The 144,179-nt window shown below is 38.2% G+C and overlaps 1 protein-coding gene across 1 annotated transcript; it reads left to right on the top strand.

The window, feature by feature from the left end:
- The first annotated feature begins 71,256 nt into the window (after nt 1-71,256).
- On the top strand, nt 71,257-140,698 carry HAPLN1 (hyaluronan and proteoglycan link protein 1). The gene is made up of 5 exons (XM_065874132.1): nt 71,257-71,338; nt 109,851-109,976; nt 129,984-130,355; nt 137,969-138,271; nt 140,259-140,698. The coding sequence occupies exons 2-5, from the start codon at nt 109,877-109,879 to the stop codon at nt 140,546-140,548; spliced, it is 1,065 nt and encodes a 354-aa protein (XP_065730204.1). The 5' UTR covers nt 71,257-71,338; nt 109,851-109,876; the 3' UTR covers nt 140,549-140,698.
- Nucleotides 140,699-144,179: the final 3,481 nt, after the last annotated feature.

Below are 144,179 nucleotides of genomic sequence, written 5' to 3'. Positions count from 1 at the left end.
AAAATCTTACAATGAACTCTAGCCAGTTCACTGACATGATTAACCTCATATCCTCCAATAATATAATAAACCTCATATAAAGACTAAGGCAGGGGGCTGGTGGTGCAGTGGTTGAGAGCCCGCCTGCCGATGCAGGGAACACGGGTTCATGCCCCGGTCCGGGAAGATCCCACATGCCGCGGAGCGGCTGGGCCCGTGAGCCATGGCCGCTGAGCCTGCGCATCCAGAGCCTGTGCTCCGCAACAGGAGAAGCCACAACAGTGAGAGGTCCGCGTACCGGAAAAAAAAAAAAAAAGACTAAGGCAGGAAGGAAGGAGAATTGTCACGGCAAGGAAGCAATGTAAACCCTCGGTAAAAATCAGGAGAAAAGAGAAATTTATTTTTATAGAATTCATCATCATCCATATCTTTTTAGTGCCCTAGGGAGGTATATTTCCTGACGAGGTGGCATCATTCTGGCCCACACATCCAGAGAGCATTTGTGGTTGAAATTCCCCCAATGAAGACATTCTTTTCCCCCAAACTCGACAATGTCCTGAATTCTTGATAAACTACTCTTTGAAAAAGCCCCAGATAACACATGAATGTTTTAACTATTCATCTGTCATCCATCTATCCATTTATCATTGCAACAAATATTTATTTAGCACTCTGTGCTGGAGGATACAGTGATTTACATGGAAAGTACAGAGATGTCTAAGATATGATTTCTGAAGAGAAAATCTACATGCCAAGAAAGAGCACATTATGTGGTAAATTCACTGTTTATACGTGCTTTGATAAAGGTTCTTACAAAGAACCATGGGAAATGGAAGAAACAATAAACCCTGCTTTGATGGTGACAAAGGGCTATTGAATTGTGCATTTAAGGGTGAGTGGGATTTATTCAGGAAAACAGGCAAAGCCAGGGGCAAGGTCATCACAATTTCCTCTATCAATATCCCAAGTATGTAATAGAGGTGTGAAAACTTTAATACACTCCTCAAGAGAGCTGATTCATGTATTATTGAAATCTATGCCAGTGGATTGGTTAAATAGTATAATGAGTATAAGAAATAGTTCTTCATTTGTGAAATGAGTGATATTTAAGATATAGTTGGTTAGAAAGACTTGGCAGACCATGAGGGATTCTGTCCCGAATTAACTACAAACTTATTTAGAATACAATTCCTTATATGAAATGTAAATGCACACAGACCAATTTACAGGGACGGAAACCAGTTGTTGGGGGAGGGGATTAATTGGAAAGGAGCATCGGATTGTTTTCTGGGGAGGGAGGAACGAAAACATATCGAACTGTATCTTATTTGTAACAGTGGTTACATGGGTATATAAAATTATCAAAATGCTACAAACTAACATTTATGATTGTATTTTAATTATATCTTAATAGTAATAAAAAATAAGAAAAAAATACCATTGCACCCTCCTCAAAGTAAACTTTTCATGCATGGTACTAGTCAGAAGGTTTAAGGATAGATGTTTCCCCATGCTTTGAGAACAGTCTCTGATAGTTTTTGTGACAGCTCACTAATAAATGCAGGGACCTTTGGCAGACTTTGGTCTCAGATTTGCTTTCATTGTAACTAACCATCTGGCCATTAGTTCACAGAGAGGCTGGCAGAAAATCAGTAACTACCCCTACCTCTCTGACATTTACCAAAAAAAACCTGACATTTGCTAAACAGCTAAATTGGCTTAGGTAAATTTGCAGCCATGAACAACAGTGATTCTCTAGGTGGAAATTTGAAATCAAGTTAAAAAGGGAGGGCAGCGCATAAGCGAAAGGAGGATTTTAAGGGAATCTATCTTTCCGCACCTCTCTAAGAGCTAGTCAGCCAATTTTGCAGATGTGCGGAGCTCTCTTTGGAACAAGTACCACAGGCCCCATATCTTCTATCCCCACAAGGCCATATACTGTCTTACACTGAATATTTCAATACTTGCAATGAAGTAAGGGAGAAATAAACACAGAAAAGTTTATTTCAGTTATGTGTTTGTTAATTTGTCAAACCAGAAAGTTGTAAACCCAAAAGAAGACAAAAGAAAAAGGAAGAGAATCCATGAAAAATATTGACGATAAGAAATGGACAGGGCTTCCCTGGTGGCGCAGTGGTTGAGAGTCCGCCTGCCGATGCAGGGGACACGGGTTTGTGCCCCGGTCCGGGAAGATCCCACATGCCGCGGAGCGGCTGGGCCCGTGAGCCATGGCCGCTGAGCCTGCGCATCTGGAGCCTGTGCTCCACAATGGGAGAGGCCACAACGGTGAGAGGCCCGCTTACCACCCAAAAAAAAAAAAAAAAAGAAATGGACAAATATTGGGCCCCAAGAACCTTGAAAATTCTGTTCCTGTCATACTCCCTTATATCCTCCGTATCTTCCTCTCTCCTCGCAATTCTTTCTCTTACCCCATAGAAACAATGAACTTGATTTTAAAACTACTGTTCTTAAGGAGGCCAATAAGAAAACTCATCATAAATAAGACTTAATCTGTGCTTGTCCTGGCGAATAAGTCAGGCTTAGTTTTGTTAAAACTCTTAAAATACCTTAAATGGTTTCCAAAGATAATGTGATCTAGAACTGAAAAGCAATACCTGTATTATATTTTCAATTTTATATGTATACTTTGAAATTTGGTACTATGCACCTTATTTCTCCACAAATAACAATAAAATAGTTTAGACTTGATTGAGGGCATTTTGTAGTGACTCTGATATTTCTAAGGTTATATATTTCCATCTTCTTTTTTTGACTGAATAAATAGAAAAAAATGAACATACGGTTGAAACCTGAATGCTTTATCATGAATCAAAAGATGGCAACCCTAAACAACTAGTTTTCCCTAAAGAATAGGAACTTGGGAGGATAGTAACAAAATACATTTTTGTCACATTCATTTTTTTTTTTTTTTTTTTTGCGGTACGCGGGCCTCTCACTGCTGTGACCTCTCCCGTTGCGGAGCACAGGCTCCAGACGCGCAGGCTCAGCAGCCATGGCTCACGGGCCCAGCCGCTCCGCAGCATGTGGGATCCTCCTGGACCGGGGCACGAACCCGTGTCCCCTGCATCGGCAGGTGGACTCTCAACCACTGCGCCACCAGGGAAGCCCCGTCACATTCATTTTTAAAATGTCAATACACAGTGAGCTTTGATCATAAGGCCAAGGAGGTGACAAGGGTGGGAGGATGGGTAATAATTCTGTTGACCTTTAACAGACCAGTTACGTTTGATGTGAATTTACATTTATATTTCCAGATGCATAACACTTGTGGCCCCTCAAAATTTAGCTTACTGCCAGAACATCTATGTTTTTTTGAAAATGCATATGATACTGGAATGTCCATTGAGCACCAGTCACACAGCTTGCCTAATAAAAGCTTCAGTTTTGTGCAATCTGTTCTACTACACCGTGTGCTTCAGGGACTTTGCTTACATATTCTAGAATGTTATTTAACCTAAAGATAAACAAAACTCTTCAAAAGAGAGTACAGAGGCTGCATTCTGAGGCTCAGGTCTTACTTTGTTCTTGGGTACAACTCAACCCACAGAAAGATTATTCACACCCACTCAAAGCTCCCAGCTGCACACCCACTATCAGGTACGTGTTGCTCAAAATGGCCTCTTTGTAAAACAGCAGGGCCTGGAAAGGAGGAACAGTACGTTCAGTCATTCTGCAACCACTGGGTAAAATGTTGATCTTTAGTCCATGCTGAAGAATGTCAGTACCTGTTCTATACAGTTGTGAAAGCCAGAGCAAATGAAATGCTATTGAGACAAAGTCATGGTTTAGAGCTTGGAATTCTTGATTTAAATTTTTGAGATTTTCTTGTAATAAAAATTATTAACTTGGTATTCCAACCTACGTTTGCATAAACATTCTGTTGTCAGTTTATAATGTGTTTTCCATGGCTAACTGGCTTAATAAGCCTGCACAAACTGTATCAAAATGTTAACACAGAGTTGAACTAAAACAAAAAAATAAATTTATGTGTTATATTAGGCAACAATTTTACATGTAAAATTGTACTTTTTAAGTATTTTTGCTGTAAACCTGATCTAAGTGGAGCCCACTGTAGAATAAAATGACTGGATCACACTTATTGAACTCCAGATTAGGAATGCCAGACTACATGAGCTGATGAGCATGCAGAAAGACGATGGGATAGAATATTTTAAATCAAGGTTTCTCAGCCAGAGTATTACCACTGAATATTACTATTACAATAACGTTTGTGCCTGGGTAATTCTTGGTTGTAGGGGACTGTCCTGTGCATTGCAGTACATTCACCAGCATCTCTTGCCTCTACCCACAAGATGCCATTAGCCCCAACCCTTCGTAACAATCAAAATGCTTCTAGATATTGTCCCCTGCAGGGGGCAGGGGAGAGAGGTCAAAATCACCCTGTTGAGAGTGCTGTTTTAAATCAAGACAGTTCTACAATATCCTGAACATGTGGTTACTAGTTATTTAAAACTAAAAAACAAACAGACAAAAAAGCTCAGTATTAACACAAAACAATGCCACAACCATACACAAATCTTTGGCTTGAAGATACTAGCCACTGTCAATAGGCAATCTATTGCCTAAATTTTCTCCAGTATATTGATATATGATTTTTTAAAATGGAGTCATATTTATCTAGATGGATTTTTATTTTTACATAGGTTTTCCTATTGCTCTTTATTCTCTGTATTAATAAGTCTGAGTGTTTAGAAAAGAGACATTTTTCTCAAATTTCCACTTAACCTTACAGGGAAAGTGAAATCTGATTAAATATTGAGTCTCACTCAATTCTCTGAAACCATCCATAATACTGGACTTGGAACATGCAACTTACATTGTTCTAGATACAAAACTTTCTAAAATTTTGCTTTCTAGAACAAAAGACAATTAATCAATACTATATTGCATGCAAACTATTCTCCTGTATATTTTAGTTCAATTTCCAGCCTCACAATTTGCTTTGTTGTTGTTGTCATTTAATTTCTAGGTTTCTAACTGATGCCTTTTAAGACCCTGAAGTTCCCTCTAAACCCTCCCTTCCTTTGCACATCCAGAACCAGTGCAATTTAAAGAAAAGTAACACTTAAGTAGTGGAGGGAAAGAATAAAAGAAATTTACGAAGAGGAATATAAATCAAGGAGAATATTACAATACTTGCTTCTTTCCCTGGATGGGAAAAGTGTTGTGGACAGCTGGGCTTTGTCCCAGCACAGACTTTGTGAGATGAGAAGAAAGTTCCCACCCCACCCTCACGTGGCACCCACCTGAGCCTGGAAAAAGTCCCAAGTCCTGAGAGAGAGGCAGGTGAGCTGTGGGATGGATGCATTTTCTCAGTGAGAAGTTCCCTCATAAGAATGCTTTCATAGATCTTTCTTGTGATTTTCTCATATGGGGGAATTCAGATGCTGTCCAAACATTAATGAAATATTTATCATACTGAGCCTGTCTCTTCGCTTCACAGAGAGAGAAAAGGCTTGAACTGCTTAGTTTACACTGTCATGGTTGACCTGCAGGAAAAGACTGACTCACTTCCTGTATGCTCTCAGGAGATGGAAGGCCTGAGGCCACAGAGAACACACATGTCACCTGTACTCATGAACTTCTCAACCTACTGACTTTCATAGCCAAATCAAAAGTTGTTTCATTTCTGCACCCAAACAAGAGAGGACTTCGGCAGTTGTATACATTCATTTAGTGTTGTCTGTCACAGTACTTGCTAGTAGAAGGTGTCGTCATGCTTCATGAACATAAGTCCTATCATGTGTGATATACGAAAATTCAGTGGAAATACTAAAAGTGCTGGTAAGAAGAGAGAGATTTTTTATTAAAAATAAAAGATCATAAAATAATTGAGAGTTATGAAAAATGGTGATGGTTGGGTAGGGGATGAAATCTTTGAATTCAGGAATAATTCTGAAAGCCAAAGAGGTTTCCCGTGCAGAATGAGAAAAGTATGGTGTCCACACAATCTTCAAAAAGTAAGAGAGAAAAGTGATTATTGGAATTTAAAAATGTTTGAGCCTCAGTATCAGGTGTCTGTGAGCTCAGTGTTAACTCAGGAAAGGTCCATGTGTTTGCATAGTTTTATATGGACCTTGCAATGAATAGACTTAAACGTGGCCTTTTGAAACATAATCTGTTCTTCGAACTCTTTTATATTCGATTTGCTATAAACATCTGCAACTCCTTCTCGTGTCTTTGACCTGGTAGTTTGAGTACAATTTTATGCTTGGAGAAGAAAAAGAAGAAAGATATTGTTTCTTGTTCATTTTGCTTTGGTGGTCCAAGTGCATTTAAAGTCAAAGAACATATGACTAGTAGTAATCAGTTTATTAGCCTACTCACTGGATTTCCAGATTCTGTTAATAGTATGACTACTTTACTAGCCAAATAAGCTCAGAACTGCCAAGTCATTCGTGTCTTTAAAAAAAAAAAAAACTAATAATGTGAGTACTTTTCAAAACTATTTACCTTGTTGTGTGGGCTTAACTGGTCTGGCCTCGATTTCTGTGTACAGATATTAAGGACAAAGTTTACATTCAGATTAGCGTGTTCTCACACATACTTCATCTCTGGGTTCAGTATTCTGTGGTTTCTAATTGGGAAACTTTAGCTACAAACAAATTGAATACGTAAATTCAAATTGAATTGAATTTTTAAAATTCTTTCTTTGCAGCTAAATAAATCTCTTCCTTCCCTTTCACTTTAATAACTGTACTTAATCACTTGCCAAATTACGTAGATTTTTACCTCTGAAACATCTTTACAATCTTCCCCAACTTATACTTCAACTATTTCTTCCGAGATTTATTTTGCTTGTGCCGTAACTGGCATCACTGCCCAATTCTTTCCTAAATTCAAGTGTCAGTTTATATTCACACACACAGCTCTGATCACACACTAAATCCCTACTAAAATATGTGAAGGCTTCCAATTGTCTAATGACGTTAAATATAAACTCTCCTGCTCATTTCATGGCTACTAGCAATATAACTGTCACTTCATCCTTCCTATCACTCCAGCTTCATCCCTCAGCTCTTTCTGCAGTTTTTCTGTTCATTAGATAAATGGAATATCTCAGTACATGTTATTCTCCTGCTTGGAATTTCCTGGATGCCTATTTCCACCTGTCAAAACATTACCCATATTTACAAATCCATCACAAATGCCTTGTCTACTTTCCCAATTTCTCCCAAGTGGAGGTGACTGCTCCCTGATTTTGAGATGAGCAGTCCCTATAGAACTTTCTTTGTACTCTTTTATGGCATTAACCTAATGCATACCAGCTTGTACTCTATAGTGTGTGCCTCCTGACTAATGCCATCTACTAGACGATCAGCTCCTGAAGTGCAGCAATTAAAATGTATTCATGTTTATGTCTTCTACAGTGCCTGGTACTTAAGCACTTAGTGAATATCTGTACAATTTAAAAAAAAAAGAATGAAAAGTAGGGTCAGCCCTCTTGCGAGAACACCAAAATCACAACTAGCTGCTGGACAATCATCGACAGGAAGACACTAGAACTCACCAAAAAAGATGCCCCACATCCAAAGACAAAGGAGAAGCCACAATGAGATGGTAGGAGGGGCGCAATCACAATAAAATCAAATCACATAACAGCTGTGTGGATGACTCACAAACTGGAGAACACTTATACCACAGAAGTCCACCCACTGGAGTGAAGGTTCTGAGCTCCACATCAGGCTTCCCAACCTGGGGGTCCGGCAACAGGAGGAGGAATTCCTAGAGAATCAGACTTTGAAGGCTAGTGGGCATTGATTGCAGGACTTTGACAGGACTGGGGGAAACAGAGACTCCACTCTTGGAGGACACACAAAAAATAGTGTGAGCATCAGGACCCAAGGGAAGGAGCAGTGACCCCGGGGGAGACTGAACCAGACGTACCTGGTAGTGTTGGAGGGTCTCCTGCAGAGGCAGGGGGTGGCTCTGTTTCACCATGGGGACAAGGACACTGGCAGCAGAAGTCCTGGGAAGTACACCTTGGTGTAAGCCCTCCCAGAGTCTGCCATTAGCCCCATCAAACAGCCCAGGTAGGCTCCAGTGTTGGGTTGCCTCAGGTGAAACAACCAACAGGGAGGGAACCCAGCCCCACCCATCAACAGTCAAGTGGATTAAAGTTTTACTGGGCTCTGCCCACCAGAGCAAAAGTCAGCTCTACCCACCACCAGTCTCTCCCATCCAGCCCCTTAGATAGCCTCATCCACCAGAAGGCAGACAGCAGAAGCAAGAAGAACTACAATCCTGCAGCCTGTGGAACAAAAACCACATTCACAGAAAGATAGACAAGATGAAGAGGCAGAGGGCTATATACCAGATGAAGGAACAAGATAAAACCCCAGAAAAACAACTAAATGAAGTGGAGATAGGCAACCTTCCAGAAAAAGAATTCAGAATAATGAAAATGAAGATGATCCAGGACCTCAGAAAAAGAATGGAGGCAAAGATCGAGAAGATGCAAGAAATGTTTAACAAAGACCTAGAAGAATTACAGAACAAACAAACAGAGAGAAACAATACAATAACTGAAGTGAAAACTACACTGGAAGGAATCAATAGCAGAATAACTGAGGCAGAAGAATGGATAAGTGACCTGAAAGACAGAATGGTGGAATTCACTGCTGCAGAACAGACTAAAGAAAAAAGAATGAAAAGAAATGAAGACAGCCTAGGAGACCTCTAGGACAACACTAAACGCAACAACATTCACATTATAGGGGTCCCAGAGGGAGAAGAGAGAGAGAAAGGACCCAAGAAAATATCTGAAGAGTTTATAGTCGAAAACTTCCCTAACATGGGAAAGGAAATAGCCACCCAAGTTCAGGAAGTGCAGCGAGTCCCATACAGGATAAACCCAAAGAGAAACACACTGAGACACATAGTAATCAAATTGGCAAAAATTAAAGACAAAGAAAAATTATTGAAAGCAGCAAGGGAAAAATGACAAATAACATACAAGGGAACTCCCATAAGGTTAACAGCTGATTTCTCAGCAGAAATTCTACAAGCCAGAAGGGAGTGGCATGATATACTTGAAGTGATGAAAGGGAAAATCCTACAACCAAGATTACTCTATCCGGCAAGGATCTCATTCAGATTCCATTGAGAAATCAAAAGCTTTACAGACGAGCAAAAGCTAAGAGAATTCAGCACCACCAAACCAGCTCTACAACAAATGCTAAAGGATCTTTTCTAGGCAAGAAACACAAGAGAAGGAAAAGACCGACAAAAACAAACCCAAAACAATTAAGAAAATGGTCATAGGAACATACATATCGATAATAACCTTAAACATGAATGGATTAAATGCTCAAACCAAAAGACACAGGCTTGCTGAATGGATACAAAAACAAGACCCATATATATGCTGTCTAGAAGAGACCCACTTCAGACCTAGGGAAACATTCAGACTGAAAGTGAGGGCATGGAAAAAGATATTCCATGCAAATGGAAATCAAAAGAAAGCAGGAGTAGCAGTACTCATATCAGATAAAATAGACTTTAAAATAAAGAATGTTACAAGAGACAAGGAAGGACATTACATAATAATCAAAGGATGAATCCAAGAAGAAGATATAACAATTATAAATATATATGCACCCAACATAGGAGCACCTCAATACATAAGGCAACTGCTAACAGCTATAAAATAGGAAATCGACAGTAACACAATAATAGTCGGGGACTTTAACAACTCACTTACACGAATGGACAGATGATCCAAAATGAAAATAAATAAGGAAACAGAAGCTTTAAATGACACAATAGACCAGATAGTTTTAACTGTGATTTATAGGACATTCCATCCAAAAACAGCAGATTACACTTGCTTCTCAAGTGCACACGGAACATTCTCCAGGATAGATCACATCCTGGGTCACAAATCAAGCCTCAGTAAATTTAAGAAAATAGAAATTGTATCAAGCATCTTTTCTGACCACAACGCTATGAGATTAGAAATGAATTACAGGGAAAAGAACGTGAAAAACACAAACACATGGAGGCTAAACAATACGTTACTAAATAACCAAGACAACACTGAAGAAATCAAACAGGAAATCAAAAAATACCTAGAGACAAATGACAATGAAAACACGATGATCCAAAACCTATGGGATGCAGCAAAAGCAGTTCTAAGAGGGAAGTTTATAGCTATACAAGCCTACCTCAAGAAACAAGAAATTTTTAAATAAATGATCTAACTTTACACCTAAAGGAATTAGAGAAAGAAAAACAAATGAAACCCAAAGTTAGCAGAAAGAAAGAAATCATAAAGATCAGAGCAGAAATAAATGAAACAGAAACAAAGAAAACAACAGCAAAGATCAATAAAACTAAAAGCTGCTTCTTTGAGAAGATAAACAAAATTGATAAACCTTTACCCAGACTCATCAAGAAAAAGAGGGAGAGGACTCAAGTCAATAAAATTAGAAATGAAAAAGGAGAAGTTACAACAGACACTGCAGAAATACAAAGCATCCTAAGAGACTACTACAATCAACTCTATGCCAATAAGATGGACAACCTGGAAGAAATGGACACATTCTTAGAAAGATATGACCTTCCAAGACTGAACCAGGAAGAAACAGAAAATATGAACAGACTAATCAGAAGTAATGAAATTGAAACTCTGGTTAAAAATCTTCCAACAAACAAAAGTCCAGGACCAGATGGCTTCACAGGCGAATTCTATCAGACATTTAGAGAAGAGCTAACACCCATCCTTCTCAAACTCTTCTCAAAAAACTGCAGAGGAAGGAACACTCCCAAACTCATTCTATGAGGCCACCATCATCCTGATACCAAAATCAGACAAAGATACTACAAAAAAAGAAAATTACAGACCAATACCACTGATGAATATAGATGCAATAATCCTCAACAAAATACTAGCAAACAGAATTCAACAACACATTAAAAGGATCATCCACCACGATCAAGTGGGATTTATCCCAGGGATGCAAGGATTCTTCAATATATGCATATCAATCAATGTGATACACCATATTAACAAATTGAAGAATAAAAACCATATGATCATCTCAATAGATGCAGAAAAAGCTTTTGACAAAATTCAACACCCATTTATGATAAAAACTTCCCAGAAAGTAGGCATAGAGGGAACCTACCTCAACATAATAAAGGCCATATACAACAAACCCACAGCAAACATCATTCTCAATGGTGAAAAACTGAAAGCATTTCCTCTAAGATCAGGAACGAGACAAGGATGTCCACTCTCACCACTATCATTCAACACAGTTTTGAAAGTCCTAGCCATGGCAATCAGAGAAGAAAAAGAAACAAAAGGAATACAAATTGGAAAAGAAGAAGTAAAACTGTCACTGTTTTCAGATGACATGATACTATATATAGAGAATCCTAAAAATGCCAACAGAAAACTACTAGAGCTAATCAATAAATTTGGTAAAGTTGCAGGATACAAAATTAATGCACAGAAATCTCTTGCATTCCTATACGCTAATGATGAAAAATCTGAAAGAGAAATTAAGGAAACACTCCCACTTACCATTTCAACAAAAAGAATAAAATACCTAGGAATAAACCTACTTAGGGAGACAAAAGACCTGTATGTAGAAAACTATAAGACACTGATGAAAGAAGTTAAAGATGATACCAACAGATAAAGAGATATACCATATTCTTGGATTGGAAGAATCAATATTGTGAAAATGACTATACTACCCAAAGCAATCTACAGATTCAATGCAATCCTTATCAAATTACCAATGGCATTTTTTACGGAACTAGAACAAATCATCGTAAAATTTGTATGGAGACACAAAAGGCCCCGAATAGCCAAAGCAGTCTTGAGGGAAAAAACGGAGCTGGAGGAATCAGACTCCCTGACTTCAGACTATACTACAAAGCTACAGTAATCAAGACAATACGGTACTGGCACAAAAACAGAAATAGAGATCAATGGAACAGGATAGAAAGCCCAGAGATAAGCCCACGCACCTACGGTCAACTAATCTATGACAAAGGAGGCAAGGATACACAATGGAGAAAAGACAGTCTCTTCAGTAAGCGTGCTGGGAAAACTGGAAAGCTACATGTAAAAGAATGAAATTTGAACACTCCCTAACACCATACACAAAAATAAACTCAAAATGGATTCGAGACCTAAATGTAAGACCGGACACTATACAACTCTTAGAGGAAAACATAGGAGGAACACTCTTTGACATAAATCACAGCAAGATCTTTGTTGATCCACCTCCTAGAGTAATGGAAATAAAAACAAAAATAAACAAATGGGGCCTAATGAAACTTAAAAGCTTTTGCACAGCAAAGGAAATCATAAACAAGATGAAAAGACAACCCTCAGAATGGGAGAAAATATTTGCTAACGAATCAATGGACAAAGGATTCATCTCTAAAATATATAAACAGCTCATGCAGCTCAATATTAAAGAAACAAACAACCCAATCCAAAAATGTGCAGAAGACCTAAATAGATATTTCTCCAAAGAAGACATACAGATGACCAAGGGGCACATGAAAAGCTGCTCAACATCACTAATTATTAGAGAAATGCAAATCAAAACTACAATGAGGTATCACCTCACACCAGTTAGAATGGGCATCATGAGAAAATCTACAAGCAACAAATGCTGAAGAGGGTGTGGAGAAAAGGGAACCCTCTTGCACTGTTGGTGGGAATGTAAATTGATACAGCCACTATGGAGAACAGTATGGAGGTTCCTTAAAAAACTAAAAATAGAATCACCATATGATCCAGCAATTCCACTACTGGGCATATACCCAGAGAAAACCATAATTCAAAAAGACACATGCACCCCAATGTTCATTGCAGCACTATTTACAACAGCCAGGTCATGGAAGCAACCTAAATGCCCATCGACAGACGAATGGATAAAGAAGGTGTGGTACATATATACAATGGAATATTACTCAGCCATAAACAGGAATGAAATTGAGTCATTTGTTGAGACATGGATGGATCTAGAGACTGTCATACAGAGTGAAGTAAGTCAGAAAGAGAAAAACAAATATCGTATGTTAACGCATGTATGTGGAAACTAGAAAAATGGTACAGATGAACTGCTTTGCAGGGCAGAAGTTGAGACACAGATGTAGAGAACAAACATATGGACACCAAGGGGGGAACACTGTGGTGGGGTGGGTATGGTGGTGTGCTGAATTGGGAGATTGGGATTGACATGTATACACTGATGTGTATAAAACTGATGACTAATAAGAACCTGCAGTATAAAAAAACAAAGAAACAAAAAAAACAACTAATACTAAACTTTCTTTGGGTTATTTGTATGGAAATATGTTAATATAAATGTTTCAGACATTACATGAAATTTCTAAAAATCTTGGATGTTCTGGTATAATGTTATAAGTCATAATTCTAGTTTTTACTTTAAAATGTATATCTCGGAAATAACTAAATTTCCTTGTCAACTGCATTATTATGAACTTTCATCAAATCTTTAACCATGGTCATTTTTAAGTCTTTTGTCATTTACAGACAGTTCTGGGTATACCCTGATGCTTTTGCAAATATGTTCCTATAAAAGGGTTTCATCTTCAAGGAATTCACAGAAAAGACTCTGACAAGTACAGGTTTCTGGTAACTGACTATACTGCTGAACTGAATGAATAAGCATTTTCAGAACTCTAATGGAAAACTGATGATTTCATAAAAGTGCTAACAAAGGATCAAGATGAAAAAGAAATTAATTACATGGGACTGAGTGAACTGATGAGGATGATTATAATTTTTGTGACTTTCTGTTTGAATAAAAAAAAAAATCCCACAAGGACTCAGAGGCAAAAAATATACAAATCAATTTTCACTGCAAAGTAAAGGAGCTGTTACAGTGGAGGATTACTGGAAGGAATGTCAATATTATGACATAGTATGAGTGTGTTTCATGTGTGGTAATTGCAATCATTGTTGCTTTTGTTGTGTTTATCCATTTACAATGCTTGGTGTCAGTTTATTTATCTCTTGTAAAAATAAAATACAGTGTGTGTGTGTGTGTGTGTGTGTGAAAAAGAAAAGTAGGGTCAGGAACTTGAAGAAACATGCAAGTATTCTTTCATTCACTCAATAAATATATTTTGAGTATATATATCACTTGCCAGAAACTCTCCTATGATACATTTCATTCAGCACTAGGGCTTTTCCCAGATGGAAGAAATTAATATTACGTGTTTGCCAATAACAGACAAAAATAAGCCAACTTTACTTTTAGAATAATCTACAACATCGTTTTCACCAACAAATCTGGCAGATATAATGTCTCATAATGTTAAAATACGCAAATGAAATTAAATCTCCCTATGTGTCAATTTATTATTTCTGTATAAAAACCATGGTATGTGGATGCAAGTTTTCACCTTCTAGGATATACTTAATGCAAAACAAACATATAGCTCACAGCTGACAGCTGACAGCTTTGTATGATTAGTGTTGGAAAAACTCCGTAAAATTAGATTTGTTAGCTCCGTAACTCTAGGTTATGGTAACTTTACACCAAAGTAACTGTAGGCATACAGGCAGGAATAGATCTTCTTTGCAAAAATCATTTTACTGCACCCACTACTTTTTACTGGCATATGTGTAAATTACTTGAAATTAAGTTATCAAGCACCAAAAATTGGTATAGTTGTGCATATGTGCCCAAACATACATCTGACTACATGCAAATGTTTTCAACCAAAGTTTGTTGAGGATTGACTGCTGCGTGAAATACAGACTGGTTGTGAGTTCTAGGCCTCACTGTTCCTAGCTAGGCTTTATTTACTAGAGGTAAAACCTTAGTCAAATCAATTAACTTTCACAGATTTAATTTAATGAGGTGAAAAATCACAAAATCAAAATTAGTTTTGAGGGGCTTCTGCCGTCTGGGAAGAGAGACTTTCAGAAGAGGGATTAGATTTACTCTCCTGACTAAAACAATCCCCAAAATCAGACAATGTATTTGAAACAATGAACTTAAGGACCCTGGACATCAGGCAAAGAAAAATAGTGATCCCTGTGGATGGGAAATAAATGAAGTGATCCTTATAATTGCCCAGCTTATTGCCTCAAAAGAGTTTCCAGATGGTATTACAGGGAGGGGGAATCCATGTGGAGCTTGGTGGACTCCCTGAGGTGAAGAGATAAGGCTGAGAGTCTAAAGAGACCAAGAAGATGTAGTTTCAAGACAGAGTACTGGAGAGAAGTGAGCTACACAGAAAAAGAACACTGGAGATCTGCAGAAGGTCGCTATTGAATATTCATTAGAGTTTAGATCAGTGTGGGCATGTGAAGAAACTGCCCACAGACAGAGACAGAGCCACCTGTGAGGATAAGAGAGAACAGTTCCTGAAACTCAGACATGACAGGGAATAGCGCCTGTTCCCACCAGCCAGACTAGATACCAATGAAACAATAACTCATTCTTTTACTTTTTATTTTTTTTTAATTTTATTTATTCATTTATTCTTGCCTGTGTTGGGTCTTTGTTGCTACATGTGGGCTTTGTGTAGTTGTGGTGAGCGGAGGCTACTCTTCGTTGCGGTGCACGGCTTCTCACTGCAGTGGCTTCTCTTGTTGCGGAGCCGGGCTCTAGGCACGCAGGCTCAGTAGTTTTGGCACACGGGCTCAGTAGTTGTAGCTCGCGGGCTCTAGAGCACTGGCTCAGTAGTTGTGGTGCAGGGATTAATTGCTCCACGGCATGTGGGATCTTCCCAGACCAGGGCCCGAACCCGTGTCCCCTGCATTGGCAGGCGGATTCTTAACCACTGCGCCACCAGGGAAGTCCCAATAACTGGTTCTTTGAGAGGATCAATAAAAGCAATAAACCTCTAGTCAGACTGATCCCGAAAAAAAGAAGATAAAATTATCAATATCAGAAATTAGAGAGATAATGTCACCAAAGATTCTACATATATTTTTTAAATGACAGGATTATGAACAACTTCTTGCAAATAAATATGACAAATTTGAAGAAATGAACAGTTTCTTTTTTTTTTTTACATCTTTATTGGAGTATAATTGCTTTACTGAACAAATTTCTTGAGAGATAAAACTACCTAGTTTCACTCAAGAAGAAAAGAAATAGATAACAGGAATAACCCCATATCTAGTCAGGAATTGAATTTGTAGGTAAAAACCTTCATACACAGAAAACTCCAAGCCCAGATGTCTCCCTGGTGAATTCTACCAAACGTGTAGGGAAGAATTCATCCCAGTTTCGCTTTAACTCTGAGAAAATTGAAGAGAATGGACTATTCCCTAAATCTTTCTATGAGGCTAGCATTATTCTTTAATCAAACCCAAAGGCATTACAAAAGCTAAAACAAAAAAAAAAAAACAAGCAAAATAGAGCTGACTATCCCTCATGAATAGAGATGCAAACACTTAAACAAAATCTTAGGAAATCAAATCCAGCAATACATTAAAAAATGAAAATACATCATGACAAAGTAGAGGTTATCCTATGAATACAAGGTTGATTAAACAGTCAAAAGTCAATCAAGGTAATTCACCCTAGTTGTTCATATTCATATACATGTCAAAATCATGTGACATCCAAATTAATGCAGAAAAAGTATTTGATAAAATCAAACAGTCATTTCTGATTAAAAAAACTCTTAGCAAAATAGGTATACAAGGGAATTCCCTCAACCTGAAAAAGGATATCTATGAAATAACTACAGCTAAATTATACTTAATGGTGAAAGACTAAATATTTTCCTCCTAAGAACAGGACCAAGACAAGGATGTTCAGCCTCATCACTTCTGTTCAACATTATACTAGATATTCTAACCCTCCAGGTTCATCCATGTTGTTCCAAATGGCAAGATTTCCTTCTTTTTTAAGGTTGAATAATATGCCATTATGTATATACACCACATTTTCTTTATAGAGGGTAAGCCCCTTTGGACACTGGTCTTGGCAATGATTTTTTAAAAATTGACACCAAAAGCAAAGGTAACAAAAGCAAAAATAAACAAGTGGGACTAAATCAAACTAAAAAGCTTTTGCACATCAAAGGAAACCATCATCAAAATGAAAAGGCAACCTAATAATGAATATGAGAAGATATTTGCAAACCACAAAACTGATAAAGGGTCAATATGCAAAATATACAAGGAACTCATACAACTCAATAGCAAAAACCACAAATAACCGAATTGAGAAATAGGCAAAGGACCTGAAATAGCCAGTTTTCCAAGAAGACTTACAAAAGGCCAACAGTACATGAAAAGGTACTCAACATCACTAATCATCATGGAAATGCAAACCAAAAGCACAGTGAGAAGCTGCCCCATACCAGCTAGGATTATTATCAAAAAGACAAGAGACAACAAATACTGGCAAGAATGTCCAGGAAATGGAACCCTTTGGGTAGAAATATAAACTGATACAGCCACTATAGAAAACAGTATGCAGGTTGTTCAAGAAATTAAAAAAAAATAAAAGAAAGAAAAGAACTACCATGTGATCCAGCAATCCCAGCTCTGAGTATCTGTCCAAAGGAAACAAAATCATTATCTTGAAGAGGTATCTGCACTCCCATGTTCATTGCAGCATTCTTCACAATTGCCAAGGTATGGACAATCGATTTTTAACAAAGTTGCAAAGGTGGAGAAAGGATAGTCTTTTCAACAAATAGTAGCAGAAACAATGAAAATCCATATGCAATAACATGAACTTTGATCTCTAATTCACACTATAATAAAAGTTAACTCAAGACAGATCACAGAACTAAATGTTAAACCTAAAACTATAGAACTTTTAGCAGAGAATTTAAGAGAAAATCTAAATGACCTTGGGTTAGGAACCAATTCTTTAGACACTAGAAGTATATCCATAAAAGAAAAAATTATAAAGTAGACTATTAAAATTAAAAACTTCTGCTCTCTAAATGACGTTCTTAAGAGTATGAAAAGACAAGCCACAGATGGGGAAAATATTTGCAAGGCATATTTCTGATAAGAGACTTGTATTGAAAAGATATAAAGAACTCACAAACTGCAATTGTAAAAATCCAAATAACAAAAAAAATGGAAAAAATATTTTGAACAAACACTTCTCCAGAGAAAATATATAGGTAACAAATAAGCATATGGAAAAAAGCTAAACATTGTGAGCTATTAGAGAAATGAAAATTAAACCCACAATGAGATATATACCTCATGGAATGGCTATGCCTAAAAAGACTGGCCATACCAAGTGTTGACAAGGATGTAGAAAAACTGGCACTCACATACACTCTTAGTGGAATGCATAATGGTCAACCACTTTGGAAAACAGTTTGGCAGGTTCTTAAAAAGTCAAATATAAACTTATAATATGATCTAGCCATTCCATTCCTAGGTATTTACCTAAGATAAATAAAAACATATGCCTATACAAAGACATGTACATGAATGTTCAAAGAAGCTTTATTTGCTATAGCCCTAAACTGGGAAAAACCCAAATGTTCATCTCAAAATAATTATAGTGAGTGAAAGAAGCCCAACAAGGAGTACATACTATATGATTCCATTTATATAAAGCTCAGAAAAAGCAAACTAACTTATATTACAGAAAGCAGGTCAGTGGCAGCTAGGGATGGAAGGGCCAGTGAGGAAGAATGGGGGGGAGGGTGAGATTACAAGGGACACAGGAAAACTTCTACTGGAATAGATTTATCTTGATTGTGTGATGGTTTTACTGGTATAAACATATATTACAACTTTTCAACTATACTTTTAAGGTCTGTGCAATGTATCACATGTCCATTTTACTTCAATAAGGTTATTAAAAATTTTTCTTTAAAAACCCATTAACTTGCCCCTAAACTACAATAAACACACATATATTACACACAGACATTCTTATACAGAGCATACTGTGAGACCCACTAAAGTAGACTAAAAAAAGACGAAAGGAAAATATGCACACACTCAAACCATTCTGCTTCTAATCCCAGTGATGAAGAGTCAGATGAAAACTTCTCAGGCATCCTTCTTACATGCAGTGCCTACTGCATTCCATTACACCATAAACCCGATCGTTGGCACGCACTTTACTAGATGTGTTTGTCATTGTGCAAGACAATGGAATATCAAATTTTGTTATGTTTCTCAGCAAAAATTAAAATGGTTTCTATGATGAGGTTCCACTCTAATTTCTACCTATTCCATTGCTTTTTGGATGTTTGAATGTGAAAATCAGTTTCTACCTTAAAGGTCTGCACAGTCTCGTGGGAAATTCAGCATGTAAGCATTTATAATACAATGTTGTTACGGCTATACAGAGGCAATTGATTTTGCGCAGGGACAGAGGGTTGGGTAAAGCTTTATTGAGGATGTGAAATTAGAACGGTGACTTGAATTATATGCTGACATTTTCCTACAAAGGAGGAAAGAGATTACTTCAGAAAGAAGGGTCTTCCTTTGATGAGAAGCACCTTCAAAAATAATACAGTAGGGGCTCCAGAAATTCCTCCTTTCTAGCTCCTAAAACTTTTAAACTGCCATCTCCAAGCTGTTGACTGACTACCAGTTGCTGGGCTTTTATATAGTTATCTCACTCTGTCTTACATTAGCTTTGCAGAGTGGATATTATTATCCCTATCTTACAGATAAGGAAATGTATAAATCACTTTAGGCTAAGGTGCTATGTGGTCTTAGTGGTTTACAGCAATAAGAGTTTGTTTTCTGCTCACATCATAGGCCTCCATTGTGGATAAACTCTTCTGGACCAAAGCTGAAGGAACAGCCCCTATCTGGGACATACTGATCTTGTGACAGGAGAAAAGACCAATAATGGAACCACAACATGGCTCCTAAGACTTCCGTTCACATTCTATTGGCTAAAGCAAGATACATGGACAAGGGGGACATAACGGCTGGAAGTCTAATCCCCTCTTAGGGAGATTGTACCATGAGCCACGTACCGTGGGAAGGGATGTATCATTCTCTCACTGCAAGAGGTAGCAACTATTTGGACCTTCAGAGAAGGAAGGTTCAGGAAAGTTTGTGTAACTTGCAGGCCATGTAGCTTAGTAGCAGAGCCAGGATTCAAAACTGTTTGTTTACTGTCAAAACCTCAGCTCTTGGGCTTCCCTGGTGGCGCAGTGGTTGAGAGTCCGCCTGCCGATGCAGGGGACACGGGTTCGTGCCCCGGTCCAGGAAGATCCCACATGCCTCGGAGCGGCTGGGCCCGTGAGCCATGGCCGCTGAGCCTGTGCGTCCGGAGCCTGTGCTCCGCAAGAGAGAGGCCACAACAGTGAGAGGCCCACGTACCACAAAAAAAAAAAAAAAACCTCAGCTCTTTACACTATTCCACACTGCCTCTATCATGGATCTCAAAAGGGCAAGACAGGTCAAGACTAACTTCAAGTGTGAGGAATGACCTTGGGATGGAAAAGAGAATCTACATATTATGTGTGGTGTGTTTGTGTGTGTGTGTCTCTGTGTGTGTGTGTGAAATAGGGTAAACAGAGACACAGAGATGTGAACTGGACAGAAATGAACAAACAGACTGATTGCTTTCTCTTCCCTCAGTTCTAGAACTAGAGGAAAAGAGAAATTCTCTATTTCTCTGAATTTATCACACCCTTCCCCCGAATACAGAGAAAAATATTAAATAGGGGTTTGAGGCTATTTAAGACAGCCTCAATGTACAGCAGTACATCACTTGGCATTTATTAAGTACACCATGGATAAAGCACTAAACTAAGTCCTCTAGAGGAGACACCAATCAGATTACAACCCATATGAACCAATATTAGAACTCAAATAACTCAAACAACAAATCCTCCAACCCAACAAGGGCTACTTCAGATGCATGGCTAGTTGGGAAGGTACCCCACACACAAGTTAATTTCACCTAATGTCAATTGCTAACAAGAGTCTGCAAACTCTGACACACTGTCCCTCTGTCAAGTCCTTCCACTTCCAATTCTGCCGGGGCAACTCATCTTGCCCCTGGTTTTCCTTTCCTGGAGTCCTTTAGCACATGAGCATTTCCATATTAAAACTGAGGGAAACGCAACATAGAGGAGCTGGCCTGCTTGCCTGGAGCTTTAGCATAAATCAACAGAAGAGGGAGGAATTCAGTAATCATCTGAGCCCCAGTCATTCTCTTCTGTCCTTGGAACAGTTCTGACTGAATGCCATTTCTTCCAAATTCATCGTTAAGTGAATAAATGGAAGAGGCTGTATATAACAAGCCAGAGACAACAATTATGTGGCATTCTACGCATGATAGAACCGATAAATTTTCTGTCCTTTTAAAAGAAATGCTGTCACTTTAAGTCTGCACATTAGGCAAGTTTTAAGAAGCCGGTTGCTAAAGGTATCTAGGGAAACCTGGCAAGAACTGTTTGTAAGTAAATCTACGTTATATCATATAGAATAAGTCAAGTACCAGTTGGCAGAGTTCAGGAAAGAAAAAAGACGTAAAAGATTAAATTGTATTTTAAGGTTGTATGGTGTGATGCTCAGCTTGACCATGGCTGTGTCCACCGCTGGGAGTTCAAATATGTCATGGGCCGCAGCTTGTGAACTACTGGGAAATCTATTTGCATGGAAGCCTCATGGGACTCCTAGGAAATAACTGAACCTGTATTCTTTTATGGGGTTCAGATATCTCAGGTCTGCCTGGAAAACTGGAGGAGCTGACAGAGTGAATGGGGGAGGACAGGAGGAGGGTGAGGAGTATGCTGACAGCAAGTGCGTCCCACAAAGGACAGCAGCATTCGCGGTGAACTTGGCTCAGAGAAAACACACTGAAACATACATTTGCAGTGACGGTAGAAGGGAGTTTTACGTATAAAACGAAGGTGCAGTTTCTCAGTGGCAGGTGCTGTCCATGCCCACTCCATTTACTGGCAGCCATGGTGGACATTCCCACACAGGCGGCCAGCTCTCTGTTTCTCAGTCTTAGGGCTTTCTCCAAAGCTATGGGAGTTTTCCCAGTGCAGCAGCATAGCTCAGAAATGCTGGAGATTTAACACCCTCGGGAGCACCCCTCAACAAATGAGAAATGGGAGTCAGCGGATAAATACCCAAGCTTCCTAGATACTCAGCGGACAAGACTGTGGTGTATTCCACCCAATATCTCAGACGGCCCCTAATCAGATGGAGCCCCTGTTTCTCCACATAACCAGCTTAGTGCTTCTTCCTTTTCTCTTTCTCTCCCTCACTCCTTTACTCATGCTTACTGGAATATCTCACAAATCAACAACCTGCTCCCAAATCCTTGTCCTGGAGTTGGCTTTTGAGGAATCCGAACAGTGATACTCACTGAACTCCATGTATCATTGGGTCCAAATAACTCAGCTTTTGAATTCCATTAAAAGGGTATAATACAAAGCTGGGGAAAAGACACTTTGCCCACTCTGCCAGACTTTCTCAAAGCTCCCAGCACCATGAAGATTCAAGGTGGTGACAAGGAGAGAAAGACTGACAGAACAGTGAGAGAACAGAGTCCTTGCAAAGCAGTTCCAAAGAGTGGTGGGGTTCAATATGGGGTTCAGAGCAGAGGCAGCATCAACCGCCCCACTGGGGTGACAGATACCACTTAAAGACACCAGCTGAGGGCTGTGAATCAGTGAAGAGATGTGGCACGGTGTATGTCCCACAGGAAGAGAGTAATCAAGGGCATGTTAATATGCTTGTATGCTTACTGATGTGTTGCTTAGATAAGGAAAATTTTGAAATTATAAATTGCAATAGGGAAAAATAAAATCTGACACGGAAATAAAGATATTCTGTATCTCTCTATGGATCAAGGCAGTTATAGTTATTTCTTCCCTGCTGACAGGTTTTAGGAAATGAACATCCAAGCAGAGCACAGACTGCATAACACAGATGGCTAAGAGAGAATGAAAATGAAGTGGACCAAGGAAGAGAAGAGTCACCAAGGTTATTCTCCAAACTGAGCTCTGGGTGAGGGGTTAACTCCAAAGTTACTGTAAGGAATAGATGCGGAAGGTTAAAGGAGGTCCATGTAATAATTAAAACACCTAAAAGAGCAGTAAGTTGAACTACCAGGATATAGTTTAGAAATTCCAATTTGGGAGAAAAATATTATCTGGAGGAGTTGTTAAATTTTGCTTAACAAAACAAGGACCCAGAAGCTATAAAGGAGATAATAAACACACTTCACTATATCAAATATAAACATCTGTAGACAAAAAGTCTACACAAAAATAAAACGAAAAATGCACTGGAAATATGTGAATATGCTAGATATATTTGTATATAAAATAACATTAATATTCAATATAATAGATATAATTATTTGAATAGAAATACTAAAATATTTGGACATAATACGTTTAATTTGATTATAAATAGTTACTATAAATAATATATAAAGAGCTTCTATAAACCAGTAAGTGAAAGAAAAATAACCTAATTTTAAAATGGATATAAGATTGGGAGTAGCCAATTCACAGAAGAAGAAATCCTGGTGCTCAATCAACATAAAAATGTGATCTTTCCCTCCATGGTCCTTTATCCTTTCTGATCTCCCATCAGCATCTTTCTGCTTCTTTGGCATGGGCTCTGGCCTAGGTTGTCAGTCATTTGGTTACTGATGATTACATCGGGGCCTGCTTGTAGGAGGAGGATGTTAAATAAATTCTACTTTTCCTGGTCCAGCAACAGGGTGAAAGAGATACAAGGCAAATAACCCTCTACCCCTAAGATTGACAGTATCTTACGGTGTGACTCCAGATACTTTATTAGAGACTTTCTTTTCTCTATTCTTACTAAGAATGGTACTGTTGTCTGCATCTGAGCATAATTACTACAGTATGCTCATGTTTTTTTCTACCTTTTAAAATAATCTATTCTATCATCAGGAAAGTGTATAGGGGAAGGAAGCATCAAAATCCCTAGACCACTAAAAATTTTAACAAATGCATATTCAAATTTTATGAGATAGATTTGTAAATCATTTTAAGGCAGTAAATATATTTTAATTCCTTTTTCTTTTATTCCTCTATTATTATTGATATCATCATTATTCATCTATTTGATGTGACAGAGACAGAAGGGGCTGAGTGTCAGAATCTGCCATACTGACTGTGGTTTTGTCCACTTCCTCTTGAATTTTTAATATCTTTGGTTTTACATATTTAACAATTCAACATTCATGGCTGTGGATATTTTCACTGTGAAAATTTAATATTCTGTCAATATTTTGAAAAATTTGCCTCCTGTATTATGACTTTTGCATGGTGTTTTCTGATATTAATATCAACAACCCACTGTCCTTCTCTTGGCATTTGCCTGGCATACCTTTCACTCATTCTTTTATTTAGCCTTCCAATTTCCAAGAAACTAGTCTTAATAGTGCCCACACAGTCTCTGCAAATATCTGTAAATCCAAATAATGAATCAAAACAGGTCTCCCTTTTTGAGAATGAGTTGACAGAGAAAAATACCTTTTTTATTGGACTGGGGATCTAGTTGGTCATAAAAGGGCAGGAGAGCGTTGGTGGGAAGGCAGGGACCTTTTGCTCTGCTGAGTGCAGTGCTTGTAGCCCTTGAAATTGTAGGCAGTCTTTTCATAATTATGTGATTTGGGGCAGTTTCTGCAACCTCCCTGTCAGGTCTGTCTCATCTGTAAAATGAAGATGATGACTATACATACTTTCTGGGATAGATGTGAGGATTAAGTAGGTTAATGCATGGAAAACTGACCAGCACCTGGCATGCTGTAAGTGTTCCAAAAATGTGAGGGAACATCACGGTTCCTAATGTTACTCATGTCACAATATATGCTCCATCCAACTGTTTTCCACTTTCCCTGCACCTCCAGAGCTTCCCTGTGGACATTTAGGGGTAGCTGTGACAGGTGAGAGCTGCAGCTGTCAGTAGGAACTTGAGCCCGTGGAACTGGGTTTGCCATTTTGTTTTGAAGATTTAACTGAACAGAAAATGTTGTGTTGGCATCATTTTTTTCACAATACAAAAAGATGTATGGAAACAGACCACCCCAGTCCTCCTCAAGCCCCCCTTCCCAATGCAAATTTTGTAAATAGTTTCTTACGTAGCTTTTCTGAAGCCTTCCATAAACTCTTAAAAATAAAAATTAAAAAATGAAGGAAGAAAAAACAACCATGAATGGTAGTGTCTCGCCTTTACACACCGTTCTGCACTTAGTGACACCTCTTGCCTATGGCATAGACTTTCCCTATCATAAATTTACCAGCAGTCTATTGATGGACATTTAAGGTATTCCCTGGTTTATTATTTTATTTGCAAAAAGAAAAGTCACAATGAATATCCTTGTACATGTGGATCTATTTTCTGAAGAATACATTTTTAGAAGTAGAATTCTAGGCCAAGAGTATGAGCATTTTTAATTATGGTAAATACTGTCAAATCATCCTCAGTGGAGATCATTCTAATTTACATTCCCACCAGTGGTGTGTGAAGGTAGAAAGCTGTCTTCCCCACACTTTTACCCTTGAAGCATATAAGCAAACCTTTTTAACTTTGCCAGTGTGATAGCTGGAAACAGTATTTCATTATAGTTGTAATTTACTTGTCTTTCATTAAGAATGAAAGTAGGTGTGTCTGCGTTTGCCACCATCATCTAGCAGCTGTGTTAGTGAGGATGTATGAGAACGTTAGTCCCAGCTTAGCTGTGGGTTTTGAAACACTATGGTTGGCAGCCTGAACTTTAGCTGTTTTTTTTTTTTGCTCATCACAAATACTTTAAAAATCAAAATTGCAGGTTTCCTTAGCCTCATTTTTTGTTTCTTTTATTTCATACTTTTTTTTTTTTTTTTTACCAATTCAGTAACATTTCTAAATCACAGTGGCCCAGAAGTTCTCAGGGAGTCTTTTACACTTCTATTAATTTTCTTTTCTGTGAAAATATACTAAGAAAATATAAAAAAGGAAATCCTTTTCTGCGTGCCTGCAGCAATTTAAATGATGAATGGTTAGCTGGGAGAGCAAGGCTCTCAAAGCAGGGGAAATCGGATGATTAGGTTCTGTATTTTAAATTAGGAATATGTACACTGAATACATAAGCAATCAGATACCCATTTATGCAGAAGTAAGGAGAGCTCAATGTTAATCCATTAATTACAAAGGAATCCAACATAAAAATGCAACTTTTCCTCAAAGAATACAACTTTCTTTAAAGAAAATTATAATGTTTAAGTCATTCTGCTCAGGACTAAGTATAAATGAACAGACACATGTTTAGACAAAGAAAGGACAAAGTATTTTCAGTGTGAAAACCTGAACCATGAAATAACAACGAATCTGAATATGGTGTTCACGAGAATCATTTCTCAGTGAGGTGAGTGCCCCTCCAACTAGTATTTATAAATTGATATTTCTGTTTATAATCTAAACGTCACATAGATTTTCTAAAAGCTCTCTTGCCATACTTTGTTGCTCAGTTACAGGATGTGCAATGATAATTCTGGAATCAATGGGTTGTGCTGGACAGTTTTATTGCTACATTAAACTGGTAAACAGTGCATTTCCCCCCAGTGTCTTCTGTTTCCTATAGTCATGTCCCTTTCTCTATTGAACAGATTCTGGTTTAATCTAATTTTTCCATAATGATTCATCCTAACCTTTCACTGGAATTTCTACAGAAATTAAAAAGATTTAAACACTTCAGAACATGCCTCTGAAGATGCTGTGTTGGATAAATTTTATTAGTGAAGAGAATTAATAGTTCATCAAATTATTGCTTTGACTGCCAGATTTGTATATGGCAAAATGGAAATTGTTAAAAATAATGTTATGCAATATTAATTAAACCTAACAAAGGAACAAGTTAATGTAATGAATAGAGCAGCATTGAACCAGGCTACACGGCTCGGTTTCTTTACCAAATCTCTACATACATACATACATACATGCATGAATACATACATACATACATACTCTACCTCTCGTACTCTTAACAGTTTTGACCCAATGTGATCTTTTCAATAATCTCTTTCCCAAAGCAATAATAATACCAGTGGAGAAAACACTTGAGGGAGCATCTGTCCAGTACCTTCACCTTCTTATGGAAACAGCCTTTCTCCATCATGCACAGTTTAAGAGGAGCCACTATGGTCAACGAAATCCTCCCTAAGCCCTGGCCATAGAGATGGGCACCTGACCCAAGCTGGTTTTGAACTTGGAACCAAAGAAATAATCAAGCAGTCTCACCAAGAGATTGAATTTGTGAGAATGTAAAGCTAAGGAGCTATCAGTGGTAACAGAAGATTAGAGGGAAGAAACAGAAAGAAAATCACTTGTGACACTAAAAGGTAAGACAGAGAAGGGCGCAGACAGTACACTTCACTCTCAGATGGATAGGTCAGGGAAGGCTCATGAAAGAAGTGGCATTTGAATCATCAAAAAGTCTACAAACAATAATTGCTGGAGAGGGTGTGGAGAAAAGGGAACCCTCCTACACTGTTGGTGGGAATGTAAATTGGTACAACCGCTATGGAGAACAGACAGTATGAAGGCACCTTAAAAAACTAAAAATAGAACTAGCATATGATCCAGCAATCCCACTCCTGGACATATATCCAGAGAAAACCATACTTTGAAAAGATACATGCACCCTTATGTTCACTGAGGCACCGTTTACAATAGCCAAGACATGGAAGCAACCTAAATGTCCCTTGACAGAGGAATGGATAAAGATGCAGCACATACATACAAAGGAATATTACTCAGCCATAAAAAAGAATGAAATAATGCCATTTGCAGCAACATGGATGGACCTAGAGATTATGATACTCAGTGAAGTAAGTCAGACAAAGAAAGACAAGTATCATATGACACCACTTATATGTGGAATCTAAAGGAAGGAAAAAGATACACATGAACTTATTTACAAAACAGAAACATACTCACAGACTTAGAAAACAAATTTATGGTTACCAAAGGGGAAAGGTGGGAGTTACGGATAAATTAGGAGGTTGGGATTAACATACACACTACTATATATAAAACAGATAATCAACAAGGACCTATGGTATAGCACAGGGAACTCTACTCAATATTCTGTAATAACCTATTGGGAAAAGGATCTGAAAAAGAATGGATATATGGATATGTATAATTGAATCACTTTGCTGTACACCTGAAACTAACACAACATTGTAAATCAACTATACTCCAATATAAAATTAAAAATTAAATTTAAAAAATAAATGAATAAAATTATGTTAATCACCAAAAAAAAAAAAAAAAAAAAGAAGTGGCACTTCAGCTTGACTTAACACATGGGGTAAGAATGAAAATTCATGCTTTATGTGTACCAGAGGGTGCTCTGGCGCGATTTTGGAACTTTCTCTGTTGTCTTCCCTTCTGAAGACCCTCATTTCTAAGTTACAAAATAGTTATTTGGATATATGTATAAGCATGTGTGTGCACATGTGTATGTGTATATTTATGAATAAAGTTACATGACTAAGGATATTCATTGCACATTTACTCTCATTAGTAAAAAGAAATGTGAAAATATATTCATGTGTTTACAATATGTATGTCTATATACACAGAATCATGACTACATGTTATGACATAGAACGGGGAGGAGGTCCATGAAAATTGTATTCCAAATGCTTATGTATCCTTTGAAACATTTTTCCAGCATGTACCTTCCTGATCGTTATTCTTAATTTGGTTTTTCATTTTTGAAAAGTTATACCTGAACACAGTTTAGAGTTAATAGCTTGTTCTAAAAAACAGCATGTCTCTGACCTCCCATGTACCACTACTTCCTGATTTTCAGAGGCAGCCATTTTTAAATCATTTTAAAACTTCTAAATTTATTTTTGTTCTGACTAATTTACTTAAATTGCTTCTTCTTGATCTTTGAGTTTTAGACACTGTTGACTTACCACTGTGCAGACAAGGCTCCCATCACATGCATTCATCCTGCCATCTCCCCTTGCCTCAAGATAATCAAAACATAATTTTTATTAGATCAATGTTCATTTTTCAGCTGTAGTATACTATTTAGTATATACCATGATTACTTTGCCTTTTCTACACATTTTACTGTCTCTATTGTTAATAAGCATCTTATTTTTGTGCGCTTTGTTTCTTTATAACTTATTATTAATTGATTTCTATACTATTCCCCCACCCATTACTTAAATCTCCTCTAAATTAATTGAAACTTTTTAGGCACTCAAATTTATTTTCTAGAAAAAATTTTTCCTAGAGCCTGATGATAAGCTTCAATAAAGGCCAATTATTCTTTTGAACTTTTTCCTAGAGATTCCTTTTTCTTCTGTCTTATGTTGGATGTCTTTCCTGGATCCTGTGTCTTCTGATTCTTGGTTTATTTCTTTATTTTAGGCATACACTTCACTAATATCCCTGGAGAAAAACATGGGTTCTAAACTTTGGGGGGTCTTGCATTTCTGAAAATGTCTTTAATCTTGTCCCAACCTTGAGTGATAGTTTGGCAGGACACAGATTTCTAGATTAGAAGCCATTTTCCCATCAGAATTTTAAAGTGGTTTTTAGTTTATTCTCTTTGTCTCTAATGTTGTGAAATTTCAAGGTAATTTCAAAATAGTGTGTCTAGGTATGAGGCCTTTTGTTTTTCATTCCTTGTATCAGATACAGTATACATTTTTAAATCTAGAAAATCATAACTTTCAATGCTCAGAATTTCACTGAATTATTTCTTCTGTGATCTTCTCCCACTTCCCCACCCCAAACTCCTCAGATGTTGAACTTTCTACATTGGTGCTCTAATTTTATCTTTTATTCTTTTTTTTTTTTGCTATATTTTCTGGGGGAATTTTTCAACCATTCCAACTTTTCTACAAAGTATTTCATTTCTGTTCTTTCATATATTTTTAATTTCCAAGAGCTCTGTTATATTCTATGAAAGTATTTTGTTTTACTGGCATTCTTTTTTTATTTTTTGGACACAACATATTTTCTTATCTCTGAGTGTTTTGAAGAGAACTGGGTTTGACTCATTATTGTTTTTCTCCTTGTTTCATGTATCTCTTTCCTCCAAATTATTGGGGGTTTTTAATTGTTTTGTTTCTTTATTTTGGTTTATGGCTTTCACATTGGAGGCTTTCTCAAATACTTAGTGATCCTTGACTGTCTGCTCAAATTTATGACTAAGCCGTCAACTGTTGATTAGAAGGTTTACATGGAGCTGCCTCCATAGGTATTGATAGGTATTGAATGTGAATTCTTTTCAGTACTGTCTGCCTAAATTAGTCCACTGGGTGACCAATCAGACCCCTCAGAGACAGCTTCTTCAATTCTTGCTTGAGGATATAAGCCTAACAGCCAAGCTTAGCGGGTCAACATAGAGTACCTAAATCTTCACTTCATTCCCTGTTTACATGGGGCATTCTGTTCTCCACGTGCCTTAGAACGGAAACAGGACAGAGACCTTCTATAGAGAGCAAACCTGCCACATTGGGGAAGAGCAGTGATGAGCCTCACAGAGAGGAGGAAAGAACTAGAGGACTAACTTTCTTAAAAAACTTTCAACCCAAACCCTTGTTTTCAGCGCACTTGCATCTCCACTTCCAGCACTAGCCAGCAACAGCAATTCTGGAGCCTTTTCGAGGTCCCATGGTATAAATCAGTTTGCTCTTTGCTTTCTCCACTGTGTGATTGGGACTCAGCTTTCTGGGATCTGCTAAGTCAGTTATAACTCTTCCGTCTGTTCTTTAGCTTCCAACATTGCGTTACTGACATCTTCTCGTCTCTTCTCATTGTCCTTGTTTATTTACAATCTTAAAAAAAATACCTTTACTGTCATTTTTATTTTTTTACTGTCATTTTATTGCAGTTTCAGGAAGCAACAGAAGCTAATGCTTGTGCAACTCACTGTGTTTAACTTTCCAATTTGCATTTTATAGTATACTTTTATAGACTTTAATATTGAGGCTAAGCTAGCCATGTCTGCTTATTTATTGTAATCCCAAAACACCAGATTGTTTAACAAGAAAGTTGTAGACTTTCTTTTTCTTTTAACCAAATATGAATGGATAGCAGGCAATACAAATTCACTTTAGAGTAATTTTGATAAGGTATTTAACTCAGCCTCTGTCCTGGAACTTGGGTAAACTGAGTTTAAAATGTGCACTCTGATAAATATTGAATATTTGAACCCTAGCCTTTGGAATCAATGTATTGAAAGTTTTCTTCATGCTCTGGAGTAAACAAGAGTCCAAAAAATAAAACAAAAACCTGAACATCTATGACACCTGAACAATCTACCATTCATAAGTTCTCACTGCATTAAGTCTGAGACACTTAAATTAATTGAATACCTGCAACCCTATCCCCATAAATTATTGAGATTTAAATTCCTTTAAATGAAGAAAGAAATGAAATGAAGAAAGAAATGAAGGCAATTCTCCTTACAACTAACTACCATCTTAACACTGTAACTTCTTTTCCAACATATTAAATTCAAGGACATTTTAGAATGGTTTTGAAATCTTTTGAAAGATTTCCTACAGCTGTTTATATCTCAACCTAAGGGGATATACTTAGTGGTCCGTGAATATTTACCAGAGTATAAGACTTCATAGAATGTCTCAAACATCAGAGAAGCAGCTTCCCCACGTTACAGTTATCCATGCCATCCAAGCAGAGACCTCTTACCAAGTGGGTCATCAAAACACAGTGGGGGCCAGAGAGGAGAAACAGCCCTGCTCCACCTATGAAAGTGGGAAGGTCCATCTCAGGAGAGGGTGGTGATCAAAATCCAGGGATTCTCTCAGCAACTCCCATCATTTGGTACCAGATTACATTGACTATTTGTACAACAGTAAACGTCAGGATTTTTAACCAGTGCAAGCCAACTGATAGAGGTAAAGAGGCAATTTCTACAAAACATTCTCACTTGCCGAGGTTAAGATAAGCAAACATGCTGTAAGATTGTCTTAACAAAGATAGATAAGATGTGCGAGAATCTGTGGGGCTACATCCACTCTTCAAAAACTAGTCCCCTTATCATTTGGGGACACACAAAAACCTCTTGGGAAGAAAATGGTTTGCACAATTTGGAATCAGAGTCCAAGGCCATCTTGAGGTCTTAAGTAGCTGACTGGTCCCGAGATTCCCCAAGCTACTCTAAGTGTCATTATGTGACAATGGTTCTAGAATCGTAGAGACTTGTATTCAAATCCTGGGCCTGCCACCTACTAGCTGTGTATATATGGCAAATTTAGGTAACCTTTTTCATGGAACAAAATTGGAAGGGAATATTAGTTAGAATTCTTTTGATTGTAAATGTTAGTAACCCTACTAAAATTGGCTTCAGCATTAAACAAACAAAAAAAAAAGAGTACTAGTTAACAGAGTTTTTGGCTCTGCTTTCCTCTGGGTTCGCTTCACTTGTAGGAATATTCTTCCCAGGGAGTAGCAAAGATGGTCCCTTGCCATTCCAAGTATACATGCTCTCAATATTAGAAACTTCAGACAAAATGGCAAGGTATCTCCCCTCCAAGAACCACATGAATCTCCAACGTGGATTCTGGATGGCTTTTCTTGAGTTCTTTCTGTTGGGACAGTAACTTTGGCTACTGAGATTAGTACAGATTGGCAAATTTCATCTACGTCACACAGAAGTGAAAGCACAATTACCTTACTGCACCACTTGAATTACGTGGAGAGGTAGTTTCCAAAAGAAAAAGATTAAAGCAATTCAAAAAGCAGCCGACGTCCACAGCATGGTCTACTCATCCCTATTTTACAGAGTCACCATGACAAATACATGAGATAACTTCAGCAAATTCCCTGACACGGTGACTCTCAGCAATTATATTTTAAGACGCTTCCTTACATAGATAAGCCAATTCAGTCCAGGCATTTCACCTACTGACTTGAAAGTTAGCTTTCTGTGTTTTGCTTAGCAGTCTCTCAAGCATCTAATCAGATGTTGTTTCTTTAATTTCTAAGCACATGCTGAACGTGATCAGTTAAAGCTAGAACTTTCAAAGAAATAATCAAAAGTTCTTCCTTCCAAAACAAAGTCTGAAAACCTTAGCAATCAAAATACAGATTGTAAGCAATACACTGAAGTGCTAAAAAGTCACACACTGCCAAAGAACAGAAAATTGGTCCGCTTCAAAATAGGGAGCACCATTGAAGCAGTCAACCTTAACCTCCACTTGAACCGGCTGAGACAGTGGACATAAACAGCAATTGAAATGACTACAGACTTGTTGTGTTATAAAAATGCTCTATGCCGTCCTGAAAATGAAATCTAGATGTTAAAAACACTATGTTCTTGCTCTTTCAGCAAGTATCTTAAGATCCAAAAATTAGAGACCGTGATATTTTTCCAAGATCACTGTTCAAACTGCAAGGGTGGTTTATACACCCACGATTTTAACTATTTAGAGCTCCTCCCTTTGCTAGATATAAGATGATGTTTATTCAGTAGCTGGAATTGAGTATGTGCTAGATGACTTTGATATAATTTAAGGTTGAACTTGAATCCATATTTGTCTGCTGTTAGAAAGGGTGTGGCTAGTTGTGTCTTAAATGACTCAAGACTGGGTTGCCTATGTACTGCAATCCCCTGGGACTTCTGAGGGAAAGACAGTAAGATTAGAAATTCAGAGATGGGGAATTATACCAAGTGAGCACTTCCTAGTTTAGCTTGCCTGGAAAAGAGAATGCAAAAAAGAGGCTATGGGAAATATGGAATATTTTAATGAATACTTGATGAATGCAGTTTATGGAAAATTGGGTTCTAATATTTCTGCTTATAGATGAAGCAGTAAAAATTATCTTAAAGAGAGGACTCTATAGATCTTTACAACTCCAGCATGGCTGTAACTCACTGCTGCTTTCAATATATAAAAGAGTCCAAATTACTTCACATTTGAGAATAAAGGGCTTTCTCTGTCAGCAACTACATCATTTTCTGGTCATGCTCTCCTACACTTTTTTTGCAAAAGAATAGTGTAAGTACTGCAAATTATGTGAACTGCTTTTTAGAACATCAATTCCATTTATTTAAAATTTTTGATCTCATGCTGAAATTTAAGCAATGTGGCTTTTTATACTAAGAAATTGCTGTCATTATGCTAGTTTTCTTACTTCCAGCTACCATCCCTTGCTTTCAAAAACTGAAAGGGAATCTACTCTTAGCTTAATTATCAACACACACCTTTTTGTGGGGGGGAGAAAAAGATCATGTCCCAGGACAGCGATAACTACACTGTCTTTCCGGGAAAAGTCTTTTCCTTGGTTTTTTTGGACCCCTGACTCGACTATGTGTTACTTTCAGCCTTGGAAATGTCTTCAAAGCTTTATGGATTTTAACAAAGAAATCTTATGGGGCAGTTCCTGTTCTCAGATAGTTTAAATCTGGCAGTTTTGCATGTGGTTATACAATGAGGAAATTTGTTTTGCTGATTTCCTTTTTTGGATGATGATATGATTTACTATGGATAAACAGAGCCCTAGAGCTCTAAAGACCCTGAGAGTCCCCCAAGAGTTGAATAAAATTAATAATAGAGTAAAACCCACATCAGTATTTAAGTGGGAAAGAAAAACTAAGTACATATGTCATCAAGAAAAATTCAGTTCCTATTATGTGGGTAGCTATCTTGAATAATAACTGTCAGAATCACTCATCATTCATGGAAAGAAAGGAGGTAAGTAGTTTTTATAATAGATGACATAATCCCTAGGTAACAATCAATAAACTGATATGTTGAACCTTCCTATTAACAGTGGAAAATACAAATAAACTCCTTACCCTCAAGTAGCTTATAATCTAAAACTAGAGATAAAACGTATTAAAATATGCAAAGCAACAAAGCATCATAAAACTGATAAATAACAAGAAATGTTACAGAAACTCATCACTGAACTCAAAAGGCAGCATATGTAATTTTATGTTGAGAGAAGCTCACGAAAGGGGGTGAAGTTTAAGTTGGACCTTAAAGAAAGGGTGGGATTTTGCTACAGAAATGTACAGAGTATGTCTGGGTAGGGATAACAGAGTGATCAAACACATAGAGGAAAAACAATATTAAAGAAATAGCGATTAGTTAAGTTGGATTGGAATGGAAAGTTTGTGTGAGAGAAGTAGATTAGCTGCAAAGATATATAAAAGGTAAATTGTGTGAACCCTTCAATGCAGTATAAAGGGATTTAATCCCAAAGGCAAAGAAGATTAGTCTTAGAAAAGACAGATGTATGCAGGGTGAGCTGGACAAGGGAAAGACTGAAAACACAGGGAGCATAAACTAATCTTTGTGTGGTCCTTTCAGATTCGGTGCAATTGGTCTCACAGCGAATGCAGCCAGCCTGGTATCAGTGGAAATAGAAAGGAAAGGATGGATGCTGGAGATATGGCAAAGGAATGTCTGATTAGAGGAAAGGATATCGGACTTTCTGCGTCTGAGGGACTGGAAAAGTGCTGATATAGTAGCAAAAATGTGACATCAAAGGAATGGTTTATAAAGAGGAAAGAGAAAGAGTTTGGTTTTAAAAACGAGTTTTAATACTGATGTCCAGTGAGGGGCCCAGAAGCCGGAACTGGAGAAATATATTTGGTGTCTGCTTTCATAATAGGTGAAACCACAAGTATAAAAAGAGGGCCCAAAGGAAGTGGGTACATGGAAGAAGACCGAACCTTAGGACTATCTGAGCCTAAGGATAATATGGTAAAGGAAAAAGAGGCAGCAGGGAAGAAAGAAGCTTCATCCAAGAGATAGAGAGAGGGCAGAGAAGAACAGGATAGTGAGCTGGGACAGAAACTAAGGGTTGAGGGCATTTCCAAAAAGGCAGAGCTCGCCTCTGCAGCCGCATGTCCTCAGGTCACACATGACAGGTACACTGCCCTGCAGGTTCATCTACGTCAGTGTCCAGGGCGAAAATTCATTTGAGGGAGTATTTTAGGCCCATTTGGCTGCCCAAGTGAAGCTACAATTTCCCATTGTCCTCATCTATAGTAGCACCAACATTTTGATCTCAATAACTGAGAAAGAAGAAAGAAGGAAAGGAGGGAGAGAGGGAGAAATGATAAAATAATAAATAATGTAAGGTGCTATAGAAGAGTTAAACAGCATGAGGCTTGTCACAAAAAAAAAGAACAAAGTCTGCTGAGAGGGCATCTGTGGAAGAGACTCTGTATTCTTTAAGTAAAGTTGCTTTAATAGTTAAGAAGTCTGCATTTTTACTATAATAATTCAGGAAGAGAAGAAATCTGAGAATTTCCTACAGCCCATTACACTGAATTCAACTTTGCAGATTTCACTAACTGTTAGGGGGGCCTTTAATTTACATCACAAAATATGCATCCATAGCCACAAGTGTTACAGTTTTTATAGCATTGATTTTAAGTGAAAATGAAGGGAGTTTTAATCAGTGCTTTAAAGAAGTTTTCTCCTTATTAATTTGGAAGTGCTGTAATGACTTGAGTGGCCAAATTTGTGCCCAGTGAAAGCAAATAAACAAATACCAAGAGCTTTCTAACTGAAGAGCCACACTGCTGTACTTTTAAATAGTCACTGAAAAATTCTCAGGCGTAGAATTGAACTGTTCAGTGACTCTCTCCCCATATATCCTGTAATAATTAAAACCTCAATTCCACTTTGAGGAACATTTCACACCATCTTTCTCACTTTCTTCAAATAATAAATGTGGCTGCTAAATCAGCCATAGACTCATAAAGCTAAAAGAAATCTCAGGATTATCAAGTCCTAGGATCAGAATAAAGGATATTACCTAAGCCAGTTTAATCAGAGACATACATTTCGATAGTTTTAAAAATAACTTTAGGCTTTCAAAATCTATTGGCTTTGCGATGGGTAAAGTTATTACCTTGTAGGCTCATTCCTACAATTTCCTTAATAACACAGATTCTATGCTTATAATAAAGAGATGGAGAGTTTTCCTAAGACACATTTTTATGTATTAAATAAACGCATTCATACATACATAAGCAAGCAAGTATACCTAGGCCAGTTAAAATTAGGTTGGGCTGAACAAATGAGTCCCCAAAGAATAGTGCCCTACATAAGTATTTTATTTTTCTCATATTAAACTCTAGGGATGTCAGTGTAGATGATTAGGGCAGCTATGATCCCAACCTTCTTCCAACTTTGGTTTCACAGTATAGGGTCTACATTCCCAAGATCTCATGTTCCAAGATGACGGTCTCAAATTACATTTGCCCAGATAAATGTGTTTCTAATATTCTATATTATAAAAAAACTCTGTAATGAATTCATTTACAGGTAAACCTTTGTTTATAGCTCCCATTTTTCCTCAGAATAAATTCCTAGTGCCAAAATGTCATTCAGGAAAGGCATAACAAATTACGACTTTCCCAGCAGCACCTAACAGTACCTGTTTTGCCAACACACGCCCTTGAAAAAATTGAGTATCTCACTCCCTCAATTATTTGAGAGGTGAAAATATTTTCCGGTAATTTTGATTTTTACTTCTTTGATCTTAAGTGATCTTGAACAACTTTTGTGAATACTAACTACTCATATTTATTCTATTGCAAATTGTTCTGATACTCTGATAATTTGTTTGAAGCTGGAATGAGAAAATTACATGAAAACATTTTGCATATTATTTATATGCTCTATAGATATGAGATGCTGACAGTGTCTTATTAATAACAAGAATGTCTTTCCTTTCTACTTTTAGGACTGTTGTTCAGATCAAGAGAAATACTAAATGTGACAATGCTTTGAAAGCTTAATATATCTTCCATGGAGAATGCATTCGGATATACTCGAAAGTTGCTTAACTGGTTGACTTATTAACACAGATGGAAGATCTGTTAAGGAAGGTAAGAAATCAGTTTTCCCACTGTTATATCTCCACATTGATATGCATCCAGGTGTATGGCAAAAGTAAGTTCTTCTAAGGTCCCCCCCAAAATCACCATCAGCAGGAGGGAACAAACAGATTTGGGGGAAAAAACTAAGGTTTGAAAAAGAAATGGGGCTACTTTCTAGACTTCTAAGTAATTATCACTTTGGGTTTTTAAACTGACCTCACCTCTCATCTAAGAGAAAACAATACATGACACAGGAATTCTCTTAATAACCCTATTCTCTCTTTTAAGTTGTCTAACTCTCTATACACATCATAATTTGCCTTCCTCTGCGCTTAGGATAGATGTTCCTCTATACATTCCCTGTAGAAGCTCCTTTCTGGCCAAGGCTGCAACTAATCTGCAGGATTTTGTCTCTCAAATAGATACCTCCAGCTAAATCTCACTACAGACCAGCTAACCCGCATTGCCTTCAAACAAAAACTAAATTCGTCAATATTTTCCTGCATTTCAGTGTCCCTTAAGCAAATACACTGTATGCTAACATTTTGCCAAAGGCAAAACATCTTTTTTGTGTGTGACAATCAACAGTTCAAATGCATATAACTCATGTTAACAGGATATGCAGATTTGGGACACAAAGCAAAGAGGTGATGGCAATATCATCTTATTCTATCATTTTTATAAATCTTAATATATTCTGATTACACTGTTAATTTCAAAGTAGTATTAATTATGTTTAAATTCTATGTGATTTTATCAGAATTTGAATTAGTCTATTGGACTTATATTATTATTATTTTTATGCATGGTTTATTTTTTTGTATTACTTGTCATGGTGGCTGGTTATTTCGTGCGCTTGGTAAGATATTAACACAAAAAAAATTAGAGGATAAAAGACACTAAACAACTCCAATATTAAATATGCTTTACAGGAAATGAAATGAATAAGTGTTTCCAAAAATGAATATTCTTCAATAAATCATAATTATTTTTCTGGAGAAAAATCCAACATACTTTAGTCCTTGGCTACGGAAAATTATATGTTCCTGTCTGGGAGCAATGAAATGTTTCCTAAACGGCTTTGGAACTCAAGAATGCAGAGCACAGTATCTGCATGAAGGGCGGTTCTTTATGCAGTTGGGAAAAATAAGCACAATGATTCAAGTGCCATCTATAGGAAATGTTAAAGTATGGTAAGAGATTTTACAGCGTTGATTGATAAGTAAACTTTCGGTAATATATTTCTTATGCAAAATACGTTAAGACTTTAGGCCTTAATTCTGAAATGATTAAAAATTTCTCATGCAAGGAAAGCTCTGGACTTTAATTCTGACCTCTCCTGCCGTTAATGTTGGCTTCGTCTACAGATTGTCTCTACTCCGGGTCCATCACGGTAACTGAATGAGGCTGAACATCTGACGCATCAGTTGCGATCTTTTCATGCTGAGGATGTGTTATGAAGGCTGCCATTAACAGCTGTGATTGTTGTTTGTAATTATCTCTATTTTCCTCATAGGTGGTCTCTTGCTGCTACAACTTCCAAGCAATCATCTGCAATGTTGACTTCTCTTAAAGCTATGATGCTCAGAACTGAACTGCTTTCCACTTTATTTGTCTCCACTAGAAAAAAAAGAGCTTAATGACTGCAAATGTCAGATACGTATTGCTGAAGCTGCTGCCATACAATATGTGAAATGGGGAATGTTGGTTATTACTTCGATGCTTAAATAAGATAAATGTTTGATATTAAACTGAGGAAGGACTATGGCTAGGATGACAAGTTATATCTTGACTGAAAATTCTGACTGGTAGTGGCTGCCTTTGCCACTGAAGATTTGAATCTACATTTAATCCTAGAAGAAAAGCAGTTAATTATTCATTAGCAATGTCTACCCTCAGTACATGGGTGGTGATTCAAATCTATTCGTTTGGACTAAGAGATTCTAGACAAATCTGATTGTCATTGAGAGTGTTATATTATCTGTGTAATAAATTACTTTTAAAATCCAGCTGTAAGCAGTGTCATGTATACAGGTATAGGTTAACTCTAATCCTCAAGGTGGGGCATTCAGTTACCATCTGAATTGGTTTAAAGAGAAAACCATACTCTGGAAGTGCACTTAAGCCCTTCTAATATGTTATCAAAATCTTTATGAGAAATTTTACTAATCACAAAGAAATCTTAGCAGTAAGTTTTCATTGCTGACAAGGAACTCTAGTCAATACTCTGTAATGACCTATACAGGAATAGAATCTAAAAGAGTGGATGTACATATATGTATAACTGATTCACTTTGCTGTACAGCAGAAACTAACACAACTATATGCCAATAAAAATTAATTTAAAAAAAGAATGAACAGATGTGATTAATGTAGTAAATCATCTGCAAAAAGCTTGAGATATCTCTTATGGGGCGGGGGGAGCTGTTTTCAGTTTTTATTTCTGGAAGTGTAGCAAACGTAATAACTGTTAAACTTGAAACTGAAGAAAGTAATTTGCTTCTAGTAGAAGGCCTATCCAAAATCCTTTCTGTAATTTCTAACCACATGATTGAAAAATATAGTAGGAAATGTGTATCATCTTAAAAAAAAAAAGTTTTCATTGCTGAAAAGGTTTCTGAAATATATGACTGGCTAGAAAGGGTATGTGAGACTAAATAAAGAAGGCATAAAAATTCAACAAATCTAAATTGGGAATCGCTGGAGATTTAGGGTTCCGACAGCCTTGGGCCACTCCATTTCAAGGACAGCCCTGTCATTTGACCCCAGTAAGTGTTGGTTGCACTGGCCTCTGGCTGAATGATTCAATAAGATGCATGTCAGAGGGGCTGAGGACAGAGAGACGGATGTTCCAGAAGTAACAAGAATGGATTATATGACTGTATTTGTTCCTGTTTGCTAACAGATGTTTGTACATTAGGCAGAACTGGGTTCGAGGTTCAGACTTGCTTTTCTCATAAAACATCACCTGGTAACATGAAGGTGGGAATGCGTAGCCCCTACATATTCCTATTCATCTGAGGTGACGTTGTTGGCCAGCTAAATTGACTTAGATTCGTTCACAAAAGGGGTTAGTCTTTTGTTGGAGATGGTTTATCCTATCTCCCTACTTTTCTTTGTTCCTTTTTCTCAGATACATTTTATGTGTAATGTTCTGTTGGAAATTATCTTCTCCTCCACTATCCTTCTCTGTACTTGCTCCTTGCTACTTTTTATCCATCGCATTTAATGAGGCATTTTAATAGCATGTACGTTTCAAATGGAGTAATGACAAATACTCTTATGGGTTTAGACTCACAGAATTTACAGTTATTGAAGTCTGCATACGTGTCTCAATATGCTAAAGACATATCCATTATTTTTTGCAGGCTAAAAGGCCAATAATCTGCCATTTGTCAGGTATCTGAGCCACTTGAAGAAGAACAAAATACAACTTTGGTTCTAGGGCACAGTTTTGAAAGACCAGCTGTGGGCCACTGCCAAGTGCAGAGCACTGCTGGTCACACTAATGAAAAGACAGCTTCTCTCTGGTCTTGCTAGTTAGTAGGCCAACAGTTTGCTGGCAGCAGAATAGACTTTCAGACATTTTACTTCATTGGTATGACACAAGATATGTATCAATTCTGCGTTTAATTTTCCAGCTTTGCCTATGAAAGAAGACATTATTTGTTCTTTGGTAACTATCTGCTGTATCTTTATTTCCCCAGCCTTCGCCTTATATTCAGTGACATGTTAACAAATCAAGAGCCTCTGATGCAAGAGGTCCAGCTCAGGTAATGATAAAGTAGTTGGTATCAGACTAGCTCTCCCACAGAAAACAATTAAAATTTTGGACAAATTATGAAAAACAACTAGTTGAAAGCAATGGAGAGGGATCAAAAACAGGCAGAAACTGAAGAAGGTACTGCACTGAGAGATATCCATACCTAGATGGCTTTCCTCTAAGGAAATTCTCAGTAGCACATGACAGCTGGGTAGAACCAAGCAGAAACCTTCAGTCTTAAGATGAAGTGTCCCAGGATAGAGTTCAATAAAAGTTAAACTGTTTTATATAAAGAGAATTGAAAGAATTTGTTTGTCACATTAACGGGAAATATTTACTATGCAGAAAGATGATCTTTTAATTTTGAACGTGTCTTTTGGACAACTGAAATATTTAAGAATACTGAATATATTTAATTTATAAATTCAGCTAAATATACTTAAAGGTGTTTATTAGTTAACTAAGTTTGAAATGGTACAAAAATGATGGTCAAAAGTTGCTGGACCTAAAAATTATAATCGTAAGATTTGTAAGCTAAAAACAACTTACTCTTATTGAACTCACAAGTTTTTGAACTTGTGAATTCAATAAATTGAATTCTAGTTATTGGAACCCAAAACTAACTTGAGTAGTTTATCTATTGAAAAAAAAAGAAAAGAATCCTCAAAGATACTAAAGATCTTACACAGTCAGAGACAAGAGCATGACTAATACAGAGGGTGCCGGATGGGAGGTCAAAGTTCAAGCAAATGGGCAACATGGGATCTGAAGAAGCTGGCGAGCCAGAGGGAAGAATGCAGGAAGAGACCAAAGATAGCAAAAACAGGAAGGATCTTTGTCACCCTTTGTTTTAGCCAGGAAATATACACATACATGTATTAGATACAGATACTTAAAAAAAAAAGAAAATAGGGCAGTAGCAAGCACGTTCTTCCTTTTCATGAAGCCAGAATATGTGGGATACTGCAATCACCCAGCTGCAAGGGAAAGCTAAGGGCCACAAGGAAAAACTGCACCTAAGTGAATTGATGAAACCCTACAGAACCATCATGATACATTCTTAGAAATCAGCTATTTTTGTTCTACAGCAGAATGTTAAGCAGAGTTTGGACAATGAAATGTACTGCAAAGTGATAAAGCAAGTAATACCAACAAGGAGATCTATGCAAGCTATTAGATTATTCCTTCCTTGAAATACCAAGACTCCCAGAGCCAATTTAATTGCACTTCTGCAGACCATGTCATCCCTGGTGAACAGAACTACTTTTCCTTTACCATGTGATTCCCTTTTTGTCCTTAAGCTCCCACATACAGCAATATACAGAAGAACTTATCAGTTATGTACATAAGTGTTTTAAAATCTACCTTAAATTATTTTGGAAACAGCTAAATTTATATTTAAAATAAAATAATACAGATAATTGGACAATAGAGTCCTACCTTAAATTATTTCCATCCAATCTTGAAATATATTTTCTTTATATTAAATTTTTTTCTCCACGGTATATTAGAATTTGCTCGCCAACTATGATGGACACTCACTGAAGACAGATTTTTATTTACTTTTTCTGATTAACTCATACCACCTGGTAATGCTGGATGTTCAAAATAATGTTTTTGCATATGCAGCTGCATACGTCATCAAGCAGGAAGACATACAGTCATAGGCTGGAGTTGGGGCTTCAACCTATGAATTTTGCGGGGGACACAATTCAGTCCATAACACATAATCCAGATGTTTACCATTTTTAACCAATGTCCCCATGCAATTCCTCCCTGCTACTTTGCCCACATTGCTTTAGCTGCATTACTCAGTAAAACAATTTAATGGCATTCTGAAAAATTAAATTCCTAATTCCAAATTTCCTCTAAGAATAGCATTTTCAGGTAGAACCAAGTTACTATAATCATAGCTCTACTCCAATATTTGCTTATATCCTACCAAAGTGCTTCTGAAGAGAGAGTGAGTTGGGCAGATGCAGGGAACACAGCCTGTAGACAGTTACATAATAATTAAATCAGAATTATCATGGGAAGCTTTCTCAAAATATACCTGTCTTTCTCACTAATCTCTCCAACTCTGAAAAGTTGTATGTGGATATCTGTAGGTACTGTTAAAAGATCTTCCCAAATTTCTCCTCATGCCTTTACTTTCCTTTCAGAAAATTATACAACGAATATTTCCATGACAGATGCACTGCCTGCCAGAGTTTTCTAACAATTGAACCAGATACCTCTTTATTCTCCAAGTCTATGAACAAATTATTTTGCAAAGGAGAACATTTTTTTAAGACAAATCAGATTGGTATCTGATATATTGGTGACATTTAGTTTTATAAATACTTCTAAAAAATACCTTTTACGTCATATAGTAGTTGTAGTTCATTTTCCACTACTGTTATAAAGTCTCTTTGTTCCTTTTCAAAGCACATTAAGAATATGTAATTCTAGAAAATCACGTTGAATGAAAAGTGCACTGGCCACGTTAACATATCAAAGTCACAATGATGCAAAAAGAGCAGCAAAAGGGAAAAAATACGTTGACACACAAATGTTGGCTGAGACTTGGAGAGGAAACAATGTACTGTTCAATATAATAAATAAGTTACAAAGTTCACTTGGAAAAATAGATATAAATATACTAGCATCTGTATAAAATCAGTGGAGCTGGCTGGTAGGCTTGTATTGGTTCATAATAACTGATATTAAAATTTTAGGAAATTTGGGGCTTCCCTGGTGGCGCAGTGGTTGAGGGTCCGCCTGCCGATGCAGGGGACACAGGTTCGTGCCCTGGTCCGGGAATATCCCACATGCCACGGAGCAGCTGGGCCCATGGGCCATGGCCGCTGAGCCCGCGCGTCCGGAGCCTGTGCTCCGCAAAGGGAGAGGCCACAGCAGTGAGAGGCCCGCGTACAGAAAAAAAAACAATTTAGGAAATTTGTTAGCTGGTTGTTAAATCACTGGTAGCTTGAAATGGATAAATCTGGAAGTATGTATACCACAAAAGTCAGTGAATTCTACAAATCAGGACTTTTTCCCCAAAGAGCTAGTGCTTCAACATTTACCAGCATACCACCAGAGCACTCAGTGCAATTTACGTACCCACATTTATCACTTCAGTTATAAACATCAGACATTTCTTCCCTTCCTCCTCATCTATCCACTCCCAGTTCATCCATAAAAAAAAAAAAAAAACTCTATTTAATTTTTTTTTAATGGAGGAAAAACATAATGAGAAACATATTGGCTTGGTAGGCGTACTCTTACTTTTAAGTAGCAATATATCTCCACAGACCTCCCATGAAGAGATACGTGCATACCATGGAATTTCTACATCTTCAAGTTTACTTCTGTAGCTTCTCTGTGTAAACAGACTCCCACAAGGTTGCCTGTTAGTATTGTATACAGTACATAGTATTCTATAAGTCAATGATTCTGCAATGATAGACCCAGTAATTACTCAGGGTCATAAAAAAACAGCCAGATTCTCAAGCCTCACTCTCAGAGAGATTGATGCCGTTAAGCCAGGGTAGGATCCAGGAATCAGACACTTTACAGTATCCCAGGACACTGTGCTCTCAGTGGTCTTCAGCCTACACCTATGAAGCATTGCCATAAGGTTGTGCGTAAGGTGATGGCAGAGTGTGCAGACTTTTGTTCACCTTGCTGAAATTACTTTGCACCTGACTACTCTCGTCCAATTTGCCTAGATAATTCTAGATAATGTCTAGATAATATCCCAGTACTTTTCCTCTCCAAAATGTATATTTTACTTGCCAACTGATTGCTGCTGAACAACTACTGCTGGTTTTCTTGGCTAGGGATCAGATTTTTGTGTCCAACTTCTAAGTAAAGCAGGACTTTGCTAGATTGGGACTTCCCCGAAGATCACACAACTTCTGTTCAAAGCCATGCTTCCCAGTTTGCAACCTTTCCTTGGAATGCCTCAGAGATACTAAATAAGAAATTCAAAGGCTTTTGAATACACTTAGGGGCCTCTTTATGTCTCCCCCAAGGAGTAGAAAAGGAATTTAAACTATTTATCATCATCCTTTATTATCTACAGGGTTAATATTTGCCAAACGACTTCAAAGATAGTCAGGTGCTGACCAAGCATATCTCTTTGCTTATTGGAGTTCTGAAATTGTACTGGGACACTGTTCAGTACCAGTACTAGACCTAGTTCTCAGAGACTGAGTCTACCTGAATGAAGGAGTCATAAAACAAGTGGCTATACATACTGGCCACTACCCTAGGTAGCCCCTAAAAGTTCTTTTGTGAGTGATTTCCAGCATATACACATGCAGTAATAAATATATTTCTAAATTTTAACCTGCCTTTTCCTTCCATCCACACCTTCCCTGAACTTAGTGAATTCTTCCATCCCCCCTCTCAGGGGACCTCTTCCATTTCCCAGGCTTGCACAGGGACAGGCAGATATGATCACCTACCACACAAAGATAAATAAAGCCTGAGAACAATGCAAGAGAAAGCGGTTTGGAGGCTTATGGCAGAGGAAGTTTTCCACTGGCAGAGCCTATAGAAGCAACCAGTTGGGAGGAAAGAATAAAAAGATAGGGAGGCACCATGTAGAAATGAGAAGATAGTGGAGAAAATTCGAGCCGCTGGGAGCTCACTTTTCTGGAAGCTAACTCAGTGTGCAGTTGTTCCCTTTTGAGATACACTCCCTGAGTGGGCAGCCAGTTGTCCACATTTCTTTTGGTTTGTATTGACTTTGATCTAGACCACAGAGAGACAGCCCAGGGTGCAAGCCAGCCTCTCCATCTGCTTCTCAATTCGCTAGCTGCTGGCAACCCACAGATAGAAAACTTAGGACACTTGGAAGCTTTCAGAAAAGAGGATGAGGGACTGTTAGATGCTTAGAAAACTCGTGAGTTAAAGATGGTATGAAGAGCAAGCCTTGCTCTCTGACCATCAGTACAAGGCTAAAAGTATAACACCTTTGTAAAACTGCAAGAAAACAGGTCCTTCTGAGTGAACAAATCTAAAAAGGCACCTCTGTGGATGGGGGAATTACAGAAACTTGCCCCCTCTAGGCAGATAAATTACATCTGGCAAAAGAGTACAAGTGAGAGCAGCATGGGCTGAACTCCAATGCACAGCCTGAACTCCAATGCACAGCCTGAACAACCGCACTCAGCACACTGGCCAAGGCAGGACTAGATAAAACCAGGTAGAAACTGCTCCCATCCATTCAGCTGCATGGACTGGCCTCTATGTGGCTAGCTTTTAAGTTTGAAGACTTGGTTCAGGCATTGCCCTCCTTACCTTACCAGTCAGGGTCAATACTCTGTTTCCCAAAATACTTTGAATGCTTCTGCCTGAATACTTATCTAAAACTATTATATTGAGATGGCCTGTTTGTGTGTCTATTTCTCCCTCTAAACTGTAAACTCAAAGACAGAAACCACAGAGTGTTATCTTAAGACCTCTACCAAGTAGCATAGCTCCCGCTACATAGTAGGATCTCAATAAATGTTTAACTGTCTATCCCTTGCAAAGCCATGGCATATTTACAATAGTATTTGCTTCTCTGTTAAACACTTCTAAATAGAAGAGGAAAGCCAATGATGTGGAGACGTTAGTAGCATACAGACACGCCACTCCACTCGACAGATTCAGTGAAGAGCATTATTTAATTAGGCAAGTATAAAAAATAGCATTTTGAATTATTAATGCACACTGCCTCTCCTTTAACCTAAGCACATATTCAGGTAGATTCTTAAAAATAAACTCCTCCAAACTTCACTCATTTAGTGAAGTCATTGTTATTTGGAAATATTATGAAAAGTACTACCTAGCTAACAATGATCCTTTTACTCTCTATATTTACAATGCATATGTAGAGCCTCTGACAATGTTTCTCCTTAAGCACACAAAATGTCATCACGAAAATGGGTGGGATTATACTGCAATTGTGGGAACAATATTCTGCATATTAATATTTTAGATTTAGGGACTTCCCTGGTGGCTCAGTGGTTAAGAATCCGCCTGCCAATGCAGGGGACACGGGTTTGAGCCCTGGTCCAGGAAGATCCCACATGCCGTGGAGCAATTAAGCCCCTGCACCACAACTACTGAGCCTGCGCTCTAGAGTCCATGAGCCACAACTACTGAGCCCGCGCACCTAGAGCCCATGCTCCGCAACAAGAGAAGCCACTGCAGTGAGAAGCCCGCACACCACAAGGAAGTGTAGCCCCCACTCACCGAAACTAGAGAAAGCGTGCACGCAGCCATGAAGATCCAACGCAGCCAAAAATTAATTAAAAACTAAATAAATAAAAATAAAATTTTAGATTTAGAATTTTGAATACAACAGTCAGTAAATATTTGGAAAAGTCATTACCCTGTATTTTTCCAAAGAGATGTGTGTTAGGAATTCTTAATGACAGCACACTTGAAACCTCACAATGCGCTAGAGTCTATAAAGCCAAGGATGTGTAGAAACCAGGACTGTTCTGACATTTTCATTGTGTTTTCAGTTTTTGTAAGTAGTCATTTACGTCAAAAGGTAATAAAGCATAAAAGCAGTGCTGTGGGGGCAGTGATTTCATAAAACTGCCTCAACAGTGAAATTAGTAATACTCTGCACTGTTTGACAGCGTACCTTTTTCAGATGTTATCTAAATGCAACTTTCAAAACCCTGGGGAAAAAGACATTACATTTTAATTTTACGGGTGAACGACAGTAGGTTTAGTATACATTAATTGAAACTCCTGTGTGCTTGGTCAACATGATAGCCAATGACTAGCCAGACTTATATTTTTAAACTTGCCTTTGTTTTATCTTGATAGACTTAGGAAAGAATGAAAAAAATTAAATATATGAGCAAAAATTTACCTATAAAAATGATCATCAGAATATTGCTTATATAAGAAAAATGGAAAACCATACATGTCTTATAATAGTACATAGGTTACATAAATTATGGTACAGCCATACAACAGAATCTACTATGCATCCACAGAACAAATGCTGAAAAATATATTTATCATCTCAAAGGGATGTAGACATTTTGTTGCTTTGTTTTAACAAGCCAGTTCAAGAATACGTATACTCTTATAAAAATTAAACAGAAAGCTCCATTAAAATAAAATCAGGAGGCTAGAAGGAGAAGCTCTCATACCCTATCATGATAGCAGAGGCCAACAGGAAGAAGAAAGACTTCCTCTTCTTGTCTGGCAAGAGCTCAGCCAATGAGAGACTGTCACTATGCAGCCAATGAAAAGCCACTACATCTCCAAATCTCAATTTCGCCAATGAACACTTTGTGTACTACAAATTTCCCAGCTTCCTTTTACCCTCTTTAAAACAGTTCTCTTCTTGTTGCCTGGGGACTTGCATATAGCTCGCCACGGTTGCAGACCCGAATTTCAATTCTTTTTTGATCTCGAACACACCCATTTTTGCTGGGGAATTAACTGGCAGTCTATTTATCTTTAGGTCAACACTATAAACCTCAAAATGTAAAAAATAATAATAAGCCTGACAAAACAGGAAAAGTTGTTTGATAGGAAGTGGGAAAATGTGTGTGATTGATTTCCTAATCTTTTACAGCAGGTATGCAGTAGATGCTGTCTGAAGTTACCGTTTTCTGAATGGCATTGTTTAAACGATACCTCATTTTTATTTTAGAAGCTGTGGGCAAAATTATGCAGGAACAAACTGCATAAAAACTCCTTTTATTAACCCCTCTCTGAAATATTGTTTACTTTTATACTCACACCTTTTAAAATTTTGAGCTTTTTCTTTTGATATTTGTAATTCAATCCAAGGTAACATTGTAACAATACACTGGTATACACACCCTACTAAAGCTTTGGTCATGAAGCAATTAAACAAATCAAAAGATAAAATAATTGAGTAAGTTGATTGCAATCACATTCAGAAATGGACTGAGCTTCAAACTGGACATGAAAGAAATTTAAAGGGGAATGCAGGACTTGAGGGCCTAAATAGTATATAGTATGGGGACAGAAAAAAATTTGAAGGCTGTTTATATAAGGAGTAGGGGACCCAGAAACAGATCTGCTAGCAGAAGCCAAAAGCTTCTGCCTTTCACTCAAATAAGAAATGCCTTGACTCATTGATTCTGCTCTGCTCTGGTCTGGGCTGGAGGGGAAAAGAATAGTCTGCAGAGTACCAGTGAGAGAACAGAGATAAAGGGAAAGCCAGAGCCAGAAAATAAACAGATAAATACATGAAAACAAATCCCTACATCATCTACAATCCAAGGAGAAGTGAATGAAACAGTTTGGCTGAAGCTAAGCATCAATGCCAAAGTGTAGGGAGGACTAAATGGAAAGGTAAATTGGGATTAGAATATGGAAGGCACTGAAGATAAGCAGTGAAGTAGATTTTAACAGGTATGGATAATCACTTCTGGTTTTTAAGCTAGACTCTGGAAAGAATTAAACAGTGTAAAATGAACTAGAAGTACAAAAGAGGAAGGGGGAAACAACCTCTCATAAACAGCCTATTATATTCCAGGCACAGTAGCCAGTAATTTCACATTTAATATCTATAACAACTTGATGAGGCATATATTATAATTTTCACTTTACAGATGAGGAAATTAGGGCTCAGATAGTGATGTTCCCTTTTTACCCTGATTTCACTAATTTGAGCCCTTTCTCTTTTTTTTTTTATTGGTCATTCTATAAATGAAAGTTTATAGATTCTATAGATATTTTCAAAGAACCAACTTTTGATTTCTTTTAATGTTTTCTATTCTCTATTTAATTTATTTTCAATCACTGTTGTTTCCTTCCTTCTGTTTAGTTTGAGTTTAGTCTAGTTCTTTTGTAGCTTCTTAAGGTTAAAAGGTTAGGTTATTGATCTGAGATTTTCTTGTTCTTTTTCATCTATGTGTTTACAGCATTGATTTCCCTCAAAGCACTGTTTTATCTGCATCACATACATTTTAGCATGTTGTGTTTTTGTTTTCACTCATCTTTAATGAAATTTTGCTTGTGATTTCAACTTTGACCATTGGTTATTTATGACTATTTTAATTCCCACATATTTGTGAATTTTCTAAATTTCATTCTTTTATTGATTTGTAATATAATTCTACTGTGGTTTATTCTATCATTGTACCAAAACCAGACAAAGACATGAAAAGAAAACTACAGACCAATGTTCCTTATGAATCACAAAAATCCTCAATGTAGTATTAGCAAACTGAATCCAACAACATATAAAAGGATTATACACTATGACCAAGTGAGATATATCCCAGGAATGAAATAACCTTAACATCACAAAATCAATTACTGTAATACAACATGTCAATAGAGTAAACAACAAAACCACATGATCACCTCAATCACTGCAGAAAAGTCATTTCACTAAACCCAACATCATTTCATAAAAAAAAAAAAACCTCAATAAACTAGGAAGAGAAGGGAAATTCCTCAACTGAAAAAGGGCATCTACAAAAAACCCAAAGCTAACATCATACTTAATGGGGAAAGACTAAATAAAGTTTGTCCCCAGACTTCCCTGGTGGTGCAGTGGTTAAGAATCCACCTGCCAGTGCAGGGTACACGGGTTTGAGCCCTGCTCCGGGAAGATCCCACATACCGCGGAGTAACTAAGCCCTTGCACCACAACTACTGAGTCTGTGCTCTAGAGCCCGCAAGCCACAACTATTGAGCCCGCGTGCCACAACTACTGAAGACCATGCGCCTAGAGCCCATGCTCCACGACAAGAGACGCCACTGCAAATGAGAAGCCCACGCACCGCGACAAAGAGTAGCCCCCACTCCCCACTCACCACAACTAGAGAAAAGCCCACACGCAGCAACGAAGACCCAACACAGCCAAAAATAAATAAATTAAAAAAAGAAAGTTTGTCCCACTAAGTTCAGGAATAAGACAAGAATTCCACTCTTGCCACTTCTATTCAATATCGTACTAGAAGTTCTACTTAGGGAAATCAGGCAGAAAAAGAAATAAAATTCATTCAGATTAGAAAGCAGAAAGTAAAACAGTTTTTACTCACAGATGGTGTGATCTTGTATTTAAAAATAGATCCAAGCTCATTCTTGTTGGCACAAGGCAGTTCCTTGCCTTTGTAGGACTGAGGTTCCTGTCTCCATGCTGACTTTCAGCCAGGGGCTAGTTTCACCTCCCAGAGGCCTTCCTCAGCCCTTGCCATGGGGCCTCCTCCATCCAAGCCAGTGATAGCACATCCAATCTTTCTCATGCTTTGAATCTCTTGACTTCCTCCTGATGGAAAAAACAAAAAACAACACTCTGCTTTTAAAGGGCTCACGTGATTAGGTGAAGCCCACTAAGACAATCTCCTTATTATAAAGTCAACTGATTGGGTACCCTAGTTACATCTACAAAATCCCTTCACAGCAATACCTAGATTAGTGTCTGTTTGAATAACTGGGAGAAGCTATACATACACCAAGGGTCAGGAACTGGGGGAGACAGGGGCATCCTGGAATTCTGTCTGGCGCAATACCTTTTTAACAAACTGGCTGAACTATTACAGCATTTGTAACTGTGTGTTGAAGAAATATATCAGTATGAGAACAGAGAAAATGAATGCCGAGCTGCATGGTGGACAAGCAAAGGTTGAGAATACATCATCGCTGTAGAGATTATTGCCAGAGTATGGCATCAGGTGAGCGTGGCTAGAACACAGTGTGAAGTGGGAGGTGACAACTGAAGCCATACAGACAGGTAGAGTCCGAGCTTTTATGCCCCATTGAAGAAATTAAGCTCTGTTCTTTGGGCTATGGGCACCAGGCACACAACATAGTTAAATGTCCTTACGCATCAATTACTCTGGTAACAGTGAGGAGGGTGGACTCTGGAGCCTGACTGCCTGGGTTTACATCTTGCCACCACCAGCTCTGTGATCAAGTTATTTAACCTCTATGTGCCTCAGCGATCTTATCTGTAAAAAGCAGATAATAAGAGTATCTGCTTTGGGAGCTTATCTTGGGAATTTAATGAGTTAATATAAATAAAGCACTTAGAACAGAGATTGGCAAGTAGTAACTGCTATTTCAGGGTTTGTTATCATCATTATTTAAAAGGTAAGAATGGAGAGCATTTAGAAGGCTACTAAAATAATAAAGATACAGTGACTCACGTCAGTAAAGACTCAGGCATTTAGACGGAAATGAGAAATACTGGGAAGTAAATCTGACTGGACTTTGAGATGGGTGAAGACGCAAGAGTAGCTGAGAATGATTCCTAGGCTTTCTGCTGTAGGTGAATGGGTAGATGGTGAGTCCATAAGCCAAGACGAGAAATAAAGAGAAGGAGGGGGCTGGTTTAGGTGCAGATGCTCACTTGGGACAGACGGTCAGCCATACATCTGAAAATTAGCGTCTAAACTCTGGAGATTCAGATTTAGGAGTGATTGACACGTTGATAATAAACAAACCAGATTATCTAGGAACAGGTAAAAAGAAAAGAGCAACAGACCAAGGATTAAACCTTGGAAACACTAAAGGGATGGCAGAAGAGAAAAACCCTGCAAAACAAAGCAGTGGTTAGAGATTTGTGAGAACATGGAGAGAATATCATCACCAAAGCGAAAGGAATAAATAATTTGAAAACCATGTAATATGGGCAACAGTATAAAAGTAGCATATGAGGACTGAATAGTATCCACTGGTTTTGAAGTTGACACTATTGATGCTGTTAGGAGAGCAGCAAAGCGGATGAGGCAGCAGCCAAACTTCCAGTTGGTTGGGCATTAAAAGTGAGGGAAAGAAGATACTTCCAGAAGCTTCTCGTGGAAAATTTCGTGGAAAATTTTGAAACAGTGACAAGAGTTTAGACCAAAAAAGAAAAAAAAAAAAAAAAAAAGTAGGTCTGTTGTAATGTGCAAGAGGGAAGTTCAAAAGGTTGAGTATTTAAATTAGTCTGCCCAGCATGACTTGTTTGTCAAGTTAATTATCCAGCATGTAGTATTTTAAATTCTCCGTGATTACAGTTCATTAACATTTCTCTATTAACCTAGTTATGAGTTAGCATTAACTTCATGTGAAACAAACCACCCGTGATTCAAATCTTCTAGGGAGAAAACTGGCTCAGTGAAATGTCACTTTTGTGAGAGATCAAAGGTTTCCTTTTCCTCATATTTGTGACAGTGAGGCAGTCACTTCCTGATGCCATTTGGAGCCCTCAGCGGTTTTTGTTTTTGGATAATTTCCCATATTTGGCTAGAAAGATGTCAAAACTGGAATCTCCAAATACATCAGGAATTTCTGGGTCATCTTTAACTTGGAGATCATTCCAGCCTGGCCAGCTTGGGGGTTCTTATCTCCTGAGAAATAATAGCTGATATTTACTGAGCAGTTTGAGAACACGGCTTGGGTTATGCTTTCTTCACGCTCTTTTAACCCTCACATAGCCGGCAATCAGCAGCCATTATGATCTTCATTTTGTAGCGGATAAATTTCAGTTTACAAAGGTTAGATGACCTGCGTGAGCACTCTGCTGGGGAAGGGCAGGGCCCAGATTTGAATATAAATAACCTGTACCGGGTAGTGGCTTCATCCTCTGCTTTTCCTCTACTTGTACGCCATTCATTTATTCAGTGGAGGAAAATCTGGGTTAAGAAAACAAGTAGCAAATGACTCATATTCTTAATGATTCAGAAGCCTATTTATTATGGGAATAAGTCATGAATTACTTCCTTCCTTCTTTCCTGAGTTTGCCTTCTACCCACCGCAGAACACAGTATCATCTTTACCAGAGAGAAAGCAGAAAATAGAAAAGGTAAATGCCAAACAAGAGTCAATAAATGGGAAAAACGCAGTTCCATCTACCTGTGTAGGGGAAACCCAGACCTTCCCCCTGTGTTTCTCTTTTACTCTCATGCTACTGACACAGCCACACAGAACACTTTACTTCCAGTCACTGAATGTGTGGAGGTTTCTCTCCACACCAACAAACAGCACCCAATTCATTTGTGGTTTGTGGAGGGGGACGGTCTTCCCCCACATCACCAAGCAAAGCTCAGAACATTAGCAGGGGATCCTGCAATTTAACTCAATTCTGACACCATCTGCCCAGAGAGAGCATGAGATTCCACAGGTTAGGGGTTCAGGCCTATAAGACTGCCTCTCCCCTCCCACATCAGACAGGTGGTTATCTGTGCTTCTGACCCACTGGCTACAGATTGGAGGCTCCCATGACTCCCTCCTTGTTCGTCATACTCCAAGCGGAAGTGCACGTTGTTGCCTGTATTTCTGACAGCTATAAATCAGAGGTTCCCACAACCCCTGTCCTTGGGTTCAATTAATTTGCTAGAGCAGGTCACAGAACTCACAGAAACATTTTGCTTACCAGATTACCGGTTTATTCTAAAAGGATATAACTCAGGAACAGCCAGACTGAAGAGATACATAGGGCAAGGTGTGGGGAAGCGCAGGGAGCTTTCACACCCTCTCAGAATGTGCCACTCTCCCCAAACTCTATGTGTTGGCCAACCTGGAAGCGCTCCAAATTCTCTCCTTTGGGGATTTTATGGAGGCTTCATTACAAAGACATGATTGACTAAATCATTGGCCATTGGCAACTGATTCAAACCTTCAGGCCTTCTCCCTTCCCAGGAGGTCAGGGGATGGGACTGAAAGTCCCAACCCTCTAATCACCTGGTTGGCTCCACTGACAACCAGCCCCCATCCCTAGCTGCTGTCCAGAAGTCCCCTCATTAACATAACAAAAGACACCTTTGTCTCTCTTATCACTTGGGGAATTCCAAGGGTTTTAGAAATGAGAACCAATATCAAAGATATATTGCTTATTATAAATCACGATATCACAGTCAGCCTTAAGTAAAACAAGTAAAATCTCCCACCTCTCCTTTGTTTCCTGGCTTAGGTAAGTGGGCAAACGGTGATTCCATAAGCCAGGGCATCTCTTCTGAAAAGGTCTCCTTGCCTTGATGGCCTTTGGGTTGCTAAGCAACACCCCTTCCTCACCCCTGTATGTGTCCTACCCATCACTGCTCTTCAAACTCTGGCCCTGTCATCCTACCCATTCCATAATCCAAATACATAAATAATACATTGAGTGTCCATATTCAATGGGTTCTTTCATGCTTCAGGAATATTTCATTTTTCTTTTTTTCCCTTAAATTTTCCACAACTAATCTTGTAGCTAATATTGTTTAATCTCTGCTTACCCTCCATAATAGCTTCTAATCCTTACCTGACGCTTAAGAGAACTTTTCATAGATGTTTTCTTCTCTTTCTCAAATTTTTTTCAGGTAGAAAATCTCTGCCTATCCAACAAAATGATAGCCCATCATATATCATTTTGCTGATCAAAAGTTTACGTTACCTTTCACACAATAACTCCTAATTACAAGTCCTGCCCCAGAAAGGAGGTAGCATGTCATCTTGTTTTCATAATGACCAGAAGATATAAATTTAAAATGGTCCTCCTAGAGACCCCTTAACAACAACAACAAAACAACTCCAATGATGGGGCTTCCAAATACTCTGGCTACCAGGTGGGAGCTATTTTTGAACAGACCTACTTCTTGCTGTCCCTCAAAGTATACCACTAACATTGCCTCCCACTCTGTTTATAAGTAAGATCATCCCAGCTCAAAGGAATTTAATACCATTTCTTATTAATAGATCTGGAAGAAGACTTATGAGGAGGAATATATAAATTAGGGTAGGGAAACATTTTTCTCTCAAATGTCAATGTCATTCAAAGCTTCAGTTAAAGACACCCTGGACATGAAACCTCATTTTAGTTAAGGAGCTTTTGCTCTTTTCTATTTTTATTACTTTTTAAATAAACTTTATTTTTAAAATACTTGTCAAATATTTGTCAATAACTTACCACACGGTAGGCACTGAAGATAAAGCAGTGAATAAAATGGACTTAGTTTCTGCCCTAGGGTAGCCTAAACTCTACCAAGGAAGACAGATATCAAACAAGTCATAAAAATATGATGTTAAGGGGTTCAGGATGCTAAGGGAGTATATGACAGAGAAGCTAAAGCTGTAATTCTTTAAGACAAAAAATTTAGATAACATTCACTTCCAAATCTATTACATTTTCCATCGTTTATCGTCCCTCATATGAAGAATACCTTAATAATGGGAGCAAAAGAAAACTTAAAAGTTCTGGCCCTTTTCTGTTTCTTGTTCATATGTAACTGCACTCTTAATTCCTAAAAATGGTTAGATTTTATCTATTATAATCTTATCTTATCTTATCTATTATCTTATCTATTATAATGATAACAGCTTAATCTGGTTTAAAATATCACTTTATAGAGACTGAAATTCTAAGACCGCATAAGCAGAAGTCTCTTAGTATTTTGGCAGATTAAATGGATGACTTTTCCCAAAATCTATTCCTCAAGTACCAATAAAAACCAGAAATTATTACAGCCCCTTTTATCAATGTGCTGATAAACACTTTTTAGGAAGAGAGAATCATAAGATGTCTTTGAGAAAAATCAACAAAAATTTACCTAGCAAGACAATTAGGATTCCAAAATTACTGTGTAATTGGAATTTTTCCAATCATAATTATAAATCTTTCCCTGACAGAACATGTGTTCTGTTGGACAGGAGGATGCAAAGGCTTTTACGGAGAATCATTTTACCAATATATAAAGTACAAGTTCAACTAAGCATGTGACCTCAAAACCATTCAGTTACTGTAATGCACCCTTTTCCAGTTCCCGCCACAGAATAAAAGCATATATATACATGTATGCTTTTATTCTATTACTTTTGTTTGTTTGTTTGTTTTTGCCGTACGCAGGCCTCTCCCTGCTGTGGCCTCTCCCCTTGCGGAGCACAGGCTCCGGATGCGCAGGCTCAGCGGCCATGGCTCACGGGCCCAGCCGCTCTGCGGCATGTGGGATCTTCCCGGACCGGGGCACGAACCCGTGTCCCCTGCATCGGCAGGCGGACTCTCAACCACTGCGCCACCAGGGAAGCTCTTACTCTATTATTATTTCGTTGTCTCATGATGATTGAACAAATGAAAATAGACTGAACAATTGTCGATGAATATTTTGTTACAAGAACACAAACTAAAGGATTTAAAGCATTAAGAACAGATTGTTATCTTATTGGTCAATTAACCTTAACTAAAATAGTCATCCCATCAAAACAACAAACATGTATTGCATCAAATTACTTCATTCCTAGAGGTCAAGAATGGAAATTACAGTCATGGGCCTGTTATTTTTCTTACTCTTTGATAATATCAGCATACAGAAAGAATACAGGCATTAAAATTAAGTATTTTATTACTTGAGTGCTTTTTTCCTCTAAGGAAAAAGATATCTTTTGACAGCCAGAACTTTGAAGAATCAGTGAGACAAAATATGCTTCAAGTTTAATTATTAAAAAAGAAAAAAAAGGTGGTAGAAAGAAGTCATTTTCATAGTTAGCTTATAAAAGGGTAGTCACAAATGACATACATATTTTACATTGAAATGAAAATAATGCTGTGAACCTTAATTTCACTTTAAGTTATGTAGTTGATTAAAACAATTCATGATATTTAATAGCAAAATTACAAAACAGAAAATAATACCATTAATAAAGATTGAAAGAAAGTTAGTGAATATCAGTAGTAGTGAAGCAGGCTGCACGACAGGCTACTAGGCAGTAATGAAGCTTTACTCTCATTTAAGAGACAGGAATATACTCCTGGTATACTGAATTATTTTACCTCAAAACTTTTATTTTCCCTTCTATATAGAACTAGATAATATTAGACATATTTTGAAATAAATAACATGTATTTAAAGCTCCCTAATTTGTGTTTTTTAAGTGGCTTCTAGGACTATAAATTTTCATTCAGTATGGGATCTCACAGAAGCTCACTGTTAGCTTCTTAAATTATCTAGAGGCATTAAAAATGGAAACTCAGTCAGCGGTTGCCAGGGGTTAGGTGGAAGGAGGGATGCATAAGTGGAACACGGAGGATTTTTAGGGCACTGAAAATATTCTATGATACTGAAATGGCAGGTACATGTCATTATATATTTGTCCAGATCCACAGAATATACAACGCCTAGTGTGAACACTAATGTAAGCTATGGACTTTGGATGATAAGAATGTGTCCATATAGTTTCATCATTTGTAACAAATATACCACTCTGATGGGGGCTGTGGACAATGGGGGAGGCTCTGCGTATGTCGGGGCAGGGGGTATTTGGGAAATCTCTATACCTTCCTCTCAATTTTGCTATGAACATAAAACTGCTCTAAAAAATTGTCTTTTTAAAAGAAATAGAATCTCACGAAGGCCATGCACACAGTTTGTTTGCTTGTTAGTTTTTTACAAATATTCCAGTTGAGGGAGGGGGCTTCTGAACTCTCTGCACACAATTCTAATAGTAGTACTCAAATAATAAGTAATACTCAAATAACACAAAGCCTTTTATCCACAAGAAAATCCACAAAGCGATCAAACCATAATACAAAATTATCAAGCATATTTTTTGCTCTACAAATGTTTGTCTATTATTTTATGAGCCTAGATATACAGAAATGGAGCATAGTGACTATCTATGAAATTGGAGTACAAAATTCCATTCAGCAGAGACCTATTTAAGAAACATTCATGCACAGTAATTTAGTAATGAAAAATATATATTTTAGGAGTTGCCAGAGTCTGATGAACCACTATTGGTATATTCACTCAACTTGATCCAGAGGTAGTTTCTATAGCCTCCAAACAAAGCAGTTAAGAATGCCACTAACTGCTTTGTTTGGAGGCTATAGAAACTACCTCTGGATCAAGTTGAAACTGCTTTACACACAAGAGTAAAGAATGCCACTCTCAGGCCAACTACAGTAAAGCAGTGTAGATTTTAATGTACAGGTCACAAAACTAAATACACATCTTAAGCTTTTAGAACTCAGCTATCCAGCAAGCCTTATCAAAGTTTTTGATGAAGGAAGTGCTATGTTCAGAGCTATGGCAGAGGAAAATAGCATTACAGGCATGTAGAAATGGACCTCTGCAAAGGAGAACTAAGTCGGGGAAGGCACCAGGATGCTACTACAAAAGAGTAGGGATCAAATAAGAAAGGCATATTCAAAATGCAAAAGAGGGGACAGGTGTGAGAAACATTTCAGACTTCCCTCCAGAGTCAACAGATTACTGACATGGTAATTTCCAACTAGCAGGAAAGATCAAGCATTTGTGTGGTGAGGCATTAAGATGCTGAAGAGAGAAACTAAGAGGGAAGAAATAAAGGGCATAAAAATGAGTCAAGCTGGGTTTTAAATCAAAACGTATGGCTATTTTTTAATGAAAGATAAACCTGAAAAGTTCGACTAGAAATCACTTTCCGATTTCTCCCTGCTAAGATGCTTTCTCTATGGTTTTGACGTGATTCAATTCAGCAAGATTTTCTCTACCCCTACGTGGGCAAGGCACTGTGCTTGGGATGGGGTGGAGGCAACACTGGAAGATTTAAGAATGAATTAGACATGAACAAGTAATGTGCTCACAGTATAATGAGAGATAGATATATACCCAACTGATGAGTTGAGCTGTGCAAAGTTCCATAACAGAGATATAAGGTAATAAATGGAGAGGAAGAAATAATTAATTCTTAGCTATGCTCTAAAAGAAGTACATTGGTCACAATTGCATCCTAAGTACTACTCTGATTCGCAGAAATGGGTGGCTCTGACAATTCACAGACTTACATCAGGATATGTGCGTAACTTTGGGGACAATTCCTTAACCTGAACAGACTCAGTTTACTTATCCAGAAAGTGAAGGATTGAATTAAATCGTTTCAGCTTACTTTTCATTCTAAACACTTTCTATTTCTATTTAAGTGTTACTGGAAAGGGGTCAACAGAGTTTAGAATAGAGAACATTAATAGGGAAAAAATTCCTAGAGATCACCAGATTCTAAAGTTACTGACATTTCTTTCCATATACAAGATGAGATAATAGGCACCTCAACTTTGCAAATTTTTCATGTTCCCAAATTACCGGCCTTTAAGCTCAAAAGAGATCCAACACCAGGCATTTGCACCAGCAAGCGAATATCCTCTAGTTGCCATTAGGGCAGGATTACTGAAGAACTGTGGTGCATTCAGCAACAAGGCCAGCAGCAATTAGACACAAAATGGAGAAATACTTCCTCTTTTTCCTTTCTTTGTTTATTCATAAGAGTCTTCCTTCCAATTTAACCTTTCGTGCCTTAATTTAGCCATATGTTGGAACAACTAGATTGTGGTTAAGGAAGAAGTGCAGATTTCCTATTTACAGTAGAATCAATTGGCTGAACTAGTCTGTGAAAGGAAGTTTAAGATAAATGCATGTAAGACTATTTCCGCATGTACTGTTCAAAGGCTCCCTCCAAAATCCTTTTACTTCCTCAATGCTTAAAATAGACCACATGTGAGCTTTCTAATGAACTTAATGCAAAAAAAAAAAAAGGGAGGGCGATATACGTATGATAGATACATGAATATAAAGATATTGATAGGTATATTAGCTATTTTAAATACTGCCTAGTGCCTGCCTAAAACCTGGATGTAAAGCAAGAATTAATTCTATATTTCTGGTGATATTAAGAAAAAAATAGATTTTACCTATCAAGTTTAGCATAGACCGATATAGACAATTTTAAAAACATCCAGATGTTTATTCCAAACCACTTAAGTCAAAATTTACTAAGAGGCATGCTATTCTAAGTATTTAGGTTAATATTCTCTTCTGGTCTCTAGTAGAACTGTCTCTAAGCCTGGCACTTCACCAGTCTCCCTTTTGAAATTCTTCTCCATAGGTTTCTGATACAATATACTCCTGCCTTTCTCTCCATTTTTCTGACAAGGCTGGGCTTTTCCTTCACTTCCCAATAAGCAAAGCCCTACACTTTAGTCTCTCCTGAGTAGTCTTGCCCTATGCCAACCTTGATGCATTAGCTAATTCACCCGTTTTACCCTAAGAAGAACTGTATATAAATCACTTCAGTTCAATTAGACTTGACATCCTTTACTCTGAAGGTTACAGGGAGCAAAAAGAAAATACAATAAGGACTACATTTATTGATAGTTATAATTGGCCTAAATTTAAAATAACTATAAATACAAGCAAAAAAAATCAATATTCAAGTGGCTGATATTGTAATTCTAAGACAATAACCTTATTTTATGACTAACGTCAACCTGGTTTCTTAAGAGTAAAATATCTTACCTTTGTTGATTATCATTTATACAATCACTCATCAGCCAAGCATGGAAGAAAAATATGTATTATGTTTCCTTTAATTCTATGAGATCAATAACAATGATACAAATTATTAATCAACCTCTGATGATTTACTATTTATGCCACTGGCTATTAGATGCAAAATACCCTGAACTAGCTTGTTCAATAACTAGCTTTCCTCATTTGTTCTTATTGTCTCTCCTGAATATAAAAGATGACATTGTCATCTTCAACAACAGCAATGAATATTTTTTGATCAGCTTCTACCAGCAAGGCTGTGTGCTAGAAACTGAAGATGCAAAGATATTATGTCGCCCCTCAGAGAGTTTACAGTACACCTGATTTAAAAAAAACTAAATACATGAAAATATAAATAAAATGCAAGGTAGTTTAAAATTGGCCAATGAGTGCTCTTAAGAGTAATACGGGATTGTGAGTGGGGGAAGAAGTTTCTTAACAATTAACAGCACAACAAAGGAGATGGGACTAAATCTGGGCCCTACTGCAAAATGAGTATAACCTAGTAACCTAGTTAATAATCAAATAGACATCAATGTACTGAAAAAATAAAGAAAGAGTTTGGGCATTCTGGACAAAAGAAACACACTGAGGGAACAATAGATTACAAGAAAGATGCTGTGAAACCAAAACCAATCCAACAGACAAGCCAGAGAACATGCAGGCACTTAACTTCTCAGAGTTGAGGATATTTATCACTTGGTATGATATTCACACGGCCTCACTAGCTTCTGGGACATCTCTGCTCTTAACATTTGAACAATTTATTGCCTAATTACTTCATTTGCCCTTTGAAGTGTCTCTCAGCAGGACACTTTTTGAGAGTGAGAGTACAAAAAGTGGGCCCTTGAAAAGTCATCCCACCCATCGCATTAAAAGCAAAATAACCTTTAATCAAATGCTTTGTGACCATTTAAAATATTGAATTTGTATCTTAATCATGGAGTTCAACAGGAATATAGCCAGTGGGAACGACTTAATTACAAATGATGTCTTTCTCATGGTTATGCCCATAAGCCCAAGGGATGCTTTAAGGAAGTTCTGAGCCCTCAGACAGGAAAGGTCAAATGGCTTTCCTCCCCACCCCCATCCCAGTACCTCAGAGTGCACATAGCTGCACCTTTTTCCTAGCAGATGTTCCACCAGGTATGATATTAGTCTGAGGCAAAAATTCCAGGAAACACAAATTCACTGGGAGGGAGTTCTCTGAAATTCAGTAGATAATAGAGCAGCCACTTTCAGAGTCTGAAAAGGAGATGAATTTAGATAATCTCCATTTGAATATAAATGTATATTTCATTAGAAGTGTAATATGCCAGGAGGAATACCACTCTGTTTGCAAATTTATCACACATTAAAGATTCATGATATTTTATACCGATATTTTTTAAATGCTCCTGCTATGTTTATACTATGCACATATTTAAGTCTGTGCTAGGTTAAGCCAGATGAATTGCCGTTTTTGGTAGGTCAAATATGGTTGAATAGCAAAGGAAACCATAAACAAGACCAAAAGACAACCCTCAGAATGGGAGAAAATATTTGCAAATGAAGCAACTGACAAAGGATTTATCTCCAAAATTTATAAGCAGCTCATGCAGCTCAATAACAAAAAAACAAACAAACAAATCCATAAATGGGCAGAAGACCTAAATAGACATTTCTCCAAAGAAGATATACAGACTGCCAAGAAACACATGAAAGAATGCTTAACATCATTAATCATTAGAGAAATGCAAATCAAAACTACAATGAGATATCATCTCACACCAGTCAGAATGGCCATCATGAAAAAATCTAGAAACATTAAATGTTGGAGAGGGTGTAGAGAAAAGGGAACACTCTTGCACTGCTGGTGGGAATGTGAATTGGTACAGTCACTATGGAGAACAGTATGGAGGTTCCTTAAAAACTACAAATAGAACTACCATATGACCCAGCAATCCCACTACTGGGCATATACCCAGAGAAAACCATAATTCAAAAAGAGTCATGTACCAAAATGTTCATTGCAGCTCTATTTACAATAGCCCAGAGATGGAAACAACCTAAGTGCCCATCATTGGATGAATGGATAGAGAAGATGTGGCACATATATACAATGGAATACTACTCAGCCATAAAAAGAAATGAAATTGAGCTATTTGTAGTGAGGTGGATGGACCTAGAGTCTGTCATACAGAGTGAAGTAAGTCAGAAAGAAGAAGACAAATACCGTATGCTAACACATATATATGGAATTTAAGAAGAAAAGATGTCATGAAGAACCTAGGGGTAAGACAGGAATAAAGACACAGACCCACTAGAGAATGGACTTGAGGATATGGGGAGGGGGAGGGTAAGCTGTGACAAAGCATGGACATATATACACTAACAAACATAAAACAGATAGCTAGTGGGAAGCGGCTGCATAGCACAGGGAGATCAGCTCGGTGCTTTGTGACCACCTAGAGGGGTGGGATAGGGAGGGTGGGAGACGCAAGAGGGAAGAGATATGGAAACATATGTATATGTATAACTGATTCACTTTGTTATAAAGCAGAAACTAACACACCACTGTAAAGCAAGTATACTCCAATAAAGATGCAAAAAACTGTATTTCGATGATAAGAATAAGATTTTTTTCTTTTTGAATATTTTTATATAATTATTACATCGTCTTCTCAAACAGCTATTTTAAAGTAGAAATAAGTGTAAAAGCAGGAGAGATGGGACGATGGAAACAAAAGAGACTGGGATAGCTTAACCCATCTAATAGGAGTGAGCAGTGTTGATGTAACATTTGAATTAAAGAAAACGCCATACAGCAAAGCATTAATCCCCAAGATAAATAACGCCAAAACTGCATTTAGAATTTGGACATTTCTGTACTATCATAAGTACTTAAACTTTGGATAACACCTTCTATTTCCTTCCCCATTTACCTACAAATAACTTATATATGTTACGCCCAGTGTTTGGTGCTGGGGATGCCAGAAAACAAAAGTCTTCCGTCAAAGTAAACTTTGGGATAGGGGATAAGGATGTAAACCATTTTAGAATAAGGTGACAGGAACTGTGATGGATATACATCCAAGGTGCTACGGGAGTACTCAGGAGGGACATCTGTTGTATCCTTTTTCCTCCCTTGGGGAGGTGACACCTGAACTGTGTCTTGAAGGACCTGGGGAGGTTAACCAAGGAGACGGATAGGATTGTAACAACATAATGAAAACAGAGGAGGGGGTGAAAGGCATTATTGGAGAGTCGTTGAATGATTTAGATGTGTTGTGTTCAGATTTGAGTTTTATTGTTCTGACCAGAGGGTAGAATCGTAAGGGTGCAAGACTAGAGGTGGGGAGAACAAACAGCAGGAAACGTTCAAAACTGAGTGAGAAATGAGAACTGAATAAATCATTAAGATGGAGTGGGCCGGATACTATAAAACTCTTAGAGGAAAACGTAGGCAGAACACTCTTTGACATAAATCACAGCAAGATCTTTCTCAATCCACTGCCTAGAGTAATGAAAATAAAAAGAACAATAAACAAATAGGACCTAATTAAACTTAAAAGCTTTTGCATAGCAAAGGAAACGATAAACAAAATGAAAAAACAACCCTTAGAATGGGAGAAAATATTTGCAAACAAAACAACTGACAAGGGATTAATCTCCAAAATATACAAACAACACATGCAGCTCAATATCAAAAAAACAAACAACCCCATCATAAAGTGGGCAGAAGACCTAAATAGACATTTCTCCAAAGAATACATACAGATGGTCAAAAAACATATGAAAAGATGCTCAACATGACTAATTATTAGAGAAATGCAAATCAAAACTACAATGAGGTATCGCCTCACACCAGTCAGAATGGCCATCATCAAAAAATCTACAAACAGTAAATGCTGGAGAGGGTGTGGAGAAAAGGGAACCCTCCTACACTGTTGGTGGGAATGTAAATTGGTACAGCCACTATGGAGGTTCCTTAAAAAACTAAAAGTAGAGCTACCATATGACCCAGCAATCCCACTCCTGGGCATATATCCGGAGAAAATCATAATTTGAAAGGACGCATGCACCCTGATGTTCATTGCAGCACTATTTACAATAGCCAGGACATGGAAGCAACCTAAATGTCCATTGACAGAGGAATGGATAAAGAAGATATGGTACATATATATATAATGGAATATTACTCAGCCATGAAAGGAATAAAATAATGCCATTTGCAGAGACATGGATGGACCTAGAGATTGTCCTACAGGGTGAAGTCAGTCAGAAAGAGAAAGACAAATATCGTATAATATCGCTTATACTGTTGTGGAATCTAGAAAAATGGTGCAAATGAACTTATTTGCAAAGCAGAAATACAGTCGCAGATGTAGAAAACAAACTTATGGTTACCAAGGTGGGAAGGGGAAGGGTGGGATGAATTGGGAGATTGGGATTGACATATATACATGATTATATATAAAATAGATAACTAATGAGAACCTACTGTATAGCACAGGGAACTCTACTCAGTACTCTGTGGTGACCTAAATGGGAAGGAAATCTAAAAAAGAGTGGATATATGTATATGTATAACTGATTCACTTTGTTGTACAGCAGAAACTAACACAACATTGTAAAGCAACTATACTCCAATAAAAACTTAAAAAAAAAAAAGGTTGAATATCCCATTTTATCTGGTTCAACCCAATTACTCAAATTGTCTTACCACTAGCAAAAGAAGGTGAAGTTACATTTTATAACACCATTCTGACCTATTTTTCATTCTTAAAAAATACTTTTGCATTATGCAAAACAAGGTCTTTTCAATATCCATTAGCTCTAAATTGGTATTGGCTTTTCCAGAATCTTGATTTGCCATTTAATTTCTAGGCTCTGTATCTCTAGCACTTAGCCAGGTAATTTAAGGTAAACCTTCACATGAATTTTAAGCATATAAGTCATTTTGAAAATTAATTTTGAAGAAAATATTTGGGGTTTTTTTTCCTTGTAATTTAAGAAAGCTGCTCTCCCTGCCTTCTCCAAAACAAAAACAAAATACTTCATTAGGCCATGAAAGACATGTTTCTGAAATTCAGCAGGACCCTCTGGGGCCCTCCCAGGTACAAATCCTTTCCGTGTCCCCAGTTTCTTGTTTGTAGGAAATAGGTTTCATTCAGCCTCCTAGATCTTACCTGAGTTCCAAAGGGCAGATTCAAACAATAGCTAATCAGGGATGTGAGGGAATGCAGAAACAGCAGAGGAACAGTCAAGAAGCAATAGTGCAGCAATGGGTCAGGGTCCCGGTTTCCCCTCCCCAGTCCCCTCCCCCTGCCCCCGCTGAAGGGATATACATAACAATATCTTTGAGTTCTTCTGCAGGAACTAAGACCCCTACCCTGGTGGAGGATGGGAACTTCAGGCTGAGGACCAGGTTCCGGGAAGCAACACCCTGTCACCTCACCGCCAACCCATCAGAAAAAAGTCATACACCTGGCAGCCCCTACTCCACATTTTGCCTATAAAACCTTCTCCGAGAAAACCAGGGGGGAGATTGGGGTTGTGAGCACAAGCCACCTGTTCTCCTGGCTTGGCCCTGCAATAAACCTTTCTCTGCTCCAAACTCCAAGGTTTGTTTGGCCTCGCCATGCATGGGGCACACAAACTTGCATTCGGGAACATTTCCACATGAATTATTAATGTTAATAATTAGAAGGAATCTTCATACCCAGAATACTCTTTTGATATGCTTTTCCTTGAAAAGACATTTGTGTCTTCTAATATTTTTCTACAACTTATACCTTTGTAAAATTATTTAGTCATGAAAATAGATTTGTACTAATTTACTTACTTGATTTGGTTTTTTAAACCAAAGCTTATTATAATGACTTTGCCCTGATACATAATTATAATGACTGATCAAAGTAACGTATACCTCTATAAATAGTTACAAAAATGAACATTAACTAAACACAAAAATCTTTTTTAAAAGACTTAGAGCTAATTCCAGTGTAAATTTTAAATAATTAGTACACCATGTGAACCCCCAAGTGAATCGAAATGTATATAATGTCAATACATGCGTCAATATCAGTAAAATCAAATCTACACTACTGACAGGTTTAATCAAGTACTTGTGATTAAAAACACTGTACTGGGGATCTTTTAACAAAGGCTAGTGTTGGGCTGCACCCCACAGGCCTACAAGCCTTATACATGCTGAGCCTCGACCTAAGTGAGAGCCTGGAGTCAGTGCCAGAGACGTCAGCGGTTTAATGCAGCAGTCCCCAGCCTTTCTGGCACCAGGGACCAGTGTCGGGGAAGACAGTTTTTCCACAGACCGGGGCGGAGCAATGGGGAGCCGCAGATGAAGCTTTGCTCGCTCACCTCCGGCTGCATGGCCCAGTTCCTACCGGTCCGCGGCCCAGGGTTTGGGGGCCCCTGTTTTAGTGGAGCGGGGAGGATCTTACATGTCGTAAGCGAGGTCCTGGAGCAGCACCCCATCAAGTGCAGCAGGCATCGCGCAGAGCACCGCAGCAGTCTTGGCTCCCGGGGGAAGGGGAGGTTGCCAATTATAGGGGGAATTGAAGTCAGGTTGGCTCATTAGTTACCAGGGAAACCAGCAGAGGGGCACGCCCCTCACCTCCCCTTTAGTAAACTATCCAGGTGGAGGTGTTCTGATCTAAAGATTAGAACAATCACTAGCTGGGGCTAGAGGCAAGTTTGTAGGAGGATCTCTCAGGTGAGTAGGATTTAAGTAAAGCAGGGACTGGTCCAGCAGGGGATGTAGAGAGAGCAAGAGAATAGCCATCTCAGGTGGCCTGACTACACAACTAGCAACTGGCCTATCTGGGAAGATAGGAAATAGGGGTGAGGAAGGATTGACGAGATGAGTCTGGAAGCCTATCTCAATTGGTATGGTTTTACCTGAAAAAAAAAAAAAATTCTGGTACAACTCACTGTGATCTAAAATGCAAAACGGATGGTTTTATGTGGCTAATAAACAATTTCTGAAGAGAACACATTACATTCTCTTAATGCTCTGCTGGAATAAGTATATGGACGGAGAAGACCGCAGAATAAGAAACACGTGCCATGATGGATGGACCAGCTAATCTGATTTACTGCCCAGGCAACTCCCAGAGATTAGGTGTTTAAGCTGAGGGAACATCAGTATTCTAACTATATTTATATCATTTCATAGCCACGTACCACCAGCTTCACCACCTTTGTGGAGCTTTAATGTAAAACATGTAGGATATTTGTTCTTAAGTCCAATTCCTTTATGTTCCTTAAAATACATACCATCCTGAACATTTACAAGAAATAGCATAAAAACTTTTCACAGTTGAAAGGCAGAGATGTATCTTATTTTTATTGGCAGTTAATGTGAGGCCTACAGTGTAACAGCTGTCTCAATAGCTACGAAATTAACGACATAAAATTGCAAAGCCTAGAGCGGCCTGTTAGCTGTGAGGACAAACAGAAAAAATGAAAAAAGGCGCCTTGCCCTGGTTTTGAAATTACAAGAAAAGTGTAGAATTGCCTGCTGGAGGATTCGTTTTTAATTATTTCATTTCCAATATAACTGTATTCATCCAGTCAGACTTTGTGGGTGTTCGGTTTGTCTTTGGAATAAAATCTTTTCAACAGGCACTTGTTAATTTACCAAAGACCCGAATGGCAAGGGTGAGCCTGGGGGCAGGAACTGGTGAAATACGTCAGGGAAAAGCGGGAAAGACTTTTTTTTTTTTTTAAAGACCTCTTTCCCGCCTCTCTTCTAAGAGGAAGCCGCCAACACTGCTTACTTAGGTTTTATCTCCAAGACAATAGCGCCGCTCGCCGCCTCCAGCGCAGCTCAGGCTGCGCGCACCGCCCTACTCACGCCCCTGCCTCACCTGTCCCCCTGCCGCACTAGGTCATCAGCCCCACGAGTCACCTGCTCCACCGGCGTCCCTGCCTCACTGGTCCCCGTGCCTCCCACCCCACTAGATCATCTCCCCACGAGTCTCCCTGCCCCACCAATCCCTCTGCTCCATCAGTCCTCTGGCTCTCCAGAACCTCTGCCCCACCGGCTCCCCTGCCCTTCCAGTGCACCAGTTGAGCGGCGGCCGACGTGACGAGCCCGCAGCCCGGCCTGCGCCTCCCAAGCCGGAGGGCGAGAGCCGGGAGCGCAGCCCCGATTCCCTGGACGCCCCTGGGCGCCCTGCGCCCAGGGTGCCTGCACCCGAGGCCCCCAGGCGGACCGCCCTGCGTCTCGCCTCCTCCCTGGACAGGGGCCTCTGGGCTTGTTTGCTTGTCCTCATCCCCGGGCCAGCCCTGCTCCCTCCTCCCGGCGGCTGCAACAGCCGTTTGCTTCCTGCGGTGTGTTTCTTTTTTTCCTCTCCTAGGCTCCATCAAAGGTGGCTCTGTTATTGAAATATGAAGCCATTTCCTCTCCAAAACCCTTGGTTACTCAAAGCGGGAATCAATGGACCTATATACTCTCCCAGAAGTTATAAATAAATGTCTATTTGTTCTGGAGGCGTTTTCCCGCGCGTCCCAGCATCTTCCCCAGTGGTTATTTTAGGGGCGCGCGCGCGCTCGTGTGTGTGCGTGCGCGCGCCCTGTACCCATCTGGTTCTAATCCCGGGTATGGATCCATAAGCCAACCCCACCCATCCTGTCTGCCCCTCGCATTCTTCACTCTATAAATAAATCTAGGTTCTTTGAGCTCTGTCACCCAGGGATACGACAGCAGTTGTTCGTTTGTTAACGGAGATTCAAACTCAATATCAATACTGAGTCCAGTAAACAAGAAAGCATACTTCTGGCAATTTGGGTGAAAGGGTACCTCAAGTTTAGGAAGCTTTATCCGCTGTTGTCATAATTACCTTTCTACTTGGTTACCCTGGATCTACTTTGGGGAGAGGGAGGCGGGAAAGCGAGGACCTCTCCTACCTTTGGATTTTCCTTTTAAGCAGAGGCTAAAAAGCAAAATGAAAATTCACTGTCCTCGCTTGTCTGCCTCACCCCGCTGCCCCACGACCATTCCACAAGCCCCTTGCCCCATCCCCTCTGGACAGATCCAGGAGGTGTGCTGTGAGTGGGGGGCTTGTGGTTTTAGCTACGGCTCTGCCTGAACCCCCGAGGAGCGGGTTACTCGGGGATCGGAGCAGAGGGCAAAGTCATCTAACAGGCTGCTGTTTCACAAGGTCTGGGCACTGAGCTGCCCCTCCTTTCCTCCCTGAAGTTTGCATGAAGTGCACGTTAGGCTGTAATTAGGGGATCTGGGAGGAGAACTTTCCTGGTGACGCTGCTTTGCTTTTCTTCTGCTCTTGGTGAGAAAGTGCCTCCTTCTTCCCAGGACCAGGACCTCTGCCATCCAGCGCCACAAAGAGACATTCTGCGCGGCGCAGGCACACACACACACTCACACAAGCACACACACTTACCCAGAAACAAACTTAAGGTGAGGGGAAAGAGCCCTAGCTTCACTTGATCTCCAGGCTCCAACTTCAGCAGGACTTGAGAGCATCTGAACTTCTGGATTTTAGGACAAGGTAAAACTTCCATAATTTTTTTACTCTTTCTGTCAAACCTTGATACCTTTAAGATTTCAGAGAGCAATGCATATCATGATATATGTATACATTAAAATAACTTTTCTTTAATTTTCTTTTGAGTTTAACATGACATCTCAACTTTTTTTAAGATGCATATTGTCAGATAAAATACTGTACTGCAGTAAACAAGCTCAGTCTCAACTGGGGCAAGAATTAAGTCCAGTATCCCAGCTTTTGCTAGTGCTACTATAAATCTGGTAGATGCACGGTTTCCAAGTGGCAGCGTTTCCATCTGTATTTCAACAAACATTTTTATAACACCTGAAAAAAAGGATAGTATAGGCTGAAGAAAATGCTGAGGAATGGGAAGGTCCATTCCACATGTATGAGTTTTCTTTTAGAGAATATGTAAGTTTATGTGAAAAAGAAAGTTACTGTAATCATAGGTAATACCTGTTAGATTGATAATCTTTGAGATGTTACCAGTTTTGGTCTGCTCTTCTCAACTTAACTGTGATATTAAGATCATAGAATTATGCTGCTTTTCATATATAGAATGATGTTGGTAGATAATATTAATGCACTGAAAAGAAGATTTTTTTAAGTCATGGTTGGTAAGATTACTTTTAAAAGGTGCTTAAAGGAATTTTTTGTGTTGAGACTGTTTATTTACCATCTTAAGCAAATCTGAACTCTTTTGGGTTGAAATGAAGTTGTTCTCTTCCATTGACTATGACTGTTGTGTTCCAAATAAGATGGTTTATTATTTTGAAAATAAGTTATTTTATTTTCATTTACCCCTGGAAAAATACACAAAGTAGCCAATACATTTGGGAGTTTTTAGGGTGGAAAGTGTTCCTGTACACGTTCCAGCGTGATGTCATAAAATCAAACATACCTCTTGGAAGTTAATGGTTCTTGAGAAATAAAGCCTGTGAATTAATTTCTGAACGCAATGTAATATTTATTCATTACAAATGTAGTTTCTGGTAACCATTTCTATTTGATTATTTCAGTGTACTAAATTTGCAGTCGTTTTATACACTTTAGTGACTTAGATATTTTAATGGACTCATAAAATGGGAATATTGTTCCACCAAAAATACATCATAGTAGTTCTCTTTGGATAACTTTTAGTGTGATATTTCTTAATCCTTACATCAGTTTTTCACTTCAGTTCCATATATTTTTATGAATAAAGAAGTTTTTCTTTCATTCAGTAAAATAGAATGTATGCCAAACGCTGGTTGAGCATTTAAGCTTTAGCCTTTAGACACTTTGGGACTATATGTTCTTAATAATTTAATTTTTAAGCTAAGAGAATGACTACATGTTTTGGTAATCTCTTCAGAAAACTGAAAACAGCTTAAAAATGGGAAAGAAGTAATTTTGTTTAAATGTAACTTAATGATCAGGAGAAACCCAACAACCTCCAGACCACTGGTCTCCAAAGAGAATGAACCTAGAGGCCAGTATTCCAACGAGGAGTGCTCAGTGGGCTTGCGCTTTCTGTGAGAAACAAGCAAGAGGGGAACCTCATGTTCTTATAAAGTGAGCCATTTATTGTCAGCTAGGCCCTGTCTCTCAGAGGAATGACTGACACTGTAATTTAGAAGAACTGAAGATACTTTCACAGAGAAGAATCGATTCATTATATCCCTAGTGGTTTCACTTCCTTTTCCTTCCTTTGGGAGCTGGTAACACATCCAGGATAAATACATTCGGCGAACTCAGAAAGATGCTTTATGAATAGATGGTCTACTAAACAGTCCTGCCTTTTAGCATCTTGGATGTGGAATGTCGATATTTTCTGAGTAGTTGAAGAAGTCTTTGAATCTTAAGGTAGCACAGCACTTCATCTTTGTAAAGATGAACAAGAGACATATTCAGAAAATAACTCCCTTTCTCAGAAATGGTTTTCTTTTCATTTCCTTTTGCCCCATGCATGTTTTATTTTCCAGGTTACATTTTTTAAATAATGGTATTCCACCAGTTAAAATTCCAGCAAAATGCAGAGCAAATTTGAAAATAACCTTTACATTATAGTCTTCTGTTACCTTTAGTTAATTTTCCGACCTCCTGTATTCCTTATTAGTAACCCTAGTTCTTAGCCTATGGTATTTAAATGTATTCAGTCTGTTATTTAAAGGTAACGATATATTGTTGGGGAAAAACTGGAATGGAAACCTGAATATTCTTAGGATTTTAATCAATAGTGTTTAAGGAGGATTAGAGGGAACAGCTGGTTAAACAAATATTAGGTGTAGAGTGGACGCGATGGTATAAATTAATAATGCAGCTCTTTATTTACACTATGAATGGGAGGGTCTGTGAAGGTTCCACGTGTGAAGCACGGTCCCTATGTGCCACCTAGTGGACAAGTCAAAGAAAGCTTTCTCACCAGCCTCTTAGTAAAAAATTCTGAGATTTCTATTTTGTTGTCATTGAACACTAACTGCAGGCCAGACGTTGGGGTAGGTGCTCAGAGTAGAAAATACAGCAGCTGACATTCGTATAATTTAAAAATCAAGGCGCCACTTAACGGTTGATTAAATTCCCGGTAGCTGCATTTAAAATCAGTTTACTCTTTACTGGGTAATTTACCATCAACTTTCTGCCTCCATGAGGATACAGTTTAATAACCGTAACTCGCTTCTAATACAGGATTGGTTTTTGGCAGAGATGTCATGACCTAGCTTAAAAAAGGATGGGGAGAGTTTGAATCTTGAATCACTTTCTCAAATGGAAATAAATTTCTATAAAGTTTACTGTTACTGATTTTAAGTGAGTAACTAATGATTAGCTTAAAAGGTTAGCACACTGATACTAGCACATATTATTACATATTCTTTAGATTTTTTTCACTAAATGCAAGAGGATAAGAGTAAAAATTACTTTGGGGTCGTGAGGTATGTTTTACAGAATGTTGCTCTCAGACACTAATGATTAGCATGTAGAACAACTTCATCTATACCTGTTGTTCATATGTAGTTTTGAAGCAGGAACATTGCTTCTAAGTCGACATGCTAGAAAAAAATCTTAAGCAAGAAGAATTACAAGGAAAGCCACTGTTGGAAAAAAGCATCAGGGGCTTCCCTGGTGGTGCAGTAGTTAAGAATCCACCTGCCAATTCAGGGGATACGGGCTTGAGCCCTGGTCCTGGAAGATTCCACATGCCGCGGAGCAACTAAGCCCATGCACCACAACTACTGAGCCTGTGCTCTAGAGCCCCAGAGCCACAACTACTGAGCCCACGAACCACAACTACTGAGCCCATGTGTCACAACTACTGAAGCCTGTGCGCCTAGAGCCTGTGCGCCACAACGAGAAGCCCGCGCACCACAACGAAGAGTAGCCCCCGCTCGCGGCAACTAGAGAAAGCCCGCACAGCAACGAAGACCCAACACAGCCAAAAATAAATTAATTAATTAATTAAAATCATCAGGATATCATAGGAGATTAATCCATCGGAATATTGCACAGAGACTTTTGAAAAACTTTTCTCTGGGAGACATATGAATTATTACTCCAATTGGCTCTTTGTAAGATACATGACTTAATGGCAACAGCGTTCAGCACATCAGTCTTAATCAAGACAAGTTCTGAAATTCAGATTGGAAGGAAAAATGCCTCAGTTGGGGGAAAAAAATGATTAATTTGCTGCTTGCTGAGCTCTGAAGGTGTAATCCACAAATCGAGTTAGGCCTGCTCGTGTGGAATGCAACCTTCCCGCTTAGGGGACTTTGGTTTTGTGTACAACAGCGAGACCTACTCTGTGAAAGGAGAGCTGCTCATTAAGTCTTTCTTCATTAATGCCACAAAATTATAGCCTGACTTGATCGGAGGTAATGGTTGGAATCAACATCAACAATCATGTAAAATAAAGCATATTATCTTAATTCTTATTTCCAATGAGTTATTATCCACCAGAAACACAGCATTCTGTTAACGATTTCATCTGATCATCCTTGTGATTTAGCGTGAATCATAGATTCATTTTAGTGAGAGATTGCCTAAATGTCAGAGGTCCTCAAAGTAGAAATTTAGTCATGAATTGGAAAACTGTTACAAGAAGTTTTAACGGTTTCAGGCGACTTGATACTAGAGAAGAACAAACTCTACAAGAGAGAACCAGCCAAGCTTTCTGAAATGGTCTGATGCTACTGGGTTCTTGGCTGTATTGTAGGAGCTCTGCATAATGGCTTTTTCCAGTGGTGGAGACCTGGAGGGGGCTTTGCTGGGGCTGAAGAGTTCTTAGCTATGTTCAGACAAAACAAGGTTTGTTTAAAATAGCAAATGTTGCTGGACTATTCTGAGCTTCTATTAATTGTTTTATAGCTCAATAGGGGATGGGGGAGTGATATCTGAGATGGGGGTATTGCAAGAAAGCCAGGGGGCTATTTGCAAAACAAAACAAACAAACTCACAAAGTTTTCTAAATAACCTAGAAAAATTACGGAAATTCAGTGATAGGTCCTCAGTCTTATAAGGGCAACAGAAATGTCCCCTTTTGGCCAACCTTGCTTAACCCAAAGAGAACACAATTTACTTGATTGGTTCCAAAATTCTGATTACTATATTCCAATTCCATTTACTGTGTTAAATAAAATCCAATTAAGTTAATAACATTCAATTATTTTTATGATAAATCTGGATTTTCCTCAACTTTTCACAAAGTTTTATGGATAATGTTTCAGCTTAGTCTCCACCTATATGGTGTGAATTTTCCTCACTTTGACTCTCTTATTTGGAATTTGGAGATCACCTCAATCGATCATTCACACGTTCATTTGTTCATTCAACAAAAATTTATTGAACATTTGCTATTTGCCAGGCACTGTGCTAGCTCTGAGTGCTGGGCCCTTCACTTTATACCATGAAAATTGATACTAAAAAAATCAAAAAGCCCACATTTGATGATAATGAATGGAAAATGTTGCAAGATGCTGAGGTACATTTTAAGCGACAGAAACAACCAAAATGTTCTCGCCTCATAGTTTTTCTATTAGGAGAATTTTGAGCATGCATCTTTAAAATCATTTTCCCTTGTTTGCCGTCTCCTAGCTGAGTGAGTAAGAGCTTTGTTTCTTGGTTGTGTGGGCACAGATGGGCCTGAGAGGGCAGCTCTGACACTCCAAAACCCCAGGAGGGCAAGGGTTCCAATAATCTGTCTATTTGGCTGGGGAGGAAAAGCAAAAATTCATTTGCACACAGTTGCTGTCCACCAGTTGGGAACTAAAATTCAGCCTGAGCACAGAATGATTTCGTGCTTACCATTTGCACCAGCCTCCATGCTAGGTGTTACAGAGTCACTGGCTCAAGGAGTTCACAAGCCAGTGGAGAAGACAGATGGACGCACCTCATGAATCACTAGTAAAATGTGCCAAGTAGGTGAAGCTGGCCTTCCTAGTATCCTGGGTCTCTTTCCGTGGCACTTAGCCAAACTCTCCAGCAACCCCCGCCCCACCTCTTAAACTGAGACTCCTGCCCTCCGCTCCCTACCCCAAGAATCTGATACTTCTCTGTTTATTGATTTCTTGACTGACTGATTACACCCAAGTGTGAATGAGTTCCACTCATGCATTTACATTTCAAGCCTTTTATCTCTGTAAAGTAAATGTTTTGTTTTCTGTGAAAAGAATTTCAAGCATCTGGGGGCCTTCCCACCCTCACACCACAGTGTATAATTAAGCCGATTTAGTCCTCCATGGTCTTCAATCTGTTATCCCCATTCCATATGTGAGGCCACAGAGATTCCCTCAAGGCCTCTTTCTAGAAATGTGCAGGACCTTGGGTCCTGCTAACCCACGGCCTGATCAACCTGTCCTTCCACCCTCCCCCCAGTGCTTTGCCCGGACACAATCTCCCTCCCACATCGCAAGGGGCATCCCAGCCCATCCCTTTGAACCCTCCTGTTCTCTTTGCTTGGGTCCTCTCAGCTCTTTATTACCATGCTTGGGTGGCTGCCCCTGGACAGGTAGAACACCTATAGTTTCTTATGTTCTATGGTTTGAGCCCTTATGTCACCCCAAATAGATGGACGGAGCAGTGGGAATCCACATATTCAGTCCAGAACTCCTCTAAATCAAGGTTTTGAAGGAGGAAGTATGCATAGGACAAGCACAGGTATTAGCCATCATGTTGAAAATATGGGTCAAAGCCAGCATCTTTTTTAACTGTGTGCTCAGGTACTTTCCAATTGGTTTCAGAGAAATTTCAACATCAATGCTAACTACAGATTCTGGAAAACTAACTGGAGGGAAAAAAAAAAACAATGAAAATTTTCCTTCGTTTTTTAAACAAATGATCAGAGTCGTTTGTTTAAATATTTTCCTATTTTATATTTGACATAGGGCATACAGATAATCACGTTTTAGTTGTTTCAGATTTATTTACGTTTTCTTTGATTATACTCCTTTGATTATGCCACCACTGATGCTCCTGTAGTATAAAGATGTGCTCGTCACTTTTTAAATTGCTAAGACTAATGACCCAGATTGAGAGACTTGGTTTCCTTCCCCTACTTCCCTGCAGCTTAGAGTATAGTGATCTTTGACCTGCATCAGTCACCTAGCTGGAGGATATGAGTGCCTGACATTCAGTAAGTGTCCTATAAATGCTTCCTGTTGTTTCCATCAGTGCCTAGTACCATGCCAAACTTGAGGCTGGAGGGGTCTCCCCGCCTTCTCTTCCAAGTGACTATATTTCAGATGTCTGAACACCTCCCAACCCCAGGCCACGCCCTGACTCTGCCTTTGTTTCCTTATCAGTCTTCTTCTTAGCTTTCAATGTCATTAAATTCATAAACTCTTCTCAGATTAAAAAATAATTATTGGTATAAAATTAATAATGTAAATAAAATTAATTGATAATTTTAATAAATCTCCAAATTTAAGGAAATTGAGACTGGAGGAAGGAAATGAGTTTAGAAAGGACATGGAACAGTATAGGCACGATCTAGTAAGGATACACTGGATGGGGGAGAGAATTTGAGGATCGTGTGAATGTTTCAAGGGCAGATGATAACATGAAGAGGGGTGCAATTGACTAAGATTGGGAATAAAGGAAGAATAAAGTTTCTGGAGAAAACGGTGAGTCTAATATAGGAAGTGCCCATGGGACATCCAAGAACTCATATTAGTTAAACGTACATACTTAGGTACAGGGGAGAAGTCATGGCTGGAATAGATATTTGGAAGTCTTTAGTATTAAAATGGTAGTTGCAAATCATACGTAAGAGAAAGGAGTTCATTCCAAGGAAGAACAAAGGGAGAAACAGTTGACCAAGGACTAAAACCCAGGAAAAAATTGGTAAGAATGAGTTTGCCATTATTTATATATGATTTTAACTTTCATTTTATCAACAATAAATGTCCACCGAGATGAATAACATCAATGTTTTATTGATTCTTATATCTCACAGTCTTAGTCAGTCCTCTGCACATAGAAGGTGCCAGACATGTTTGTTGAGTAAAATGAAATTAAAATGGCATTTCCGAGCCTTCAGGCTCTAATGACAGATTTTCATAATGATAACCCTGAGCATGGGTAAGCCCCCAAAATGTCTGAATTGCTGTTAGTTATTCAATTGCATCCAAAACTGAGCTAGCTTTAAATATATGTTGTTGCATTTTGTTGTTTGAAAATCAGTAATCAATGTGTGGTGTAGATAGTAATTCACCACAGTACTTGATTAATCTTAGCCCATGTTGTTTAGCTTAACATATAAATGAGTTCGCCACAGAATGTAGCCTAGTTCAAGTCCATTTATAATTCTTTTTCTGGTTCCTTGGTCCTGAAGACCTCTAAATCTTCGGTCAGATTTGGAGTCTAGAATCCCGGATTTCTCTGCAACTTGCTTTTTTTTTCCCCCCTAGTTCTTCTTCCTCCTGTTGCCGCCTACTTGGGTTACCATGTAAACTATATTGAAGAATTGAGTAATTTTCAGTATAAGTATGTCCCAAATATTGCATGGTACATTCTTATACTAAAGAGATTATTTGCTGTTTATCTGAAGTTCAAATTTAACCAGTATCCTGTATTTTCCATTGGCTAAATCAGATAACCCTACCCACCTCCCACATTTGTGTTACTAAAGCCAAAATATGGCAAACAAGAATTTCTTCATGGGATTCTGAACACTCCCCTTGTAAAGGCCAACAAATGAAGTTACTGAGTGAATGTTCACGAGTGAGATAAATGCATTAAAAAGATACTGTAGGGGCTTCCCTGGTGGCGCATTGGTTGGGAGTCCGCCCGCCGATGCAGGGGACGCGGGTTCGTACCCCGGTCCGGGAGGATCCCACATACCGCGGAGCGGCTGGGTCCGTGAGCCATGGCCGCTGAGCCTGCGCGTCCGGAGCCTGTGCTCCACAATGGAAGAGGCCACAACAGTGAGAGGCCCACGTACCGCAAAAAAAAAAAAAAAGATACTGTAAATAAAATTATCTAACTACAATATACCAATCAAGATGCAAATTTATAAAACATTTATAACTACTGTACGATATACCCTGGATACTAATAGCTATCTTAAGAATGCCATGAGTGTCTATCAGTGATGTGTTTTAGTCTATTTTAAATATTTAAAAATAATGTACGTTTCAAAAAAAAACTTTTTAATTTTCACATCTTCAAGTTGGCAATGATAAAACAAATTAATTGCTTTTAAATGAAGGAGAATACATTTAGAAAAAATTATACAATGTACAATGGCTATAAACTCTTAACTATTCTAACTGCAGAATATCTGAAAAGGATCTTTTCGCTTAATTATATGTCCTATTGTACTTGTGCTGCCACCTTGTGCTGTTTTGAGATATGACCCAATTTAACTCAGTCCGTTAATGTGTTGTACCAGATTGACAATTTGGTCAACACTACAATGATTCCTCACATGATAAATATCTTCCATTTCACTCAGAAACACCACATACTTTAATACCAAGAAAGGGCCCTTAAGTATTTAATGTAAATATTTTCTAGGAGTTTAATGTATTAAATCCCTCGAGATAATCACTAAATTATAAATCATTTAGTACTGTATTAATTTATGTTTTATGGGTGAGTATAGGTTGTATCTGCCTGTATGTTTGGTCTACTTAACCTTTTAACCTGAATTTCCTATAAGCTCCTTGAACCCAACATGTCCAAAATTAAACTCATTATCTCCCTTCTACCAAGCCTGGTCCATGTCATCTCTATATAGATACCAAGACATTTCATTTATTATCCAAACCAGGACACTTTCGAAAGTGAAATGAAATGGGGTGCCTTACTAATTACTCCAGCAAAACAGGTATAAACCAAGACTGGCTCAAGGAAACCGGTCTTCTTATATATAAGTTAAAAATCAACATAATCCCAATCACCCAAACTAGAAAATGTGGAGTCACAGACTACTGTTTCATCAAACAGACCTGGAACCTTCATCTCAGACTTCCTTCTACCTACTTGCTCCCTTTCATCTCCACTGTCCATCACACTTGTCAACATTCTCATTAGCCTTGTCCTGTTGTCTGCAGAGGCACCCAGCAGGCCCAAATCCTTTTTCAGGGTACATCTAACAGTCCCTTTCCTCCACAGCTGCTCCAAACTGCTGGCAACTGCTGGGAGAACTCATCACCGTGCAGCATGGGCCCAGTGCACAACTTCATGGTCTCTGATTTCAGCTGGATCTTTAATGCTATGTGGCCATTCTACCATATTGCTTGAAAGTTTTTGCTTCTCCAACTTCCTGCAGCAGATATCCAAGCCTCCCTAATCCTGCTAAAAAGAGAAACCATCTGTAAAGAACCTTCTCTTTGTCCTGCCACCAAAACTAGTCCCTAACACAACCTTCTTTTCCCTTCTGTTAGGAAAAACAACAACAGAAACGGATCTCTCTCCTTTGCCTCTAAGCATCTCAGGCAGACATTGTCCCCTGAGTTCTAGATCCCGAATCCTCCAGTCTTTTCAAAGATATTCGCTATTAATTATGCTTTTTCTCTCTTGTATTCATCACCCTGTCCCACTCTGGTAATTTCCTCCTTTTGGCATTTGATCATGGTCAAATCTTTTTGTCTTAAAATTATCAGACATTCCCTAACCTCACATACATCCTATGTACTCAGCTTTCTCCTTCCCTCACAGCCAGACTTCACTCTGAGGGCAAGAAGCACCCCGTGCTCACTCTCCACCCCTTCACCCATCCACTCCTCAGCCCACTGGCAACGTGCTTTCTCCTTGCACTCCAGTAGAACACTCCTCACCAGGGTCACACCAATGAGTTGTTTACAGTATGTTTGCTGAGTGGTATTTCATGCTGGTGACCACATTCCCTTCACAACAATCTCTACCCTTTGCTTCTGTGACAGCCACTCCCCTAGTTGCCACAGACTTCTTTGCTGACTCCATCTCAGTCTGTTTCAGGCTTCCAAGAGCCCACCTGCCCCTTGGCAGCTCTGTACTCTTAACAGCTTCCACCCAGGACACCTCACCCTACCTGTACTCTTCCATCTACTCCTCTGCATTACACCACTCTCACCTGTGTGCAGATGAGTCCCAGAGCTTTATATCTGGCCCAGAATTCTCTCCCGAGTGTCCGGACCACAAACATCTCACAACTAGGAAGTCACCCTAACATCTCAAACTCCACAGGTCCCAAATCAACTCCTTTTCTTTCTCCTGAATTTGAACTTCCCCCAATTCTATCTAGTTTAGTAAATGGCACCATCTTCTCTTCACTCAGTTTCCAAAAACCAGAAACATGGGAATCATCATGTAGACTCTAGCCCATAAATACCTCTTAGATATATACACCCTTTTTATCTCCATTAGCATAAACCTTACCCCTAATTGCCACCCTCTCTTCTCAGATTCCTGTAAACCTTACCCACTGGTCCCTGTGTCTTACTGCTTAGATTAGAAAGTCTTACTGCTTTCTAATGCATTCTCCCACATTCTCTCACACTTCCTGAAGTGTAAACGGAAAAGACTTGCCTGCTAAAATCCCTTCAATGCCTTTCTATTGCTGTGAAAATTAAGTCCAAGTTCTTTAATATGATTGGCAGGGTTCTCAGTGACCAGCTCTAGCTTACCTTTCCAGCCTCATCTCTCATCTAAAGTGACCCGGCATCCCAGCTGACAGGATCAAATGACCAGAAAAATTAAAACAGTAAAAACAGATCAATAGCTCTAAATATTAGAGTTATCAGATGCAGATTTTATGTTTATTTTAAGAAACTGCGTCCTAAGAAATTTAGCAAAGAACTGGAAACTACAAAAATATGATTCAAATGGAAACTCTAGAACTGAGAAAATGTAATAACCAAAATTAAGAACTCAATACATGAGCTTATGAAAAGTTTAGATACATTGAGGAGATGATTAGTAAACTGGGAGATACTTCTGAAAAAATAACCAGACTGAAACCTGATAGAAAAAGGATGAAAGATACTGGAAGGGAAAAAAAGTAAAAGGCATGTGGGGTATAGACACTGGTGTCCCGGCAGGAGAATCAACAAGTGGGGCAGAAACAATCTCTTAGAAATAATAGCTTGTGACTGTCCATGTCAGGGATTCAAGGAGCACTACAAAACCCAACAGGATAAAAACCAGAAAATAAAAAAATGAAAACCTCACAGCCAGGCATGATTATAGAAAAACTGCTGACAAAAACAAAGAGAAAATGTTAAAAACTTCCAGAAACAAAAGACTTCAGATAGACTAACAAGTAACCAAATTAGCTAGTTGGAAATTTTGCTTTTCTTTTCACTTTAGGAAAATGCCAAAAATCAGTCGGTTGGCTTGATCGTCTTCTGGGTGGATCTTATCGAGTCAGCCTACTTTCTCTGAGAGCAAAGTCTTCAAGCCTAGAGGGACAGCAGTGTGGCTGGTTCCCCAAAGGAGCTGCACTGAGATAAATCTTAGTGGTGACTCAGTTCCTGCAATCTGTTCTCAGATGCTGTACGGTCCTATTGCTATCTAGGAAAATTCTGGAAGCAATTTGGGAGTCTCCTATCTATCTTTATCACTAAGATTATTTTAGATTACAAAGAAGAAATAAATATGATTGAGAAGTTGATGATTTATGCCGGCGATATATATATATATATATATATATATATATATATATATATATACACACACACATATATATATATACATCTATCTATATATGTATATATATATGTGTGTGTGTATATATATATATATATATATATATATATATATACAGTAAGTTCCCTACATACAAACAAGTTCCATTCCGAGAGCACATTCATAAGTCCAATTTGTTCGTAAGTCCAACAAAGTTAGCCTAGGTACCTAACTAACACAATCGGCTATATAGTACTGTACTGTACTAGGTTTATAATACTTTTCACACAAATAATACTTAACAAACACTAAAAATAAAGAAAACATTTTTAATCTTAGAGTACATTACCTTGAAAAGTACAGTAGTACTAGCTACATCACCGCTGCTTTTACGCTTGCTTCAGGACATCCTGGGCTTGAAATAATGACACTTTACTACTGTACTCTATGCAGTACTGTAAAGTACACAAAAGCACAACCACTTGTAGAGGAGGCACGCACGTGACAAGGTACGCCAGACACGTGAACGAACTTACATGATTGGACATGCAAACGTACATTCTCATATTTGAAAGTTCACAACTTGAAGGTTCGTATGTAGGGGACTTACTGTATATTACAGCAAAGTGATTCAGTTATACATATATATGCTTTTTCATATTCTTTTCCATTATGGTTTATCCCAGGATATTGAATATAGCTTCCTGTGCTACACTGTAGGACCTTGTTGTTTATCCATCCTGTATATAATAGTTTGCATCTGCTAATCTCAAACTCCCAGTCCTTCCCTCCCCCACCCCCCTCCCTCCCCCTTGGCAACAACAAGTCTGTTCTCTATGTCTGGGAGTCTGGTTTGTAGATAAGTTCATTTGTGTCATATTTTAGATTCCACATATAAGTGATATCATATGGTATTTGTCTTTCTCTTTCTGACTCAGTATGATCATCTCTAGGTCCATCCATGAAATAATGCTGCAAATGGCATTATTTCATTCTTTTTTATGTATGCCAGATATTTTACAATGTTATAACTATTTGTTTAAGGCATTGAAAGACAGGTCTTGGCAGCCAAAGTAAATACAAATTTATCACAAAGATTCTGATAATTAAAAGCTCCAGAATATTTCTCTTCTCTTACCAGACATTCATGGAGTTCCACTCTTCTAATTCTTTGCTCATGCCCTCCTTTCAGGCAGGCATCCCTTACCGTATTATCCCTCCCACCTGAAATACGACTCCTGCTAGGATCCTTCATATAACACTTCCTCCAAGCAATTTTACATTGTACTGCTACCTGGAATGCACTTTTCTCTCAATTCTTTCTTAATATTTTATTTGTATCACCATTACTTAGCACACTTTCTATGTGTTATACTGTATTTAATTGTTGAAATGTCTTTCTTGTTAGCAGATTGTTTATCCATCTGATGTCCTAAAGAGCTCTGACCTGAAAGGTTAGATTGGGAATTGGAGTTCAAAGAACCAAATCTGTTCCAATGTTCCACCCACTCTAGGAATCCCCTGTGTAGTATAATTGACAGATGTTTGCTGATCTGCTTCAACACCTGCAGCGGCAGAAAGCACTAGTATTTCACAGGGCAATTCATTTCACTTTTAGAGGACTTACCAGAAAGTTCTTCCCGACAATGTGCAAAACTGGCTCCCTTAACTTCCATCCACGTGTTCCTGTGTCCCCTGTGAAGTTACATTGAATAAGTTTAATACCTTCCCCAGTTTATATCTGAGCAATCTAATTCTAAATGCAAAACACTGTTATGTTCTGTAAAATTCTGTTATTTTGGGCACATCATTCCAAACTCTGCAGATCATTTTATTTCTTGTAGCTTCTAAACCACATTTCAACTACTCTTAGTACTAGGCTTTATGGCCCTTGCGGGCTTTGAGACTTGAAACTCTGAAAGGAAAAACTTCATTTATATTAACGTGACTTGAAAGCAAACCTCTTGATTGATAGTGTTCACAGAATTATTGAAATGAGTAAGATAATGTCCTTGTCACTGGAAAGGTCTCCTTTTATTAAACAAATAACCAGTGCACCAGAGAAATGGAAAACAAATGTCAATGCAGACTTGAAAACCTTTCTTTTGAAAACAGAAGGCATTGATCATCTGCACTCTTTTATTAACTTCACTTCATTACGTATTGTTACTATTTCAAATTAATCTTCAGATAACAGAATGAAAACAGCATTGTACCGTCATTGAATATCTATATCCTTAAACTGTTAGGATATCAAAAACTGAAACCAAGCTTGTCTTATAGTTATGATTAGTGGTAATGCACTAATTTCCCAAAGATAAAATAATATATTTTGAAGAATATGAGATCTAAACATTAAAAGAAAATACCAATTTACTGTAATTGGTATAAAGCAACATGTGACATTAATTTGTATTACTGTACATTCTTTGAAAAAATGCTTCCCTCCACCCCAGTCCTCCTTGCCTGCAGCAGTATTGCAGTATCTATGCTAAGGATGAGAAGTGAAAAATCTGTGACTCCTGAATAATAATAATAATAATTGTACATTCTGAAAGGTAATGGATTTGCCATAGGACAGCAGCTGTCACCTCAGACTGATAGAAGGCAAGAGGGTCATTCAGAGATGAGACATCTGCAATACCTCGAATGCCAGGCCTCCCACTTTTAAAAACCTCTTGGTTTCTACACAGTATAGCAGTAGATTTTAAATAAAGCATTTGTTTCAACCTACCAACAGGAGAATTCCAGTGTTCTGGCTCTTGATGTTAAAGTAGAAGTGTAGCCTGAATTATGCTCCTATTCTTACCAACATTTTAATCGGTTGTTAATTAAACCTATTATCCTAAACTATGGAACAGGATGGATTTAATATTAAATATATTGGGAATCAGTTCTTTCTTTGTTTACACTTTTCATTTATGTAACAGAATGTTCCCATGAATCACAAATCTGAATTTTTGGTGCATGCGTGAACAGTATAGGAAACTTAATTTTGAATGAATTCAAAAACATTTCCCTTCATCTGTGCCCTGACATATAATTGAAAATTACCTAAGCATACAAAAAAATGCCTCACAGTGTATTGACTTCCTGTGAAGTTGAGGTTTTGATGTAATTGCACTCGTGCTCTGCGTAATGATGCCCATTAGCCTTTGATTAAGGAAGATTACTCAGGAGCAGAGCAACTCTCTACACAGCCCATAGGATTTCTCCTTGAAGTAGAACGAAGGCATCCTGGGCCTTGATAATTTACAGTTTCCGACTTCCCTGGTTGCTCAGTAGTTAAGAATCCACCTGCCAGTGCAGGGGACACAGGATCAATCCCTGGTCTGGGAAGATCCCACATGCTGCGGAGCAACTAAGCCCATGAGCCACAACTACTGAAGCTCCACAAGAGAAGCCACCGCAATGAGAAGCCCGCGCACCGCAACAAAAGAGTAGCCCCCTCTGGCCACAACTAGAGAAAAGTCCGCGTGCAGCAATGAAGACCCAATGCAGCCAATCAGTCAGTCAATAAATAAATTTTACAATTTGAACTATATATATGCTCCTTAAGGACAACCAGAAAAGTGCTTGTCATTCAACATGAACAGGCTGTATGTAAGATGCCCTAATAATAGTCGTCACCATATAAGGTCACCAAAACAGTTTTTGGACACACACACTTGATAAAAAATAATCTCCGTCAAGATTATCTGCCCTTGGTGGTTTACTAACTGGTTAAACAGCCAAGTGAAAAGTGGTGAAGGGAGATGCAGACAAACTGGACCTTTATTTATAAAGCCAGATCTTTACATTTGGGTTCTGTAAAACCTTTGCCTATGGGCTGAGATACAAAGCGTAACAGGGATTAGAACCTTACTTCAAGGGGGAGTATGGAAGGAGATGGAAGACAGAAAGAATCAATTCTATGAAAAACAAAAATCACCTTCAAAGGACTTCCTTGGTGATCCTGTAGGTAAGACTCTGAGCTCCCAAAGCAGGGGGCCTGGGTTCGATCCCTGGTCGGGGAACTAGATCCCACATGCATACTCCAACTAAGAAGTCCCCATGCCACAACTAAGAAGTCGCACGCTGCAACTAAAAAAAAAAAAAAAACCCTCATGCTCAACGAAGATCCCGTGTGCCACAACTAAGACCCGGCGCAGCCAAAACAAGTAAATAAATAAATACTTTTTAAAAAATTACCTTCAATAGTTTATTGATGGTAAGATACATTGTATTAAATATTTTACGTTTGGCTACTTTATGGTTTTTAAAACCTCAACTTTATTTTATATACTGATAGTTTACTTTTTACTGACTTAGCATTCTTTTTTAAAATCATTGATAATTTACACACAACAGTGAATTTGATTTTTCATAGCTAATATATTACATGAGGATTAAAAATTTATTAAACGTGTTTAAAATTTTTTGAAATAGCATATTCTACACTAAAAATGTTATATTTCCCTTAATCAAGAGAGGCTAATCCTTAAATAGAATTGAGCATCATGTATAAGGTTGCCGCATCAGAAAATTATTGGGGCAACTTTTTATATCCATGCTGATGAAGTTCAAATTTAAGTTATTTCAGTTATTTTGGAGCTTGCACTATGGAGTTCAGTAGACCTGAGCTTAAATCCCAATTCAGATTTTACTGTGACCACCTATGTACATTGTGCAAATTGCTCCTTGAGTTTCATTATCCATTTTAAAATAGAATGATTGATAGTATTTACCTCATAGTATTTGTAGTTCTGAGAATCTACCATGATAATACATGTAAAGCACCATATAAACCTATTTATATTATTTTCATAAACTACTACTAAGGGGAAATATAGGTAAATATTTATCTAATAATGTCAGAAGAAATCATTGAGGAAAATACTAATACATTTAGTTTCATAAATGTTCACAATTTCTATACACAGAAAATGCTATTAATCAAAATAGAGGGAAAATGTCTTCAACATACACCAAAGGAGCAGTATCCTTAATATACAAAGAGTTCCTAAAAATTAGTACAATCTTTTCAACAAGAGTGCCAAAACAATTCAATGGAGAAGGTATACTTGTTTTAAAAATTGATGCTGGGACAACTAGGTAGCCACATCAGAATAATTAAGTTGGACCTCTACCTCATATCACACACAAATATTAATTCAATATAGAGCAAAGCCCTAAACATAAAAGCTAATTTTATAGAACTCTTAGAAGAAAACATAGAAATATTCATGAACTTAGAATATGCAATGTTTTCTTAGACATGACACCAAAGGCACAAGCAACCAATAAAAAAATAGATAACTTGGACTTCATCAAAATTAAAACCTTTCTTCAAAGGACAATATCAAGAAAATGTAAAGACAACACACAGATTGGGAGAAATTTTGCAAATCATATATCTAGTAAGGATATGGTATCTAGAGTATATGAATAACTCTTACAACACTAAAAAAGTTTAAAATGGGCGAAGGATTTGAAGAGACATTTTTTCCAAGAATATATGTAAATGGCCAATAAGCACATGAAAGGATGCTCAACATCATTAGTCATTAGGGAAAGGCAAATAAAAAACAAAATGAGATACCACTTCACTCCCACTTAGGGAGAATATAATTAAAAAGACAATAACAGGTGCTAGTGAGGACATGGAGAAGTTGGAACCCTCATGCATCACTGGTAGAAATATAAACTGGTGAACTGCAATTCCATTGCTAGGTGTATAATATGTTCACGTAAAAACTTGTACGTGGACATTTATAGCAGCATTATTCACTAGAGCCAAAAAGCTAAAAAATAACCCAAATATCCATCAACTGCTGAATGCATAAACAACATGTGGTGTATCTATACAATGGATTATTTTTCAGCCATAAAAAGAATGAAGTACTGATACATGCTACAGAATGGGTGAACCTTGAAATTATGCTCAGTGAAAGTAGCCAGTCATTAAAGGACCACATAATGTATGATTCCATTTACATGAAATGTCTGAAATAGATAAATCCACATAGACAGAAAGTAGATTAATACTTGCCAGAGAATGGGGAGAGGGGGGATGGAGAGTGACTACTCATGAGTACAGGGTTTCTTTTAGGGGTGATGAAATGTTCCAGAATTAGATAGCGGTAATGGCTGCACAACTTTGTGGATATACATCTTAATTTAGTAACCTCACGTTGTAGAATCTAGCTGAAGAAAATATTTACCTAAAGCTATGTAATAATGTTGTTTTTTAGTAAAACAATACAAATATACTTAAATATGCAAAAATGGGTAATTATTTAAAATATTTTTGACATACACATACAATAGTGTAACATGCAGGTATTAAAAACTATGTAAAAGAGGATTTAATGAAATGAAAAGATGCCCATTATACATTCAGTTTTAAAAATCGCTTTTAAAAAGGCCATATGATTTTGTTCCATCTCAGCAGAAATAAAAAGCATTTATATTTGGCTAAAATGTTTGGATGAGTATGAAATAAAATGCAAACAAAATTAATCTCCATTGGAATTACAGATGATTGTATTATAACATTTATTAAGGTACAATCAACATGCAATAAATAGGACATGTTCAAAGTGCACAAATGGTAATTTTTCATGTATATATGCCTGTAAAACTAATACTACAATTAAGATAATAAAAGCGTTCATCACCCAGAAAGTTTTCAACTATCCAACTATGTTTATTTATTTAATAAACAGCCAAACAATTTCCAAAGTGATCACATCATTTTACATTCTCTCCAGCAGTGTGTGACAGTGTTCCAGTTGCTCACATCTTTTCCAACACTTGGTATGGTTAGTCCTCTTTATCTTTCATCAGATTAGCCTGGATAGACGTTTATCAATTTTATTGATCTTTTCACAGAACCATCTTTTGTTTTCATTGATTTTCTCATTGTTTCTGTTTTCTACTTCATTGATTTCTGTGCTGATCTTTATAATTCTTTCTTCTGCTTATATCAGGTTTCATATGCTCTTCTTTTTCTAGTTTCTTAAGGTGGAATCTGAAGTCATTGACTTGGGACTTTTCCTCTTTTCTACTGTAGGGATGTAAAGCTATAAACTTTTCGCTACATAATGCTTCAGCTGCATCCCAGAAATTTTGATATGTTGAATCTTCACTTTCATTCAATTGGAAATAATTGTTAATGCTCCTTTTGATTTTTTTCTATGACCCTTGGGTTATTTAGAGGTTGGTAGTTTAGTTTCTAAATACATGGATATATTCCACATATCTTTTTGTTATTGATTTCCAACTTAATTCTACCACTACCCAACATTTTTCTTATTCTAGGTCCCAACGTGTTCATCAAATATTTTTCATAAAGCCTTTTAGTTCCCATTTACAGATGTTTCTCTCATGACCAAACAGCTAATGAGAATTCCATGGCCTAAATGATCCACTTTGAATAACATCTTATACTTTCCCCAAACTCGGAAACTCATCACACTACTAAAACCTGTTTCTACATCTGTGATTTTGGTTTTTATGATCTCCTTGGGTGGCTCATTTTTTCCCTGGCATTACTAAACCTCAAATTATAAAATAATCTCCCTGAAAAAGGTATCAGAAATTCCTATTTTCTTGCTTTGGGTGTTTTAGGGGCAAAAAGAAAATACCAAGTTCCTTTCAAAATTTAAGATTGTCCTTTGCATTATATCCAACCCAAACAGATATGACAGAGTACTGGTGCCAGGAATGTGTCCCATGCAGCCTTTCTTTTTAAGTAAGCTGAAGACTGCTTCCTCAATTAGTTGAAACTTCTGGGTGGTCTTTTTAAAAATAGTTCTTTGAAGAAAATAGTGAACTAATAATACTATAAATGTAAAAAAAAAAAAACTTTAGTCCTTTAACGTTGAATCTAAGAAAGAATGAAGAGAAATTCTGTTTTTTGTTTATTCATATAGAATTTTCTATCTCTGACTTGAGCGAAAAATTCTATACAAATCCAATGGAAGAAATTTTTTAAAAAAAGATGTGTATATATTTGGGCTTAGAATTAGCCAAGTTTAATTAATTAAGAGTGTGTGTGTGTGTGTGTGTGTGTGTGTGTGTGTGTGTTTGTAAACTACTTGGTTTGCTTATTTTTATATGTAAATAGATGCACACACACTCTGCAGTCTATATTAAAATCAGTGTATAATAAATTTAAAATATCTGGGACATGTAGTAAATAAAGAACTCTGTGCGATTCTGAGAAAATTGGCTATTACTTAGCCTGCACATTTCATTTCCACTTTTGGGTCTGAAATCACCCCTATGTGTTCTTTCAATATTATCCCTCATTACAGCTTGCCCTAGGCAAAATACTAAAGTAGTTGAAGTTGCTTTTATGGGCACTCCATTCTCTTCCAGAGACTCCTTTTTCCTTGTTACTCTTCTTGGCTGGTCAGTGAAAAAAAAATTGTATTTCAGTTGTGAGGCCTTTTATTTCCCTGAAAAGTATCCATTTAGGTAGCTATTCCCTCCAGAGAAACACAGGACAGGCTGACAATATTAGTCATCTTCACTACTCAAATGCCTGTAACTCTGATTTTCAGTACTACACTGGATATGGCAGTCTAACAGTTTGACAGTGAAAATCGTCACCACTTAGCACTCAGAGCACTCAATATTGGTCTTGGCTGAATCCAGCAACCCCAAACCCTCTCCTAAATGGAGAGGTGGCTAAATGGTGGGTGGCTAAATCCACCCACCCCAAATAGGAAGGATAGTCAAATGAATTCTGTCATGAAAAAAGAAAATCTTCCACAAACAGGGACCTAACAATTGGGGTGGTTGGCTAGTGGACTGAGCAAATTTAAATAAGGTAGACTATTTGCCTATTGCAGACTTTGCAAATCCTTCAGGCAAATTCATTCTAAATGGCATTTTTGGTTGTGTAGATACAATGTCTGTACTAAGAATTGTTCTGAATACAGAACACTGAATTTCAGTTCTCCATGGTGCTACTGACCTTTATCAGTGATTGGCCAAAGGAGCTTTGGTTGGCGGATGAATATTGTCATGGCCTTCAGCTTAGTTTTCTTGCCTCATTGTTTTATTAGTGGAATTATTAGCAGCTATTTCTCACTGTCCATAAGCAGAAGGTTTCCTGCTTCTGTCCACCATCGCCCAGAATGCACCGTTTTCTAGGGCTGTTGTCTCCCCAGTCTATATTAATGTCTCCCATTTAAATAAGCTTTCCTAAAGTACCCATTATCACACACACACAAAAAGACTCAAATCTGCATCTGGCAAATACCATCCCAGGAAATTATCCAAAATCATGGATGCCAACAAAAGAGGTCAACAACCATTTGCTTTTTTCATGTGTGTTTAATTATTGGAGGGAATTTGATTTGCCAATTATGCTAGTATTCTGAAGCAGCTTGATTTTGCTGTTGAGAATGTGAACTTTAAAGTGGGACTGTGCCAGTGAGCTTATGCCAGATCCACTGTGGGCACCAAAAAGTTTAATTTGTGAAGAGAACCAAATAAAGAATGGCAGGAGCTATGCTACTGCATGGAGATAAATGGAGCCTGTGCCCCAGAACAGGCAGCCAAGGTGGATGGCTTGATTCAGTGGTGTGATTCAGTGGTCAATGGGATGACTTCTTGGACAAAATATTTCTCCCACTGCCTAATATGCTCACTGTGAAAGATAAACCTTTGAATCAAAAGCATTAGTAGAGAAGCAAGAGTCATCAGAAGACTCAAGACAAAGGAAGCGTTGGTTTCAAGGGAGGAGAGGGTCAGGACAGCAGGTCTGAGGTGGGAGCCTGCAAGTATAGATCCATGAGTAACTAAAATACCCCAGACACAAGCGTGTTCTAAAAAGAGAAATAAGAAGATGGAAACAAAGGAAGACATGGAGGGATGCAGGAGCAAATTTACCTTGTCCCACCTGGCCTGTTTTGTGACTTAGAAATTCTTGTCTAGCTAATATTTGTACTTTAAGAAAACCAAGGGGATAGAAATATTCTTCTGATGTTTCAGTTGAAGAGCACTAACTAGGAATGTTCTATATAAATGCATTTCCAGAATTTAGATAATCCAACACCAAAGAGCACAAAAGTTTATCAATCCTCCTGATGTTTTCTCTTTTTCTCTTTCCATTATGTAGATTAAAGAATAGGGTGTTCCAAAATATTAAAATTGACAGACATAAATTGAAAGATAGTCACGAGGGTATTCTTCCAGCCTGCGTGCTGAAGATTCAAGGACAGATAGATACTACAATGTAGGCATTGCTCTGATCAAGGCAGCTGCATCCTAGTTGGAGAAGTTGAGTGTCTAATCACATCAGTATGACACCAAATGCAATCCCGTGGGATTTAAAGAGGTCCTTCCTGGTTTGGTCTCCATAATGGTGATATAGACTTCATTTTATATACTTGCCTCTAAAATATTATTGAATAAATGTTTTTCACACGATGCCAGTATTTATTCTGCCTTTGCATATGATTAAATAGAAATTTATGCTTTTGCTGAAAGGGTTATTTTGCAAAGACCTTCCTAAACTATCACTAAAAATGCAAATCATAGTCAAGAGGTTCCTAACAGCAGGCTATGCTCTTCTTCTCAATTGGAGAAACAGCAGATGTATCCTTTGGCCATTCACTACATACTGAGAGAATATCTGCCAACTGCAGTTCTTAAAAATTGATTTTGCCTAAACCAGATCATAGAAGTTAATAATTCAATGAGATCCTTGTCTCTTCCTCTTTTCCTGTGGGTTTTTTGTTTGTTTGTTTGTTTGCTTTTCAATGACAAGTTGCCCTTTTTCATACCAGTTTTATTGTATACATTTTATTAAATACTTTAAGCACATTCCCCCTCTTGGAAGAGGAAATCTTAATCTTAAATCTTATTCCAAAATACCTGTCACCTTAACTACCTTAACTGTCGAACAGCCAACTTAATCTATTAACCTTTTTTTTTTTTTTAAGCAATGGCATTTTGACAGAATAAAATTCTTCCCTTGAAATTCAGGAATGAATGAAAAAAATGACACACCCTTCCAGATGTGAAGAAAATAAACATTATCCTGCCCTTGAACTTCCTGAAATTTAAATGACCTTCAGTTTTGTGGTACTTTGCACCCCACCCGCTTTACTCTCTTCCACCACCCCTTTGGTCCAGCAACATAGATGAGCGTTTCTAAGCTCACTTGTAGACTGTTTCTAACATGGCGGGGTGGAATGGGGACTGCGGCATATGCCCCTGCTGGCATTGGATCTGACGCATTTTGGCATTAACAGAATGAAGAGGTGACGTGGTTGCCCCTGAACTCATTCATTGCTAGAAATGACCATCTGAAGTCCAATGACATTGAACCTTCTTACGTCATGGCTGCTCTTACTATTCACTCTCTTTGTCTCTCCTCTAAGCCCAAGGAGGCTTCCATTAGCCTGGCAGAAAAGGACAGCAGAGTTCAGAGAGTCTCACTAAGGTGATTACGTTTGACAGACTGGTCTTGCTCCCTTTTCTTTTTTTTCACCACTAGCAATGGCTGCTTCTTTGTTTTACGTGTCATACCTTTCTCTTTTCATGACAGAGGTCGGATAATTGTGTAAGGAGTGCATCAAAAGTCGTGATCCTTAAGCAAATTTTAAATTAGCAAGTAGGAGGAAATGAGATAATTTGTCCTCAGGTCTTGCTCTTTCCCTTTTTTGCCCCTATTTGACTACATTTTACATCTATAGTTTTTGCTTTGAGCCTGCTGTTGGTGGTGGTACAATTTCAAACAATCTCCATAGTACCAGGTGAAGAAATCAAATAGGAAGTGCTGATGAAAAATCAGTTCTACTCATACGAAGCCTTCAATGGCTTGTATGGTGTTTATTTTCTATCAGTGTGAGAATATTCTATCAATAAGATGGGCTGGGGATTAGCAATGGGGGTAGAGGAGGCAGACAGCAATGAGAGTCCACGTAAAGGCCTTTAAAGATTTTATGCCTTATGTTGTTCTACAAATGAACTTCAAGAACCTGGGTGGAAACACTTGCAGGAAGGTACAGGCAGTCGTATGCTCTTGGCCAAAAGTGGTCCTTTTAAGTCAGATTATGTAGATTATCTTTTCAAATGAGCAGCAAACTTGAAAGATGACAGGTTGAGGTTGAGGCAGGCCAGAAAGGGTCACAGAAATCAACACAAAAAATATGGAGTAACTAGTAGTCACTCTAGTAATTAGTTAACTCTAGTACACCCTCCATCAGCTGCATTTAGAACCACAGAAATGCCAATCTTTTTAATTCATTCACTGAACACTCGCTGAAAACTCACTACGTGCCAGGAGTACAAAGACTCAGGGGGTTTGTCCTCAGGGGGTTTAAACTTTTGTAACATTAGCATGGAATCGAACACTTTTAGGTCCTTCATTTATCATTTGAAAAGTAAATGAATTTTTTCTAAGTTTGTATGAAATGTGATGATTTGTCCAATAAGTAAGATGTGTGTGTGTGTGTGTGTGTGTGTGTGTGTGTGTGTGTGGCATATCTAATGTCTAGAGAGCTATAGCATATGGCTGTGCAGATTGTGTACTATATAGCACTGGAGGCTGCCATTCATCCTACAGTGCACAAAGCAAAACCAGCGTCCCTGAGCTCCTACTGTGTGCAGAGGATATTGTGGTGAACAGTTTCTACCTTCTTGGAGCTTGCATTCCAGCTGTTATGCATCCATGCAATGGGCTGGATTCTGCTGTCAAATCCTATAAAATATATTCCTAGAAGCACTTTAAAGTACATGGCTTGACAGTCTTTTGCTATAACCCAATATGAAAATGTATTACAATTCGAGTGTGTTCCATAATTACACTGATCATTGAATTTATAGCAATATTATGTTAATCTGGCGTTCCTGAAGCGTGAGAATCCAATACTAAAAGTTAACCCGTCACTTTCAAAAATTTTTACATTTTACTTTCATAAAAAATTGGAAACCTTTTTAAAGCGTGTTATGTTTGCATCTTCCTTAGTAAACAGAGAATATATGACATGGTTAAGAAAATCCCTCTTGGGGTGTGGAGAAAAGGGAATCCTCCTACACCGTTTGTGGGAATGTAAATTGGTGCAGCCACTGTGGAGAACAGTATGGAGGTTCCTTAAAAAACTAAAAATATAACTACCATATGATTCAGCAATCCACTCCTGGGCATATGTCCAGAAAAGAGGAAAACTCTAATTCGAAAAGATACATGCACCCCAATGTTCACTGTAGTAATATTTACAATAGCTAAGACACGGAAGCAACCTAAGTGCCCATCGACAGAAGAATGGATAAAGAAGATGTGGTATATATATATATATATATATATATATATATATATATATATATACATACATACACAATGGAATACTTCTTAGCCATAAAAAGAATGAAATAATGCCATTTGCAGCAACATGGATGGACCTAGAGATTATCATACTAAGTGAAATGAGTCAGACACAGAAAGACAAATACTATCTATATATGATATCACTTACATGGGGAATCTAAAAAAAAATGATACAAATGAACTTACTTACAAAACAGAAATAAACTCACAGACCTAGAAAACAAACTTATGGTTACCAAAGGGGAAAGGGGAGGGGGAGAATAAATTAGGAATTTGGGATTAATAGACATAAACTACTATACATAAAATAAACTACAAGGACCCACTGTATAACACAGGGAACTATATTCATTATCTTGTAATAACCTATAATGGAAAAAAATGAAGAAGGATATATATACATATGTATAACTGAATCACTTTGCTGTACACCTGAAACATTGTAAATCAACTATACTTAAAGAAAAAGAAAAGAAAACCCCTCTTAGTAATATGCTCTAACAGGGTTGTATTTTGAGAATATTATTTATTGTGAGATGTGTAAAGATAAATAACTCTCGGTGGTTGTGGCACTTTGTTTAGAAGAGCTGAGAGCATCAGGAAAAATGCAAACAAGTGTGACATGCAAGGCCTTCTTGTCCCTGCCCCTGCCCGCCTGTCCAGCCTCGTCTCCAACCAGTCCATGCTGATTATCCTACTCTCCCGTCACAGGGAGCTACATGTAGTCACACAAGCAGCCCAAGCCTCTCACAGCTCATTTCCTTTGCACGTGCTCTTCTAATAGACAGCGATATCCCTTTCCCTCTTCTCTGTCTCCTTCTCTTTCAGATCCAGCTGAGCAGTCACCTTCTTTGTGAAACCATTCCGAGCCCCTCCCAGGCACGGGATTAGGTGCCTGCCAAGGCTGCTGCATTTCACAGCTCCAGGGGGTGCCATTCCCTCTGCATACCAGAGAGCTCCTCCTTCTTCAGTAGTATCCTACGGAGATGCCTCTAGATGCTTAGCATCCTGCTCTGTCTACTGCTTCACAGCCTCCCAAAGGGTAACTGCTTTGCCATCTGAAGCTGAACCTTATTTCTACTTGCCTGGCATGAAGTGGCACTCAATGGATAATTACTTGAATTATGGCTTCACATGGCACGGTACATATTAGGAGCCCTCAAGATATGTCAGGCTGTTTTTTCCCTCCCTGGATCTGTTCAGATTGTTCACTTAGCCTATCTGGCCATTTTTTCTCTATGGGGATATCTGTCCTTCAAGTCATTCCTCCCACTGCCAGTGGCTGTGCTGCTGGCTGCCTTTTTCAGGAGTCCACTAGCTCTAAGGACACTGCTCCGTCGCCACCGCCCAGCTGCTGCTGTTTTCTTCTCCCTCCTCCTCTTCTTGTTCTTTTCTGCTTGCTTCTCAGTGGTAGGAGCTTTTGCCTTTTCAACGCTTGTCTGCAAATGCACACTCTGAATCAGCCATTGGCATTTTATCTCCCATGACATTTATACCTTTCGTGGTTCTCTCAGTATTTGCAGTATTGTGTGCACTAAAAATGATTTTCAGGTTGCAGTTATTACCAACACCTGAGGGTGATGACTGACAGCTGAGTTGGTGAGGTTTTTCTACAACTTTTTAACAGCAGCTCATTTTTCGAGGCACTGTACAGTGTTACCATTTCCCTTGCTTTCTAGGTACTTTATTCTCAGGATTACATTTTATCGCCTAGATACAGATAGATCTGCGTACTGCTGAAGTTAGCAAGATGAAAGAGATTATTCAAAGGTCATTAGTACACGAATAATCCTCAACTGTCATTTACCCGGCATTGATGAGAATTCTGATCTTTAGGTAACTGTTCATGAACAGCCATTTCTTTCTATGAAACTTAGCTTTTATGGTTACTCCTTTCCTCTTAACTCTAACAGCACCCACCCAGGAACTCTGTCACCTTTACACTGCTCTCACTAGCATGGACTTGTGTCTCTCCATAATATCTTACAAAGCCATGGTCAAGTTTGAAATGAAAAAGACCTTGGGCAACTTTGTATTGGTAATTCTAATGGTGGGAATATGGAGGGAGATTGAAAGTCTGCGGGAGGGTTCGGGTTGGTAATTTTATGGTATTTAGGACACTGAAAAACCTTCGAGATTTATGTATACCTACTTTCCATACTTCTGATAATACTGCCCATATTTTTATGCATTATACTCACAGATGATTATTTACTTCTAAGTCAATGGCAAGACTAATACCTATATTACATAAAAGTTTTAAATGGCAATCTTCTTTATGGAAGTTATAAATTATGTAGCTGTTTTTAGAGTCTAGAGCTCTGACTGTCTAAGCTTCAGTGCCTATAAAGAAGGTTGATTAAATGTTTTCAGAATGAAAAAATTCCTCAGCTAAAGAAGATGTAAATGAGGATTATTTAGTTTTAAAAGCTTAAACACTGAAAGATCACTGTAACTTAATCTATTAAGACATATTCTTGGGTTGTATCTTGTATCGCAAAACCAATATGGAAACTTGATTTAATGAGCTTAGCAGTCAATATTTGCCAAGTTAATTGGAGAATACTGGATTCTCCCTTTTTGTGCTGTGTAGACACAGCCTTTCAGACTGGAACAGCCTTTGTTATTCATAAGCCAACGAACTGAATTCTGATGAGATCATGCTTTGACGTAGGATGTGGACCAATAGTAAAGCTGCTTCAGGGTCTTGGAAGATATCTTAAAAGTGACAGCCAAAAGAGGTGGGGGACTGCATCAAGCAAAGAGGAGAGAAGTTTATGCTCTAAAGATCATTAATGGATTTATTTTTGTTTTTATCATGACTTAGCATGATCAGATACCTCAGGAAAACATTGATCATAAAACCCTTCATTGTATTCAGTAAAAAATCAGAACTGACATATATTTAAAATCTTTCTACACCTTCTCAGAGTCTGATCATCGTTTAAAATATCTGTGAGTTGCCTGATTCTTGTTGTTTGTCAGCTAGTTTAGAATTCCATGTAGGATTCAGTGGGGAGCTTAGAGTTGGATTTTGCATTATGTTGAAAACTTGTTACTGTCACATCTGTGATGCACCAAAGCTGTGTTGTAGATAATTTGCAGTTGTATTTTTAGATCTAGTGTTAATATAATGTTTAACTGACAGCTGTTGAAATTTTTAACTTTATAAGAAATGCTAACATTTTAAACAAAATGGAGCCTTAAAATACTGTTTTGCTAGCTTAATTAGAAACTTTAAAAAGCAATTTAGTTGAAATTCATGTTATGATCAGTTTTCTATATGTATAAATTCTACTTTAAAAAAAAATTGTTTCAAATTGTAAAGTCTATAGCTAAGAGGTTTGGATTCATTTAGTTGTGTGAATATGAGCTAGAGTAACTTGTTTTTATGTAACCTACATTTAAAAGCAGTCCTAACACCATCTTATTCATATTTGCACATTAAAATACAAAGAGGAGAGTTATTTTCCATGGTGTTAAAATGATGTAAAAGATTAATAAAAATGGAAGTTGTTTTATTTTATTCACTTCTGTGTTTTTAGATTTATTATGTTAGGAAACAATGAGATAGCACTCTAAGCTCTTAATAGTCATATAGGTGTATATATATATATATATATATATATATATATATTCATTCTTTTACAGTGCTTCAGGAAAAAGTGTTTACTATACATCATTGGTTAACAGGGGCCTTCCAATCTCTTTAAAATGCCTGTGTTTAAGTTCTATTTGCATAGCAATTCACTAGGGAACGTTTACCTTTGTAGAGTTTTTAATTTAGTGCCAAATTCCTTGTCAGCATTCAAAAATCACTTAGCACTACTGAGAATGGCAGGAAATCATTTGATTTTATACATTAAGAAAAATATTTTTAACATTTAATTTTATATTATTCAGTATAATGGCTTTGTATTGATGCTACTGAGAATTTTGATCATGGACTCAAGGAAGAATGAATCTATAAAATGATGTGTTTCCTATACAAGTATGCCTAGCAAGTATATGCTTTAGAGTAAAAAAACTTTTTTCAGAACGATGCTAACATATGTACAAGTTTTTCTTGTTTGGTTTTTGAGGAGATTATAATAGTCCAGAAACGAAATTTTAGTCAAAATTACCTCTAGCATGTGGACTTATTATTCCCATAATTTGATCATGATTATAATGCCAAGACACCATTTAGCATGGCAGCATTTAGCAATCAAACTATAAAAGAAATTGTGAGTGAGCTTGGGAAGTGACAGCATTGCTAATTTATATACCAACAGGTTTAATCATCTTTTAAGAATTGCTCGTGAGGCGATTTGATTTTTGAAAATTTTATGTGTAATGACAGAAAATGAATGTTTTCTGCATTCTATGAAGGATACATTTTTAATTGCATAGCAATATAATATTCATATCAGTTATAGTCTAATTTTTAATGTTCTATGGTAAAATCATGATCCTCTTTTTTAGGGCAAAAAATGTAGGATAAGTTCCCCACAGGTAAACAGAAGGGAAGGTAAAAGATTCATTTTCTTTTAATCTCACCATTATCATCAAAATGTATTTCTTCACATGTATTTATTGACCTCCTCTACTAATAACTCTCTGGTTAAGAAACAAACTATTAATTATGGAAGACATGCCCCAACCCTAAAAACCTAGAAATCTCATGTAACTGAAAGGCTTTTGAGTAGATGTGGGAACCCTGCAGGTGGCAGACAGACAGCTCACAGGAACATGCCCAAGCTACTGTACCAACGTCCACTACACTCCAGGGCTTTGAGACCTTAAGTCCTGCCCATATCTTATACTAGTTTTTTCTCCAACAGACTGTGAATTATCCACTAGCATTAGAACTAGAATATTGGAATATAATGAGAGAAAGTCTGGAATTTCCTTGGCATGACCTGGGAAGACAGTCTTACTGACTGCCCGTGTAAATGCGCAGGCATTACTATAGTTACAACTTATATTTTTTCCGTCTTGTTTTATGAGTGGACTTTGACATCTACCTGTCCACTGGTATTATCTCACAAGATTGGAGAGGCATAGTTTATGCTGCCTACTCTCCAATATAATTCCAACCAAAGGTATTGCATGTAAATAAACGTTGAATGAAATGTTCCCAGCTCTTAAGCATCACTATAAGGTTAGGGTTTCACATCGTCTATAACCTGGGAGTGTCAGAATCCTGCTGTATATGCCTCATTCATTTATTCGTTCAGCAATGCCAGGCTATTAGATACTCAGAAACAAGAAAAGTCCAAATAAGTCACCGTGCTTATTAGTATGTATATGCACTGCTTTCCCCCATACTCCCTAGGGATTCAATTAAGACTTGCAGGACTGAACACTATAAACATCAAATATAATTTGTGCTTTTATTTCTATATGCTTTTTATGTTTGTTTTAGAAAAGCAATCAACAAACAAAACCACTGTGGAACCCTTTCATAAAGCTGGTTTTGGAGAAGTCTAACCCCTGTCTCAGGAATTATCTAAAGCAGGTTCAGATGGGTCAATGAGAGGCTGGAGCAAATGTACTTTGATTAAGTGAAGAGCTGCTTTGTTTGTCCCAAACTCTATCAATATTCCTCCAAGAGACAGCTGGCAAAGAATAACCAGCCAAAAAGCAATAAGTGAATCAAAATGCTACTTAAACAAGCATTATTGATGTCATCCCTTTAAAAATCCATTCATTTGTTTTTTGAGGTGAACAGTCCTAAAATGCAATGTAAGTAGAATGGAGGGCCTGATATCTCCGTTAAGAAAAAGTTGAATAATAATAACAACAAAGAATGTGTGGAAGACTTTGACATTTGTCATCAACTACTCTAATTGATGGATAAAAAAAAATCTGACCCTGAAGCAGTTGAATTACTTCTCTTAAGAGTCACACAACTGGAGTGACAGAGCAAAGAATGAAACTAAATTCTGCCTTTCCTCCATCACACTCATAACATATTGCCCATCTCCCTAGGATAGCCCCCATTTACATGGTACTAGTTTCCCATACAGTTACAAATAGTTCTTCTGTTCATTCTCTGCCCTGGTTTGGATGATAAATCATATGATCACATCAAATATCAAATAATGTAATAAATATAATAAATACAGGGAAAAGAGAAGAGAAAAAAATGAAGTTACAGTGGATGGGTAAGATTTGTAGGTAACAAATGGAGAAATAGAAGCAGAAAAGCAAAAGATAAAAAACATCTCTGAAATGAAAAATTTAGGGGCAAAATGGAAATTAAATAGGCTGATTTCAAAGTATGGAGGAGGAAGGAAAAAAGTCATAAAATTTTAAATGCAGCTTATTTCGAGAGTCGTAAGGACCCTATGTTCAATTATTCTAAGGCTTTAACATTACCGGATACCCTGGTGACCTCGTAGTCTAGAAACGGTCAGTCTGTTGCTTCCTTGTCCTTGGCGTGATCCTTTCCTTCCGTAACTCAGCTTTGACTCCCTGAAGCTCAAGCACGAGATGAAGAACGCCTGGTATTCTTAAAGGCTTAGACACGTGGTTCTCCAATCTGAGCCTGCGTCAGACTCACCTGGAGGAGGGGGCAGGGCTTGTGAAACACTGCCAGCTGGGCCCTACCCTCGGTTTCTGATTCAGGAGATCTGTCGTAGGCCCAGGGAATTCGCTTTTTTAATGAGTTGCCTGGTGTTACTACTGCTGCTTCAGGCCCTCCTCTGTGTTTTGATTCCTGCACTCATTCCAAATAGTGAACTTTTTTTTTAATTGAAGTATAGTTGATTTACAATGTTGTGTTAGTTTCAGGTGTACAGCAAAGTGACTCAGATATATATACACATATATTCTTTTTCAGATTCTTTTCCCCAATAGTTTATTACAAAATATTGAGTAGAGTTCTCTGTGCTACACAGTAGGCCTTTGATGGTTATCTATTTTATATATAGTAGTGTGTTATGTTAATATATTAATCCCAAACTCCTAATTTATCCCTCCCCCGCACCTTTCCCCTTTGGTAACCATAAGTTTGTTTTCTGTCTGTGGGTCTGTTTGGTATATAAGTTCATTTGTATCATTTTTAGATTCCACATACAAGTGATAGTGAACTTTTTAGAACTCACCTGCCTCTGAGAAGGAGATATCTTTAGTTTGCTATTACATTTATCCATGAAAACTGATCGGGTTTGAGGTGAGCCATGCCAGCTTGATAACAATACCTTAGTCTGCATAGTTTTTATACTTTTCAAAAACACTTTTCACCTTGAGGAAAAAAATTATTAGTATTTTGTAGGTGAAAAACTTGAGACCTGATGTGTTGATTATGAGACCTGGTATAGAACTCATGTTTTCTTCCTCCTGACCTAGGACTTTTTCCAGCTTCTCAGGTTGCCAAAGGATCACGCCAAGGAAGCAGCAGACTGACCATGGCCTGAGAAGGAGGTTACCACAATGTCTGTGGCTAGACATTTAATTCAGGGCATCATGAATTCTCTTCTACTTCTTCAGTAGTTTGCACTTTCATAGAACAATGCAAGATGACAGGGCAGATGTTTTGTTCACTTGGAGTTTATACAGACTCACTCCCTGAGGGTAGTTATTGTATAACTGAACACAGATTTTTTTCATTCATGGCTTCTCTTTTGATCATTGGGTATATTCCAAGCAGTTCTGCATTCTGCCCCATTGTGTGCAGTAAATCCTGGGGCTTAGGTAAACACCCAGGGGTCCCTCCGCACACTGAACAATTCAAATGCATCAGTAGTCTGAGTTCTTTAGCCATTATTTGGGTCAGTGGTCTGACTCCTGGATTTTACACACCTGCAGAGTCAAAACAGAAAACAAAGCCAACCAATAAAAACAAAACAAGTGATGAGTCAGCATAAGATTGTCATTAAAAATATATTGCTGGGGCTTCCCCGGTGGCGCAGTGGTTGAGGGTCCGCCTGCCGATGCAGGGGACGCGGGTTCGTGCCCTGGTCCGGGAAGATCCCACATGCCGCGGAGCGACTGGGCCCGTGAGCCATGGCCGCTGAGCCTGCGCGTCCGGAGCCTGTGCTCCGCAACGGGAGAGGCCACAACAGTGAGAGGCCCGCGTACCGCAAAAAAAAAAAAAAAAAAAAAAAAAATATATTGCTAAGTAAGTATAAAATAATCTACAATTTAAAAAAGTCTAAAAGTTATAATTCCATGAAATAGAGGCCATTCTAACAGAAAAATGGTCAGAAAAAAAGAACAATTTTTAAAAGTTGAATTAATTTAACCTAATGAAAAAGTATACTTTGCAGTCCCTTGTTTGTTTGTTTTTTTTTTCATTTCACTGCACCACTGATCATGGACCAGCTCCTGCCTGTAACTAGATCAGACTTGAAAGATATCAAGAAGGAGAAGGTTCAGTCTATTGTAAAATAATTCTGTCCAATCAGATTCTATGGTTTGCTCATTCAGCTTCTAGCAACCTCTGTATGGATTCTCATAACCTGTAAACTAAATTTCAAGTGCTGAATTGAAACCTGGTGTATGTAATTATGCCCTCAATGGAGAAGAAAACCAACTCTTCACCTGTCCTCTATGTAACTACACACGTGATCTTTAAACAGTGTAAAAACTCGCCTCAGTCTTGGCTCCTTTAGTCCTGGTTTCTCCCAGATCCAGTTTTCCATTCGCCCCTCCTCTTGGCACACAGGATGCACGTGCAGTGAGGAAAGCATTCCAACTTTGGATGTACAGACGTCTTGTGCCAACAGTGCTGTGATCAGTGCTATGCCTACAACCCAGTGAGAGAAGGAGGAGAAGCACTCCAGCTTGTGTGAAGCCTTGGAAGAGTTGTGAGAGCTGATGGCATTCCTCAGGGTACACCGGACACCAGTGATGCCGGTGGATTGTGCAGGCTCTGGGGTCACGTCAGACTGCCCAGATTCCCAGCTTCTCACTTCACATGATTGCGGACGTCACCACTCTGACGTGTTTCCAGAGCTGTAAAATGTGTATACTAACACTTCAATTGAGCTGTTCTGAGAAATAACAATTAAATGGGTGAAGCTTCAAGGACAGTACCAAGCATGTACAGTTGTCCCCAGAGTCCTTGTGGGAATTGCTTCCAGGATGCCCTGTGGATACCAAACCCCACAGATGCTCAAGTCCCTTATATAAAACGCTCAAGGGCTTCCCTGGTGGCGCAGCGGTTAAGAATCCGCCTGCCAATGCAGGGGACACGGGTTCGAGCCCTGGTCCGGGAAGATCCTACATGCTGTGGAGCAACTAAGCCCATGCACCACGACTACTGAAGCCCATGCACCTAGAGCCTGTGCTCCACAGCAAGAGAAGCCACCGAAATGAGAAGCCTGCACACCTCAACGAAGAGTAGCCCCCGCTCGCTGCAACTAGAGAAAGCCTGCGCACAGCAACAAATACCCAATGCAGCCAAAAAATAAATTTATTTAAAAAAATAAAATAAAATGCTCAAGTCCCTAATATATTTGCATATAACCTAGGCACATCCCCTTGTATACTTTAAATCATCTCTAGATTACTTATAATAACTAATATGATGTAAATGCTGTGAAAATATTTGAAATTAAAGTTTTGCTTTTTTGGTACTTTCTGCAATATTTTTCCCAAATATTTTTGTTCTGAGATCGGTTGACTCCGAGGATGCAGAACCCGTGGATACAGAGGGCCCGCTGTAATAGTAGTTCAGGAAATATGTGGCATTAGCTCTCGAGACACAGAAAATAGCATACAGGCCTTCCACTTTGTTTTATTTCCCCATTGCCCAATACAATAATTTTAACACAGTAGGTGTTTAAGAAATAGCAGTCGGCCACTTTGGTATTAGACTATTGGTATTGTATGTCTTTGTGTCTATCAAACTATTAGACTTTCAGGTTGGGCCGATATCTTGCTTCCAAATAGTGGTTCAGTTGTCACCAAAGCAGAACTGTAAAATCACAGTACTATCATGCCTGTGACTGTGAACACAGACATCTCAATCTGAGCTCATCTTGAAGCTGGCTACAGCATCACGGTGGCAAGGTTTGATAGGCTGTAGAAAGAGACCAGCAGTGTGTGAGCTGCAGGGGGAACTAAGACTGTTAATTCAAGGCTGGCAATAACTGGTTCTATAGAAGCCCCCAAATTTCCTAAATTCTGCTCTTATCAAAAACTGAAAAATTTTAACCAAAAATACCTGGATATTCAGAGAAGACATCATTACAAATGCAAATAAACAGGGTTCAGTGTCCTTCTCCTTTGAGGACCAGCACACAGACAGCTGGCACAGCCCTCATCCTCAGGAACCTCAACCGAGTGTCCAGCACTTCGTGTGTACTTGCAGTTTGCTTAAACACCTGAAAATTGTGTCCCTGAGGTTTGCTTTCCTAGTTTCATGTCTTTTGGTGACACAGTTGTTATACCGCCAGGGTAACAGAGACCCTTTCCACTTTCTCCTACCTGGACTGCACTGATGCCCGTGTAGGGGTATTTGCACTGAGGATGTGTAATGTCCTCAGCTATTTTAATTAAAGATGGTGCACGTGTGAACGCACGTGTGTGTGCCCACACGTGGACCACCGTGGTGGTGCTCATGGCACCAGAGTGGTGCTGTAAACAAGGCAGGGCACGACCTTGCCACGAAAAGTGCCATCTGACTCTCATATGCAAGCCTTGGGAAAAAAAGTTCATACTCACATATAACATAAGTCAAAGTTTTCATATCACCTACGTTCAAGTAAAAGAGCCTAAATAAGAAAGGCAACAAAATAACTTTCTTTTTCAGAAAAATAAGCACAACTCCAAGTAGGTGTTGCTTTTGCCTAAGGCAAATACAAACATTGTCGCTTTCTTAGATGTGTGACCTCCAACAAGGTAACTGTCAGAAAAAAATGGAAAGATTTGTCTCACAGGATTATTATAAGGACTGCATGAGCCATTACACGCGCAGTGCTTAGCAGAGCACTAGGCAGATAGTAGACATTCAATTAAAAGGAACTGCTGTTATTATTATTTATCTCCAGCACTGCCCCCACCCCAGGATGTTTGCATTTTAAAATTGGGTCGTTGGATACTTAATATTGTGACACAATGGAATGAATCCTTAGTGATATAATTTTTAATACTATGATATGGAATTAAAGTAGATAAATTTGTGTGTGATATATTTTAGGTACAAATGAGTAAAATCAGGGTGACTTCTGTGGTAGGATGCATAACTGTGTGTGTGTGTGTGTGTGTTTGTGTGTTTAGGGGGGGAGTACACAACTCCGTATAAATTATACTGTAGATGTCCACCCTAATGTGAAAGATAATCTAGCAAATTCTCTGCCTCTGCTCATCTTGACCCTTCTTAGAATGTCTCCTTTAACAGTCAAAATTGTATGTTTTTCTCACACCCTCTCTTCCACATTTCCCCCTCTCCTCTGATCCCCGTGGTGAGCAAAGAGCACAGGACACCTCGTATACCCGTTGGCCCATTGTCTTATGTGTCTGTCTATAACTGTGTCAGTCATATTCCAGATTCCAAAAGGTCACCTCTATTATATCTGTTCACCCAAAGTGTAGCTCGGGGCTGAAAACAGGTAATATTTGTTAACAGTATTCCTATGGAAAAAAGTCAGTTGCTTCAAAAAAATAATCATTTCCCAAAAAACCTGAGAGGAGCAAGCAAGTGAACTCCTGAAAACAAGATCAGTAAATCGGAGAGAATTTTGCAGGTGACAGTTTTAGTTTCCTGCGAAAGTAAGTTTCTCAATTTGCTCATCCACCATCTTCTTTCTGTGACATAATGAAGAAAAAGAAAAGGGTTAAAGCAAACATGAAAGACTGAATCCATAAGCATCACAACGATGCCGATTTTTAGAGGGGAGAAGGCAGAGAGGTACTGCTGTCCCAAGAGGCTTGGGGGACGTCTGTGAGTAGTGCATTAGGCTCTGGAGAAGAGGCTAGCCTGCAAGGACCTCCAGGAACAGACTCAGAGCTCTTTAATAAGTATTCCAGGGAGTCAGGCTTTCATGGAAAAAACAAACTAGTGTGAGAAGTCATTACTGTGCAATTTCAGTCTCAAAAATAGCCAAGTATTGTTAAGGCTGCTGTGTGCTTGAGAGAAAAAGAAAGCTCTTGTTAATATCTGCCTCAGCTTCCACATTAAAAGAGGAGCTACACTGAAAATCTTGCCTGGCAAATACTGCAAAGGTCGTCTGGTTTGTATTATTTGGAATCACTTTTTGGTCCTTAGAATGACGAAGTTTTGGGGGGATTGTGTCCCTTTTTGTCAAATCGGTCTTGCGATAAAGGACAGCCAGGCGATGGCTCAGCCTCTTTCACTCAGGACTAGAGCTGCGCCTGGCTGTCTATTTCAGCTCTTTATTTGCTTAATTGCCCCGGGAGGCTGGCAGGAACGGTCCCTGCAGCCGTGGCTCTGCTGACTGCAGAGACCCTACCTGGCACTCCAAGTTGATGCGTCAGCATTTTAGGTAGAAATGAATGAAAAATCAAGCAGGATGACTGCACTGGTAGCATGCACAACTCTAACCTAGTTTGTCTATAATTTTCAACCATTCACCATAGACCCAAGCAATGTTTAAGATGGTGAGTCTGTAACAAATGTGCTGCTTCTGTTTAATCAGGCATTTTTGTGTGTGTCCTCTTTTCTATTTAGAACAAGCAAATCTAACCTGCTTAGGAAGCCATATGTAAAATGAATGGATTCAGTTCCGAATTAAACCTGATGACAAATATTCATATGTAGCTGTATCAAACTGTGTTATTAACTTATACTTCAAATTCAGAGGTTTAAATGTTTTTGAAAAGTCTGTTTATATCCTTGCCACGTCTTTTTGTAACTTGCTATAACTCTCTACGTCGAAACTATACTGTTCTAAATAAATTTCTAGATTTACAATTCTGCAAAGATAGAGTTAAACACTGTTTGGACTCTGGCTACATAAGAGAAATTGGAATTGTTCAAAGCTGCAGTCTTCAGCTCCCAAAGACAGCTTACAGTAACTTTCTGAGCACATCGGGTTAAATATTTTTACAGACCCATTCTATGATGATAAGGCAGTAATAAGTTGTGTAGTGCAACACTCCAAAGGGTTCCAAATCTCACAAGCCTCTTTGTATGTGATGCTTTCACAGTGAAGAAGATTCTCTGGGCTACAAAGATGAATAGTCTACTTCTTCTGGTGCTGATTTCAATCTGCTGGGCCGATCATCATTCAGACAACTATACTGTAGATCATGACAGAGTTATTCACATCCAAGGTAAGAAAACACAGCTTCTCTTATGAAAGTCAAATCATTTCAAGTTACTTAGAGTTGAGATGCTTGGCTAGTGTTTCTTAATTTTAGTTCTGCTGCATTGACTTTTCCTTTCAGCGAATTGGTGAACATGCTCCGTGGCTTTTGAATGCTATTGCATTACAGTAGAGTTAAGAATCGGGGGACAATTAAAGTGGATTGGCTTAAGAATGTCCAGCTGCAGGGAGTTGATGCAATTGTTCAAGGCTTTTCAGTTGCTATCTTCTAAGTAGAATGGAGGGTAGAAAGTTTATTTAGAGGCAAGGCAAAAACGGGGTGGGGGGGGGAGAAATAGGAAGTAAAACTTAAGACGTAAGGTCATTTTGTTAGAATCATCATTAAGAAAAACATGAAAATGAAAGTCAGACAAGCTAAGGTTCAGGGAAAAGTAACTTACCCTATTAAAATCTCCTTCGGTAAAGCTTTAGTTCCCATAGACCAATGTATTGCCCTGAATATTTCTTTTCAGCTCAGCTGAATCCTAAGCCTGGGAGCTGTAGCAGGATTTGAGGCTGCAGTACAATGCAGCTATTTCCTCAGCCCCAGCTTCAGATGAGGGACATCCTGCGTTAAGAAAGCTAAGAGACTTAGCTTTCAATAAGACTTAGCTTTCAATGTTGCATTTCAATGCAATAAGAAAAATATAATTCTAAAGGAGCTGGAGCTTCTCTCTTTGCCCTTGTATGCTGAATAATTAAAATAAGAATTACAGGATTTAACAGTTTAAACATATGATGGTATGAATTTTAGATGAACTCAGTTTGGGGACCAGAGGCATTATAAGTTTGCTAAGAGACATAAAACATCAAGTTACAGCTTCAAGGTCAAAAGTGTAGTCTCAGAAAATCGCATCCACTGTTGAAAAGTATGACTTGTGAAGGTCAAATGATAGTGTAGGTCTGGCTGGAAGTATTTTCCTGCATGTATTACAACTACCCAGATAGAATTCTGAATTTGACAATGTCTAGCTATTTTAGGCATTTCTCTTTCAGTTCTCTTTGTTTCTAACAGCTTTACGATTTTCACTGTTGGACCATAAAAAGGAATTACATAATCATAAGTTTTACTATGCAAGCTGCTGACTCAGCTGTTTCCTTTACTATATATAGTAGAATCAAAGCTGTTTCCCAGAGACTTAAGATATTTACACATAGAGATTTCTGATGAGGGAGAACATCCTTTTAACATCAAGTCACAGAAGTTTTAAATCCAATGGAGGATTAACCTTTAGCAATGGTTTCAAGCCATTACTAGACTAGATTACCTGTTATTGATGTATAAATCAGGTCTAATTTCATGCAGAGTATAAAAATATTATTTTAAAACTATATTAACATTTTAAAAGTTACTCCTGAAGGAAGCCTGTAAGTCAGACTCAAGTTTTCTCAGCAAGGAAAACTTCTGTCGCTCCAGTCTTTCCATTCCCATATACTCTGTTGAAATTTAGTGCAAAGGAATTGCTGACGCAAGGTATCAGAATTATCCAGATTATTTGCCTACACTATTCAATTTTTTAAAAAATGACTTGCTAGTCCACTTCATTTTAATTGTAAATTCATGTTCTTAGAAAGTTGCTCTGAGCTTTCAAGTAATAAAACTACAAAAAAAAAAAAAAAACCAACTACAAGGCCTACATTTTGCTTGTGGAAATTAACACTGAAATGTGATTTGGGTCAATATTATGATGCTATGTCCATAGTTGAAATTTTTTAAAAAATTGCTCCAAATACCTGTTCTCATTAGTTTTTATCCAACAAAAAGTTTTCTTTTTACTTTATTATAGCATTCAGATTGAACTTTCATGTTCTCAGCCCTTCAGAGAAACACTTCCAAATGGCCTGCCATAATTTCAGTGGCCTTTTATAACACAAAAATAAACCCATAGCACAGCAGAAAATCATTAAAGCAGATAACCTTCATTACTTACATACTGGATTATTTTCTCATATTTAAAACTTTTATTTATCAAACACAGCCCTCCAAAAACAAAACAAAAACATGGCCCAGAAGGAATTTAAGGGAGCTGAAGGCTTCATAAAATTTTATAAGAATTTTGCAATCAAATGATTAAATTAGTAATCTGAATCTCAAATTCCCAAATTGTACTGATAAGCAGTATGAGCTTCTCTCAGTGACAGAAAATTATTCAAAATTCGTGTTACTACAAAAACACCTTTTCTACCTCTCATTTGTAATTAATTTTTTATTTTTGTACCTCAAGTTTCCCAGGCTTAAATAATACCAGGGGAATAATGCACATAATCCTCAAATTCTCCTTGGCCGCCTTGATAAAGATGCTTAACACTTTGTTAGCACGTTCTTAACTCTTATGCATAAGAGTTACCTAATTATTTTTTCTGAAGGCTTCCTCCTTATCTAGTTGTGGGAGATTCTATAGAGATATAGGAAAAAAAATTTTTTTTAATCTGGCTTAAAAAAAAAAAGTCAGAATACCAGGGGAAAAAATGGCAAGTATAGATTCCTGGGCAAAGTGTTTCTATTGAAAAGCTTTAGATAAAATTGCACTTGTACTAATTCACTTCCTTTAATTTTTTTATTGAATCAACTTGATTATATAAGAAAGTAAACTACACTTGTCCATGGAGTCTGCTAAAAATTTGCAATCAGGATATCAGCTTCTATATCATATACTGTTCGCAGTGTGGGGGATAGTAATTTCCTCAAATACTTCTACAGGAAGAGATAACTGCTGTTGACATTGTCTCTATAACAATCTCAACTAATGGATTATACTCCTCATTTCATGATGTGCCTAGTCAAACAACTTCTCAATCCTTTGAAACTTGAGTTCATTAGGAAGAATTTTATATGGAGTACTAAATCACACAAAAGCACAATTTTTAAAATATTTGGATCTGTTCTAAAAAAACTCTTTGTAGACTTTCAATTACCAGTAGAAGTTCACAGATGATGAATATACTTTGTAAAATACAACTTTTACGAAGACATTTATATGGACAGCAGAGAAATTTTATGACCATTTGCCTATTAACCAAAATAGCTGCAAAACAATTATAGTTATACTGAATACGTAACCGCCTGATCTTATCTAAGTCAGCGATCCAGTGTTTCCTGCCTCTGGCATTCCAAGTACAGGTCTTCTTATGACAAATTCAGGAGTTTTTCCCCTAATCCCAGTTACTGGCTTTAGACCTTGGGCAGTTTACTTAATCTCTTCAAGTCTCAGTTATCTCATGTATAGAATTGGGTATAATCACTGTTATTCTATAAAGCTTTGTGAGAATTAAATTAGATAATATATGGAAAAGTGCTTAGTACCCAGAACACAATAAGCACCAGTAGATGATAGTTGTTATCGCCATGTTGATTATTTCTTCACTGTCACGGAAAACTGATTTTTAAATAGAAAAAGGAGCACAAATACTGGCGGGAAAAGGTCATGCTTTTCAAATTCATTTGCTAGCAGAACCATATCATTACCTTAGTTCTAATGAAGTAAACATTTTATAAATTGCCTTCTTTGCCCTCCTTAATTCCAGTTTTAAATTTCTCCAATGGTATTAAACATTATCTGATCACTTTTACTTTCTGTGTATAAAATGAAGCTTTCCAAACTTAAGTAATATTCCCCTTAATATACTTAGTAGGTGAACACAAATAAGCTACATTAAATTTTTTAAAAGAATAATAAGAGGAAATCTTAAGAGATGAAAACAGTTCCCTTCTTTATAATAAGTAAAACTTACAGTCACTTTTCTCAAAAGATAAAGCAATTAGATTTTTTTAAAGAAAGTGTTGTCAGAAGTTCATCTCTGTGGGTGGCAAAAATAATGGAGATCTAGAATCCCTCGCAGAAGTAGACACTCTCCACTCAATGTGGTTGGTTCCCCCTTCTTGTGCCCCAAACCACTCTTCCATCCTAGCTAAGCATCAGACTGTCAGCTTTGTAACACTCCAGCTATACAGTACTGCCTGGCACATACTAGGTGCTTAATATATGTGCTGAATACGTGAATGAGTGCAATGAGACACTTCTAAATTACCACTCTTGTAATGAGCACTTCTCAAGTCCTGTGGCATCCATGGCATTTAGCAACACATGACACATTGTGTGGGCCTAATGTACATTAATAGATCACTGCTTTCATTGTGTAATGTTGGCATAAAGTAAATCATAGTTTACAGAATTTAAGAACGTAAAAGGACTTTAATATAGATCATTGAGATCAATACGCCATTGTATAAATGAGGAAATCAAGACCCAGCACTTAAATGTTGCTTGGCCCAGGCTGCATGGCTGATGAGGAGAAGTTTCTCTTGGCTAACCCCCTTCTTCAAATCTGGGATCATTTTTCACAACAGCCTCTCACTGTTGTGGCCTCTCCCATTGCGGAGCACAGGCTCTGGACGCACAGGCTCAGCGGCCATGGCTCACGGGCCCAGCCGCTCCGCGGCATGTGGGATCTTCCCGGACTGGGGCACGAACCCGCATCCCCTGCATTGGCAGGCGGACTCTCAACCACTGCGCCACCAGGGAAGCCCTCACCTTCTTAATGAATGCACCCTGACTACTGTGCTCTTCCCCTCCTCTGGCATCCCTATCTACCTCTGATCTTCTTTTCCTCTTCTCTGTAGTCCTGGATATCTACTTTACTTATTTTTATGCAATTGTTTGTGTCCATCTCTGCCACAAGAACATGTATCAGCTCCACGAGGGCAGGGATCTTTGTCTGATGTATCCCAGTCACCTAAACTAATACTGGGCACATAGTATAGGTAATCAATACATTTGTTACATAAATTCAGGGCCAAAATCTAGGAACTTTTCCTAATCAAGTCCTAGTCAGTCTTTCCAAATCTCAGGAAACTTTACAGTTTGTACGATGAGAGGCAGCAGATAAGGAAGAGGATTCTGAGTTTCAATAGCAATTTTTGTTTGGTCATTTTTTATTGCTCCCACACTGCACATAGCATCTTACAATCCAGGAGAATCCACCAGAGGCAGGATGCAGCAATCCTCCTAATGTATGCACGAAGCTTTGAAGAGTATTTGATTTACATTTGGTCACTGCAATGCTATCGTGTTCCTTATGTAATATCTGCAGAGTTGGGATCTGGTGGTGCAGAGAGGATCAAAAGGAGTGAAGTGATTTTAATAATGGATGATCATAAACCATCTACAGAACCAAAGTTTAATGGGAGAACTAGATAAGCATTCTCTCTTCCACTTAAAACTTGTCTGGACTCAGACTCCATGAGTCTGTTTACTAAAAGTTAAATTATAATTTATTTTTTTCTTTTCGAGGCAGAGTACATTATCTGCAGCTACAAATGCAAAATCCATGAATATCAACCATATTTTCCAAATTGCATTTGGCTAAATGCATACACTGTTAATAATACTATCTAGAAATTATGAGCTATAAAATATTAGAGAATTTCATCATGAAATTATAAAAATTAGCAACATCCTAATTCTAAAATCTCTTCTTAACTTACTATAGGATGTGAAACCAAATATGTTAATAAGAACCTACTGCTTTAAACACAGCCTTATCATTTGACCAGAATATCACCATATAAATACAGTAAATAAAACCAAAAGAGAAGAAGGAAAATGTATATAGGCATATACATACATATGTAAAAATACTGCACGCATACATATATACACTTATTTGGCCTGCTATAACAGAATACCATAGACTGGGTGGCTTATCAACAATAGAAATTGATTTCTCACAGTTCTGGAGGCTGGGAAGTCCCAGATCATGGTGCTGGCACATTTGGTGTCTGGTGAGAGCTGGATTCCTAGTTCACAGATGGCTGTCTTTTCTCTGTGTCCTCACATGGCAGAAGGGGACAAGGGACCGCTCTGGGTCCCTTATATAAGGGCACTAATTCCATTCATGAGGGCTCCACCCTCATAACCTAATCACCTCCAAAGGCCGTACCTCCAAATATCATCACACTGGGAATCAGGTTTCAACATATGAATTTGGGAGGGGGGCACAAATGTGTCATCTACAGTAAGCACCTTAATAGGCATTGGGAATAGAATGATGACCAAAACTCAGTCTTTGTCTTCATCAAGCTTATGATCTAGTGAAAGGCAGACATTACTATGAATATAGAACTACTAACTGTGATAACTGCCATTCAATAAAGCAGTTTCTTTAAATTATAGGTATAAGTCAAACATGGCAATAATTTTCCTCAACTATATAGTTGGTACACTAGGTACACACACACACACACACATATAGTTTATACATTTATACACACATACACAATGGTTATAAATAGGAAAAGCAAGGAATGAAATGCAACTTTGCATTTGCTAGCCCATTGCCCAGTCTTCTGTGCATTTGTGTGTCCTTTTGAAATAATCTACTCATTCGGGCATTTGCTAAACATTGGCCTTCTTTGTGCAAAATACTAAGTTATTCTCTATGGAAGAACAAACCATCTCCTCAATGAGCTTAATGACAATATTATCGTGGTGACAAAGATGACAAAAAACAATAAAATAAGTGTTATATAGAGGTTGAAATATGAAGAAAAGTATAATTAGTTACCAAACAAAAATATCCTACTATTTAGAATTTTGTATTCATACTCACTTTTTAAACCCATAAAATACACCTTAAGAATATTTCTAAACTTGTTGTAGAGTAGCCTAAAATGCTGAATTCTATGTTATTCTATAATGCATCTATTAAAACAATGAATTTTAGAATATTTCCAGGTATAAAAACCTATATTTAATAATATTTTCAGGTAGCAACAAATTCACACTAACAGCCATTGCGTTCTCTGTTCCATCCTGAGTGCTGAAATTGGCAAATTATGCAGGAAGCCAATGACTGTTTGGAAACTTTCCCAAAGCTTTTTTCCCCCCCCAGAAAAATCCATTAAATAGAGAAGCCTTTTTCTTTGGTTGCAGCTTTGCTGGAACCAGTGTTGACTCAGCTAAAGCACTGACCTATAGCTGAATGGATTAATGTTAAAGTAATTTCAACATGCTATATTTCTCTGACTTTCCCAGCTACCAAGAAAGAATAGTTAGATTTCTTTATTGCTTTGGCTCTTTATTTTAAATGGAAAAATGGAAACTACTCTTTTAGGAATGTATTTTGGAGTACAAAAATCTACCAAAGTGCTAAGTTAAAATATTTAATTAAGAGGTATCAAAGTGAAAATAGGGGGTGGGAGGGCATCTTTGTTACAGAAATATTTTTATTTCAAAATGAAGACACTGAAAGCATAAGAAATCTAAAAGTTCTATACAAATCACTTCAAAAACATTTTGTGTATTTTGTATTGCTACAATGTAGTAGCAGCACTACATATGTTCTCAAAAATGATTATCAAGTAGTCAGTACACATTGGCGCCATTTTAATCTTCTTTTAATTAAACACGTTGGTTGCTTGACTTGAGTGCTTACTCGATAACTAATTACCACATGTATAAGCTCTGAGTAGTATGTTTTTACATACTCAAGGATTATGCTGTGAAATGTACTAAAGAATATTAAGTTAAACAAGAATTCTACCTACCCTTCCCACACACAGTCCACTCAAACAAGACAAGGACATTAAGGATAAAAACACAGAAAGACCATAGTCCATCAAGTACAAAATTAACAAACAAGTTAGAACAGGGAGCATTTACTACAGTCAAGGGTTCAGATTAGGTGAAGGGGGTGGAAAGAAGGGAGAGTCGTCTCTTGTTTCTAAAGAGAGGTCGTAAATTTAAAATAGAAACACCACTGAAAACATATCCTTGAAGTGAGGAGATTTCCACCTCTAGAGGATTCTATTTGAAGTGGTGTTTGTTTGCTTCCTTGCTTTGCCTTGTTCCTGGAAAGCATTGGACATGACGTTTGTCCGATTGGCTCAGAGTTACTGAATGGTAGGGAAAGGCACAGATGAAACAGGTGAAAGGCATGTAAGTTAAAGACAGGTTTCCTTATAAACTACAGTATGTATTACATACAGTTTTTATTTTCTTAGTTATATGGCTACATTTTTTCACAATGGATTTATGATTATATGTGACCAATAATATTGCTAGTAAAAAATAATGAACACTCACACAAGGGTTTTTTCCTTTTCTGTTTTTTGCTTTTTTCAAGAATAGAGAGGAAAATTCTAAAGTTTTCTTCCCTAGAATAATGTGGGTTATGAACAATTCTTATTTTCTCTTGAAAACTGTCATAAATTATACTGAAAGGTTTTAAATCTCCAGAATTTGCGTATGATTATTTTATGTTCTCATTTTGCCTTGTTTTTATCACACAATCATTAATGAAGGGTCTTAATTAGCTTAAAATACTGAAAAGCTGATTGGATGTTAATACTTCACAGAGATGTTTCCATGTAAATGGAATATCTTATTTTAAAAGATGTATGATATAACAGTTATTTATAGGCTGCCCATAATATATTAAAATCAAAGTGTGCTCCAAAACCAAGCTTTGGCCTCTTTTCTTATTTGGCTTGCATATGTAATTGAATAAATAAAAACAAATGAACATATAAACAATAAATATAAAAGTGTTTTTAAGGGGGAAAATCTTGTGAGAGAGCCCCTAGGGGCCTGTAGGATGAACCCCATAGAGGGGAATTAGGAAGGGCTCTGTAGGCTGAGCTCTGAATAGTGAGCAGAAGCCTGTCACATCAAAACCCAGGGACAGAGCATTCCAGGTAGAAAGAATGGGAAGTGCAAATTCTCTGAGATGGGAAGTGCAAATTCTCTGAGATGGGAATAAATGTGGTATTTTCAAACCAGAGAGAAGCTAAAGGGACTTCAGCCTGGTAGTGGAGAGGGTGTGGTTTAAGATGAGACTGGAAGAGGAGGCATGAGTGAGACCATTGTACTTTTTATTTGGTTCAGAGTATAGAGTTCAGATTTTATTCTAAAAGTGCTTGAAAATGGCTAAAAGGTTTTGAGCAAAGGGATGATGTAATATGATTTACATGTACAAAAGACCAGGTGACTGCTGGATTATGGTGGGTCAAGAGTAAAAGTGAGGAGACCTTTAGGAGGGTCTTGAGGTAGTTTAGGTGAGAAATCATGGTGGTGTGGCCCACGATGGTAGCAGTGGAGATGGATGGAGATGAACCAATTTGGAAAAAAAAAAAAAATGAGGTAGAGATGGCAGCACTTGCCGACAGACTAGACGCAGGGATTAAGGGAAAGGGGCATATCAAACACACCTGCTAGATTTTGGCTTGAACAAATGGACAGATGACGGAGGCATAAAATGAAGTGAGGAAGATTGGGAGAAGAACAAGTCTGGGCAGGACAGGAGGACTCAAGTTATTTGTTTGGCATCCAATATATGACCAGCAGGTCGTTGGATTTACTGGTTCGGAGCTCAGGAAAAAGTACACTGCTAGAAAGTTTTGGAATCACCAGCACATCAACATTTATAGCCATGGGACTAGATGAGATCACAGGAGAAGGAGGAAATGCAAGCAGAGACAAGGAGATCGCCCGGGTCTGAAATTCAGAAACCCTCAGCATCAACAGGTGGGATAAAGGAGGATTCAAAGGTCACATATTCACTTCCCAGAGTCTAAATCCTGATCGCTGATATGTGGTAATTTTTTTTCCCAGGTAACATTTTTTTTAAATCTAAATTAATTGCAAGTATTTAAAAATAGGAGATAGTCACATTAAAATGTGCATTTCTAGGGAATTCCCTGGTGGTCCAGTGGTTAGGACTCTGTGCTTTCACTGCCAAGAGCGTAAGGGCGGGGGTTTGATCCCTGGTCGGGGAAGCGGGATCCCACAGGCCACGAGGTGCAGCCAAAAAAAAAAAAAGTGTATTTCTAGCATCTGTTGAAAAATCCAAAGACATGCTGCTTTTCAGCCTGCATTCCCATTGGACAACATCAGTGGGAACGAGTACCTGCTCCCCGTGAGCATGGAGTGTGCGCACCCAGCAATGGTACAGTCCCTTTCACTCCTTGTGTTCTCAAGACCGTGGTGCTCCCTTCATTTTCCCTCAGCCTTGCCCACCTGGGCTTTTGTGTTCGACTTACCTTTCGTTTTGTTTCAGCACTAAACTTAATACTTGACACATTATAGGCTATCAATTCATGATTGTTGATTAAGAATCAAAAGTTCCCTTTTGCCTCCAGAACTGACTCTGGATAGTACTATCTTGATATCTTTCACACTAATTGAAGACACTAACCATACCAATGTATAAAACCAACAGTGTCCTTTCTGCAAATTATGGATAACTTGACCTTACGTTTTACCACAACGTGGAAATGGTCTGAGCAGAGACAAGTAGATCTGAGCCCCCACCACATAAAAACACACTTCTAATAATTAGGGACTGTGTGGTTAATTACAGCCTAATGAAGAAGAATGACGCGTGCTAATGTTTCAGTTTCTCCACACCCTTTGAAAGAAGTCTGTATTACAGTCCTGGAAAGTATGATTCTTCAAAGATTGTCATTTACTATATTAGTAAAACATTCAAATTTTATTTTCTTATAATGTATTCCTTAATTTCTCTATATCTGTGATATTTTTTTTCTCAGACTAAAATAATAGAAATCAAATGCTATTTCTTTACTCACAAATCTTTGATAACATGCATAAATTTAACTTCTGAAAATTATTAGCAAGAGCAGACAACTCCGAGTTGACAAAGCTAGTATGACTGTCTCAAGTTTGGGGACCAGTTATATTGGACTTAACCAATGGCAATAATACTGATAAATAAATATTAGCATTTAAAACCACTTACTATGTGTGATACACAATAGAAACTTCATTACCTAGGTCATCTCATTTAGCTCTCACCACCACACTACATAAAGGTGGTTATCCTCACTGAGGCTGAGAGAGGGTCTGTAGCTTGCCCCAGGTCATATGGCTGATAAGTGGTAAAGCTGAGATTCAAACTCAGGCAGGCTGATTCCTCTGCTCCTGACCCACCAGGAACCATACAGCCTCCATCTAAGCCTTCTCTGAAAAACTTCTGAGTGAAGCGGTGGGTAAAAACGGCTCCCATTTTATTCCATTCAACTGATATAATTATGTTCCAGAAGAAATCAAATCACTATGAAAAAAAGATTTGGTCTCAAGCCTTGGAGAAACTTTTCCTCAGGCCACCATAGTGATTCTGGAGAGCAGTTCAAGGAGCAAGGTGGGGTGACAGCTACCAATACACACATTCCACCTCTACACCCAAACGAAGACTTTCTTTTTTTTTTTTTGCGGTACACAGGCCTCTCACTGTTGTGGCCTCTCCCGTTGCGGAGCACAGGCTCTGGACGCACAGGCTCAGCAGCCATGGCTCACGGGCCCAGCCACTCCACAGCACGTGGGATCTTCCCGGACCGGGGCACGAACCCGTGTCCCCTGCATCGGCAGGCGGACTCTCAACCACTGCGCCACCAGGGAAGCCCCCGAAGACTTACTGGAACCCCCAAGGAAAGTGAGGAGGAAGCAGGAAGAAGCTGGATTAGATACAGGTTTTTTTTTGAAAAGGCTTTAAGGTGGTGGTCCTGAAATGAGCTCCTATTCTATTAAGAACCACTAGATTAGGAAAATCATCATCAGTTGATGAGATGCGAGTTTTCAGGAATCAGTACTTTCTAGGAACTGTCTTCTGAAAGAGCACAGGAAAGAAGAAAATGTCGATGACAGAAGCTGGTTTGCATACCCGGCACACTTTGGACACTCAGTAAATGTTTGCTAGTAACAGCCAACATTTACTGGGCACTCAGGGTACCAGGCACTAGGCTAAGCTCTCAGCGTATCACGTCCTTTAACCCTCACAAGAACCCTGCAAAGAAGGTGGCTTAACTCCATTTTACTGATGAGAAAACTGAGCACATAAAGGTTAGGTGACACCAGGTAAGAGGCACAGTCCACATGCTTAACCAATAAACTATAGCTGCTGCGAAAATAGATGAAACAATAATGAATGTGGAAAAACAAAAGCCACAAAGAATTTAGTAGAACAGAGCTAAACACCCTCTTCACACTTTACTTCTTCCTGGTTGAAAAAGATGAAGAAAAAGGAATTAAAAAGAGACAATATTTTTCAAGATAGTAACCCAGTTTCAGGTTTACGTCTCAGAACACAGATTTTTGAACTACGTTCAATGGACGCCCTAGAACTACTTGGAGGCTCTTGATGCCCATTTCCAGCAAAGAAGCTCACCTTTTATATGGCAAAGATCTGTCTAAAGTATCCTCTCGGGAGAAAAGTTTCCACTGTCCCTGAAAAAACCTTCAGGCTCTAAAATAGTGATAGCACTTATCCTTATTTTTTACTATGAAACTTGGATCTAATAACATGGTACACATTCATGATCAACATCACCCGAAACAACACTATATGTTGGTGTTGGGCTGTCTCCCACCACAGAATCAATTTAGCTCTAAGGCAAGTGTTGGGCTGCACCCCACAGACCTACAAGCCCTGTACCTGCCCAGCTTCAAGACTGAAGAAAGAGCCCAGAGTCAGCAACAGAGACATCAACAGTTTAATGGATTGGGGAGCTTACACGTCTGAAGCAAGGTCCTGGAGCGACACCCCACTGTGTGTGGCAGAGGGCAGGCAGGACCTGGCTGCAGTCTTAGCTCCCCAGGGAGAGGGGAGGTTACCATTTTTAGGGGGAATTGATGTCAGGTTGGTTCATCAGTTACCAGGGAAACCAGAAGAGGAATACACCCCTCACCACCCCTTTGATAAGCTATCATAGTGGAGACGTTCTGATCTAAAGCTAGAATAATTATTAGCTGGGGCCTGGGGCAACTGTGTAGGAAGGTGAGTCATGAGAGTAGGGAGTAGGTGAAGCAGGCACTAGTCGAGCAGGGGATGTACAGAAAGCAAGAGGACAGCCATCTTGAGTGGTCTGACCATAGAGGAAGGAAGCCGGATGTGGTCAATACCTAAGGGAATGCTCCACAGCACATCACATCAGATAATGCAGGTCACATACCATTTAAGGAAACTGGAAACACAATTCTAGGTAATCTGGTTCAGCTGTAGATTGATAGGAACAAGCAGGGCACAATGACTATACAGTGTTTAGAGAGCAGGTAGGCCCTGGCAGAGGGTGGAGGGGTGTTGGGAGGAGTATGTTCCTGTAGCCTGTGAGGCCAAAAGACAGGGTCACAGAGGGTGAGAAACAGCAGTAATCACTTTACAGCAAAGAGCAATCTTCACTTACCTTATTTTCAGCTTTGGACTCTTCCTTTATAGTCAAAACTAGAAGACAGTCAGTACCTTTGTCAGTGGTATCTTAAAGGAATTGAAAAAACGAGGTAAAATTTTCACGTTTTGAAGACCTGTCTAAATATAACATTATTATTATTAACAGAGCCATAGGTCTTCTCCAGAAATATAATCTTGCAATTATAACAATATACTGCAATTCTGGCTACGAGCTTCTTCTACCAGCTTCTTGTGTGTATTTCTAGAGACACTTTAGGGAAAGTTTTTTGTTTATCTTTGTCAATTAAGTTTTTTGTTAATTTTTTTCAACCATTTTTAATATTTTAATTCCATTTCTACTTAGGGTGTGTACAGGTGATACGTGCACACAGTTCAAAAATTTTTAAATATGGGAGTATACACAGTGAAAATATCCCAGGAGTTCTCGACCCAGACATCTACCTTTTCTTTCCACAGGCTACCATGGTTATTAGTTTCATGGGTTTCTAGTGATTCCCTCAGATATAGTTTATGTAAGTATACATATTTCTTTCCAAGTTACACAAATGGTAAGAAGCACACATATTCTTATAGGTCTTCAGGTCAGCATTTGAACTCCAGGTAAAAGCAAAGATGGGCCAGGGATAAATACAACAGGATTTCAAACCCAAGTCAAGTAGTAGAGGGCAGAGGGCAGCCATGGATCCTCCTTAAAACTTCTTTCCTGCCCTCTTCAGGTCACCCTTCCTGAAGTGCTGAGTCATAGAGGAGAGACTCAGAGTCTTTACATTGAGGAACAGCTGGGCAAGAAACTAAAGCTCTGTCTCTGATAAATGAAAAGCCCTCTGAAAGGACAGTAAAGACTAGATGGAGAGAGAGAGGGGCAGAGGGGAGGGTCCTTGTAAACATCTCTGATGCAAAGCTGACAAGACACAGCAGAGTCAAGACCGCTGACGGGAGCTTCTGGCTCCCAGTGAGCAACACCGGGAACAATGGGATTTACTCCAGTCTGAAGGAAACAAAACACAGTCGCCCCTCAGTGTCCACTGGAGATTCGTTCCAAGACTCAACTCCAATACCAGAATCCTCAGATGCTCAAGTCCCCTGTATAAAATGTTGCAGTATTTGCACCTAGCCTACAGGCATCATCCCTTATAATACCTAAAACAATGTAAATGTTGCTATGTAAATAGCTATAAATACAATGTAAATGCTATGTAAATAGGCAAGAAGCAAATTGAAGTTTTGCTTTTCAGAGCTTTCTGGAATGTCGTTTTCAAATATTTTCCATCTCTGATTGGTTGAATCCCAAATGAGGCACACACAGATACAGAGGGCTGACTGTAATTATAAACAGTTAAAGATTAATGAGTAAGATAATTTTTTCCTAAATTATGTATCCTACTCAAATGTAATGTGTAAGATGAGAGACTAATGTCTAAATTATGTTCTTTTTAAATATTGTGTCTTTAATATGTATCTTTACCTGTTTTTATAAAGTGTTTTCATTTTAGAGCAATATGGTATAAAGCAAGGACAGGGATCTATGTCTACTGCCATAGCTGAGCACAGCCTCTGGGAGGCATTCGTCTATTTCAGTCACAGACACTTATCACATGCCAGGCACTATTTTGATGCTGGAGGAACAATATAACAGGACGTGGACTAGGGAGACAGAGTGACTGTTTTCAGTAGACTGTGGTAAGCACAACGAGAAGGATACAAATCCAGCCTGGTTGCTCATCATCGGGCAGGTTGGCTACCCTAAAGGAAGTAACAGCTTCCAAAGTGTTAGTCTTACACATCTCAACCCACCAAAGTGATAAGAGATGCCACAAAAATAAGGAACTATCTTTAAAACCTCGTGCAGCATTTTCAAATGACTCATCGTGGAGCTGGCGCTTGAGCGTCTGCCTACTAGTTTGGAATGTCAGGGAGGAATTAGTTTTTCGTTTGGAGTGATGAAAAAGTCTTGGAAATAGATGGTGATGGTGGTTGTGATCGCAGATGGCCTCGGCCTGCAGCAGCTTGAAGCAGGATTTCAGGTCCCCGGCCAGAGACTGAAGTCAGGCCAAGGCAGTGAGGACGCTGAATCCTCGCCACTAGACCACCAAGGCCAGTGGCCAGTGACAAGGCCCCTGGCCCGTCGGCTTTGTAGAAATGAACTTCCACAAAGAGGCGGAAAGTAGAGAAACAAGTAAAGTGTTTATTAGGAAGAAAAAGAATATGTGTGAATAGACACACACACACACTTGAAGGACTCAGACAGAGACTCGTGCCCTCGTAGTAGTTTGAATCACTTACATGGGGCATTTCTTCTGGGTTTCCTCTGGCCAATCATCTTGCTTTGCCTGGCTCTGAGTCCATCTTTGGTTTGTCTCAGGGTCCTCCCCTGTACGCGTGCGTATCTCTCAGCCAGGATGGATTCTAGCGAAGAGGCCTATGGGTAGGTTGACATCACCTACTATGGGGTGGCACTCCCTCCCTTTTTGACCCAAGGAGCCTTTCTGCACAGGTGTAGTCGGGGAGGTCTCCCTGACCTCAAGAATGAAAAATATGTGGTCTCTGTACCTCATACCTGGGCAGGCTCAGCTTCTCCTCGCTCCCGCTGTTATCTTCATCTTGAAGTTATCTCTCTAGAGGGGACAAACTCCAGCTGCTCAGCCTGTGGCCCATCTATCTCCTGCCTCAGTTGCACAACAATGTGAAAGTAATTAATGCCACTGAATCACACACTTAAAAATGGTTAAAATGGCAAATTTTATGTTATGTGTATTTTACCACAATAAAGAAGTCAAATGATGGTGGTAGAATTTTTTCTTGGGAGGGGAGTATTTTTTTGTCTGTGTTTAACCATCTTAAATATATTCCTCAGTTTTGTTTGTTTGGGTTCTTTTTACATTTTATTGGTCTAGGAAATCCAAAAGTCTGGAGGCTTCTTCACTATACACCAGTGAGAAAGTAACCAACACCAAGACTGGTTATTTTGTACAATCCAAAAATTTATTTATTTTTAAAAGACAAACTTGGACCCATAACACCTTTTTCTTTTTTTTTTTCTTTCTGTTACCTCTATTTCTTTGGCAATGAACTGCCCCCTGCCAAATGTTTAAACTTTTAATAGAACTAAGAACAATAGGTAATAGTCCAATACCATACTTCTAAATTGTTTTTGTCGTATTGTTTAAAAGATTTCATCTAAATTACAGAGTGATACAAGGATCAGCTTTTCGGTCATGCCATTGTTTTCATCATTTGGTGAAACTGAATGATGTCCTCTGGATTTCACAGCAGACTGTAAAATAATAATGAAGCCCTGCTGTTTCCCCTGGAGACAACTGTGGTCTTTGAAGGCCATCAAATCTTTCATCACTGTCACTGACACTCATTAATAAAAATATGAAATTCCCGTAACTTACAGACTGAACTTTTAAAAAATTCAGTCCCCCTAAAATGAGCACATGTATGCTGCTTGGTTTTCTCTAGTTAATATTTAAAAAAAAAAAAAAGGATAAGCAATACTCATTCTGATGATCAAGGTTTCTTTTTATCTTTTGATTTGCTTTACAACTGCCCTGTTGATTGAACAGTTTTGACTTAAACATTAATTTCAAACCAATCCACATTTTTAACCCAATGATCAGATTACTCTAGACAAGACTGTGCAAAGTTTGCCATCAGCATTATAGGCTCCCTTTGTTCCAGCCCTCTACCCTCTCCCTCTTAGTGTGTTTCCTGGCTGATCCCTATCATGATAACCTGCCATAGGGAGCCAGATATGAATCTTAAGCTCAATGTTCTCATGATGTAGACCTGTCACTCAAACAGCTAAGCCCTGCTAGAGCCTGCAACAGAGCCCAGGGCTCCTGACTCACTGGCCAGTGCTCTTTCCTACATCTTACCTGCTCTGCAACAGGCCACTCCCGCCAGCAATGCTCAATGCTGTATAATCTGCAGTGTTGAGCTTCTAGAAGCAAACAAGCTAATAAAACACATTGTTCTAAAGGCCATGTTGGGGACTTAGGTTAATGAACGTTAATGGCCCTCAGTCACTCAAAGTGTTACACATTACCCAACTTTCTTAGGGTTCTTTGAATTTCAGCCAGGGCCTCGTGGCATCTACTACCTCAACACCCCAGTTGCCCCAAAAATAAGAATGGTGGAAATTTATACATTCTAGCAGACTTGTTAGAAAAATTATTTTGTGGGAAGCCAATGGATTTTTGGTGTCTGCTTAGGTCTCAACATTATACCACATAAGTCATCATCTATGCAGAATGCTAGAGTATAAGAAAATAGTACCTAAAAAAAAATCAGAAGCTTATACTTCTAAAATACTACAAGACGATTTACAGTTAACCTCAGAAAAAAATTAGAAATTTCAGTCTCTTGTATAAGACTTTTGATCGGTGCTTTAACTCTTTAATTTATAAAACACTCAGGCCTTGTGTTCATTCTGGAATACCTTATGATTATGCTAAACCACACAATAATTTCCAAGTTTCCTATATAACACATTGTAGGTATTATTTTACTCCACATGGTTAAAAACTTTATAAGGAAGTGGAACCGTGGAAGGTTAATATATGTCAAAATTATGCTCAATATTAGGCAGTATCATATAGGAGAAATACAGGGGGAAAACTATGCAGTAGGAACAGTTTGGGTCAGCCATTATTTTAAGTGCTTTATGTGCCTATTAGGTCAACTATGCATAGTAGACATTACTTTCCCTAGTTCACATGTAAGGAAATTGGGGCTTAGGGCTTGCACACCTTGCTCAAGGATTCAGAGCTAGCAACTTGAAGAGGTGAGGTTAGAACAAGGTCTCTGACACATCAAAGCCCATGTTCCTAACTACTGTAACTCTCCTTTAGCCCAGTGCATTTGGGCATTAGTTTTGACTTTAAAGTGAAAAGCTTGAGAGAATCATGAAACTGCAACTTTCTGAAGGCCTCATGTCTTGTCTAAACTCAAGTCCCAGCATGGGAAGGCCCAGCTTCAGGCGTCCTCCCAAGGTAGTGGGTAGATCCATGTTCCCTAGGGCCTCAGGCATTGCTGAGCAGACTTATTAAACAGCACCTTTTCCTCCTCCCAGAAAGAAGATACTACAAATATTTAGGTAAAACATGGATGCAGTTCCTGGGGATATTGCAGGGGGAATATTCTACATAGGGTAGAGTTGGATACATTTACCTTTTATGTCTTATGATTCTATGGGCCTAAATAAGAAGATAAAGAAGAGAATCTAAAGGAAATGCTTAATGAGCTGGATTTGTGATTCATTTTACTTAAGCCATTATCCTCAGTTTATGATCTATTCAAAGTAGGGGCACTGATGGCTTTAAAAGTGGTTCAACTGTTCAGTTTCGGAGGACTGGGGCTGACATAAATATGTTCATTTTTTAATATGAATTTTGATTGCTCTATGATAAAAATATAACCACTGTCTATTCTTGGACCCTTTATTTTAAAATCTGAATCCTACATGCGCCATTAAATAACTAAGTTTTGAGGTTTGTCTGGAGATCACTTGCAACTCCTCCTGATGACCTGTGTACTATCGTTAATGATTCGTGACCAAGGTTTATTCAGAACCTCCAGCCTAAAGCAGGAAGGGCTGCTTGAAAGACAGCTTTGGCAGCCTTTGAGAGCTGTGTGTGGATGAGGTATGTGTGTCCAGGAATTCTTATATCGCTTTCTCATTTTCAAAGCTTGCACATCCTCAAGAGACCTTGTCAAGGTCAAAAGCGCAACGAGCGAACCAGGGGAAACCCCAGAGAGAGCCAAGATCTGAAAATAAGAGCTGGCTCTCCAGAGGCCTGCGGCCGAGCTGACTTGGCAGGCTAGGAATATCACCGTGCTCCCAGGAAGGCAGTAAAGTCCTTGGAGGAGGGAGGAGGGAAGCGAAAGGGCGAGGCATGGCAAGGCAGAAGCAAAGCGAGAGGATTCTGTAAACCAAGATACAGTAGAAAGCAGGGGTAGCGGGGGGGTGGGGGGTGTAGAAGGAGATTTAAGGGAATAAAGAAACATAATTATCTGGTTAATTAGAAAATAAATATAACTGGATACACTTTTAACACCCAAGGTTTGAGGAATATATTTCAAAATCTGGAGTTTTTTAAAAAGCACTCACTAAAAATACCTTTCTGATGTCTGGCCTTTGTGTGAAAATAATACATGCATGTTGCTTGAAATGCTCCAGAACGGCATATCGCAGGTGTATATTTGAACTGAAGCCAGAGATGGGAGGACATTCTAATTCTTTGGCCAGAACAGTACAATGAAAGTTAATCATGTTGCCGTATACTTTTCCTAGAAATACAATACAGACTTACCGTATCAGAAAGCTCACCTGGGGAGAGATCAATTTACCTAGCTTGAACGTTTTGGGTTTATATTGATGAAATAGTTATGGTTCCCTGTCACTTCTCTTGGTCTTGTTTCTACGTTTTTGATATTTAACTGTAGAAGAAAAATAAATAGAATTTACGATGACATCTTCAAACTTCAGATGACTATAGAGTATTAGAGCCAATATTTCTAATTGATTACAATGTACATCCTTCCTTTTTTCAGTAGCTTAAAAGACATGACTACCTTGTAGATGCCCTCTAGTTACTAAAGGTACCTTTCTATGTGGTTCAAAGATCACTGCTCAACAATGCAGAGAAGCTTATTGCCAATGCTACTCTTTGTCAGATACCCTGTGTAGGTAGTATATTTCATATTATAAAAAAGTCTAAAAGCATATTAATGGTTCTTTCCTTTTTTTCTCTCTTTTCAATTATAGCAGAAAATGGCCCCCGTCTACTCGTGGAAGCAGAACAAGCCAAGGTGTTCTCACACAGAGGTGGCAATATTACACTGCCATGTAAATTTTACCGAGACCCCACAGCACTTGGCTCAGGAACCCACAAAATCCGAATTAAGTGGACCAAGCTAACTTCAGATTACCTCAAGGAAGTGGATGTTTTTGTTTCCATGGGATACCACAAGAAAACCTATGGAGGCTACCAGGGTAGAGTGTTTCTGAAAGGAGGCAGTGATAATGATGCTTCTCTGGTGATCACAGACCTGACCCTGGAGGATTATGGGAGATACAAGTGTGAGGTGATTGAAGGATTAGAAGATGATACTGCTGTGGTAGCATTAGATTTACAAGGTAAGTATCTATAAATCGTGTTAAAACTTAGGAATGATAATTAATCATTGCTTTTTTTTTTCATGACAAGTAATGTCTAATGGTTACCACGGTGCTGATGTGAGAAATCAAAAGTCCATGTAAAGAATGTTTTTCTGTTCTTTTGTAATCTGCAATCTGTCTATGATTCCAGCTTTCATATTTGAAATGTACACACAATGGTTATATGCAAATTTGAAGCTATTTGCAAGTAGGAGAAACATGCAGTGGAACTGAATTAACAACATTCAGAAACTGCCTTATGCCATTCAAAATTTAAAACTCATTACATAGTTATGAAGAAATTCAGAGTGGAGGCTTTTTTATTATGCTTCTAAAATTATCTCAGTTTCAAAATAATGGCAAGTTTTGTGAAGGACATCTGCTAACTAAAATACATTTAATTGTATTTTGTAAAATAACTGTGAAAACTTAATTTAACAAAAAAGTAGACTCTAGATTTATTTAAATATTCTTGTAAAGAAGTAATTTTTTTTAATGGTCCAGAGTCTCTTAGACACTGAATACCAAATGGTCAAGGCATTTTGTGGGGGGAGTTTTATTTCTTAAATATGTAATACATTCAGTAGGTTCAAAGATCAAAATGTATACAAAGCTAAACAATAAAATGTATCCATGCCATCCTGTTTCCCCTCTGCCCAAAGCCCTTTAGGCCTCTCCTTAGTTTCTCATGTATCTCAAGACACCCTTTATTCATGAATTTCAGTGTCTCTTTACATGGAAGGATGAATTTTGGCTGCATTAATAGAAGACTTTCCTTCCTTATATAAACTATAGGTGTGTGTTTGCTAGAAGCTCCTTCCACATTCTAGGCCAGATTTGTGGCTTTTGGAAAAACATGTTTGGCACACTAGCATTTCATTGAAGATGTGACCTTCTGAATCCCACAGAGTGCCACCAATGCATGCAGATTTATTAGCTTTATGTATCTGATACATTGCTTGATGTTGTAAAGTTCATTTTTGTGACCTTCTCTTGTCTCTCTTAGTTGTAGTTCTTGGCTCCTGATTGCATGCCACCTTATACTTTGAGTTTTTATTGATTCACTTTCATATTCATGAACATTGGCGTTATTCAGGATGAAAGAAAGTAATTGGCTAAGAGAAGACAGTCAATCATCAAATATTAATTGAGGGTCACTTTCTTTTATCAAAGGGGCATCAGGCACTGGACTGGACGCTAGTAGTATCAAGATGCTTATGTTAGTCCCAGCTTTGTCAGTATATGTTTTGTAACCAGAGCAAGTTACTTATCCTTATTGTACCTTGGCTTCCAATCTATGAATAATAGGTTGAACTGTATTATCTGTTAAGTTACTTTTTCTTAAACTTAAGTAATTCACATGCCATATTTATTATCTCCCTACACTTATTTAAAAATATTTTTTAAATAAATAGAAACCAGTATAACTTGCCAGAAATACAAGGAAACCATAAAAATAAGTACAGTGAACATAAGATATTTCTAATTATAAATGGATACATGCTTGCTGGTGGCTTTGAGCAGGAAGCCAGCTCTCCCTTTTCTTGAAAAGCAGATTTAACACGTGTTGGAAGATAATACACTCTACGGTCAAACTGAGACTTCCTTTAAGACACAATTAGAGGTGTTGAAGGGGAATTGTAAGAAGAGTAATTTTTCCTGCATAGGCTCTGCACTCTCCCAAATCTCCATGTTTTCCATGCTTTCATAACACTTCTCTACCATATAGCACATACGTATATATGAGCTAAGTAAATGTGTCCAAGAAACCAATTTAAATGATAAATATTTTTACAAGTGCTGTTTTCGTACCATGAGAAACAAAAAAATTCCAAATCATGGTTCCTTTCATTCAACAATCTTACAGTCCATTAAAGATTCTAAGATACTTTCAAAAGTAAGTACTTTAAAATAAGGTAGAATTTGGTAAAGTAAGTAGGTAAAACAAATTGTTCTAATCATATGCATATTTATTTTGCTCACTTTCAGTAATGTCCCTTGACAGCTGAAACTTAGGGAAAGCTCCTTTTCTAATATAAAATGGCTAGGAGTAAGAGCTAGGGCTAGAATTTGATACCAAGGGCACTGAATGAAGTCTATGCTTTTATCTACTACGATCTGGGAGTTTGCAGGAAGGAGAAAGTTTCTGTTGGGACGGGAAAAAATACAGGTTTCAGAGAGACAGTGGTGTTTGACAGCCTCAGTTCTTCTGAAGTTTTCTCAAGATTCTCAAAGGCCCCAAAGTTATTTGGGAGATGACTTAGGGACTGTCCTTTGGTCATACTTCATTAATTGGTGTGCCCATTCTCACTGCAAAGAATGTTTTTCCATCTTTCTTGTGTACTATAAAAAGGGCAGAAGCAGTCATTACCCAGAGGCTCTGCCTTGAAATAACTGACATTTCCATATTTAACATTATATACATGAATTCATTTCTGAACTGGAGAAAATATATTCCTTCAAGAATAAGATCAGGGGCTTCCCTGGTGGCGCGGTGGTTGAGAGTCCTCCTGCCGATGCAGGGGACACGGGTTCGTGCCCCGGTCCGGGAGGATCCCACATGCCGTGGAGCGGCTGGACCCGTGAGCCATGGCCGCTGAGCCTGTGCGTCTGGAGCCTGTGCTCCACAACGGGAGAGGCCATAACAGTGAGAGGCCCGCGTACAGAAAAAAAAAAAAAAAAAGAATAAGATCAAAGGGACTTCCCTGGTGGCGCAGTGGTTAAGAATCCACCTGCCAATGCAGGGGACACAGATTCGAGCCGTGGTCCGGGAAGATCCCACATGCCGCGGAGCAACTAAGCCCCTGCGCCACAACTACTGAGCCTGCGCTCTAGAGCCCATGCACCACAACTACTGAGCCCATACACTGCAACTACTGAAGCCTGTGTGCTCAGAGCCTCTGCTCCGCAAAGAGAAGCCACTGCAATGAGAAGCCCGCGTACCTCAACGAAGAGTAGCCCCCGCTCGCCACAACTAGAGAAAGCCCACACGCAACAAAAAAGACCCAACTCAGCCAAAAATAAATAAATAAATAAATTTATTTTTTAAAAAAGAAAAGATCAACTCTACCCTGAGCCCTCCCCTTCCACCCCCAGCTATGATGTTCTCAGGGCACTGTCTACAGATTTCCATTGTAATTCTAATCACATTTTGTTTTGTAAAATTTGCAAATTGTCCGTCTTCACCTGCTAAATAGGATCTACTTGAGGCAGTCAAGTGCCAAAACAAAGTAAGTGCTCAGTACATAGTTTATAGGTGAGTTAATGTTTGATACAATGGGTTTACACTTTCAAATACAAAAAAGCCTGCATGCAATGGAAGGCGGTGGAAAGGAAGAGACATTTGATTTGGACCATGAAAGGTGCACCTGGTTCTTTCAAGGGGTAGAGAGCATGACAAAGTGGGAAAGAGGGCATCACAGGTGTGAGGGAGAAACTCTTCAAAGGCCAAAATGTGAATAACAGATGCCACAGACAGCATCCGCCTTGACTGGTTTAAGGCTCAGCATGGCAACAGGGTGGGATAAAAATTTTTAACTTTTTATTATAGCCAATTTCGAACACTCGGAAAAGTAGAAAGACTAGTATAATGAATCTCTATATATCACCAGCTTCAAAAAATGTCATGATATAGCCAATCTTATTTTGTCTTGCTTTATTTACTCCCATCCCCAATGAATAATCTTCCAGAAAATCTCAAGACATTATTTTATCTATATATACTTCAACATGAGATAAGAACTCATTTTAAAATAAAATTACAACATTTTAATTATAGAATAAGATCTGAGGAACCTTGATTGCTACCTGAGGATGGTAGGGACTTGACAATTTCCACCTAGTCTGGGGTAGATGCTCAAGGTGCAGCAATTATATACATAAGAGTTTGAAGGCTATGATAAACCACATGTAGCATAAGAGATACCTTGTGGTTATCATTTACTAGCTCTTATTCCAGGTCCTGACCTTTTTCCATTACCAATTACATCCTTGTAGCGGACCATCTACCAATCAGCAAGCTGCACTCAAGCTCCTTGTCAATCTTCTAACATGCATAAATAAGACCAGGGAAGCGTATCATTTTGAACGTCATAATTAAGCTGCCTTTCCAACTGTAATTGTACAATGCCTTTAATCATATTGGCCCTTTAATACCAGATTAAATGCTATGTGCTTCAAAGAATTTTCCCAATTAGAAAAACATCGTTCTTCTTCAAGATGCCCAAATTGTATGGTTTGTATTTATAAGATTTTATTCTGTCTTGGATTCAAATTTATATACCCATAGTATATGTATCAAATCCTAGACTCTTTGCCGAAATAGGCCACACTCCAAACTCAAGGTACCCTAGAGTACTGAGTGCAATGCCTTGCTCTTAGTTGTGTTTTAAGATCTGTTTTTCAAATCACACTGATTAAAAAAAAAGTAAACCCTTTGAAACACTGACCTACTATGAGTTGGAATTAGCTGTGGAAACACAACTTTTTTTCATATAGCCTCTTGGATAGGGTAAAGCCCTCTGATTACTACCAAATTGCCTACACTGCTAGAAACAACACCCGGCAAAAGACAAGCCTTATGTGAATATAACAAGGAGAGTGTCACTAGACGTTCATGAGTAGCCCGATACAGAATTCATTTGCACAATCAATAAACATATAGATAATATGAAAAACATATTTGTGCTTCCAATCTTCCACTGTATTGGTCTTCCATTGATGAAAATGGGGCCAAATACACAAAAATATAGTCTGAGAACTTTTAGAAATAGAAAGCTAATTTCAGATATGTACATAGCACTGAAAGGTACTCTGAGAGGCACTGAAGAAGGTAAAATTGTTCTGCACGGTCTCTACCTTTTTATTACTAAAAATCTTTACTTTGTGCAGTTACTGAAATTTCCTTAAGCTTTTATACGTACCATGGCATGAAAACCTTTCATTTATCCAACAAGTTGATATTTGCCAACCACTAGGATGAACTGGTCTGTACAATTGTAAGTCTTAAAGAATGTGTTTTTAAAACATTTCAGTTGACTAAACTACCCACATCATTTGATATTATTCTTTTCCATGTGAGGTATCTTCCTTATTAATCCCCTTTTTAGAGATGCATACCAGCCCTTCATGGAAAAGAGCTTCTGATTATATTTTGACATATAAGTATAAAATAATCATATTTGGAAAATAATCATATACCCTTCTTTCTCACCCATGAAAGTTTAACTTTTCTTATTTTTGTAATGCCGGATGAAAGCAATCACCATTTGCTCCATAATTCAGCTGTAGGGATTGCACTTTTTTCCACAGAGCCAAGAAGGTTTCTGTAATTATAGTCTTAGATGTTGACATCTTAACTAGCTGAAAGTAAAAGGAGCAAATAAATAAAATACTAAGAAACATGCAGTTCCAGAAATGCCCACACTTGCACGAAACATTTGATTGTTGAAATGTATGCACCAAATGTGTACAATACAGTGAAACTTTTAAAATGTTGGTGGGACCACAGAAATTGACCTTGACTTACTTGGAATGTGTTCTTTCCAGCATCATCAACCATTAATTAAAATCTGCTAAGTAAATCTTTTGAGTTACTGTAAGTTGATCATTTATTCTTACAATTGAAAAATAGTAAAATTTTAATATAGGGTTTCACTTTGACTTTGAGTAATGATTGCATGAAATTATGTTAAATTTGAAAGGAACTCAGAAATATATTACACTGGATTTGGAACTGAATCAAACATAACTCAGTGGTTAATCAAGGACAAATTACTAAGGAAAAACTTTTCACAATGCCTATGGGAGTCCACCAAACACAGTCTGGTGAATTTAAACTGAGAGGTTGTCTAGGTCTTTAAAATTATTATAAATTAAAAGAGTCTACATTCTCCACTGTTACCATCTTGAGCTATTTGAGAAATGTAATTCAACCTAAATGGTTGAATTTTGGTTTAAATACTTTGAGATTTTCTCTCACTTAAGGTCTAGCTGCCAAGGAAACCTCTACTGGACAAATTGAGTATTTTCCTTTTCACTGGCATTCCTGGGGTTACTGAGAAAGAGGATGGAAGGCATGAGGGGACGGAGAGCACCAGAGCAGCTCCTTCCCAGTGCTGATTGAGTCTTAGCTGGCTGCCTGGTCACAGCCCTTCTTAGAAGGAGTCATCTTCAGGCCTTCCCCACCTCCATTCCGCCCACTGCTGCAGGGGGCAAAGGCAACGAAGGGAGTCTTTTCCTCCTTACTTTTGGCTCCGATTCAGCTTACAGATCCTTCAGCCAAGAACCTGAGAAGGCAGGATGAGATCAGGAAGCCTTCCTGGATCTCTGCCTCTAGTGGATGGTGCCAGCTGGACTGCCCTACAGGGACAAACATGTCCAGCAGAGACTTTCAGTGGATGTGACTTGATTTAGGCTACTGAAATTTCTTCTTGTAGAGTCTTCCAGGACAATTTCTAAAAGAATACATTTCCTGTGTACCGGTTACACTGTTAGTGGACTGTGCATCCATCTTGTATAGGGTCTGCAGTCTCATAAAATAGCACATTTGGTATAGTCCACCAAATGACCGCGTCAGCAGACAGTTTTTTACATTCCACACACTAAAATATGAATTATTTTTAATTATATTTAAAAATTCAAGGCAAAGCCTTGAATAATCACTTGAAATTAATTGTCTTTTAGCAACCATGGGAGAGACATTTTGATAGTGGTCCTTCATAAAGTCCAGCAAATGATATAACTTTGCTTTCTTATGATGCAATCCTTACCCTTTAAAGAAACTGTGCAGAAAGTTGTGAAACAGCTCAGACATCTCCCATGATTCTCTGACGGAAAGAAATGCTTTTGCAAAGCTGTTGCATCTTCCCAAAGTCAAGTGCCAAGTCACACTGTTTACATATACTAAGGTTTTTTGTCCTCTGAAATATTTAATTCTTTGGCAATAACTTTGACAGATGTCTATTTTGTACCTACCTTGCACAGGACAAGCTTCTGGAAGCTTTTGTTTTTTTTCCTATTTGCAATAAAAATGTTTTTAAAAGCTTAGTTTCAGTTTGCAATACATGAATACAGAAACTGAAAAATAGTGATGGAAACATTTTAAAAACGAAAGCTCTTATTTTAGTCACATTGTTCAAGGACAGAATTAAATAAGATTAAGAACTACACTAAAAGTTGAAACAGATAAGAGAGCCACGATGTTTTTTACGGAAGTGCCTCACTGTAAAAAGTTACCTTATTAATATGAAATAAGACCGCTTAATTATGTTGTTGTCAGATATGCAATAGGTAAGTTCTCAGGGAGCGCTATTTGGAAACTATAATCTGCAGACGCATCGTTTCGGAAAGGAGAATTGTGAGGACTGAGCTGAACTCTTAGCAAAAGAGGTAAATCACTGAAGTTACCAGACCAAAGAGGTAACTGTGAGATGCTCAGAGCTGAGAGGTTGTTTGAAGGGAAACGGGACCATGAGAAAACACTGCAAGTTGAACAAAAACTGCTTCTTCATCTGATGGAGATTCTATTATGTTTTTCCCCACTCAAGTGGGATTTGTGCCACTAACGATTCCTTGCCTTCTCCTTCGGACAGGTGTGGTATTTCCTTATTTTCCACGACTGGGGCGCTACAATCTCAATTTTCACGAGGCACAGCAGGCTTGTCTGGACCAGGATGCTGTGATCGCCTCCTTTGACCAGCTGTACGATGCCTGGAGGGGTGGGCTGGACTGGTGCAATGCTGGCTGGCTCAGTGATGGGTCTGTACAGTATCCCATCACAAAACCCAGAGAACCCTGCGGAGGCCAGAACACAGTGCCCGGAGTCAGGAACTATGGGTTTTGGGACAAAGATAAAAGCAGATATGACGTCTTCTGTTTTACATCCAACTTCAATGGTAAGATATTAACCATACTGCCTTGTTTCCTATCCCAGAGACCAATACATACTATGATGTGACATTAAACTTTTAATCTTATCTACTTAAAAAAAAAAAGAAAAAAAGCTTTGAAGTGTTGCTCCAGATACAAGAAATTCTTAAATGTCATAATTTTTTAAAATCCAAAGACATCAAGCAAAAGTACATATTTCCATGATTCTTTGGTTTTATTGCATCCAACTGTTATTATGAAATAGTTTAACTGTCATGTTGTACAGAGTCTTTTTCTTACTGCCAAAGATGATGCTGCCGCTGTGTGCCTTCCATGGGATACAGACCTCTCCACTGAAGTAAGGATGGCATCTGTGTCACGGTCTTCTTCTCTAAATTACAATGTCAATTTATTCATAGATGATCAGCAAAGCTTAGGATAAAGAGAGAGCATTATCTCTCTGATAGAGGGCTCAGGATAAAGAGACCTTTGCAAGAAAATTAAGTAGAAATAACACTGGAGGTGAAAGCAGAAGTGAGAGATCCAGGTTGTATCTGTGTTGATGACTGACTCATTGAATGTGACACAGCTCCCAACCCTATCTTGCTCCTTCCAGAACCAGCGATGTAACATGTAGGGCCCAGTGCAAAATGAAAACGTGGGCTTCTTGTTAAACAATTATTAAGAATTTTAAGATGACACAGTAAAGCATTAAATCACACGTGCGGCCCTGGCCCCATTATTTTATATTTCAGGTGCCTGGTGACATGCTTTGGCAAAAACAGCAAGGGATCAGGGATCAACAAACTTTCTGTAAAGGGTCAGACAGTAAATATTTTTGGCTTTGTGGGCCATATGGTCTCTGTTGCAACCACTCCATGTAGCTTTGTACGTTATAACACAAAAGCCGCCGTGAACAATATTAAACAGATGGGTGTGACTGTGTTCTAATAAAACCTCACTGGACCCGTGCGCTGTAGTTTGCCGGCCTCAGCTACAGATGATAGAACTAACCCTCTTATTAATGTTCCCGTGACGGCTGCCCTTTCTCCAAATCATATCCTCTTAGTCTAGAAAGAACAGGCAAGCGTTAATTTAGACTTCAATCATCTGTATTTAAAGAGAGGCAGGAGGGTATCACATTACAATGTGTAATCAGGTTAGACAGTCTGATTCTATTCTGCCGGAAACTAAAAGTCTGAGAAAATCTTGCACTGATGGGTATCACTTTAGTCAGTTGATGTCGTATTTTATACATTTCATGCATATTTGATACAAATTGAAGGAATCTCAGTAATTAACACAATTGAATTAGTGGTTGAGACTAACTTGCTCTTTCTTGTAAAATCAAGAAATGGTTAGGTGTCAAAGCTCCCACAGAGGGAAATTGAAAAAAATAACTAACTTCATCCTCTTTGCTAGTGAGTGAACAGACTGAGTTCACATTCTGAGTCCATATTATTTATGGCAAGTGACTTCCTGTATGTTTTGCATTTTCATACTGTAGTCTTTGAATAAGAATAATGTCTTATTGATACCTGTAATGAAAAGGACTTGAGGGCTTTTGATTATTTTTAAATGGACTTTTCTGTCAGGAATGTTTTTTGATCCTTTCACATTCAAATTTTGCCTCTCTAGAAACTTGTGCTGGGCTTCAGTCTTGCTACAGCTAGAATTTAAATAGCTCTTGCTTTTAACATGGAATTCTGTCTTCTCTAGTGCCACAGAAGGGCCCTTTTTGCCACTAATTAGCTAAAAGAGACCTGTCATTTCCCTTTTCTTTTTTACAGCTCTAAAAGGGCATGTCTGACATTAAGGGGCAAGGAAAAAACTAATTTAATGGAGAGCAACCTAGGGGCACTACATTTAACTGACAATCCTGTGTTTCAGAACCTTTACAGACACTGCTCTATATCCCCCTTCACTGAGAAACACTTCTATTTAGGGCTCCTTCCACCTCTGTGGGGCTAAGCCACAGACAGGCCCACTGACCCTCTCTCCTTTTCTCCACAGGCCGATTTTACTACCTGATCCACCCCACCAAGCTGACCTACGACGAAGCGGTGCAGGCTTGTCTCAATGACGGTGCTCAGATTGCTAAAGTGGGCCAGATATTCGCTGCCTGGAAACTTCTGGGATATGACCGTTGCGATGCAGGCTGGATGGCGGACGGCAGTGTCCGCTACCCCATCTCTAGGCCAAGAAGGCGCTGCAGTCCTATTGAGGCTGCAGTGCGCTTCGTGGGTTTCCCAGATAAAAAGCATAAGCTGTATGGTGTCTACTGCTTCAGAGCATACAACTGAGCGTGCCCCTAGAGCACGTCGGTTTTAAAGTCATTAAGAACATGTGAAAGGTTGTTTTTTTTTTCAGTATGAACTCATGCAAGTTACCAAAACTGTGATAACCCTTTTTTACTTACTGTAAAGTCATTTTCATAAAGACCAATTCATTAATTTGTTTTTGTAAAGCTATCATTCAATATATATTATAAATTAATATAATTTTAAGGGAAGCACTACATAAGGAGGCTTTAGAGCCAAACCGTTTAGGCTACATCATCTCAACGAAGTATCCTTTCATGATCGGGGCATGCAATAGCTTAAGGATTGCTAGGATTAAATTAAGGAAAGTAAAGCTACTCAGAGTAGCAGCCGCCACAAGCACAAATTTTACACATTTGTACAATTTTGAAATGCACTACGATAAACAGATTAGAGCAGCAGATTTGAAATACAGGCTTCTTTACATAAACTGAGATTCTGAGAGGCTGCACAAAACTCAGTTTCACAAGGGAACAATCTACACTTTTCTAAAATATTTCAAGGCTCCAACAGACAGAATTATTTTACTCTTTAAAATCCTGCCTTTTTGACCAAAAAAAAAAAAAAATTCATATGGACTCCAATGTATAATAACAAGCACAGTTAAAACCCCTTAATAATCCCATTTATATGAAGTATGAAACTAAAATAAGCCAATAATATTTAACCAATGAGACTCCTACCTTCTTCTAGTTAAAATTACACATGCCTGAGAAGAATTGTTTTATCTTTTGAGTAGCTTTACTGAGTTATATTTAAATTCTAAGGGCCGTTTGCTAAGAAGCATTTAGCATCTACTCAGGGCAGTTACATAGATAAACTGCTAGACAGAAAAACTGTAAAATTTAGCAGCTTGATTTTATGTTAGCCTACGAAATGTTATTGTCCTATAAAAATAATTTTAAAATATTTAATATTTCTTTATTTACGTGACATGACAAAAATTTAAATCATAAAAGGAATGAATGACTATACTTGTCTAACCAAGAAATAAGAACCCAACTTTAAAAATTCTTATTATTCCTACTTGTATATATACTAGAAAGCCCAAATGGTGCCTGTGTTTGGGGAAAAAAGTCAACAAAGTAGTTTTAAACCTTTCTCCATAAAGAAAATGTGGTCAGTGATGTCACTTTTCTTGCTGATCATCATTAGGCTTAAATGAAATGCTGAAGCTGTCATCAAAGAGTTTACACTAAAATCTTCAGGGCTTTAAACGAAAGGGTAAGAACAGCTTCAGGAAAACAATTTTCCCTGTTAGCAGCTCCAATCTTAAATAAAGCTCGGTTTTCCTATATTTTTATGACTGCTGAGACCCCACGGGGACCAATATTTGTATTCAAATTACATTTCATGGTTTCCCATTGTTTCACAATGAGTTCTAATAAATGGGATTTAGTATAATAATCCAAGTATGACATAGCTCGTATGCTTTCATGAATGTTTTTATGTAGATTTTCCTCCCATGAACATGAGTAAATAAATCTGTTTCCTGAATTGATTGTGGTTGCATTCAAAGCTCTGTAATAATTCTAATAAATTTACTCTATAAATGTAGAATTATGTGTGTGGAAGGTATAGAACAATTGGAATTCCATGAAATCATAACTATATGCATACATTATCTAGGCAGAATATTATAAATAAAAGTAGATCATTTCTTCCACCAAAAGCATATCTGGAAATTTTCAGATGCTTTCATATTAAAAGATGAGAATGTATGCATGCACATTTTTACATTAGGTTGGATATGCAAATTGTACAAAAAATATAAATCCAAAGAGACTGTGAGGTTTAACTCAAACACTGCTAATACAAATAGAACTCAAACTTCTAAATTAAAAATACCTGAATGGTCTAGGATAAGATGAATATGTTATTCAAAGAGGGACCATCTCCAAAACAGTGACTCTAGTACCTCAAATATGGGGGTTAGCTCATTGGAGGAAACCCATACTTGAGGGATTATTACCCACGTTACAAAAATCTTATTGGAATTGCAAGTGGACACAAATTTCTATTGAAGCAGATATATAATTTTCAGTTATTGCTGCAGAACTCTACCTTTATAATTAAGCATAGTAGCATTTCTTAACTTTTGAATACTTACTAGTACAGGAACTGGTGCTGATCAAAATCTCTGGAGTGACTGTTAGTTGATTAAAATCTATACTGACTGCACACCATTTTTTCCATGCTTGTAAAAAAAAAATATATATATATGTCTTAAAAGAATGAATACTGCTGGGCAGAATTTTTATCTTCTTCTGACTTCCCCCAAAGGATCAGAGTTCCCATACCTTTTTGGACTCCTCCTTGAATAAGAGTTTATTTTTAATGTTCTTATTTTGCCATTTTCCACCAAATGTCTATTTTCCTACTTCATTCCTCAAGGTATCTCACTGAGAATGTCCGAAAAAGAAAGGTTATCCTAACACAATTCCTAACAGAAAGTCGGTACAACACTGGTTAATTCAGAAAATTGCTCCTCAGACTTGGGTACCAAGAGTATCAGAGGGATGAGATGGGAGTCTGGGTTAGGAAATCTTTTGATCATTTTGTCCATAATTAACACTTGGCCCATTTAAGGAAAAAGTATATCTGCACATTTCACTGACTCACCTACATTGGAAAACCTAAACAAAAAGAAATGATTCATATAAAAGACAGTATAAGAATAAAAACAAGTTAGTCATGTTAACACTGGAAGCCATCTTTTAATGACTGCTGCCATATTTTATCACAGTAATTTCTAGTCAAATATGGTATTTTTAAATTTAAACTTTCTCTCATAGAAAGGGGGCCGGTACCTGTTAAAGTTTTATTTTATGCAATAATATAGTCACTTATTATTTTGGCAATTAGAAGTAGTCTCAAAGGAGATTCCAATTTGGTTGCGGGCAGCCATACTGGGTTTCTTGATTTCAATGCTCCAAAGAATATGGTGGTCTCAAGGAGTAGCTGACTACTAAAGAGGGAAGGATGAAAAGGGAATTACCCATCCATTCTCAGCATAGAATGCATCAAGAATGATCGATGGATAACTGACACAGTTGTGTTGAGAAGTTAACTGTATCATAGCTCACTACTGCCAGCACAGCAATGATGTACAACGAGAGAAATGAAAAATACAAAAGTCATTACGCCACCTGATTAAAAGGAAGTCAGTATTTCAAGGCATTTAATACCTGCCGAGTACAAATCTGAGAAGAACCAATCTGTATTACAAAAAAAAAAAAAAATGTTTTCATTTTCTGTAAGATACAATGAACTGGTAAACAAACATTAAAAGTCAATTTTGTGTTACTGCAGTATCTCTTGATTCTTCTGAGTTATAGAATCTTAGCTATTTTTCTTTGTGTCAAACTCTATAAAAACATTATTTCAAGAAAAGACATTCAACCCATCCTTGTTCTGATACATCTGAGTTCAAATTGTAAACACAACTGAATTCCCATTTCCTATATTTTGTAAAGTTAACAACAACGGAAAGGAGTACACCTGTGTTGTTGTTAAATCAGCAATAGTACTATCCCCAAATCTACTGGCTTTTTACATGAGTCAAAGTACAATTTATTTTGTTCACCAGGTCAGCAATCCCAGGAATCTGTGG

The sequence above is a fragment of the Phocoena phocoena genome, chromosome 3, assembly GCF_963924675.1.
Source record: "Phocoena phocoena chromosome 3, mPhoPho1.1, whole genome shotgun sequence".
Taxonomy (NCBI): domain Eukaryota; kingdom Metazoa; phylum Chordata; class Mammalia; order Artiodactyla; family Phocoenidae; genus Phocoena; species Phocoena phocoena.
This window is presented reverse-complemented; position numbering and strand designations above follow the sequence as displayed.

What these genes read in the sequence shown, in the direction of transcription:
- HAPLN1 (XM_065874132.1), top strand. Translation starts at nt 109,877, where the DNA reads ATGAATAGTCTACTTCTTCTGGTGCTGATTTCAATCTGCTGGGCCGAT. An exon ending in CAGAGTTATTCACATCCAAG is followed by an intron (nt 109,977 to 129,983) that starts GTAAGAAAACAC and finishes TTTCAATTATAG; the next exon opens with CAGAAAATGGCCCCCGTCTA. An exon ending in TTTTACATCCAACTTCAATG is followed by an intron (nt 138,272 to 140,258) that starts GTAAGATATTAA and finishes TTTTCTCCACAG; the next exon opens with GCCGATTTTACTACCTGATC.